Genomic DNA, 105,858 nt, shown 5'->3' with positions numbered 1-105,858 from the left:
TTTCATGAGAGCTCGAATCATGATTAATAACAGATGCTTAATGAAATGCATTGAAAATATTAGAAAACTTGATAACCTTTTAAGCGATCTATATTTTTCAATTGGATTGTTGACAAAGCATTTTCAGATGAAGCATGGTCTCACATCTGCAGAAAACTCTTGTTCTACTAAGTAGCAGTGATTCCCTGCCCTCCTATATGTTTTTTGAGACATGGACAAACTACAGAAGGCATCTCAATGCACTGGAAAACCACTACTACCCAGTCTCTGCAAAATTTACCAAATTCTCTCCAAGGACCCAAAAGCTAATATTAGTGTACATTCCTAGAGTAACGTCCACGACATGAGGCCTTGGTTACATTTAGTTGACTGGTTTAGACAGGCCATATTGCTCACTCTCACCAGACTCATAAAACATATTCTATTCTGAACTCTGTCATGGAAAGAGATTACCAAGTAGTCAGAGGAAAAGACAGCTGCTGAAGGACTTACACAGATTGGGAAAATGGGCAAAGAAGTGGTCGATGAAATATAGTACAGGGAAGTGTATGGTAATGCACTTTGGTCGAAAGAGTAAAGACACAGACTATTATCTAAACCAGGAGAGAATCAGAAATCAGCGGTGCAAAGGGATTTAGGAGTTCTTGTGCAGGATTTCCTAAAAGTCCACCTGCAGGATGAGTCGGCAGTAAAGAAGGCAATATAATGTTAACAGTCATTTTGAGAGGAATAGAATATAAGAGCAAGGATGTGTTGCTGAAGCCTTATGTAGGGAATTTCTTCTTTTATGTTACTGCTAAGGCTAATAAAAATGGCTTCTTTGTTATGTTAACTGCTGAGAAAGTGCTTCTCTATAGCAGCTTGCTCGGATTATAATTACTGATAACGAGAATTGTATTCATTTGCTAACCAATTGGGATAGATGTTATTCTTTCTTGTGTACCTATAAGCTATTGTTTTTGTGGGTTTTGAGGAGAAGGCGGATGGGGACAGAGAGAGGAGATGTGATGCTGTAAACTGGGTGACAGAACGGACCCCGAGCGGGAGTCCGAGGCCCAGGGTTTTTTGGGAGGAGAACCAAAGAGGAAGGACGTGCTGGACGCGCTCTGGTTGACCGCTGTGGTTGGTCCCAGGCGGCGAGTCGAGGGGATCGGAGGAGAATGCATGGTGGAAAGAGTACCTGCTTCTGTAAGAGCTCCAACGATGCGTGCACAAACTGGTTAATAATAATGGCTCCTTTTTCTTTTTTTAAAAACAGTTAAACAGTTCTTATTTTGTTCCTTTACTATCTACATAGTCAAAGTAAGAGCTATAAAGTGTAATCATTTAATTGCATATGGTGTATAGTCTGTTATTTGGTGGGGTGGGGTACATCACACAGCATCCACACAAACTTGATTACCCAGTTTGGCGGGGCCAAAGGCTACTCCCCCTAGATGAAAGCGAGCTGAGTGAGCCTGAGGCTTACCAGGGGGCTACACTTATATGAGGCATTGGTCAGACTGCACTTGGAGTGTTGTTAGCAGTTTTGGACCCTTATCTAAAAGATGTGCTGCCATTGGAAAGGGTCCAGAGGAGGTTCACGAGAATGATTCCATGAATGAAAGGGTTAACATATGAGGAGTGTTTGATGGCTCTGGGCCTGTTCTCACTGGAGTTTAGAAGACTGAGAGGGGGGATGTTATTGAAACCTACACAAACTACACACCCATCTGTCACAGAGTACCTCCAGCCAAACTGTGTATGGGTCTGTCGTTTTCCATGTCTGCCTCATAAGCCACCACAGAACCACAAGGCCAAAGCAGAAGCATGTCATTCTCACTTACTAGGGACTGCCTAAAAAGAAAGTGGTTAAGTTACTGGACTAGCATAATAAGGTTTGAACTATTGACTGAATTCAAAACCCAACATGGCAAAAGGAAAATTAAATCCGAGTAACTGCATAAATATTAAAGAAATCCAGTATCAGTGACAATGACAATGAAACTACAGGAATGTTGATGAAAACCATCTGGATCACATGATAAACACAAGAGATCCAGCAGATGTTGGAAATGCAGAAAAACACATACGAAGTTGCTGGAAGAACTCAGCAGGTCAGGCAGCTTTTATGGTGGGAAATAAACAGTTGATGTTTTGGACCAAGACACTTCGTCCGAGGTCCCCATACCTAGCTATCCACACCTTTCATCCTCTCAGGAACATGCTGGCCCTGAGCTCTAACTAGCTGACTCCCACATGTCTCATATGGATATACCCTCAGATGGAGCTCCCAAATCTCTTTTGCCCCAAGATTCAGTCTTATCCTTATCAATATTTATATTAAAACTTATAAACTTAAGATCTTTGTTCTCAAACTGCTCTCCTACTGGAACATTGGTTACCTGGCGAAGCCTTTTCGTTCCAATCCTTTGCCATAAAGCATCTGTATTCCTTTTTACCAAACCTGTTCTGTTATCTGCAAGGATCTGTGTACACATTAATTCCATGATCCCTCTGTGGTTCGACACCACTTAATATTTTTCTGCCCATTTTCCTGTGGGCTGCAGCTTTCCTCCTCATTGTCAACCACCAATTCTTGCAATATCTGGAAACTTGTTGATCGTACCCTCTACATTTAAATCTAAATAGTTAATATACACTACATGAGATTGAGTAGTGAGGCCTCTGAGATCTGAGTCAAAAAACCAACAAACAACAGTTTATGCTTCAATCTGTCCAAACAATGGGTGGGACATGGTCGTGTAGCGGCTAGTTTAATGCTTTATAGTGCCAGCAATTAGGGTTGAGTTCCTGCCACTGTCTGTAAGGAGTTTGTACGTTCTCCCTTTGATGGCTTGGGTTTCCTCTGGGTGTCCCAGTTTCCTCCCACATTCCAAACACGTATGAGTTAGAGTTAGTTAAGTTGTGGGCACGCTTATGTTGGCTGCAGAAGCATGGCAACACTTACTTGCACATCCTTGGACTGCCTTGGTTGTTAATGCAAATGACGCAATTCACTGCATGCTTTAATGTTTTGATGTACATTAACTAATAAAGCTGATCGCCAAACAGTATTTGATGGATGTTTTCACTACATGTGGAATTATCTCTTCCAGCAAACTAGACTGACAAACAACCAATGCACAGAAGAAGACAAGCTGTGCAAATTAAAAAAAAAATACTTAATACTGAGAACATGAGTTGTAGAGTCCTTCAAAGTGAGGTGTGGAGTCAGTTCACTGTTGAGGTGCATGAAGTTATCCACGCTGGTTCAGGAGCCTGATGGCTGAAGGGTAATAACTGTTCCTGAATCTGTTGGTGTGGGACCTAAGGCACCTGCACTTCTTGACAAATGGTAGCTGTGAGAAGAGAGCATGGCCTGGATGGTGGATTCTGATGGACGGTAGCTCTTTAATTTTGTCCGGGGCTCAGCTCTTCTCTATGTCATGAGGTTGTGGGCTCAGACCCTGCTTCTCTCCGGAACACAATCCAAGTTATTATCTCCATAACAAAAAGTGATGGAGCAGCAGAGATGCCAGCATTTGGAGGAGGCAGTAGAGATATGTGCACTTCAGAAGAGCCTTTCTCTTGAAATATAGCATATTAGGAACGTAAGAAGGAACGGGCATGCACTTCGGCACAAACTATGTGAAGGGCATTGAGGGCAGCCATGAACCAGGAGCAGGAAAACATCTTTACAACATTAAGAAACATTCCTGCTTCTAGCCTAGTCACTGGTTCTGGGTTTTATCCCTCTGTCTGGCAGAGTTGTTCCATTTGTCAGTAACCACTGATGCAGAGAAGCATATCCAGCTTTATCCATTATAATACACAGGATTGTGAAATGGCAATTTATCATCTTGGCTAGAACTGAATGAGGTCAAATCACGACTGCAACCAAAAGGGCCTGTATGCCAGCTAGTCTGAACAGGATCTGTCAAAATGTATTCAACACCGAGAGATTTGGAACCTTAGCAGTACTGGTTTTAACCATTTACAAACACAAGCACAGAACCTCCTGAGTTTGCTGTCAAGTAATTCCTTTGATATTCTGCATTGAAATTGGACAGAAGCTTTTCAGTATACTTTGAAATCGTTTTAATTTAAGCAAATTAAGGCTATGCTTATCACAGTCCTGATGAAGGGTCTTGGCCTGAAACTCAATTATTTACTCTTTTCCACAGATGCTACCTGGCCTACTGAGTTCCTCCTGCATTTTGTGGGCATTGCTTGCTTACTCCCCTAAAGCTTTCACCAGTTGTTTCAAATTTCAAAACCATTTATCGAGTGTTTACAATTATTCAGAATTAAGAGTATTCCAAACATTGTTTTTTTTTAAACGACATGTTATTTTAATCCAGATAACTAAATGAAAGTATAGACTTTGGACTTGAAAATCTAGATTCCATGCTGGTTAACTTGACTAACCCAATAAAAGGGGAATTGCAGTATATGAAAACATGCAGAGGCAACAGAGGTCAATGGCAGGAATGTAGTTCTGAGAATGAGGAATAAATTCAATCACAATACAGCTGTTAATGTGATTCTGTAGAAATCCTACAAGCTGCAGCATTAGCTGAACTCATTGCACCCTTCTCACTTAATGACCTCTACTATTCAGCATCCACCCTTTAATTCATATATTTTACTCAGTCGTCACTCTTCCAGCTGTCTGCCTGACTCTCTGGCAGACTTGCATTGCTAGTTGTCACTCTCAGTCATACTCAAGGACTCTGCTAGTTCACCCATACCTCACAGCAACTTCAGTTCAGTACATGACACATGGACCAACCAGCCCCACTCTCCAGAGACAACTCAAGTATAGGCAATTTCTAAAAACATGTAAAAATTACACTAATATCTAGCAGAAATAATCCAGTAACTGACCTGCAGGTTCTTCCTGATCATCGTCAAACAGCAAAGGTGTTTCTTTTCCACATATGGCATGACCAGCTAGCCATAGTTCTAACTCCATAATCAAGTTCGCAGATGATACCACGGTGGTTAACCCTTAACACCCAGAAGACCAAGGAGATCATTGTGGGCTTCAAGCATGTTAGGAGCCACACTCACGTCCCCATCTACATCAACGGAACTGTAGTGGAGTGTGTGTCAAGCTTCAAATTCCTTGATTCCGAGGATCTCACCTGGTCCCTGAACTCCTCTATCCTGATCAAAAAGACGCAACAGTGCCTTTATTTCCTGCTGGGCATCAAGAAAGCTCACCTCTGTCCCAGGATACTGACGGACATTTACCGCTGTACCATTGAGAGCATACTCACCAACTGCATCTCAGTGTGGTATGGCAATTGTCCCCTATCAGACCACAAAGCACTCCAGCGTGTGGTGAAAACTGCCCAGTGGATTATCGGCACCCAATTGCCCACCATTGAGAACATCTACCATAAATGCTGCCTGGGCAGGACGAAAAGCATTATCAAGGATGTATCTCACCCTAACCATGGACTTTTTACTCTCCTCCCATCCGGTAGGCACTACAAGAGTCTCCACTCCTGCACCAGCAGGCACAGGAAGAGCTTCTTCCCTGAGGCTGTGACCCTGCTGAACCTCACATCACAGCGCTAAGCAGTATTGCACCCATATTGTACTGTCTCGGTACTTTTATATTTGTGTGCTGTAGCACTTACTTTTTATTCACAGTTAATTGTAAATAACACTATTCTTTGCATTTCTGGTTAGATGCTAACTGCATTTCATTGGCTTTGTACCTGTATTCGGCACAATGACAATAAAGTTGAATCTAATCTAATCTAATTGTTGTTACTTTAAATTGCGCATCACCTTCTCTCTGGTCGGGAATGCTGCCACAGTTCCGCGGATGTGCAGCTCCTCAGCCATTTTAACTGTAACACAAAGCACAGGCTCACAGAAAGCTTCCATCCCACTCTCAAAAGGCCTTCTTGTGCGATGAAGAGGAACTCTTGATCTCTCAATCTAGTTCTTTGTGGCTCTGACACCTTATTTGTCTACCTTGCAGTGCACTTTCTTTGTAACTTTAACATGATATTGTGCATACTGTTATTGTCCTTTCCTTTGCATTGGTGGTGGTGGTGGCGGTGGCATCCGTTAGTCTCGCGAGACCATGGATCTGCGCCTGGAAAGTCTTGCTTCAGTCTGTGTTGGAGCAGCGTCTGTTGTAGCTGTAGAGGCCCACATGGGAGTGACAGTCTCGGCTGCAGCGACTGCACTTGAAGGCACTGTCCTCCAGCGTCGTCTTGGTACTGTTTTTCCGACGAGTGCGCTTTTCTTCAGCAGCAAGCCTCAGCTTCTCCTCTCCTCTTTTTAGACCTCTGTGTAGTTCCAGCCTCCAGTGAGAGCGATCACTTGCGATGTCCTCCCACCTCTCAACGTTCATTTTCAGTGACGTCATGTCTCTCTTGCAAACGTCTTTGAAATGAAGATGGGGCCGCCCTTGTGCTCTCTTGCCGGAGGCTAGCTCCCTGTACAGCAGGTCTTTGGGGATCCTCCCGTCTGCCATGCGCTGTATGTGGCCCAGCCAGCGGAGACGGCATTGTTTTAGCAGGGTGAAGAGGCTGGGTATCTGGGCGCGGGCCAGGACCTCATTGTTGGTGACTCGGTCAGTCCACGTGATGTCCAGGATGCGTCTCAGGCTGCGAAGGTGGAAGGCGATGAAATACCGCTCTTGTCTGTCATAGAGGCTCCAGGTCTCGTTGCCGTAAAGCAGTGTGCTGAGGACGCAGGCCCTGTAGACTGCAACTTTGTTGTGCGTCGTCAGCTTTCTGTTCTCCCAGACTCTCTTTGTCAGCCTGGGAAATGTTGAGGCTGCTTGTCCGATCCGTCTATTGATCTCGGGGTCTAGCGAGAGGCTGTCCGTGATGGTGGAGCCAAAGTATGTAAACTCATGAACTACCTCCAGCTGGTAGTTGTTGATGGTAATGGCAGGGAGGTGCTCAACGCCTTGGCCCAACACGTTGGTTTTCTTCAGGCTGATGGTCAAGCTGAAGTCCTGGCAGGCTCTTGAGAAGCTGTCCATGAGGCATTGCAGTTGCTCTTCAGAGTGTGTTGCCAGTGCCACATCGTCTGCAAACAACATGTCCCTGATGAGTACTTCACGAACCTTGGTTTTTGCCCTCAGCCGGGACAGACTGAACAGCCTCCCGTCTGATCTGGTGTGGAGGTAGACACCATCAGTTGATGTTCCAAAGGTGTGCTTCAGCATGACTGCGAAGAAGATGCCAAACAGAAGATGTGAGCTGAGACGGCCTGTTCAAAATCCTCGCCAGAATTGGTTGTACCCCGAGGCTCCTCAGGATAGTTCAGTCATTCCACACAGACATGAAGGGCATCGTTCAGTTCGACGGCTCTTCTTCGGAGGCCTTCAACATCCGCAGCGGTGCGAAGCAGGGCTGTGTGCTTGCCCCTACCCTTTGCATTATGTTGATGTATTTATGTTGTGGGTTCAGAAGGATCTGTATGGATTGCCTGCAAAACAAGCTTATCATTGTATGCCAGTATATGCTACAATAACAAACCAATTACCCCAAAAATGGTGCCTATACATCAATCATTAAAAATGTGCTAATGCTCCTTGGATCTAACTTCAAAATCTCAGCTTTGCTTAGCTTAAGTAAAATAGTCAGCATGTAGTCTAATTTAGATTGATTAATTGATTATGACTAGTTGATTACAAACAGCTGATTGAAAAAGATTTCTCATTGTAAGGTTGCTATTGATCTTTGACTTAGTCGTATTTCAAAATCGATTCAAATTCCAGGCAGGCTGTAAAATCAAGCAGTCCAGCACCTAGAAATAAAAGTAATACAATTAGGGAATGATTGATTTGATGATTGCTACCAGATGAGTGAAACATAGAAACATAGAAAACCTACAGCACAATACAGGCCCTTCAGCCCACAATGCTGTGCCAAACATGTACTTACTTTGGAAATTACCTAGTGTTATCCATAGCCCTCTATTCTTCTAAGTTCCAGGACCCTATTGTATCTGCCTCCACCACCATTGTCAGCAGCCCATTCCACACACTCACCACACTCTGCGTAAAAAACGTACCCCTGACATCTCCTCTTTACCTACTTCCAAGCACCTTAAAACTGTGCCCTCTCATATTAGCCATTTCAGCACTGGGAAAAAGCCTCTGACTATCCACATGATCAATGCCTTTCATCATTTTATACACCTCTATCAGGTCACCTCTCATCCTCTATCGCTCCAAGGATAAAAGACCAAGTTCACTCAACCTATTCTCATAAGGCATGCTCCCCAATCCAGGCAACATCCTTGTAAATCTCCTCTGCACCCTTCCTATATTTCCACATCCTTCTTGTAGTGAGGCGACCAGAATAGAGCACAGTGCTCCAAGTGAGGTCTGACCAGGGTCCTATATAGCTGTAACATTACCTCTCGGCTCTTGAGCTCAATCCCACGGTTAATGAAGGCCAGTGCAGCGTATGCCTTTTTATCCACCCAGTCAACCTGTGCAGCAGCTTTGAGTTTCCTATGGACTCGGACCCCAAGGTCCCTTTGATCCTCCATACTGCTAAGAGTCTTACCATTAATACCATATTCTGCCATCATATTTGACCTACCAAAATGAACCACCTCACAATTAACACACACAAAAAATGCTGGTGAATGCAGCAGGCCAGGCAGCATCTATAGGAAGAGGTACAGTCGACGTTTTGGGCCGAGACCCTTCATCCCGACGAAGGGTCTTGGCCTGAAATATCGACTGTACCTCTTCCTATAGATGCTGTCTGGCCTGCTGCGTCCACCAGCATTTTTTGTGTGTGTTGCTTGGATTTCTAGCATCTGCAGAATTCCTTGTGTTTGCACCTCACACTTATCTGGGTTGAACTCCATCTGCCACTTCTCAGCCCAGTTTTGCATCCTATCAATGTCCCGCTGTAACCTCTGACAGTCCTTCTCACTATCCACAACACCCCCAACCTCTGTGATATCAGCAAACTTACTAACCCATCCCTCCACTTCCTCATCCAGGTCATTTATAAAAATCACGAAGAGTAGGGATCCCAGAACAGATCCCTGAGGCACACCACTGGTCATGGACCTCCATGCAGAATATGACCCATTTACAACCACTCTTTGCCTTCTGTGGGCAAGCCAGTTCTGGATCCACAAAGCAAGGTCCCCTTGGATCCCATGCCTTCTTACTTTCTCAGTAAGCCTTGCATGGGGCACCTTATCAAATGCCTTGCTGAAATCCATATACACTACATCTCCTATTCTACCTTCATCAATGTGTTTAGTCACATCCTCAGAAAATTCAATCAGACTCGTAAGGCACAACCTGCCTTTCACAAAGCCATGTTGACTATTCCTAATCATATTATGCCTCTCCAAATGTTCATAAATCTTGTCTCTCAGGATCTTCTCCATCAACTTACCAACCACTGAAGTAAGACTTACTGGTTTATAATTTCCTGGGCTATCTCTACTTGCTTTCTGGAATAAGGGAACAATATCAACAGCCCTCGAATCCTTTGGAACCTTTCCCGTCCCCATTGATGATGCAAAGATTATTAGATTATTGCCGGAGGATTAGCAGTCTCCTCCTTCGCCTCCCACAGTAGCCTGGGGTATATCTCGTCCGGTCCTGGTGACTTATCCAACTTAATGCTTTTGAAAAGCTCCAGCACATCCTCTTCCTTAACGTCTACATGCTCAAACTTTTCAGTCCACTGTAAGTCATCCGACAATCGCCAAGATCCTTTTCCGTAGTGAATACTGAAGCAAAGTATTAATTAGTACCTCCACTACCTCCCCTGGTTCCATACTCATTTTTCCACTGTCACACTTGATTAGTCCTATTCTCTCACATCTTATCCTCTTGCTCTTCACATACTTGTAGAATGCCTTGGGGTTTTCCTTAATCCTGCTCACTAAGGCCTTCTCACGGCCCCTTCTGGCTCTCCTAATTTCATTCTTCAGCTCCTTCCTGCTAGCCTTATAATTCTCTAGATCTCTATCATCACCTTGTTTTTTGAACCTTTCGTAAGCTTTTCTTTTCTTCTTGACTAGATTTTCAACAGTCTTTGTACACCATAGTTCCTGTACCCTACCATCCTTTCCCTGTCTCATTGGAACATATCTATGCAGAAAGCCATGCAAATACCCCCTGAATATTTGCCATATTTCTGCCGTACATTTCCCTGAGAACATCTGCTCCCAATTTATGCTTCCAAGTTCCTGCCTCATAGCTTCATATTTCCCCTTAGTCCAATTAACCGTTTTCTTAACTTGTCTGCTCAACGTATTGAATAGTTAATGCTATAAATTGCAACACTAAGGAGTTAAGTGCAAAGTATAGGACATAAGTACTGAAAGGAGTTGGAGATGTCCAGGTACAATGAACACCAATGGCCAGAGGTGTAAATGCTTATGAGCTGACAATCACAAGGAGGAACAGAAAAGAATAATTGTCATAGTTGTGAGGCAAAAGAAAGAAAATATTGGCATGGATAGTGGTGTGGTGAGACATGATGGATTGTAAAAATGCACTTATCTTCATTACAAAACAAAGCCTAAACAAAGTTGAAAATATAAATGTGCATAAACAATTGTAAAGTTTTAATGTTCTAACATCTGGAAAATGCATTCTACAAGTTAGCAAGCAATGGAGTGCTTAAGAATTATCATACATCAAGAAATGTGAATAGAAAGGATATTGCTTTCAGATGCTCAAGCTGACATTACGGCTTTATTAAACATTTCCATTTGTATTAATGAGCTTTGCTTATCTTGTGAGCTTTCAAAGGGCAAACAGCTTAAGATGCTGTATCTTTCCCTAATTGGTTGGTTGATTCAAACAGCATGGCTTGTATTGCTGTAGTCTGACTTAACATTTGGTTCCACAGCACTTATTTATCTTATGTGTGTTAAAATTATGGGATATATTGGGGCAAGATTTAATAAGCTGAAATGAGTGGGTTTAAGTTGGGTGGTAAATTGAAATGTTCAAAATTTCAAAGCCTAACTTAGTCATCCTAAACTTGTCTGCTTCCGATTTTAATGGAGGTGGAATGGTGGCTAATCCTGACACAAATTTTTAAAACAATCACATATTGCAGTCTTATCCTGACCTGTATTTTTAACCTATGTTGGTGGACCTGGGGATCTCTGGAAGTAAGTGTATGGAACGGCTGGATCAGTTAAATCCCTGAGAGCAGTGCTGGAGGGCCAAGAGGAGCAGGATCTTCCCTCACAGATTGACTGTGCATCACTGTCAAGCCTCTGCTATCACCGTCTTCCCCACCCCAGTAATCAGAGCTAATTCTAATCATTGATACCTACTTACTGATCACCACTCTCCTAATTATCATTTGTGATCTATGATCACCCTCAAAATGAACCTCCATCAATAATCCAGCAAACATGAGGAAATCTGCAGCTGCTGGAATTTCAAGCAACACACATAAAAAATGCTGCTGAGCACAGCAGGCCAGGCAGCATCTCTAGGAAGAGGTACAGTCCATGTTTCAGGCCGAGACCCTTCGTCAGGACTAACTGAAAGAAGAGATAGTAAGGGATTTGAAAGTGGGAGGGGGAGGGGGAGATCCGAAATGATAGGAAAGGACAGTAGGGGGAGGGATAGAGCTAAGAGCTGGAAAGTTGATTGGCAAAAGGGATATGAGAGGATCATGGGACGAGAGGCCTATGGAGAAAGAAAAGGGGGTGGGGAGAAGCCCAGAGGATGGGCAGGAGTATAGTGAGAGGGACAAAGGGAGAAAAAGGAGAGAGAGAGAAAGAATGTGTGTATATAAATAAATAACGGATGGTGTATGAGGGGGAGGTGGGGCATTAACGGAAGTTAGAGAACTCTGTGTTAATGCCATCAGGCTGGAGGCTGCCCAGACGGAATATAAGGTGTTGTTCCTCCAACCTGAGTGTGGCTTCATCTTGACAGTAGAGGAGGTCGTGGATAGACATATCAGAATGGGAATGGGAAAGCTCTCAAACGCATCTCTCCCATTTCACGCACATCTGCTCTCACCCCATCCTCACGACACCCCACTAGGAATAAGGTTACCTCTGTCCTCACCTACCATCCCACCAGCCTCTGGGTCCAACATATTATTCTCCGTAACTTCCGCCACCTCCAACAGGATCCCATCACTAAGCACATCTTTCCCTCCCCCCCCCCCCCGGGCTTTCTGCAGGGACCGCTCCCTACGTGACTCCCTTGTCCATTCGTCCCCCCCATCCCTTCCCACCGATCTCCCTCCTGGCACTTATCCTTGTAAGCGGAACAAGTGCTACATATGCCCTTACACTTCCTCCCTCACCACCATTCAGGGCCCCAGACAGTCCTTCCAGGTGAGGTGACACTTCACCTGTGAGTCGGCTGGGGCGATATACTGCGTCCGGTGCTCCCGATGTGGCCTTCTATATATTGGCGAGACCCGACGAAGGCTGGGAGACTGTTTTACTGAACACCTATGCTCTGTCTGCCAGAGAGAGCAGGATCTCCCAGTGGCCACACATTTTAATTCCACGTCCCATTCCCATTCTGATATGTTTATCCACGGCCTCCTCTACTGTAAAGATGAAGCCACACTCAGGTTGGAGGAACAACACCTTATATTCCGCCTGGGTAGCCTCCAACCTGATGGCATGAACGTTGACTTCTCTAACTTCCGTTAATGCCCCCCCTCCCCTTCGTACCCCATCGTTATTTATGTATTTATTTTTTATTATTATTTTTATTTTTTTTCTCTCTCTCTCTCTCCTTTTTCTCCCTCTGTCCCTCTGACTATACTCCTTGCCCATCCTCTGGGTTCCCCCCCTCCTTTTCTTTCTCCCTAGGCCTCCCATCCCATGATCCTCTCATATCCCTTTTGCCAATCACCGGTCCAGCTCTTGGCTCCATCCCTCCCCCTCCTGTCTTCTCCTATCATTTCGGACCTCCCCCTCCCCCTCCCACTTTCAAATCTCTTACTAGCTCTTCTTTCAGTTAGTCCTGACAAAGGGTCTCAGCCCGAAACGTCGACTGTACCTCTTCCTATAGATGCTGCCTGGCCTGCTGCGTTCACCAGCAATTTTTATGTGTGTTGCTCCATCAATAATCACTGAGTCTCGATCAATAATTACTGATGTGATCACCCAAACCCTCACAATGATGAATCCCACCTCCTCATACTGATTATTGAGCACCGCCTTACATCAGTCTTCAACCCTGTGCAATTCTGACTTCCCACCTCCATTACTAATCACCCCCAGCATGATCATTGACATTCCTCATTGTTCTTAAATTTTCCCTTTCTCATCCCTGAGAACATGACCACCGATCACTGAGCCCTCCTGTAATCATTAAACCTCTCACTCACCGTAAAACTCATCTCTATCTCCTCCACACTGATCAGTGACCAACCCTCCCTTCATGTATGATCGCGAATCCCACTGAAGTGATCCACCTCTGTGAATCATCCATTGCCCATCATATCAATCACTAAAACTAATCTCTTTCATTTTCATTTCCCCTGCCCACTTCTTTTCCCTTATTCCCTCAGATTCAACTAAACCTTCTGTCCCCTCACGATCAGCATCATGTTCTGTCCCCTCACTTTCCCTAATCTTTACACCTATCTTTTCCATTGTTCTCTCCTCTAAATGTTTCCTTCCTTGTTATTATACCCAGCTTTTCTCACCCACTCATCTGTTTCCACTTAATGTTTCCTTTGAAGTAATTGCACCATTGCCTACGTGTAAATCCCAATTTTCTCTTGCATACTCCTCTCTCTTACCCCAAACATTCACTGCTCTCCCTCAGTCTTTCCTTTCTCCCCATTTTCTTACTGATGTCTCATCCTTCTTCGGTCTTTTTCCCACCAAATTTCTGCCCACCTCTAGCTTTTGCAATTTTCTTACCATCTTTACTGTCCTTTCCTCTTCCCTATGATGTCTCTTACCTCTTGTATGTGTCCCATTCTTTTGACATCTCCCTTTCCTTAATTTCTCTCTGCTGATCTCTGCCCTCCCACATGTGCTTCTGCAGTGTTGATCTTATTGGTGTGCACAGGATCTTCAACCCTCAGCTACTTTGGTTTCTTCACTTTCCCAAAACTCTAAGCTGACCTGCTAGTGTCAACCTCTCTGTATAGTTAATTTCTCCCAATCACTAACATCTCCAGTGTCCTGGACTTTTCCTTTCCTTTTCCTCTTTCGCTGCTCTGACCATTTTCCCTGATTCCTGATCTCTCCTCAAGGTGCAGGTGTCTGAATAACCAGTCTTAAGTACTTCTGATTTAAGGCCTTTTTCTTGGATATCTCAGGATTTAAATAACTGACACATTAATCTGATGTTCAGCTGCTGAACTAGCTTTACCTGCATTTAGTGCCAGAGGCTGCCTTGGAAAGGGATTTTAAATGAGTCTTATGAGCTGTAGCCAAGAGAGTACAGGAAACGGGCCGGTGGAAAGTTAACTGCCTGCTGACACAGTCTTATCAGGCTGACATTTTACCCAATAATCTTGCATAAGAGCAGCTAGATAACTGGAAACAGTCAAGCTGTTTCTGAGAATTTAGTATTCTACTTAATGTCCCACTAGAGAATACACTGCCTTTGAAGAAGGTTTTGGAGGAAATCAAATATTTTTGGGACAATTTCTCAGGCTTCATGCAGTAATTCTCCATGAACATCACTCATGAGAAGAGAGAGCGACACTACTCCACAAGCCATATTATTGGAGAAAGGTAATGTGTGACAGTAGACATATTGCTAGTTAATCTGATTTTATTAGTGCTGTTGAGTTAGGGATAAATATTGACCAGGTACCTTGCTTACACTTTAGAAGAAAAATACTCTGGGATACTTTACGTCTACTTGAGGGATGGACATCTTCATTGATGCAACACTCCTCTGTTACATGAGCAAGTACCTTCCAGACAAAAATAAGACCATAAGACATAGGAACAGAATTAAGCTATTCGGTCCATTGTGTCTGCTCCAACATACCATCGTGGCTGAGTTGTATCCCTCTCAATCGCATAATCCTGCCCTCTCCCCATAACCTTAGACACCGTGACTAATCAAGAACCTATCAACCTCCGCTTTAATTATACCCAATGACTTGGCCTCCACAGCTGTCTGTGGCAATGAATTCCACGGATTCACTACCCGCTGTCCATAGCAATTCCTCCTCATCTGTTTTAAGTGGATCTCCCTCTATTCTGAGAGTGTACCTTCGGGTTCTATGCTCCCCCACTATTGGAAACTTGCTCTCCACCTACAGTCTATCTATGCCTTTCAATACCCTACAATTTCAATGAGATTCTCCCCTCATTCTTTTAAACTCCAGTGAGTACAGGAATCAAACAGTCCTCATAAGTATAACCCATTAATTCCCAGAATTATTCCTGTGAACCTCATCAGGATCTTCCCCAATGCCAGCACATCCTTTCTTAGAAAAGGGGCCCAAAACTGTTCCCAATACTCCAAGTGCAGTCTGACCATTGCCTTATAAACCCTCAACATTACATCCTTGCATCTATATTCCAGCTCTCTTGAAATGAATGCTAACATTACATTTGCCTTCCTTACCACCAACTCAACTTGCAAGTTAACTTTTAGGGACTCTTGAACAAACACTGCCAAGTAGCTCTGACTTTTGAATTTTCTCCCCATTTAGAAAATAGTCTACACCATTATTCCTTCTACCAAAGTGTATGACCATACAATGTTAGTGTCCAATTTGAAGTACAGTTTACACCATAGATGATAACTATGATTGACTATCACAAGCTTCTATAAAAGATGTTTGATGTGCTTTGCATTATATACAGCATTAGGGGTAGATAGTGCAAGGGAATGTGACTCTGCAGTGATGTCATCACACTGAGTGAGATATATTGGGTGTGGGATTTCAATAGAAATGGAGCATTTCAGCTGAGGCACATGCTTGCTTTATGATCAAAATGGGAGCCAATTTATTTGATTTAGTCTAACCTTTAAAAAAGTCAGGAGAATATTGCATGACTTATTCCAAGAGCTGAACATCGATAAATTCCTGGGAGTATAAAATGGACCTTACGTTGCATGTTTTACAGACAGAATGAGCATTAAAGCCTGACTTCAGCCTGATTTCACATTAGTCTGTAACTGCCACTTCAATTGCAGTGCTCAGTGTTACCCAGCAAAGAACATTTAATGTTGATTGAACTCAGTTAGCCATGCTGAATAAGGCAAAGTCAGCAGACCAGTATAGCTCTAAGTGCATGACTGCTCTACTTATTGTGATTTATCCATTGAACCTATTGGCTCAAGAGGTTCATTATTTCATTCCTCTTATTTTCAGGTGGGAAAGGTCCCTATCTTGTGAGCAATAAAGTGAAATGTGGGGAATGGAGAGGGGATCTGACACATCTCAGTTCTTGTAAGCAATGAACAAAAAAGCATTTAATTTCCTTCATTTAACACCCTTCCTACTAACATGCAGAAAGTAGAAATGGCATGGTGATACGATTGAATAAATTGAATAGGTTAGGACTTTATTCCTTGGAACGCAGGAGCTTGAGAGGGGATTTGATAGAGGTATCGAAAATTATGAGGGGTATAGATAATTAATGTAAATGCAAGCAGGCTTTTGCCACTGAGGTTGGGTGGAACTATGACCAGAGGTCATGAGTTAAGGCAGAAAGGTGAAAAGTTTAGGAGAAATGTGAGAGGAAACTTCTTCACTCAGAGGGTCGTGAGAGTGTGGAATGAGCTGCCAGTACAAGTGGTGCACGTGAACTCGATTTCAAGGTTTAAGGGAAGTTTGGATAGTTGGGAATTGGAGGGCTAGGGTCCTGGTGCAGGTCGATGGGAGTAGGCAGCTTAAATGGTTTGGCACAGAGTAGATGTGCTGAAGGGTCTGTTTCGGTGATGTATTTTTCTATGGCTATATTACTCTATGATGATGCTATTCTAGAAGGTAAGTAATACGATAGGGTGAACTTTCCTCTGCTATTCTCTCACTTCATTTTGAACCAAGAAGATTCCGCATAGAACGCTATGGATAAAGTGTAGGTCAATGGTTTAAGCATAGACAAGTGCTGGTTGTCATGGACATAATGGGCTGAAGGGCCCTATTTCTATGCTGAACGACTCTGTGATTCTATGATTCATCTTTGGACTTCTGGATTACCAAGGGAAGATGCAGTAATTATGCAAATGTGAGCAAGAGGATTGGATTTACTGAGTATGCCTCCAAGGAAATGAATCTCAGGGCTGTATATGGTGACATATACATTATGTACTTAGATAATACATTTATTTTGAACTTCAAACTTTAGAGACCCAGTGCACGGATTTCCTCCAATATAATGCAAGGCAGGTTTTTGGGGAGAGGATCTCACTGGAATCCATCACCATCAATTTCTGAAAAGCTGCTTGGAAACTAGTGCCTAGAAATTCATTGCTGTCTAGTTATTGTTGACTGAATTAACTGCACTATACTGGATAACAGTGCCAGCCCATTATACCTGGCCTTTGACATTAATTCCAGAATCAATTAAATGTAAAAGCTCTCTTACTCAAGCTGATTCTTCCTTATTTCCTAACCACCAGTCTACAAAACTACAATCACATATAGAAAGTCATGCACATACATGGAATCTGATGGATAGGTACACACACACACACACACACACACACACACACACACATGTACACAGACACACACGCGCACACTCTTCTACCTCCAACTCAACACAGACAGACTGTTCACCGGCAGCAGACAAGAAGGTTGCACAGAATTCAGTTCGGAATGGCAGGTTTAAATGTAGTCATCTTACTAACAATAACATTTCTGGCAGGCTTGAGGGATTAGAATGTACAAGAATGTATCCATGTACAAGAGACTGCAGATGCTGGAATCTGGCTCAGCAAGAAATCTGCTAAAGAAACTGAGCAGATGGAGCAGCGTCTGTGGAAGGAACGGAATTGTAAATGTTTCCAGATGAAACCCTGAATCAAAAGTTCTGATGCAGGATTTTGACCCAGAATATCAGCTTTTCTTTTACACCAACAGTTGCTGTTAGACCCTCTGATTTATTCCCTCCAGCAGATTGCATCCTTGCTGAGAAGCTGGTCATATAGTTGTTTCCATAGAGGAGATTTGCTTTCTCTTGCTCTTCCCCACTAACCTGCAAAACAGTCGGTTGTCTTTAAGAAGCTGACAGCACCTGGAGCTACTCTGTAGTTCCTTCCTTGTATCTGTTCTTTGGATGACTGCTTCCTGGAAATGATCCCTGATAAGAAGAGTGAGATGCAACTATGTTTTTGTGCTATGGTTCTCCTTGCATGTCTTTTGCACTAACTTGAACCTGGATTGTGCTGGGAGCAGAAAGGAATGTCAAAAACTGATGATGGTGGAAATCTGAAATAAAAACAGAAATTGCAGATACGTCTTTCTCCCCACAGGTGCTGCTTGACCTGCAAGTTATTTCCAACATTTTCTGTTTTTATATCAGAAAGGCATGAATTTAGATGATCTTTTAAAACACAAATTCAGGGTACTTTGCAGTATGACACAGACAATGAAGTGTTTTTTCATATATGCTCACTTTATTGTAATATAGTAGATATAGGAACAGATTTTCATGTGTGGTCGCTTGATTGTTGTAATATAGTAAATACAGGAACTGATTTTGCTATTCATCCCATAGACAATACATGATAATGACCCGAAGATCAGATTTTGGTGATATTGGCTGAAAGTGATAATTTGGTCCGCACATTAGGGATTACACATCTGCTTTTAATACAAATTTTATCTTTGAAATCTCCTTTTTTCCTTTTCAAGGTTCTTTTGAAGACCGTGACCTGGCATTACACTCTGACTTCGGTTCTTTGTGGGAATGGGACCCGCTCTCAGGGCCTAACGACCGGCTGCTTTTTGATATCCCACGGATGCAGCCTGGAAGACTACTGTGCCTTCAGGGTTCCAGACTTTCATTGCTCTGGAGGCTTGTTGGTCTTAGGACGGTGCCCCTGACTGAAGCATCATGGGAGAACACGGAACATTGGGAGCAGTGGGTTAGCAGCCGGGGGTTGTGTGTCTAGAGAGCTGCGCCTTTTTGGGGCCAACTCTCTGGGTGCAGAGCTTGGAAAAAGCGATGCAACAGATTTTTAACAGATAGTTGTTTGCTATGTCTCCCCTCTTGCTGTGAAGCGGGGACACCTCTTTTTCCCTTATTAGGGAGAGAGCGAGAGAGAGAGAGCCTGTGGTATGTCGAATTACTGGGTGAACAAATAGTCTTTGCGGTACTGCAAGTCTGGGTCTTTATTGAAGCTTTGCTGTACGTTTGAGTGCTCGATAGAGAGCGCTGATGCTTTTTTGCTGGTGCTGGTGGGGATGAGGTGGGGCTATTTCCTTGTTGCTAATTGTGCATGGGAGGGGGGAGCTGGGGGGGGTCTTTGGGGTCCTAATGTTTAGCTGTTATTCATTCTTTGGGGCACTCTTTTGTTTTCATGGATGCTTGCAAAGAAAAAGAATTTCAGGATATATATTGTATACATTTCTCTGACATTAAATGTACCTATTGACCTATTGAAATAGTGATACGGGATGTGTTATGTCCACCTGAGAGGTTAATCTAATATCTCAAACAAAAAAAGACATCTTACCTCTGACTGAGCATTGCTCTAGAATGCCAACTTAAGCCATTGTTCTTAGGTCTTTACCGTGCAAGTTTCTGCACAATCTGCTGACTTAGAAGTAAGTTTGTAACGTGATGAGTCACAGCTAATGCATAGTTGGGACAGAGAAACGGAGATATATTATGTATTTTTCCTGTAGGATATCCAACATGAGAGTTTAGGATGACATCTGGTTCCAAAAGGTGCTGAGTGATCATCATCCCTAATAGAAAAGAATAAACATTGATCAGAAGGTATTTCAAAAAAAGAAAATAAACATCTCCAAAAGAATCATAGTTGCTTGCAAATAATGATGAGCTGACAGGTGAAGTAGAGAGGGATGCCTATTTAGTTCCTCCACAAACCATCAACATTTGGAGCCAGCCACATTCCAATTGATATTTAATTTTTAGTGTAATAATTAAGAACTGGAGGAATTGTGGCACATTTTTACTTTGAACTCATGCAATATAAGGTCAATTATTTCAGAAGTTACAAACTTTGGACAGATTGCTTATGATTTTATGAATTCACTTGTGGCCAAAGTGCCTCCACTGTGTCTGGGCATATTCAAGTATCTGCTTGGTTTTAAGTAGATATTGCTAGGAACGGTGGTAGTGTTGGGCAGTGTGGGCTGAAATTGGTATTGATCAATGAATTGAAGAATAGAGTCAAGGAGTCATGGAGTATTACAACACAGACACAGATTCGTCAGCCAACTCATCCATGCTGACTGAGATATCCATTTAAGCTAACCCCATTTGCATGTGTTTGTCTCATAGGATCTGTTATCTGGGCAAACAAGAGAGGCAAAAATGGATCCAAGTTTGAGTCATAATCACACTTGTCCATGGTTGGCTAAAGTGAACCATGAAAAATTAAATTGGTTGGATTGTAGTCATGCAGATCACTGGGCTGAAACAGGTAGTTGGCTCATTATTTCCAGAATTACGATTCATGATGGCGATGTAAATCTAATGGGACAAATGAGATGCTTATCTCTGAAGCTGCAACACAGAACTGCAGGTATGCCGAACATCAAAAACCGCGCTTAACAGACAAAGCTAAGTGGATTAGATCATACTATGTGGTCATACCATGTCTTCTGAATGGTGGTCAGTAATTAAAGAAAGGAGGAGGAGAGAACATCTTCATCCTTAAAAGTGATGGGATCTAGCACTGAATAGAAGAGACCAGGTCGACGCGTCAGCCACATTGCTTAACCATGAATGCCAAGTGGATGCTTCACCTCAGTTTCTTGCTGAGACCTCCACTATCACAGAAGACAGTCTTCAATCAGTCCAATTAACTCAATGTATTACCAAGAAATGGCTGAAGGCACAGAAGGCAGCAAAGATTATGAAGCCAGATAATATCCTGACTATAGCACTAATGACCAGTGTCTCACAACTAAATGACAAGAAATGCTGCTCTTGTCAGAGATATCCACATCCTAAAAAATGAAGGAATTTTTAAAAGAAGTTGAGAATTCTCTTATTTCAAAAAGTGTTTGTTAAGCTGGAACTTAAATTGTTCGTCTTGCATCAAGTATCTTTTTTCTGGGCTTTAGAAGTCAAATTTTTGGAAGTGGTGTATGACTGGTGTGCAACATGTAGTCATGGAGAAAGGAAAACAGGGGAAAAACATAAATTCATAGGCATTCAGCTGTTGCATCACACCCTCCAAATGGAGAAACAAAGAGGAATGCAAACTTTGGAGACAGAGGCATCAGTATGAGTAAAGAGAAATTGAATTTGCAGGATTGTCAGGGAGTACAATTCTTGCTTTACAGTTTGATTATAGTTGTATTTGCTTTGAATGTCAAACTCTGTCAAATTCTCAGAAAGCTTCTTATCCATGGTCTGCTTAAAAACATTTACGAAAATACACAGGTGCTGGGTTCAAATGTTGAGCATTTTCTGTGTATGCATGATAGAGCAGTAAAGAAAGTCACTCTTTATATTTTTTGTTTATATATATTGATACAACTTAAGACTGCAATATCATCTCAACAGCAGTACTTTTTCAGCTCACTGGACAAACAATAACATCTGCATGAAATAGGGCTCAATTTTATTTAAAGTTGTATATGTTTTAACAGATAACCTCTGCCTTTTTTATAGTATGTAGCCCATACATATATTACACATTTAGAGTCTCAAAGATATACAGCCTTAAAATTTGTCTGCTTCATCCATCTACTATAAGCCTTCACCCCCTGTATTAGAAAGTGACAGCAGAAGTTCCATTATCTTTATTAGAAATTAAACATTTTGTAAAATGTAGGATTAAAGATCGAACCTCTCCAAGCAAAGTCTATTCAGAAAGTTTTTTTGAGCCGCAGGTACAGGTTCCATCCTGGATCTTTGCTGCAATGAATCAGAATTGATCAGATACAAGTAAGTTTTTGCTACATTGTCACCAATACAATGGATCCCCAAAAAATACCCTTGTTCCCGGAATCTTATAAATTTTGTTCATGTCATCTGATCACTAATTCAGATTTTACAATGTTTTTGAAATGAAAGGGTTAGCCACTGCTTTGGATCACCGGGAGACTAAAAACATTTAATAAAATTTAATCAGAATATTCAGTTCAATTCTTGAGTAATATTGGCATTGAGGCTTAAGTAAATCTGATAATAGTGTAGTCAAACGAATAAATGCAATTACTTCCAGTAATTCAAATCAGAACATTTTACACTGTTTAGAAGGATATTGCATCGTAGAAATCTGAAACTAATCCCAGACAGAATAATTAATCTTTTTTTTTCCTACCATGTAATGAGAAAAGTAACATAAGCTATTTGGAAACTAGAGAAAATCTACAGATGCTGAAGATCAAAGCAACACACCCAAAATGCTAGAGGAACTCAGTCCTGATGAAGGGTCTCAGCCCGATGCGTTGACTATACTGTTTTCTGTAGATGCTGGCTGGCCTGCTGAGTTCCTCTAGCATTTTGTGTGTGTCACTTAAACTATGAGGGGTAATTCATAAGTTCGTGGCCTAAGGTAGAAGGAGTCAATTTTAGAAAACCTAGCACATTTATTTTTCAACATAGTCCCCTCCTACGCTTACACACTTAGTCCAGCAGTCGTGGAGCATACGGGTCTTAGACCCCCAGAAAGTGTCCACAGATGGGTGATTGATAAGTTTGTGGCCTAAGGTAGAAGGAGATGAGTTATACAGCTCTCATTACATGCGCATGCATTTCAACTCTCTGAGTGATTAGGCAGAAAGTTTGAAATTAATAACTCATCGCCTTCTACTTTAGGCCATGAGCTTATCAATTACCCCTGATGAGTTATTAGCCGATGAGTTATTAACTTCAAACTTTCTGCATAGTTACTCAAGGAGTTGAACTGCATGTGCATGTAATGAGAGCTGTATAACTCATCTCCTTCTACCCTAGGCCACGAACTTATCAATCACCCCTTGTAATTGGCATTGTACCAGGTTAACTTATTCCCAAAACAGACGTAATAATTCTAAAATGTCTGGGATTTAGAATTAAATGTTTGTTATGGAATCTTCTGGCATTGCAATTTCAATTTCTTATTTTATTATGATGGCTTACAATTCCTATAATAAAGGAATAATCCATTAGGCCTACACCATTTTTTCTGTTTAAAACAGAATTCCTAACTGCTTAACTATTAGCATGCCCATCAAGTGCTTTCTCTCCAATGAGTTCATCACTAAATTATCAATCCTCCTTACATCTAAAAATTGTACTGTATGCCTTTTCCTGAATCTACTGAATTACTAATTGGATTTATTATGGACTACCTTGTACTTACAACATTTCGTTTTAGACTCCCAACGGGAAGGATACATTTTCTCTGCATCTACTGTTACTAACTATTTGGTTGTCTTATTTAGTTATCCATTGAAATTCTCTTTTCCAGAGAAGAATTACTGGGATGACTAGTACTTTGCTTCCAGAATCATCATTCAGAATCATTTTGTGCCTTCTTTATCACCTTTCAACACGTCCTCTAAAATAGCCATTCCAAAGGTATTTTAACCAGCAACACGGGTTCTCTGCTTTCCAAATCTTCTCCTTTGGGAATGAACACCAGTGCTTGTTTTTAAAAGCCTTCTTAATCTATGTGCTACAGTTTAGTACTTTGTTGGAGATATTACTGGGTCACATTGGTAACTTTACTTTAGAAGTGCTTCATGAAAGTGGCATGTTATTCCATTTTCTATGTCCAAAATGGACCAAAAAGCTAAATACCAGAGGTGAGGTGAGAGTGATAACCATTGACGTCAAAGGAGCATTTGGCTGAGTATGGCTTCAAGATGCTCCAGCTAAAATGGAGTCAATGGGAATTAGGGGAAAATCCCTCCACTGGTTGGAATTATACCTGACACAATGGAAGATGGTTGTGGTGGTTGGAGTTCAATCATCTCATCCTCAGGACATCACTGCAGGAGTTCCTCAGGACGAACCATCTTCAGCTGATTCATCAATGACCTTCCTTCTGCATAAGGTCAGAAGTGGGGATGTTCACAGATGACTGTACAATGTTCTGCACTACTTGTGACTCCTCAGATTGTAAAGCAGTAGGACCTGGACAATATCCAGGCTTGATCTGACAAGTGGCAAATAACATTCGAGCCAGGCAAGTGCCAGCCAATGCCCATCTCCAACAAGAGAGGCTCTAACCATTGTCCCTTGACATTTAGTAGAGTCACCATCACCGAATCCCCTACTATCAACGTCCTGGGGATTACCATTGACAGGAAACTGAACTAGTCTAGCCATATAAACACCGTGGCTACCAGAGCAGGTCAAAGGCTAGGAATCCTGTAGCGTGTAACTCACCTGTTCACCATCTATAAGGTTCAGGTCAGGAGTACAATGGAATACTCGCCACTCATCTGGATGAGTGCAGCTCCATCAACACTCAAGAAGCTTGACACCGTCCAGTACAAGGCAGCCCACTTGATTTGTACCCCTTCCACAAGCATCCAATTGCTCCACCACTGATGAACAGTTGCAGCAGTGTGTACTATCTACAAGATGCACTTTAACAACACACCAAAGTTCCTAAGGCAGAACCTTCCAGACCCACGACCGCTACCATGTAGAAGGATGAGAAGAGCAGATACCTGGGAACACCACCACTTGGAAATCCCCCTCCAAGTCACTCACCATCCTGACTTGGAAACATATCACCGTTCCTTCATTGTTGCTGGGTCAAAATCATAGAACTCCCTCCCTAACTGCACTGTGGGTGTACCTGCACCTCAGGGACTGCAGTGGTTCAAGAAGGCAGCTCATCACCATCATCTCAAGGGCAACTAGGGATGGGCAATAAATGCTGGCTTAGCTGGCAAAGCCCACACCCATAAATGAATAAATTTAAAAAAATTGCAAAACATACTGTACATAGAGTGCACAACCTTCACATTTATTATTGGCTCATTGTTATTATCATATTCTGTCTTTCTGTTTACTTATGTTGCTTTCTGTTTACTTATGTTGACTATAATTTTCAAAATTCGACTTACAGTGTAAACAAAAATGTCAAAAATGCCTATCCCTGTAGAAAATCAATTTCGACAAATTACCAAACTGGATAGCTCCTCTAGTCCGGCACTCTGTTCCAGTATTGTCAAATTATTCATCTGGTTTGAAGTTAGTATTGTCATATAGTAAAGGTTTTTAGAAAATTCAAATCTATTTCATTTACATCATTACACATCTCCACTTTTACATCCTTGGAAAACTTGGGCATGACCTTTGATTTGAAACATGTTCTGTCTGAACAGGCACTTTTTCAGGTTCTAGGTGGTACTGGAATCCGTGGATAAACATCTCATCATCATTCCTGTCATCAAAGATAACCTGGCTGGTCTATCACTCCTCCACTTTGATGCTCTTCCAAAAGTAGCTATAAGTCAGACCTCTGATATTTTCCCTTTTTCCAGTTAATTATTTTGTTTTTGCTTTCTTTCAATACATGTGGGTGCAATGCAGCCAAAACAAGGCTTATATTCTGTAAAAAGCATGTTTAATTTTCCAATTACATCCCACTTGCTAGCTTGATAATTTATAGCAACACTCACAACACGCTGGAGGAACTCAACAGGTCGGGCAGCATCCGTGGAAAAGATCAGTCGACGTGTCGGGCCGGAACCCTTGTCTTTCTTCCTATTCAGGCATCTGCTTTGTTAGCGCTCTCTCCCAATAATTACTATGGCAAACTAACTATAAAATATCTTAGTTATCTGTCAGTTCATGTTGGCCATTCTTAATGTTTCTTTTTTAATTGTTATCTTTGAAGCAAAACATTAGATCATTGTGGTAGTTGCTTCAATATGGAGACTGCAGGAAACTCAAGAAAGCATCTTCATAAAATCTGCTATTTAAATAAAGTTGCCCAAGATTCCCACAATACCAAGAAATATATTTCAAATATCAGGCCTGCCAGGCGGCCAGCTTTAGTTTATTCAAGCCACCCTTCATAGGAGATATATGAGAAAGTGTTAAGCACATGTAATTTAATACCAGCAATACACAGTGTTCCTAGGTCCTGGGTGTTGATAATAATTTTTCTGAGTTAATGGAATTAATGAGCTAAAGCCATCTGGGACTTTATTTTTGTGACATCCAAGGCATAAATTCTGCTGTCAGTGGATCAACAGAAAACACCGACATGAACTTGGTGAGAGAAAAAAGAACCCTCTATGGTTTCCTCTTTAACTTGTGTGCTGATTGGAGAGCAATTTTCAGCAGCCACACATGTGCAGGTAAATGTGGAAATGGGAAGTAGCTGAAACGTGCCTCCTCCAGAAATCATGAGAATGTAGTACACTATCGGCATTGACACTCATGAATCGACCTGGACGTCAGTGTTTCTAGGTTCCAGTCATTTGCTCTATATGCTCAACTAGAATTTGACCTTTCCAGGTGCACTATCTCACACTTATCTGGATTAAATTCAATTGGCCACTGCCCCTGCTTTCCAGCTGACCATTATAGCTACCGCTAACATGATTCTGATCCTTCTCATGGTTACAGCAGTACATACCATAATTTTATCAGGACTCCTTTAATGAAGTGTAATTTCCTTCAACACATCTCCTTGCTGAACTGCAGCTAGAAGAATTATTCCCTTATTCTGATCTATAATCTGCAAATGATCATTCTCTGGTATATTTCCATGGGTTGTGTGCTCCCTCCTCATTCTCCCTTTTATGTTGGACTCCTAGGACAATGGCTACCTATACACTTAGGTGGAAGCAAGAGCAATCTTCTTAAGCTGCAGTCCCCACATGCTACCACCTCCTTCTGGCCCACCTGTCATGGTGCTATGGTGGCAAGACTGGTGGAGCTGCTCCTCCACAGCTCCGGTGACCTCGCTTTTGTTTCCTGATCTTTGCTGTTGTTGCTGTACAGTTTTGCACATCCTGGTAACTGTACGGGTTTTCTCCAGATGCTTTGGCTTCCTCTCAATGTGTGGATCGCTATGTTAATTAGCTATTGTGGATTCTACTCAGCGATGAGGCGAGTGGTGGAATCCAAGGGAAGCTACCTAGATACATGGAGCAGTTTAGCACAAGAACACACCCTTCAGACCATAATGTTGTGTTAAACTAATTACATACCCCTTTAATATTTTGAAGGAGAAAGAGTTAGAGTCAGAGGAGGGGGAGAAGATGGCGGCGCGACGCCGCGCCATTCCGAATGATATTGTATGTGTTAACTAGGGACCGTGCACGATCCTGATTTGATGGAGACAGCCGTGAGAAGCACAGAGGAACACCTGGAGAAACTTCTGAAATGCCCGCTTCGCTGCCACTGCTACTGTGTGATCGAGAATCTCTAGAGGGGAAGGCCCCAAGTCCTCAGCTTTGCCTATTGCCTGTTGCCGGGGCCAGAATCGAAGCGCTTGGCAGAGATGGTGCACGGTGCTCGGTGTTGGAGAGCTGGTCGGAGGCTCGGAGTTTTCGGACGGACTCGGAGTCGGACTGTGGTCGGGTGCTTCCAGGATGCTGCATCGGCAAGTTTGTGGTGCTGGAGATTCACCGTCTGCGTGAGATGATGGGACTTTCGAGAGATTTTGAGACTTTTTACCATGCCCATGGTCTGTTCTTTATCAAATTACGGTATTGCTTTGCACAGTTGTAACTATATGTTATAATTATGTGATTTTTGTCAGTTTTTCAGTCGGTTTGTGATGTGTTTTTGTGATATCATTCTGGAGAAACATTGTTCCATTTCTTAATGCATGCATTACTAAATGATAATAAAAGAGGACTGTGTGTCCTCATAATCTAAAAAAAAAGTGGAAGAAACAGTTTAACTTTGGTGACTGGAATAATAATGGGATGCTGATCCAAAATTCCAAAACTATCTAGAACATGAAAACCCTTTGGATACTGTCGGGGAGTGATGACCTAGCAGAGGAAAGTCATAGCAGTCCAGCTCTGTGACTTAGAAGGGAAGTGGAGAGAAGAGGCAAGCAGATTCATTAGTTAGGGGAACAGAAAGGCAGTTCTGTGGACGAGAATGAGATTCCTGGATGGTATGTTGCCTCCCGGGTGAGAGGGTCTGTGACATCTCAGATCGAGTCCTCAGCATTCTTAAGTGGGAGGGTGAGCAGCCAGAGGATGTGGTCCATGTAGGTACCAATGACATGGGTAGGGAGAGTGATGAGGTTCTGCAAGGTGAGTTCAGAGAGTTAGGTGCTAAGTTAGAAGACAGGACCTCCAGGATTGTTATCTCAGGATTGCTATCTGTGCCAACCACTAGTGAGACCAGGATTAGGAAAATCATACAGTTTAATGTGTGGCCAAGGATTTGGCATAGGAGGGAGGCCATTAGATTTTTGGAGCGTTGGGTTCTCTGCTGGGAAAGCTGGGACCTGTACAAAAGAAACGGTTTGCAACTGATCTGGAGGGGAGCTAAAAGCCTAGCGGGAAATTTGCTACCGCTGCTTTGTGGTGGGGGTTGGGGGTTAAATTATAGTTGCAGGAGGATGGGACAGAATGTCAGAACAAATAGTGGAGAGGTTGTGGAGAAAGATGTTCTTAAAACCTCAGACGAAGTCAGGAATCAAAAGGTTGAGCGTGATGCATCAATTATTCTGAGCTCTGTAAGTATTGTAGGAAAAGCAGGTGACCGCAGGGCATCGACCATCACTGGAATTATGATAATGTAGCCATAGAAAGACCTGATGGCATGAGGGGCAGGACTGGCAGCTCAATATTCTGGAGTTCTGTGCTTTAGACGCTACAGAATGGGAGGGATAAAAGGGGGAGGGGTGGACTTAATAGTCAGGGGAAATGTCACGGCAGTGCTCAGTCAGGACAGACTGGAGAATTCATCTCGTGAGCTTTATGGGTGGAACTGAGGAAAAAGAAATGTATGACTACATTAATGGGGTTACGTTATAGACCACCCAACAGTCTGTGGGAGTTAGAGAAACAAGTTTGTAAAGAGATTGCAGACTGTAGCAAGAAACATAAGGTTACGATAGTAAGTGATTTTAACATTCCACATATCGACTGGGATTCCTATCTTTAAAAGGACCAGATGGAATAGAGTTTGTCAAATGTGTTCAGGAAAGTCCTTTAATCAGTACATAGAAGTTCCAGTGAGAGAGTGTGTGGTACTTGATCTCCTATTTGGAAATGAGAGTGGGCAAGTTTGTGTAGGAGACCACTTTGCACCTAGTGATCAAAATGCCATTAGTTTCAAAGTAAATATGGAAAAAAATAGGTCAAGCCTGCAAATTTAGATTCTAAACAGGAGAAAGGCCAATTTTGATGGTATCAGAAAGGATCTGGCAAGTGTAAATTAGGACAGGCTGTTTTCTGGCAAGGATATACTTGGTGAGGGAGAGGCCTTCAAATGTGAAATTATAAGCATACAATGCTTGTATGCGCCTTTCAGAATAAAAGGTAAAGATAACTGTCATGGTCCGGTTCGGGGTCTCTTTAAATTTACTTTGTTTATGTTATGATCCAGACCGTTGACTCCCTGTTTCCCTTTGGTTCCCTGTTTTCCCATGTCCCTCAGCCTTGGTGATTAGAAGCAATTTACTCTCGGCTGAACCGGTAGTTTATAGTCTCTGGCTTTCAGCTGTTCGGCGCGAGAGCGTTTACAAAGTCACCAAGATACGGCGTGCCAATGTCATCTGGCCGGAGCCAGCCCAGTCCCTGCCCGAAAAAAGTGCTGGTAATTCGCCTTTCCTCTCCGGAGCAACCCTCGCCAAAGTGAGCCTGCAAAGTTTCCTCACCGAGGTGGGTCCGTCAGTTAACCCGCCGGAGGGAATCAAGAACTGCTGTTCCCGGGCCGAGTCGAGAGCTCGCCACTACCCGGCAGCATCCAAGTACTGAGTCAAGTCCTGGTCCTGGTCCTGGTGGCATCCAAGCTCCGAGTCAAGTCCGGTCCTGGCGACATCCAAGTTCTGAATAAAGTCCTAGCCCTGGCAGTCTGTGATTCCTGTCCTACCCCACTGTCTGAATCCCTTCTCTGCCCCTCTCGCCTCTAGCCCTGGTCTGCACCCCGGTCTAGTTCTATCGCCGGAGCTAGATAGGTACTGTCTGGTGTTCTTTCGTGTTGGTTTTGTCTTGTCCTCGCCTCCGTGGGGTAAGTCAGGCCGTCTTGCCGTTGCTCCGCGGGGGGTCACGTCTTGTCATGTCTTGTCCTCGCCTCCGTGGGGTATGTCAGGCCGTCTTGCTGTTGCTCCGTGGGAGGTCATGTCTTGTCGTGCCTTGTCCTTGCCTCCGTGGGGTAAGTCAGGCCGTCTTGCCGTTGCCCCGCGGGGGGTCATGAGTCCCGGCCTTACGTCCTGTACCCAAGGAGAGGTCCTGACTCTGTGTTCTGTGTATGTGTCCATGGTTCCATGTACCTGCTCTCCCGAAACCAAAGCTTTGTCCTTCCATGTTCCTCCTCTCCCTAGCCCACGTCATGTCCATGCCTGGTTCTGGGGTCCGAACCTGCGGCACAACCCAGGTCCTGGGTCCTTGCCCAGTCTCTGGCTCGGAGTCCATACCGTAGCCTCTTCATGTCGGCGCTAGTTCTGGGGTCCAATTCCGAGTCCTAGCCCAGACACTTGTCCCAGACTAGTCGTAGTCCTGAGTCCTTGTCCAGTTCGCTATTCCTGCTCCTGCTTTGCTCTCCTGGTATCAAACATTAAACTCAATTTACTTAACCTCACAAGATGTGTCTTGCATTTGGGTCCACCCTTGCTCCCAATGCCCCCCATTGTGACAGAACGCTCTCGCCAAACATGGACCCAGCAGACACAAACACTGTTTTTTCAAACTCTTGTCAGCCTTAAGTCAAAGTGTTGTTGTTCTGTTTCGCCCGCCGGCCAAAACCCCCTCCACCCACCCGGGTCATCGATAATACAGGCAAATCTGTTGGTCGCCTGGAGGCTCCCATTGTCGGGGGGGGTTCTGTCATGGTCGGGATCAGGGTCTCTTTAAACTTACTTTGTTTATGTTACAATCTGGACCACTGACTCCCTGTATCCCTTTGGTTCCCTGTTTTCCCGTGTCCCTTGGCCTTGGTGATTAGAGGCAATTTACTCTCGGCTGAACCGGTAGTTTATAGTCTCCGGCTTTCAGCTGTTCGGCGCGAGAGTGTTTGCAAAGTCACCAAGGTACGGCGTGCCAATGTCATCTGGCCGGAGCTAGCCTAGTCTCCGCCCGAAGCGAGTGCCAGTAATTCGCCTTTCCTCACCAGAGCAACCCTGTCAAGTTACCTCGCCAAAGTGAGCCTGCGAAGTTTCCTCACCGAGATGGGTCCATTAGTTAGCCCGCCGGAGGGAATCAAGAACTGCTGTTCCTGGGCCAAGTCGAGAGCTCACCACTACCCGGCAGTATCCAAGTACCGAGTCAAGTACCGGCCCTGGTGGCATCCAAGTTCTGAGTCAAGTCCCAGTCCTGGCGGCATCCAAGTTCCGAGTCAAGTCCTGGCCCTGGCGGTCTGTGATTCCTGTCTTACCCCACTGTCTGAATCCCTTCTCTGCCCCTCTCGCCTCTAGCCCTGGTCTGCACCTCGGTCTAGTTCTATCGCCGGAGCTATATAGGTACTGTCTGGTGTTCTTTCGTGTTGGTCTTGCCTTGTCCTTGCCTCCGTGGGGTAAGTCTGGTTGTCTTGCCATTGCCCTGCAGGGGTCATGTCTCCTTGTGTCTTGTCCTCGCCTCCATGGGGTAAGTCAGGCCGTCTTGCTGTTGCCCCGCGGGGGGTCATATCTTGTCCTCGCCTCCATGGGGTAAGTCAAGCCGTCTTGCCATTGCCCCGCGGGGTGTCATGTCTTGTCGCGTCTTGTCCTCGCCTCCATGGGATAAGTCAGGCCGTCTTGCCGTTGCCCCGCGGGGGGTCATAAGTCCTGGCCTTATGTCCTGTACCCAAGGAGGGGTCCCGGCTCTCTGTTCTGTGTGTGAGTCCCGGCCCTATGTCCTGTACCCAAGGAGGGGTCCTGACTCTGTGTTCTGTGTATGTGTCCATGGTTCCATGTACCTGCTCTCCCGAAACCAAGGCTTTGTCTTTCCATGTTCCTCCTCTCCCTAGCCCACATCATGTCCATGCCTGGTTCTGGGATCCGAGCCCGGGGCACGACCCAGGTACTGGGTCCTTGCCCAGTCTCTGGCTTGGAGTCCATACCGTAGCCTCTTCATGTCGCCGCTAGTTCTGGGATCCAATTCCGAGTCCTAGCCCAGACCCTTGCCCCTGCCAAGTTGTAGTCCTGAGACCTTATCCAGTTCGCTATTCTGTCTTCTACTTTGCTCTCCTGGTATCAAACAATAAACCCAATTTACTTAGCCTCACAAGATGTGTCTTGCATTTGGGACCACCCTTGCCACCAATGCTCCCATTGTGACAATAACAAGTTTAGTGTATCTTGGTTTTCAAGAGATATTGAGGACCTGGTTAAGAAAAAAACAGTGAGGTGCATTGTAGGTATAGTCAGGCATGAACAAATGAGGTCCTTATGGAATATAAGAAATGCAAGAGAACACTTAGCAGGCAAGGTGAAGGAGAATCCTAAGGGATTCTATAGATATTTTAAGAGTAAAGGGATTGCAAGGGACAACGTTGGTCCTCTGGATGATCAGATGGTAATCTATGTGTGGATAGATCACCAAAAGAGGTGGAGGAGATTTTAAATGTATTGTTGTAGCTGTATTTATTTGGGAGATGGGCATGGAGACTTTAGAGTGATGCAAAGCAGCAGAGAATTCATGGACCCTATACATATTACAGCGGAAGAGGTGTTTGCTCTCCTGAGGCAAATTAAGGTGGATAAATCCCCAGGGCCTGACAAGGTGCTTTGTCCCTTGGGAGGTAAGTGCAGGAATTGCAGAGCCCGACCACAGCTATTTAAATCATTCTTAGTGACAGGTGAGATACCGGAGCACAGATAATGTTGTTTGCTTTTTAAGAAAGGCTCTGAAAATATCCAGGAAATTATCGGCTGGTGAGCCTGACATCAGTAGTGGGAAAGTTATTGGAAGGTATTCTAAAGGACTAGATATATGTGTATTTGGATAGACATGGACCAATTGGGGATAGTCAGCACGGCTTCGTGCGTGGTACGTCATGCCTAACCAATTTAATAGAGTTTTTTTGAGGAGGTTACCAGGAAAGTTGATGGAGGAAAGACAGTGGCTGTTGTCTACATGAATCTTAGCAAGACATTTGACAAGGTCCTGCATGGGAGAAGATTCAGTCGCTTGACATTTAAGATGAGGTCATAAATTGGATTAGACATTGGCTTTGTAGGAGAAGCCAGAGAGTGGTAGAAGATGGTTGCCTCTCTGACTGGAGGCCTTTGACTACTGGAGTGCCGCAGGGATTGGTGCTGGGTCTGTTGTTGTTTGACATCTATATCTATGATCTGGATGATAAAGTGGTTAACTGGATCAGCAAATTTGTGGATGACAGCAAGATTGGGGGCTGTCATAACAGAAAACTGTCATGGGTTGCTGTGAGATCTGGACCAGCTAGAAAAGTAGACTGAAAAATGGCAGATGAAATTTAATGCAGAGAAGTGCGAGGTGTTGCACTTTGGTAGGACCAACCAGGTTAGGTCTTGCACAGAGTGTGGTAAAACAAAGGGATCTGGGAATACAAGTTTATAATTCATTGAAAGTGGCGACACAGGTAGATAGGGTTGTAAAGAAATCTTTTGGCATATTGGTCCTCAAAAATCACAGTACTGAGCACGGGAGATGGGATGTTATGTTGAAGTTAGTAAGATGTTAGTGAAGCCTAATTTGGAATATTGTTTGCAGTTTTGGTCACCTATGTACCCATGGGAAAGATGTAAATAAGGTTGAAAGAATACAGTGAAAATTTACAAGGATATTGCCAGAACTGAAGGACTTGAGTTATAAGGAAAGATTGGATAGGTTAAGACTTTTTTCCTTGGAATGTAAAAGATTAAGGGGAGATTCCATAGAGGTATACAAAATTATGAAGTGTATAGTTAGAATAAATTCAAGCAAGCTTTTTCCACTGGCGTTGGGTGGGACTATAACTAGAGATCATGAGTTAAGGGTGAAAGATGAGAAGCTTAAGGTGAACATCAGGGAACACTTCTTCACTCAGAGAGTTGTGAGAGTGTGGAATGAGCTGCCAGAGAAATCTGGATAAGTAAATGGATGGCTGGGGTATGGAGGATTATGGTCCAGATGCAGGTCGATGGCAATAGGCAGTTGGAGTGGTTCGGCATGGACTAGGTGGGCCGAAGGGCTTGTTTCTGTTCTGTATATTTGTATGACTCTGTCTTTATATAATCATTCAGACAGACTACTTGTCAAAAGCAAAGGTCATGCCTAAGTGTTCTAAGGACGCTAAATAAATTGTTGAAGTAATGACACCTGTTCCTTTCAGCCTGCACATGGTCCATATCCCTCCATTCTCTGTATATCCATTTGCCTACGGAAGAGCATCTTAAAAGCCTCTATCATACGTGCTTCCACCACCAAGCTTGGCACGGCATTCCATCACCTATCAATTTCTGTGTAAAAAAGCTTGCCCTACACATCTCCTTTTAACTTTCCCCCTCTCATCTTAAATGCATTTCCTCTAGCATTAGAAATGTTGACCCTGGGAAAAGGATACCAGCTCTCAACTGCATCTCTGCCTCTCACAATCTTTATAAACGTCTATCAGATCTTGAAGTTACTGGTAGCGGGGAAGCGATAAAATGGAATAGGTGGGATTAATGTAAGAAATGGATTATTAATGATTGCTGCGACTCAGTGAGGTAAGGGCTTGTTTCTGTGATGTCTCTCTTTGACTCTATGACGCAGATCACAAAACTGGTGCAGGGACTAAGAAAAGACAACTAACTTGTAAGCCATTCCAACCAGAATTCTCCAAGTCACCCTGCTGCAAACCATCAAGTAATTGAAATACTGTAGCTGAGGGTCTTGGTTCTTCTTGATACTAAAGACTTGGTCCTCCACACATGGCATTAGCTGCATCATTGAGCAGTGGTGATGGCAACCCAGTGTTGTGCAGAGACACATAACACAGTTGTTCTATTCTGTATATCCCCAGTGTGTAAGAGCAGCACACCTAAAACACTATACTCATTGCATGAGTGCACATTTGCACAACGGACAGCAAATCAGAATCTGTGTTGTCCAAACAATGGGGTCTGCAAACACAAGCTTTGCAGCCATTAGGTTCGGAATCCTATTAGCAGACTGTCCTGTTTCCTTCCGACTACCTGACCTGAATGGGCACTCCAAGCCAGATTGGATACCCCAGCAATTTCCTTATAGAAATGCTGTGTAAATTGGACGGTCACTGGGAAATAAAGAGGAAAGGAGATGGTAATAGGATTGATGTCATTGTTCTGCTGGGAGGTGACATGGACTCTGCTAGCTAAAAGGTCTCCTTCTGCTTATCAATAAGTATGCTTTAAGGTGAAAATTTCTGTTTGTGTTTTTCTTCAGGGCAGGTGTTTTTGAATAGTCTTTAAAAAGTTAATATATATTTATTTATTTTTAGGGAACTGGGTGATGGGAAATCCCAGCATTTAATGACCATCCTTAAAAGCCCTTGAAGCATGGCTGTCACAGCGGTGTAGCAGTTACAGCAAATCTATTACAGCTCGAGGTGTCGGAGTTTGAAGTTCAATTCCAGTGTCCTCTGTAGGAATGTTTGTACTTTCTTCCAGTATGCTCCGGTTTCCTCCCACAGTCTGAAGACGTACCGTTTAGTGGATTATTTGCTCATTGAATACTGTCCTGTGATAATGCCAGGGTTAAAGTGGTGGGTTGCTGGGCGGCATGGCTTGTTGGACTGGAAGGCCTGTTCTGTGCTGTATATTTAAATAAATAAAATAAAAATAAGTGGCACGCTGGCAAGTGTGTTGGTGTCTCTTGGGTACTATTTGGGCTGGTTAAAGATGGCAGATAGAAGTAAAGTAGTAATGAACCAGATGGGATTTTGCAATAATCTAGTCCAACAGTTTGTAAGATCTTGGTCATTACTACTGATTTTGCAGAAAAAAGACTACTATAGAACATAGAATAGTAAAGCACAGTACAGGCCCTTTGGCCCACAATATTGTGCTGACCCTTAAATTCTGCCTCCCATATAACCCCCAACCTTAAATTCCTCCATATATCTGTCTAGTAGTCTTAAATTTCACTAGTGTATCTGCCTCCACCACTGACTCAGGCAGTGCATTTCATGCACCAACCACTCTCTGAGTAAAAAGCCTTCCTCTAATACCCCCCTTGAACTTTCCACCCCTTACCTTAAAGCCAACGTACTCTTGTATTGAGCAGTGGTGCCCTGGGGAAGAGGCGTTGGCTATCCACTCTATCTATTCCTCTTTTCATCGGAGGTTGACCTCTGGTCTCTGGATTGTTAGCAGCATCACTATGGCGTGACTAGGTAAGCTACACACTAAAGCAAAGAGAAATGTTTTCATGGCTTCCATAAGCTTAACTGTATAGATCTTATGATTGTCATTAGCAACGAAGAATTCCTCTTGTTTCCATTAAATACACTGAAAATTCACTCCAGAATAAATTAAGTTCCTTCGTGCTGGTTTTCTGCATCTCAGAGTTTGTTGTTGAAGGCAGTGCTCTATGATTTTGGAATTGTTAGTTTGAACAACAACCTGTATCTATATAATGCATTTTAAATAGTTAAATAGTCACAAGATGTTTTACAGAGCCTGTTATCAAATGAAACTTAACCCATTCACTTAAGAAAATATCATGTCACGTGAATAAAAGCTTGGTTGAAGAGATGACTTCTAAAAAAAAGACATAGAGAAGAACTAGGTTCATTAAGAGAACTCAAGAGTTAAAGACTGCTAAAAGGCCAACTAATAGTGTTGGCATGATTAAAATCAGGAATGTTAATAGGTCCAAATTCAAGGATTGCAGTTATGTTGGGGAACTATTCAAATTTCAAAGTTCAAAGTACACTTATTAACAAAGTGGGTATACATTATACAGCCTTGAAATTTGTCTCCTAAGAGGCGGATGAACAAAAGTCAGAGATGGGCAGAGGTGAAGTCAAGAAATTATTTGAAAACAAGGATAAGAATACGGAGATCAAAGCATTAGTTATCCTGCAGGAATGATGGATGAATGGAATCTGGTGCAAGTTTTGGAAGGACAGTAAATTCTGGGAGGGTAAATTGGGGAAAGTTGACCTGGTGTACTGTAATTGTCACGTTAGGACCTCAGGAGGTAGCAAAATGGCACCGATAAATATTTTGTTAGCAGATACAATAAGTTGAGTCAGATGCAGGGCAGGGCATTATTACAGAGGGCAAAATAATTGGTTTTAGCGTTGGGGTGGATAAGTTAAATAAGGAATTAACTATGACATCAAAGTTGTGAGAAGTATGACTCGGCCTCAGAGAGTAGGTAAGGAGTAGGATCGAGTTGGTGGTTGCGACAGATTTGCTGCAGGAACTAAAGACATTGGTTTTGGTCTTCCCAGTGTTTATTTGGAAAAAATTACAGCTGATCAAGACTGGACCTTGGATAATTTGGAGACTGAGAAGGGCTGTCGAACATTCTGACATAATTGAAGATCTCTCCCACCTCGGACATTCTCTCTTCTCACCTTTATTGCTGGGCAGAAGATACACAACCTTGAAAGCTTCTATCCTGTTATTACCAGATTCCTCATATGCTAAAAGATGAAGTCTTGATTCCCCCAATCTACCTTGTCATGGGCCTTGCACTTTGTTCATCTGCCTGCACTGCACTTTCCTATGACTGCAACATCAGTTTTATTCTACCTTATTGAAGTACTTCAGTGCAGTTATGGATGGGTTCATGTGTTTGGATGGCACGCCAACAAAAATAAGCTTTTCTACTGTATATCAATAGAAATGACAATACAAAGCTGTGTACAGGCTGAAACAGCTGGCAGTGTGAGAGTCGAGTTACTTTAACTACTGGGCCATGTCCTTAAGACTCCTCAGCTCTCCTGGCTTTGTCCATCCGTCTGCATCATCCAGGGAACAGGGGGAACAGGAAGAACAGAAGGTACATACCCACATATTTGCAGGAAAGTAATTTTGTGAGGATTTCCAGAGTGTGGGAAGATGGGTGGCGAAAGATATGAGGAAGAGATAAAGGAGGGAAGACTCACTAATTCCAACTCACTGTCCCAAAGAAGCATCCTGATCCTCTAGACTCCATAGGAAAGTAATAAAAATATACAAAGTTTGCACTCTCTCAGCCTTACCCGAAGGGCAATCACAAATTGCATCAACATGCATATTTAAAAAAAAGATCCTGCCAGTTGAACAGAATCTCTCACCAGCAACAAAAGTTTATAATACAAAGTCAAGAGCAAAATAATTAAAACCATGAGTGAGAGAAGGTTTAGTTTGTTGATTACCACAACAAAGAAAAATTAAAAATGATACCTTCACTTTTAGCAGGTATTGATTCAGCAATTTCCAAATGGACAGTTTATTATGTACCAGTTGCCCAATCTGGAATGTTTTTCAATAGACAAAAGTAGTCTAAGGTGCAAAATTTCAAAGCAACCAAAAAAACAATGAAAAATTAATTCTGACTGAATCAAGAAGTACTGCATACATTCCCAAAATATCCACCAATGAGTGGATGGATTATCACACACATCCTAGTACATGCCTTCTGTACTGAGTAAAGTGGAAAAAAACTGTAAATAGTATTTTTCAAATAGAGAGAGTTAGCTTGACTCAACTTACTTCACCAGAAGAGATCAGCAGATGAACATCTTGTATACATTTACTTCATTATAACAGCTTTGATGGTAAGTGCTTGTTTCACCATTCTAATCAGGCTACAGAAACTAATTCCTTTTATGATGGCTGTAAAACCACAAGGGAGCTTATAATTTTGTTTTATTTTACCTTCATTTTTAAAAATATATACTATTATCACCATTACCTGGGATACATTGGGATTTATTCCCTGTAGGAAATACTTAATTTGATAGTGATCTATTAAAGTAATTTATTTACGTTGCACAAGGCAATGTTCTGTTACTGATGACATTATTTGGTCCTAAAATAAATGAAATAAATAAATCTTACTCTATGCTTTAAAGATGATTTCTTTTGTTAAATAAGTAGATTGTTCCCCCATAGCTTTTTTCTTTTCTCTTTGACAGAAATTAATTAATTTTAAAATCATGAACTCTGTGGCTATTCATGACCTATCAGTTTCCGGCTGAGAGTGGCACTCACCAACTGGTCCGTTAACTCCAGTAGTGCCAGGTGAACCTAATCTCTTTGGGAAATATCTTGAGCCTGTCTATTGTCTCTCACTGAGATCAAATGTTGAGCAAAACGATGGATGAAAGTGGGATCCCACCTTAGTTTTGTCACTGCTTTCCTTTGTTGGCAACAAGTCCTCCACAATTACCATCAGGTGCACCACAACGCTGTTCTCCCCACTTTATACCTTTGATTGTAAGGCTGAGTACAGCTCTAATGGTGTCTTTAAGTTTGCTGATGACACCACTGTTGTTCGCCAAATCAAAGGTGGAGATAAATTGGCATATATCCTGTCAAGATTTAACCAGATGTTTGTCAGAATTTGTTTATGCACAATTTTCATAAATTCTATTGTACTTGTTTATTATTCCTCTAAATGTCTGTAAGAAAATTAATCTCAAAGTGGTAAATGGTGACATGTACATATTTTGATAATTAATTTAATGTGACTTTGCACTACAACAGAGAGTTGAGCTCATAATCTGCTTTGCAACAGCTCTAAGGAAGCTACTGTATTTCAGGTGAGATGTTAAGACTCAGTCTGCCCTTCAAGGTGTGCATGAAATATCCCCTCCACCACCCAAAAATCAGCAGTGCTCTCTCTTGGAGGTAGTCTTTACTACTCTCACTTCAGATGGCGGAATGGGGTAGCGGACTCGATGGGCCAAATGGCCTAATTCTGTTGCTATGTCTTGTGGTCTATTGTCAGATAACTGTTGGGAAGTGAGAGGTTCTCTAAGGACATGATTAAGCTCAACCACCTTGACAGTCACACTCAAATTACCAGTCAGGTGTCTGTGAGATCATTATCAGCTATGATTCACCATGTAACAGATAATGTGCTGAAGGAACTCAGGAAATGGTTCTCTCAAGTGATGCTATGCCTTAGTTTGGAGTAAATTAGAAGTCGAACCTTTGAATCTTTATTTGATTTTGAGAAAAGATAGGGCTCATTTTCTCCTTATTATCATTTGAGCTAATTGATAGATTTTCTCCACGATCTAACAGTAAATTTTTTGGTATATTTTTCTTTATTGCTGGTGGTTTGATGTTTACTTTTAGAAGCTTTTAGTATGATGCATGGCTCCGGGGTTGTACACCTAATGGGCCCCCCTCCCAACTTTTTCTGCTCAGTTGGGTTTTTTTTATTATCACAAGATTTTCTAATCTTTAAGATAATGTTTTTTCTCCTTGAGACATTGTAAGTGTTGTTACTTCGATGCACTCGTGTATCTTTTTTGAATAATTAATAATAAAAAGATTGAAAAGAGAGAAAAGAAACTCATGGAGTCGGGCAGCATCTGTAGCAATTCCTGTCATTTTAGGTTGAAATCCTGCATTCTCTTCAGTATAGGACTGCAGTGCTTAATAGTTTCAGTTAAACACCAGGAGCTCAAGCAACTGCAACAGCTGTGAAGGGTTCTGGTAATAAACAAACAGTGGTTTTGAAAAGTGTTCCAAGAGGAAGTTTCTTGCTACATATTTTAGCATAAAATTGTCTGCTCAGTTCATTTTTGTAGCCCAGCTGCTGATGGAACTCATGTCTCTAGAAGTGCCAATTCTGCGGCAAATGCAAACTGGAGAAAACTGTATCTTGATTGCTTTCTCCAGTTTTCTTATTACCAAATACATGCTGGGGTGGTTTACAGCAAAACAATTCATCCATGCTGCTCACACCATAATTGGAGTATGAAATATGAAAAATTCTTTAACAACCCAGCTTTGATCAAGGAAGCAAAGCTCCAACAGAGAGCTTCAACTACAAAGAGAATTTAGAGGGTCTACAAATGAGAAAAAGCCCTCCACTTTGCAAGTTATATTTAGAGGGCTACGGATTGTTTAATAAAAAATGTCATTATCCTCTTTCTCTTTCCACTGACTGCTACTGGGTTCACTCATGATGAAAATAATAAAGATGGAATGAGGGAGGGCTCCAGAAATGGGCTGAATGAAGCTGGATTTAGCTTGCTGCCCATGATCCCCACCAGGAGCATCTGCCTGCCACGTATACCAGTCTGGGTGCAGAGGGCTGAATCGGTTGGCGCCCTGCTCCTGGGATTTGAGTAGCGAGGTATGATGAGTCCTCAGCCACGACCAGGTCAAGTTCAAGTTTACCTGTGATTCAACTGTACACATGTAGACAGGTAAATGAAACAGAATTCCTCTGGGGCCAAGGTGAAAAACAAGCGCATACAGTCTCATACAGTATAGTAATGATAACACATAGAGTCACAAAGTAATATTAGCACAAGTCCCAGAGTGGCATGGTGTGAAGATTGACGGTCATGGGAGGTCTCAGTCATTGCTATGGTTCTTCCCAGATAGCCTTCGAAAGGAGGCTTTTCAAAATCATTGGTCTGAAGCAGTCTCAACCCTGCCATTAATTCAGTTCAGTGCATACTATACTCCCACACCTTCACACTTCGGTCCAGCAGCAGTGAATGCACTGGACTTCAGATGTCAGTGCTCACTCACTGTCTGAGCTGAGTAGCCAGTAAACATCATATCTGAGCCATTAGGTGGCATATGTAGCCTGGCTCCATTCATTTATAGTATTGTCTACCAGTGAAAGAAGGATGGTGGCCTAGTTTTTTTTTCTTAATAATATTTTTGCTTAAATTGCTCTAGATAAGAGTTTTTACTTGATATTTTACTTTTAAAATTTATTTTTATATAGTTTTAAAAAGATACGTCAACTATCTAAAAATGCTATCAAATGAATTTCGAAACAATTGAAATAGCCTTCCCTGCCCAAGCCCTGAGAAAGCCATCAGGGCAGCCTGGGAATGCGGCATTGGGATCTGCAACCTGCACCCCATCCTCTGCACAGATCACACTTAGTAAGGTGGCAGTAGCAACGAGGCCCTAAGGTCACCAGGGGTCACAGAAATCGCCTGGAGGCCAGTGTGAACTGGATCACGTGTGATCCAGTTTGTAAAATTACTCTAAAAACATTTTAGAACAAAGTTAGATCTTTTAAATCTTAAAAATAATATAAATATATAACAACATCCAGGTCAGGGAATCTCTCCAAAATCAAGGGTGGAATCTGAATCCTACGCCAGGCCTGCTGCCTTGGGATCAGGGAAGTGGATTCTCCTGGGTAATGACTGGAAATGCTAGCACATCCAGGACTCTGTTAGACTCCAAATGGAGTACAGTAATGGAAAGCACTGAGAGATGCACTGGCATCTCTGACTCTGCTTGTCCGAGCCTCACTTTGGTGCTACCTATATCTGGGGGTGGCTGTAGCCAACACCAATTGTTCTATTACCCTTTCACTAACATGAATCCAGAACAGAACACAAGGAGTTGACTAAAGGGAGGAGATTCAGTATTGAAACAGCAGTTCAGCATTGGAGATTTGAGAGACACAGGCAATCAATACCATAGCCCATCTCCCTGAGGCGAATGCTCATTGATGATCAAATGCTGAAAATTCTTAGCAAGCAGAACAGCATCTATAGAGTAATGTTTTACACTTGTGTTTTGTTTTAGTGCAATGTTTTCTTTCCCACACACACATATTCACAGATAAAAGTATGAAATTTGAATCAGGCAACTGTTTCACCAGTGAATAATCCATAAAATGATAACTAATCAGAATTTCTCCATGCTTTATTGATGCTAGGATAGTGTTTGCAATGAACAAAACTTCTCAATTAGGGAGGAGAATTTTGCACATTAACATAATTTAAAACAGGAGTTCATACAAATCCCCAAATACATTCAGTAAAATTAAAATCAAAATCTCAATTTGTGGCTGCCTCAAAGTTGCATAAAGTACATATACTTTGAGAAAAATGTACTTCCAACTATGAAATTTGAACATCTATCTCTAATGCAAAGAATTTTTAAAGCAGTAGCTTGCAATGATTTCAGGATAATATTTTTACTTAACTTGTATTTCTTCTTGAAGTATAAATTTCTGCTTATTCACAGAGAGGGTGTCATAGGCCTATTGAATCATCATATCCTGGTGAGAATGTCCCAGATTTCTCACCGGGATTTATACAGATCCCAATTGAAACAGACTTGAAGGTGTTGCTAAATGACAACGTCAAATTTGCAGTCCAGTACCAGTCTGTATCTATAATTATTAACTGAAATGCATTTTCCCTGAAATGTATAACATACATTTTAACACACAAAGATTGCTACTTTAGGCATGTCCAAAGGTTAAAATTTTTAAAAATCCGAAGACAATCTCAAGAATCTAGGTGTATGCCTGTGGGTGTCATCATTACTAATCTGTCATCGAACTTGGTCTGCTTTGCTGTATCCACATAGCCTTCAACAGCTTTGATGGATTTGTATCAATCAATCAATCACAAATTTAAAATGAACAATTATCCTGGGATCAATTGACAGATTCAAGGGAAAAGTCCAACTTGCTACTGATCTCCATTTGACTATGTTCTTTAATTTCACACATGAAAGGCTTGCCTGTAGTTTTTGGACTATTATGCCTTAACTGCACCTCAGCAAGAAGAATTGTTTATTTTAACAATCTATCCTAAGGAGGTCAATTACGTCCACCCTCCTATAATTCTGCTACATTCCAGCAAGTTACAACCCTAGTTGCATAAACTTTTGTTGCAATTTACTCCAAAGGTTCAAGGGGATTCTGGTAAACCTTTCCCACGAGGTCAATATATTTGTCAGTAGGAGCTGTTTCTAGTGTGGCTCATATTAATGTAGATGTAATCTAACGAAGACTTTGTATTTCTGTAACATAACTTCTTTCTTCTTTTACTCAGGTTTTCTGGATATGGTCAGCTTTTCACTAACGTTTAAAAAGAATCTGTGCCTGCAGGAAATGTTAATGATCAATCACATTTTGTTCAAGTCTTTACACACCTACTGCTTCTGGCTTAAAATCTTTAAGATATTAGAACACCATTACTTTTTGATTTGAAATTAATAACATCACATTTACTCACACATTGAAATTTAATGCCACAGATCTGGCCATTCCTTGAAATGGAAAGTGATAACTCTTTCAGTTTAGTGCTTCCATCTTCATTTTCTACAAATTTGGATAGGGGGCTTTGTACCTGATCTCGTAGAATGTGAATAACTATTATAAATTTAAACTCGGATGTTCATTCTGCGTAAATAACATCCACAGATACTCCCATGCTCTGTGACTACTATTTTAGTCTTCTTAAGAAATTCCATTCAGCTTCATCAAAAACAATCTACCTTTTACTTATCTATACTGTATTTCTCTAATCAACTGAAAACACTCAATTATCCTTAATTACAAACTCCAGGTATTCTCAAAAATCAGTTCTTTACTAATTGCTCCTCAGTTTCCTTCTTGCTATTTCCCTTCATTAAGCAGCTGACTGAGATGCAGGGCTTTTTTAATTTGAGGAGATTTTGGAAGATTATAGTTCTACATTATCCTTGCCCATATCAAATTCTAGGATGAGAACCATCTGCTGCTGAGGGCTTGTCGGTGCTTTCTTTCTTGTCACTGATTCAACATTACATTTTTGAGCAGGGCCAAAAGGCCAGTTTCTCTGTTGCAGAGCTTTATTACTCATTCCTTGGATCTTTTGAGCTGCAATCTTCTTCCTCTATCCTTGCAAAATGGTAATTCTGCTTGTTTGACATTTTATTATTTGCATTTACAATATCTCCACTGCTGTTATTTTTAAGCAGTATACAATAGTTCTCACCACACACTATTCCCTATCATAACAGTCAAAAAACAAAACAAAAACAAAAATAGCAAGAAGGAAACTGAAGATTTGAGATGCACACTGGACAGCAAAACCACATTCAGTGGACAGAGCTAAGAGATCCTGAGATGAAGAATCAGATCAAAGTACCACAGTTCAGCCACCTAGTTGCAAATCGAGGTATACAAATAAATAAAGCTTACGGCAAGATTGGGCTCCAGAACATCCCAATCATCAATTTGGTGAGGCATTGAGATATAAATTCATAGCTTTCAATCATATTCAGTCCAATGTGTCAAGCTGATGATCCATTTTATCCCTTCCTAGGATCCCCATCATCATAGAAACCAGTCAATTCTATCTGGTCTTTAGGATATAAGAAATGACTCTTGAGTTTTGGTGTGGAATATTTATCCTCCTATCTCTAGAAGGTTAAATAGAAACAATATGCTCTGTATTAGTCTTCTCATCTATAAAGAATTAAATAAAGACAATCCCCAAACTAGAAGGTACAGACATTGAAAACTACTAGCCAAGAACTTGCACTAGTGTTAAGTCATGATAAATGAAGGACAATTTATGATTTACAGTGGAAAGTAGACTGATAAAGCCTACCATTGTGACTTCCTGAAGATAAATTGTTCACATTGCAACATTATAACTTACCCATACATGGCAAGAAACTGTTGGAAAATCAGTAAGGAGAGCACAGATATAGAAGACTAGTCAGGGAGTGTTCATGTGTCCCGAGCAGTGCACAATGTGGATAAAGATCAGAAAGTATGAACTTTATTGAACCTTCATATGTTTGCAGGCTAACCTTGAAATTCTTTATTCTTTCTGCTTCAACTATGTTGGGTGCCTGTGAGCTTACATCACGCACAGAGATGCAGTGATTCTCAAATTCTTTACTTGATCTGTTTGTGAATGTTTTTTCATCTGAGCCATAACTTTGTAACACAGTAACAAAATGGCTGCTACTTATTAAAGGTGCAGTTTTGAGGTGACATATTTTTCTGTTTGTTGCAGGTCTGCTACGAAGATCATTAAAAATGAAGTGCACTGTGTCCCTGTGGGCTGTGCTCGGTCTAGTCCTCCTGCACTTTGCGACTGAAGCACAACAGGGTAAGAAAACAATAAAATGGAAGTCCTGAGTAAAAATCACTTTCTGTGCTTCACTGCTTGTCAAGAACAAAGCTGGACATTGAAGATTTTGCAAATGAAGCTTGCTAAAGTTTGTTTTTTTTTAACAGATTCAAAATAAAGGGAGCAGAATCATGATGTACAACAGTCAGGAGTGCAAGGCTTGTACATTGATATATCCATTTAGTTATCTGAAACCCTTAATTGTAGTTTCATCTAGTTAATTCTATGTAGAAAGGCCAATGATAATGCATTGCTTCCTGAAGCATGGCATTTAAGTGAGCAAGCTCATTACTCAATCAAAATAAAAATGGCAACTTACATTTTTAAAGAAGGTTTAAAGTAGGAAGGTACCCAATAGCACTTCTATATGTCAGGACAAATAGGTACAAGAACAGTTCTTTTCCGTATGCCATCAGTCTTATGAACACTTGAATTTTAGTTTATTATAAACCAAGTCCACCTGTACATATACAGGTATACCTCATTGTATATAGTTCACGATTATTTGCAGTATTGTTTTGTTTGCTTTTTGATTCTCTACAGCGAGAGCTCAGGGAAATTGGCATCAAATTCCCTGCATGTGTCCACATACTTGGCGATAATAAAGGATTCTGATTCTGAAAATCCTGAGAATCAATAGTTGGCAAATCAACAACGAAACATTAGACATGGACCATCCCCAGATTATAACAGGGCTCCATTCCTGAGAACTGTTCCTATCTGAGACATATGGGAGGGGATCACAGAAACAGTGGTGATGGGAGAGTGAGGAGGTGCAGGAAGACTGCCTACTTGCCAACTTCACTGAAGGGAGTGAACAAGTGAGTGAGTGAGTGTGCGTGCTCAGCTCCCTCAGCTCTTCTTGGTAGCTTAACCCAGTCCCCAAATGTTGTGGCTTGGTGTGGGGTGGAGGGGGTAAGTGGAGAGAAGAAACGTGGAAATGTCTCCTCCTCACCTGGCAGAGATGACTGCAGTCCCACAGCAGCAGTCAAATCCATCCCCATTCGTCCTGCCATCCAAATGCTTGTGTCAATAGGTCAGGCGTTCAGAACTCGGAGAGGACCTATGGTCTAATATTATAACTCTGTATGGCAATAACCGTATACAGTCCTCTTGAGCCTATTGCTTGAAGCCCATATGTAGCTCAGAAATATGCATGAGGAACCACAAGATCCTTCACTTTACATTCTGTTTCAAGCAAGTGTTCCGTCATTTAGAGGTAAAAATAAAGAGAAATAGTAAATATTTTGCATGCTCAGGGGTGCTTATTGGCATTTGAATTGTATACTGTTTGATGGCCTTCACACTAATAAATACCCATTTTATTTACCAGGAAGTCACTTCAGTGGTTAATGATACTTTTGGATGGGGGAACACTTAGTTAGGCACTGGGAATTTATCCAGCAGAATGTGCCTGAAGACTGCTAAATCTCTTTCATAATTCTGATATCTTTCAGGACTTCATTGTTCTCTTTCCTGAGTCCTGTAGCTTCCATGACATTCTACTTGGTAAATAGAATTGAGAAGAATACATTTAGCAGCCTTCTCCATCTCTGTGGCTCCACACATAGATGACCATACTGATTGCTGAGACCATAAGAGATGGGAGTAATATTAGGCCACTCGGCCATTTGAGTCTGCTCCACCATTTGATCATAGCTGATCCATTTTACCTCTCAAACCCATTCTCATGCCTTTTCTCTGTAACCCTTCATTCCCTGACTGATCAAGAAGCTATCAATCTCTGCCTTAAATATACCCAATGACCGGGCCTCCACAACTGCCCATGGCAACAAATTCCACAGATTTACCATACCCTGGCAAAAGAAATTCCTCCTTCAATGGGCATTCTGAGGCTGTGCCACTGGTCCTAGACTCCCCCACTATAGGAAACATTCTCTCCACATTCATTCTATCTAGGCCTTTCAACATTCAATAGGTTTCACTGAGATCCCCTTCATTCTTCTAAATTCCAGAGAGTAAAAGCTCAGAGCCATCTAACACTCCTCATATGACAACCCTTTCATTCCTGGAATCATCCTTTCTTAAATAAGGGTCCCAAAACTGCTCACAACACTCCAAGTGAGGCCTCAACAGCGCCTTATAAAGCTTCAGCATTACATCCTTGCTTTTATATTCCAGTCCTCTTGAAATGAATGCTAACATTGCATTTGCCTTCTTCACCACAGATTCACAGATCCAACCTGCAGATTAACCTAGGGAATCCTGCACAAGGACTCCCAAATTCCTCTGCACCTCAGATTTTTGTATTTTCTCTCCATTTAGAATATAGTCAACCCTTTCATTTCTTCTACCAACGTACATGGCCATACACTTCCTGACACTGTATTCCATCTGCCACTTTGTTACCCATTTTCCTAATTAGTCTAAGTTCTTCTGCAGCCTTCCTGCTTCCTCAACACTACTTGCCCACCCCACCTATTTTTGTATTGTCTATAGAGTTAGCCACAAAGCCATCACTTCCTTCATCCAAATCATTGTCATACTGTATAACGTAAAAAAGAAGCAGATCCAACACAGACCCCTGTGGAACACAACTGTTCATCGGCAGCCAACCAGAAAAGGCTCCCTTTATTTTCAGTCTTTGCCTCCTTCTGATCAGCCAATGCTCTACCCATGCTAGTATCCTTCCTGTACTACCATGGGCTCTTAACTTGTTAAGCAGCCTCATGTTTGGCACCTTGTCAAAGGCCTTCTGAAAATCCAATTACACAATGTCCACTGATTCTCCTTTGTTTATCTTGCTCACTATTTCCTCAAAGCATTCCAACAGATTAGTCAGGCAAGACTTTCCCTTAAAGAAACCATGCTTCTGAAGGAGAACAATTCTCTCCCTTGTTACCCCTTTTCCCTTAATAAGCAGTACTTAACCCTGACCTTATCAACCTGAGATATCTGATGTCCCCTTTTACTCTTCCCGATTTCCTTAAGTATGTTCCTTCTTCCCTTACGCTCCTCAAGGGTTCACTTGATTGCTACTGCCTATGCCAGACATATGCCTCTGTTTTCTTGACCAGAATCTTAATATCCCCCATCCTCAAGGCTTCTCCTCTCCTGTAATTATCGTTTGGAATAAGTCAAATCTTTTATGGCAACAAGTCAGAGCAGCTGGAAGGGGAGATGACTTAAATTCCACTAAATTACAAATCCATAGCAACACTTGTAAACACTCTTGCATGATCTAGCTCAGAAAGCAGAAGACTATTGAAACCCACGGATATGGAATCATTTAATGCTGCTGTGTCAGTTTGCCTCTTGCAACCTCTTTGGCTTTTGCCAAGATCATAGGTGAACAGGAAGAGATCAACATTACTAGGCAGACACCAACAGGCTGTGGTTAAAGGATGGCTCCCGCAGTCTTCACAATTGAGCCAAAAGATTCATAACTGACGATCTGAACAGAAAAGTGGTATAACAGAAAATCTATACTTTCATATTAATTCGAATGCCTTATTATATGATCAGTTTTGAGTTCAAAAACTTGTGCTTAATGGTCTGTGTAGCCCACACAAGTGTAAACATGACTTAACAGCATAATGGGAAATTGAATGTACTCATTGTTTATACATCATCAGCTAGCTGATAAAAATGCAGATGTCTTTGCTGATCACTCACATACTCTTCTTGACAACTAATGCTGATGAAATATCTTTGCCCTGATAGAAATAGAAATCAATTTGTTAAATTCCAGTGGAGACACAGAAGACCAGAATCTGAAGCAATAAACAGTCTGCTGGAGGAACTCAATGGGTTGAGTGGCATCTGTGGGAGAAAAGGAATTTTTAATGTCTCCTCTTACTGATGCTGGAACAGCCAGTTCTTCCAACAGGTTGGTTTTTGCTAAATTTCATTCCTTTCAATTGAAAACTGCTGAGTAGAACAGAAATGATATATGATGTTTTTAATAAAAGGTTCAATACCATAGTTTCAGAAGACTACATACTGTGATGAGAATACACACAGATTAAGATGTTAGCTGGCCTGTGCTGGCACCAGTGGGATCAGTAGTTGGTCTGCCACCTGTCTTCAGGAGAGAGAGATAAGGAAAACAATGGAGCAGCATTTGGAGATGTTAATGAAGGGGAAGGAGAGCTGTCAAGATCGGCTCCCCCTTTGAACCCCGAACAGTTTGAAGTGATGGACAGGCGATACCCCAGAAGGGGGATAAAAAGGGACAGGTTTGCTAAGGCAGGACACACACGACACCCTGGAAGTGGTGCGTCTCTCACAAGTCGGTGGGAAGTTTTGGAAGGCCGGCTGCGGGACCAGGCCATAGACGCACAGGGTGGAAAGGCACGATCGGCGGGAACCTGGTGTGTGTCCACCCTTGCCTGGGTGCCAGGTTCACCGCAGAGAAACGATCGTATCTAGAAATGGAGGGGGTCATGGTCGACCTCAGATGACATCACAAAGGACTCGCCCGAAAGCTGACTGCGAAGGTCTGTGTGGAAGCCTTGAATATTCATTCGTTTTGCTCTCTCTCTCCTTCCCCCACACTGTCCATCTCCCACGGCAGCGATTACTGCGAACTGAACTGAACTAAATTGAACTGAACTTTGCGTCACTTTGAAACTGGTCATTTACCCCTAGACAACGATAGAGCTTGATTGATCCTGTTATCTGAATTCTGTGTACATGTATGTTTATCATTGCTGAACTGTTGCATTCATTATCCTTTTGATTAGCGTACTGTGTTGCTTGTTTCTTTAATAAAACTTTCTTAGTTCTAGTAATCCAGACTCCAACTGAGTGATCCGTTTCTGCTGGTTTGGCAACCCAGTTACAGGGTACGTAACAATACTGAGTGCATGTTTTGAAGCGGAAGGAGAAACTGCATAAGTGGTCAGAGCGAACTATGTGAAGTTAGTAACCTGTCGTGGTTCCATGCACTGATTTGTTGCACAACTTCTCAATATGTAATACTCTCTGACTAAAGTGAATAGAGATCAGCTTCAATTTTTCACACGTATATAGAAACATAGAATGAAATGTACTGTTTGTGTCAATGACTGACAGAGTCCTAGATATTTTGGGGGGGGGGAGGCAGCCCACAAGTATCATCATACTTCTGACACCAGCCTAGCATGTTCACAACTTAATAACCCTAATACATACAGCTGTGTTTTGTAAATCCAAAACAGAACTAATCAAAAGAAAAACTTGGAGCAGGGAATAATGTGTTGACTTTGTTCTGACTTTAGCGAGGCACACACTTATGACGTGGTGGCGTAATGACGCACTTCTATTTATAAACCGTAATGAATTATTTAAATAAAGAATGTTTAATCAAACAATATATTTATAATATTACTCACATATTACAGAAATGTTAAAAACATGACACTGCTCCTTGCTTATTTAAAAACTCCAATTCAATGTGCAGAGAATGCACTTCAACTTATATTTGTTGTTGTTGTTGTTGTTCATCCTTCGTAGTCGAAGATGACCATGGCTTCAAAGTCAAATGGGAGATTGGTGGCTGTGGGTCCAGAGGTGACTGATGAGGCCAATCCGGGTCCTGAAGGCTCGCCCACATGTGGGACACAAGTGGGTGGGTGCTGTCGTGGCAGTGGATGCTGCTCGGGCCTTGCGCACAGCACACTTTTGTTGCGCCTCGATGATGCGCCTGACTTCAGCTGCACGGGCTCCTGTGGTGATCTTGCTGCGCCAAGCTGGACGGTCGAGGGCAAGTGTCTCCCACGTGTTGATGTCGACACCCAGGCCTTTGAGGGACGCTTTGAGGCAGTCTTTGCAACGTTTCTTCTGCCCCTGACTGAGCGCTTGCCCTGACACAGTTCTCCGTACAGCAGCTACTTAGGCAATCGGCTGTCTGGCATTCTGACCACATGTCCAGCCCGAATGCCAGACAGTCGATTGCCTAAGCATGTGGTCAGAACTTATATTTATATATGTACACACACGCACACACACACACACACATATATATCTGTATATCTGTATATGTGTGCGTGTGTGTGTGTGTGTGTGTGTGTGTGTATGTGTGTGTATGTATGTATATATATATATATATATATATATAGACACAGAATACTGTATAATACAACTACTATACAGACATCCACAGCATAGTAAACTTTAATTGTCCCATTCAAGCCTAAAGATTTAATTGTTGTGGATGATTTCTCACTCTGGTGGGAAAATGTTTTTCTTGACAAGGGGGCGTCACTCTGCTTAGCTGGTGAAACTTGTGGCTGTGGAATACTCTTCGTTTCTGGAACCTCCTGCATAGTGGTTGTAGGAGTTGACTCTGGGACTGCAGGAAGTGGTTCTGACAGCTACCGTTCCTCTCTAGCAAATGACTCTGCTCTCTTCACCTAATTGATGTATCATCTCCAGATGATTTCAGACACAATCTTCACTGTGTAGGAGAGTGGTCCAGTTCTATCCTTAATCTTTTCAAAACTACCCACGCTTGATTGGTTCTGTAGTCCCTCGCCAGAACTGCTTGTCCAGGAGTCAAACCTTGAACGTCCTTGTTTGAGGAACCCTTGATTTGTCTCAGCTGTCTGGTGTGCATACTCTTTCTGAGACAGGGTTTGCAGAGATCCAAGTGTGCATGCAAGGGACGATCCAGGAGCAGCTTAGCTGGGGAGTTGCTGGTTGTGGAGTGTGCTGCATTGCAATATGCAAGGAGGAAATTGGCGAGCTTCTGATTCAGTGTCAGTGTAGTGTGTTCTTCTAACACTGCATCAGAAGTGTGTTCTTAGACTCTGGACAAACAGTTTCTCCAAGCCTTTTGTAGCTGGGTGGTACGGTGCAGATGTGGAATGAATGGAAAATGTCTTTTTCCATTCAGAATGACTGAAACTGTCGTGCAACAAATTGTGATCCATTATCACTGACTAAGTGTTTTGGAACACCACTTCTTGAAAAGAGATGTCTCAACACATCAACAGCACGTGAGTCTGTATTAGAGACTATTGGGAACACTTCTGGACACTTTGTAAATGCATCCGCTACTACAAACAAATTTGTGCCAATGAATGTACTGGCAAAATCCACATGAATCCCCTTCTAGGGCAATACTGGCCATTGCCAGGGATGGAATGGCATTGGCATTTGCTCTTTTGGATTTGTTGGCATTTCAGACAATGCAAGACAAACTGTTCAATCTGCTGATCTATCCCAGGCCATAAGAAAAAGCTCTGACCAATGCTTTTTATTTTGACCATGCCTAGTTGACCACAATGCAGCTCCTCCAACACTTTAGCTGTCAGCTTGGAATGTACAACTCTCAATCCCCATATTAGGCAACCCCCATCAAGGGCAAGTTCATCCCAGCACTGGTAAAAATGTTGGAACTGGGATTTCTACTGCACATTCCAACTATTTTGGGTTGCCTCGTAGACCTGAGAGAGCGTGGCATCTTTTCTGATTTCCCTTTGGATCATCTCTGCCATAATAGGTAGACTTCCAATTTGCATTAGGGTTAATATCTCAAGAGGAGTGTCCTCTTCTGTAAATCTTTCAGATATTTCCTTTACCAAGGGTAAATAGGACAGCGAATATATCAGCATTTCCCTGATTAGTTGTCCTCTTGAATTTAATCTTGTAATTGTGTCCCCCAAGAAGCACAGCCCATATCTGCATTTGTGCTGCTGCTGTTAGCAGCAATCCTTCTGTGGATTGAAAATGGACACTCGTGGCTGATAATCAGTAATGAGGACAAACTCTCTCCCACTGAAGAACTGGTTGAAATATTTTACATCCCAAACCAGAATCAAGCCTCTCTGTCAATCGGTGCATAACTTTTCTTTGCAGCAATAATTGAATGTAACGCAAAGGCTATGGGGCATTCACTTCAAAAGGGCACCGTGTCACGGGCAAGCTTCACTAGACAATGTGGGTCATAAGGTCTCAATACAGTGTCTGCCATCACCATTTCTTTTACCTTTTTAAAAGTCACCTCACACTACTTTGTCCATTGCTATTTCTTCCCTATCTGTAGCAATGAGTTCAAAGGCTGAAGCACAGTAGCCAGGTTTGGCAGGAACCTGTTGTAATAATTGACAAATCATAAAAAAAGACTGCAACCGTGACATGTCCTCCATCCACCACTGCTTGACTTTTCTCAGTACACTTGTGTAATTGTTGTGCGTGAATCATGTGATCACAGCATTCACCCTTGTGCTCTGAGCCGATAATCTTCTAATCTTCAACTGCCTTGAGATTTTTTAGGTGTTCCTTGTCAACCTTACCAGTTAACAATGAAGTCATGCTGGTAACGCTGAGTGTCTGGGCAGCCCTACAGAACCTGATCCATAGCTTTTTGCCAGAGTGCAGGTGCAGACGTTACTCCAAAAATAAGCCTATTATAGTGATAAAGCCCTTCGTGAGTGTTTATGTTTGAGAACACTCACTTTAGACTCTTCTCCCATTTCTATCTGTAGGTAAGCCACAGATAGGTCCACTTTGCTGAAGTGTTTCCATCCAGAAAGAGTTGCAAAGATGTCCTCTATCAGGGGCAGAGGGCATTGATCTACTTTCAGTGCTGAGCTTAAATCACCACAGAATCTGACAGACCCATTCTTCCTGGCTACTGGGACCACTGGTGTTGTCCATGGGCTCCACTCAAACTTGGAAATAATTCCTTCGGCCTCCATGCAGTCCAGCTCACTGGCTACTTTATCTTGCATGGTATATGGAACTGGGTGGACTTTGTAAAACTTGGGTGTGGCATTTTCATTTAACACTATTTTTTGGATATAGAAACATAGAAACATATAAAACCTACAGCAAAATACAGGCCCTTTGGCCCACAAAGTTGTGTTCAACATGTCCCTACCTTAGAAATTACTAGGGTTACCCATAGCCCTTTATTTTTCCAAGCTCCATGTTCCTATTGAAAAGTCTCTTAAAAGACCCTATCATATCCGCCTCCACCACCATTGCCGGCAGCCCATTTCACGCACTCACCATACACTGTGTTAAAAACTTACCCCTGACATTTTCTCTGTACTTACTCCCCAGCACCTTAAACCTCTGTCCTCTTTTGGCAACCATTTCATCCCTGGGAAAAAGCCTCTGAATATCCACATGATCAATGCCTCTCATCATCTTATACACCTCTATCAGGTCACTTCTCATCCTCCGTCGCTCCAAGGAGAAAAGGCCCAGTTCACTCAACCTGTTTTCATAAGGCATGCTCCTCAATCCAGGCTACATCCTTGAAAGTCTCCTCTTCATTCTTTCTATGGTTTCCACATCCTTCCCGTAGTGAGGCGACAGAACTGAGCACATATGTTTGAGTTTTCCAATGCTATCCTTGAGCACTGTTGTGGCATCATCCAGTAACTTTCCTTATTCACTTTCTGTTGACTCTATTACAGGGGGTATGACATTCAAATAATGGTTTGATCTCCAATCAAGATTTAGTTGTCTCAGCCAATCACAGCCCCTCCTGTTTTTATCACTTGGAAGATCAATGTGGCTTGTTGTTTGTTGTATTTCACTGTTACAAATGTCATTCCCACAGGAGTTATCTTTTCTCCAGTATAAGTTCTTATTTGGATATCTGTAGGCTTCAGTTCAGTATCTTTGAAATTCTGTTCAAACTCATTTTGTGGAATGACTAAAACAGCCAAGCCAGTGTCCAATTACATTTTAATTAATTTGCCATTCACTTCTGGTGTAAGTCATATTGCTTATCTGTAAGTTTTCACATTTAAGTCTCAAGGCTAAGCAGTCCTGTGAACTTTAATCTTTATCCGATTTTCCATCAATAAAATGCAGATTAGTGCTCATTTTGAAACTACATCTTGATATTTTATCTTTTCTCTTTGTTGTGCAGTCCATTTATTTTTCTCTGCTTGCATGTGTTCTGCTTTGTTGCATTTTCTGCAAGTTTTGTCTTTAAACCTGCATTGGTCTGTGTATATGAGCCCCTCCACAACTGTAACACAATTTGTTTGGCCAGGCTGGTCTTTGTTTGGATGTCACAATTTTGTTCATGCTCAGTTGCATCTCTAGCTGCTGTTTCCATTGATACAGCAATTTCAGCTGTTCTTTTCAATATGAGTTGTGCTTCAATTAGGAGCCGTTTTTGAATGCTTTCTTGTACGATTCCACAATCTAAGCAATCCGTCAGTGCATCATTAAGCCCATCACTGAACTGACAATGCTCAGGCAATCTCTTCATTTCAGCCATGTACACTGAAATAGACTCCCTTGCCTTTTGATTCCACTTGTGAAATCTGAAGCATTCTGCAATCAATAATGGTTTTGATTCTCTATGTTCCTGCATTACTTTCACTATATCGGCAACACTCATTTCTGCTGGTTTGATTGGAGCAGTTAAACTTCTAAGCAAACTGTATTCTCTTCTACCTATTGCACCTAGCAAAATTGGCTTTGGTATTTTATTTGCTTCAAAATACTGCTCAATCTTCTCAGTATACATCAGCCTGTTATCTGTTGCGCAATGGAATGTGTCTCTCTTTCCGATGTAACCAGCCATTTCTGCTCTTTTAAATTTATGATTACTATCATCTGGTACTCACTGTTTATGAACTGTTTATTGGTAGATAAACATGGAGCTGGGAATAACGTGTCTACTTTGTTCTCACTTTTATGAGGCATACACTTATGATGTGGTGGTATGATAATGTATACCATTCATGTACTTTTTCATTTAACCCATGATGAATTATTTAAACATTTTCTGCCTTTTTTAAAACTCAAATGTCTTTGTCCTCTTTTGAAGAAAAACATGCTGCACTTTTTTTTAAACTCAAATGTCTCACTGCACTTCAACAGGTAGGTAATTGTCTAGGGGTGGCTTTGAAACTTACTTATTGCCACTTATGTTTTGCAAATCCAAATCATAGAACTAATTGGCAGATAAACGCGGAGCTGGGAATAACATGTTTACTTTGTTCTTACTTTTGTGAGACACACACTTATGAAATAGTGGCATGATAATGTTTGCCATTCACATACTTTTACATTTAACCCCTGATGAATTATTTAAAAAAAACAAAGAATGTTTAATTGAACAATATATTTACAATATTACTCAAATATTGCTGAAATAGTAAGTACACAAAGCATATGTCTGTGGAATGTGGGAGGGAATTGGAGCACCATGAGGAAACCCATCTGGTCACAAGGAAAATGTACCTACTCCTCACAGAGAGCAATGGGAATTGAACAAAGATATTACAGTTGGCACTGTAAAGCATTATGCTAACTGATATGATACCATGCCCCCCTGTACACTACCATACCCACCTGTAATGCCCGTAGACACTTTTATGTTGCTCTTCATTAAATAACAAGTACAGAGCTACCACCAAAACAGTCTTTATTGGAGATAGTCAACAGTTTATCAATGTAATAATAATATGGTACACAAACTTCTTAGCCATTACACTATATTACCTCCTCTTAAGATTATATTTATTAGTTATTTACTTATATAAAGTTACTATATTTCATTATGGACTGAAAATAAAACTATGAGACATTTGGACAATAAGTGTCCATTCCAGAAGCCTGCAGCGGCCACTGTGATATGAAAAGACAAATCTATGGAGAAAAGGATTGTGTATTCCAGAGAGGTCAGCCACGACAAGATGTCCCAAAATGTAGAGCTCAGGACAAGTTCAGAGTACCATTTGGTAGTGATTTGGTATGAGAACAAGAAGAATATGTGTAGTCCTCAATCAGAAGTGATTTGGAGAAAATGTCCATGACCGTTTTGGACATCACGAGGCAACTGGATCATTAGGTTTCCAGACAATGGTTGTACCACTGCAAGGATCTAGAGTGAAGTGGAAGACAGGAAGCTCAGCATGGTGAAACTATTTAATGTAAGTTGGAGAAAACCACTGGAATGAATGAGGCTGCTCAAGTCTTGGGAAAGAGTTTGATTTTTACATAGCTCTATTGCCTACAGAATTAGTGATCAGATCGAATCAGGTGTACTGCCGGTTGAGTTAAGTGACATGGAGGAAGAAGGTATTGCACTGAAGGGGCACCTCGAGAGCTCCAAATATCGCACAACTGATGTCAGCTCAATACAGTGTAGCGAAAGTCAAAAGTGATGATTGTGTTTATGGTACTTAGTAACAAACTGGAATATAAAGCATCATACAACTGCTGCTGTAGTTAACAAACATTATTAATATGTATAGTTTAGTGTTAAACAGTAGATGAAATCTAGAAAATATGTTACACAATTTTTAATATTTATAACCTAGAGTTAAAACAGTACATCACAGTATGGGACCTTTGGCCCATGATGTTGTACTGACCTATATAAAAGCACACCATAATCAATCTCACCCTTCCCTCTAGCACAGTCCATAATCCTACATGGTTCACAGTAAATGCATATGCAGCAACATCTCACATGTCTCAGATTTGATCACTAGGAATGACAACAACCTTCTCTTTGGGCATGTGGTGCCATTTGTCTGTTCCATTTCCACTCCTTAAACTTCAGCAAAATATGTTGCCCTCAAGAACCCTGCTCATTTTATCTCTAGGTTGCCACCTTTTATCTCCACAATGTCCACTATCATCACCAACTTGATAACTGCTCAACTACTCTCCCAAACAATAACACTATGTACTTGGTGCCAGTGTGCTGCATAAAGGCTTAGTTGTGTTGCCATTCACTATGGCAAGAAATAAGGAAAGAGCTACCAATAAAATACCCTTTATGGAAGGCAGTCTGTACTTAACCAGTACTAGGAGCTGGCCTAACAGTGTATCAAATCTCATTCAGCACTGTAGACACAATACTTAAACTTACATATATTCATTTTATTGTACTCACCTATGAGAAAAGACAAGAATATGCCAGAGTCTACAATGGTTGAGTAGCATTTTTGGAAAAGAACTGTGTGTTTATTATTCAACCAACAGCTCCAGGAATTTCTGTTATCATTATAATTCAGGGATAACCATGCCATATAGCAGGGCTTTCATTTTTTGCTTTTCTTCTGATGATTGCTGGTTCAAAGGTTCAAAGGTCAAGTTTAATGCCGGAGAAATGTATACAATATACATCCTGAAATGCTTTTTCTTCACAAAACATCCACAAAAACAGAGAAATGCCCCAAAGAATGAATGACAGTTAAACGTGAGAATCCAAAATTCCTTTTTAGTTCCCCCCTCGCGGCAGCGAGCAACAATCCCTCCTCCCCCTACCAGCAAAAATAAACGTACATTGGTACAATCACCGAGCCAAAGCGTGTGCTGAGCAATAGCAAAGACACAGACCAAAGTTACTCTAAAAGCATCACATTTCATCCGAATTCGACAACCCACAGGTTCTCTCTCTCCCTGGCAAGGGAGAGGGAGGTGTCCCCCATTTTCACAGCGAGCAGGAGACGTAAAAACAACCAGCTGCTTTACGATCTTAAAAGTCTGTTTCGTCGCTTTTTTCGAACTCTTGTGTCCGAAGATTGCAAAGACCTTGGGTCTTCAGGCTCACAGCAAAAGATTTTCCGGCCTCCCCGACGACACACGAGTCTCCGGCTGTGACACTGACCCCTGATCCGCTCGTCTCCAGAGCCCCGAGATCTTAGGCTTCCGAACATGATCGAGATTCTCAGGGCAAACCCTTGGCATGTCGAATAGTGGCCAGTGATGGAACCCCGAGAACAGATCCTATTGGGTGGAGCTGAGAAACAGGAAAGGTATGGCCACATTAGTGGGATTGTATTACAGACCACCCAATAGTCAACGAGACTTGGAAGAGCAAATCTGCAGAGAGATAGCAGGCAACTGCAGGAAACATAAAGTTGTGGTGGTAGGGGATTTTAATTTTCCATACATTGATTGGGACTCCCATACTGTTAGGGGTCTAGATGGTTTAGAGTTTGTAAAATGTGTTCAGGAAAATTTTCTAAATCAGTATATAGAGGGACCAACTAGAGGGGATGCAATATTGGATCTCCTGTTAGGAAACAAATTAGGGCAAGTGACAGAAGTCTGTGTAGGGGAGCACTTTGGTTCCAGTGATCATAACACCATTAGTTTCAATTTGATCATGGACAAGGATAGATCTGGTCCTAGGGTTGAGGTTCTGAACTGGAAGAAGGCCAAATTTGAAGAAATGAGAAAGGATCTAAAAAGCGTGGATTGGGACAGGTTGTTCGCTGGCAAAGATGTGATCAGTAGGTGGGAAGCCTTCAAAGGGGAAATTTTGAGAGTGCAGAGTTTGTATGTTCCTGTCAGGATTAAAGGCAAATTGAATAGGAATAAGGAACCTTGGTTCTCAAGGGATATTGCAACTCTGATAAAGAAGAAGAGGGAGTTGTATGAAATGTATAGGACACAGGGGATACATCAGGTGCTTGAGGAGTATAAGAAGTGCAAGAAAATACTTAAGAAAGAAATCAGGAGGGCAAAAGAAGACATGAGGTTGCCTTGGCAGTCAAAGTGAAGGATAATCCAAAGAGCTTTTACAAGTATATTAAGAGCAAAAGGATTGTAAGGGATAAAATTGGTCCTCTTGAAGATCAGAGTGGTCGGCTTTGTGCAGAACCAAAGGAAATGGGGGAGATCTTAAATAGGTTTTTTGCGTCTGTATTTACTAAGGAAGCTGACATGAAATCTATGGAATTGAGGGAATCAAGTAGTGAGACCATGGAAACTGTACAGATTGAAAAGGAGGAGGTGCTTGCTGTCTTGAGGAAAATTAAAGTGGATAAATCTCCGGGACCTGACAGAGTGCTCCCTCGGACCTTGAAGGAGACTAGTGTTGAAATTGCAGGGGCCCTGGCAGAAATATTTAAAATGTCGCTGTCTACGGGTGAAGTGCCGGAGGATTGGAGAGTGGCTCATGTTGTTCCGTTGTTTAAAAAAGGATCGAAAAGTAATCCGGGAAATTATAGGCCGGTGAGTTTAACGTCAGTAGTAGGTAAGTTATTGGAGGGAGTACTAAGAGACAGAATCTACAAGCATTTGGATAGACAGGGGCTTATTAGGGAGAGTCAACATGGCTTTGTGCGTGGTAGGTCATGTTTGACCAATCTCTTGGAGTTTTTTGAGGAGGTTACCAGGAAAGTGGATGAAGGGAAGGCAGTGGATATTGTCTACATGGACTTCAGTAAGGCCTTTGACAAGGTCCCGCATGGGAGGTTAGTTAGGAAAATTCAGTCGCTAGGTATACATGGAGAGGTGGTAAATTGGATTAGACATTGGCTTGATGGAAGAAGCCAGAGAGTGGTGGTAGAGAATTGCTTCTCTGAGTGGAGGCCTGTGACTAGTGGTGTGCCACAGGGATCAGTGCTGGGTTCATTGTTATTTGTCATCTATATCAATGATCTGGATGATAATGTGGTAAATTGGATCAGCAAGTTTGCTGATGATACAAAGATTGGAGGTGTAATAGACTGTGAGGGTGGTTTTCAGAGCCTGCAGAGGGACTTGGACCTGCTGGAAAAATGGGCTGAAAAATGGCAGATGGAGTTTAATACTGACAAGTGTGAGGTATTGCACGTTGGAAGGACAAACCAACATAGAACATACAGGGTTAATGGTAAGGCACTGAGGAGTGCAGTGGAACAGAGGGATCTGGGAATACAGATACAAAATTCCCTAAAAGTGTCGTCACAGGTAGATAGGGTCGTAAAGAGAGCTTTTGGTACATTGGCCTTTATTAATCAAAGTATTGAGTATAAGAGCTGGAATGTTATGATGAGGTTGTAAAAGGCATTGATGAGGCCGAATCTGGAGTATTGTGTTCAGTTTTGGTCACCAAATTACAGGAAGGATATAAATAAGGTTGAAAGAGTGCAGAGAAGGTTTACAAGGATGTTGCCGGGACTTGAGAAACTCAGTTACAGAGAAAGGTTGAATAGGTTAGGACTTTATTCCCTGGAGCGTAGAAGAATGAGGGGAGATTTGATAGAGGTATATAAAATTATGATGGGTATAGATAGAGTGAATGTAAGCAGGCTTTTTCCACTGAGGCAAGGGGAGAAAAAAAACCAGAGGACATGGGTTAAGGGTGAGGGGGGAAAAGTTTAAAGGGAACATTAGGGGGTGCTTCTTCACACAGAGAGTGGTGGGAGTATGGAATGAGCTGCCAGATGAGGTGGTAAATGCGGGTTCTTTTTTAACATTTAAGAATAAATTGGACAGATACATGGATGGGAGGTGTATGGAGGGATATGGTCCGTGTGCAGGTCAGTGGGACTAGGCAGAAAATGGTTCGGCACAGCCAAGAAGGGCCAAAGGGCCTGTTTCTGTGCTGTAGTTTCTATGGTTCTATGGTTCTATTCCCGCAAAGAACTGAAGCCTACGTGTAACTCCAGGTCAGGGTCTTCAAAAGAACCCTGAAAGGAAAAAAGTAAGGACATTAAAGGTGGAAGCAGAGCTGTTTCTGAAGATGCAAGCAAAGGAGTTGCCGTTAGGTGCCATCATTGTTCCCAAACTCCACCCACCCTGAGCTAGGTGTATGCAATCCAGACCAACTGTGAAGATAATCTCTCTCCCCCTGCCTGGGTCATCAGGTACCCTCAGATCAGACTGGCCAGCAGTAAACATTCCACGTTAACCTCAGCAATGCAACTCATGCAAAGTGACCAGCTTGCTGCTGTGACTGTAGAGCATATAAACACAAAATTGAAAATAGGAGCAGGAGCTGCTGAAATGTTTCACAAACCAACATTGCTGCTCATTCTGATATGGCTGATCTGACCTTGGCCTCAGTCTCCTTTTACTCTTGATCCTCATAAACCTGGATTCCATTATGAGTTAAATATCAATCTTAGGCTCGTCTATACTTAATGACTCAACATCAATAGTTTTTTGAGTGGAGAACTTTAAGTGCTTGTGAGATTCTCAGGAAAGAAATTCCTCTTCTTTCTTCTCTGTTTGAAGAGCATTGCCTTTATCCAGGAGGGCAGCAGAAATGATTCAAAGATGTGTTCAAAGACTCCTTGGAGGAATGTAACATTCTGCTAATTTCTGGGAACCTCTGGCCTATGACAGTTCATAGTGGAGAAAGAATAGTCAGGGTGGTGTTGAGAGCACCAGGAACACACACAAGCCTTGTACAAGTTGGAGAATGAGTGGACAACCTCACAAATTACCTGCCTGCTGCCCTGACAGCAACCACTTGCCTATGGTTCCCATATTGACTTCATCAGCTACCTTAGAACCCACAAAGGCATGGTGGAACTGAACCATCCTCAACCCTGAGGGACTGAATAGGAAAGAAGCAAAATTCCCTCTAGCTAGGTTGTCCCCATCAGAGGAAAAAACCTTTACAGCATTTTCCTTTCCGTGCACACTTAAAAGCTTACATGTTTCAATAAGATTTCCTCTCATTATCCTTAACAGAGAGAATGGATCTCTCCTTCCTTGTTAGGTAACTGCTTCTCATGCTACCCAAATCAATAATGCCACAGAATTGTGATTTAATATTGAGTTACATATGGAGGGTTGTGCAGTTAAATTAAATAGAGAGGTAGATTAATTTTTGAAAGATTGTGGAAACAAAGGCTATGAGGGAACTGGCATGAAGTGGAGTTGAAGCCTAGGACAGATTAGCCATGATTATATTGGATAATGCAGCAGAGCTGAAGGCTGGTAGTCGAATTCTGCTCCTATTTTCTCAAGGTATTGAAAGCTTCAGACTGAATGCATATAGACATCTTCCAGATGACATTGCGAGACCTGATGAGAAACGATCATTCAGCTGCACCACCTCAGTCCTTTAGCCTGGATTCCCAGTTGCAATACAGATGTTACTGGGAGTATTTGATTTTAACACATAACTGATATTTCTAAGAAATCCCCTCTAAGAACTCTCACATCAAAGTGCCTAAAGCTTTCCACTTTGGGAACTCAATAACACTAATCCTATTTTCAATGTTTGCAGCCTAGTAATACTTGGACCTGTCAAAATCACTGAAGATAACTTGAAAGTTGCAGTTTTCAGTCCTGGATTCTTGATTCATAACAGATGTTAGAAACAGCATGTTAAAGATATCAAGAAACACTGTACATTTAGTTGGTACAGTCTGGCTGGGTAATGGTTTATAAAACTGTCTTATTGAATCAGTGTTTTCAAGGTAAATAAAGTGTTTAAGATGGTTTTGAAATATCAATTCTTATTCCTTATCACTCTCTAATAACGTACAAATATTAGGTGTTAATGCTCTGATGGTGACTTCTCCACTTACAGATAATGACTGTTCAAGAACTCAAGCACCACCATACAGTACCTGATAGCTGCCTACTCTCCTGGGAAAGCATCAATGCTGGCTTCAGTGGAGAGAAATTTTCAATAAATCGTACAAAGATTTGAGATTCTCTGATATTTAATAACTGCCAAAACACATTATTAAACATATCAACATGGAGTGGAACATTGGCTGTTCCCAACTTCAATGAATTGTTTTATGTGTTCTCCAGAATTTTCATTGCAAAGCATGGTGCAAGTTCACCTATTCCGCTGACTATTAACACTTCACTAATTTTGCTTAACATTAAGCAGTTGTAAAGCTTGCAAGTCTTCATTCCTGTGCTTAAAAAGTGTGAATGTTAATAATAAAGCAGGCTTGGGAATTCATGATTCTCGATCAACTGCATCAATGCATCAATTGAGCTAATTTTTCTTGCATAGTCTACTCACACTAACTCACTTGCTGCAGTGAAGATCATGCATATATTGGTCTTTCTCCAGTACATCAACATGTCAAACCTTATGTATTTCCTCCTTTTAATACATTCTCCATTATCTGATCACCAGTTCACAGCTGCACTCCCGGGAGCTTTCCTCCAGCTGCAGCACGTTACTTTACCATCCAAATATATCTGCCTTCCTCTATAATGACATTCCTGATGCAATAGCTTTACATTCTTCAGCTGTTATCTCAGATTTAATACATGACTACCTATTTGCTTCAGGTTTTAAATTTATGGCTCCACCATCTGATTTGAAACACCACCATGCACACTTCTCTACTGGCTCTATATATTTTGCCTCCATAAATTCTGGATGAGATGGTGCTTCTGGATGCATGCAACAGCTCTCTGGTAGTTAAAAAGTTAAGAAATCCAACTAACGACATCACTAAAAATACCTTTCCTGAGGTAAATTGTGTTAAATTATCACTGCAAAAAGTAAAGGGGTGAGCAATGGCGAAGTGAGTTCGGGGGATGAACTGATATGGCATGTTGCAGAATCGTTGCAGATGGAGTTCCAATGCCCGTACAACTGGGCCAGGTACAAGCTTGGATTGCTCTGGGTGCCAAGAGGAGTCGGGGCCCGGGCAGAGGAGTTCCAATGCCTGTACAAATGGCCCAGGTGCAAGGTTGGATTGCTCTGGGCGTCGAGCTGATTTGAAAAACTTGAGAGCGGCTTCAGGCTAGGTGACATAGTCTAGGCCCAAGCCCTTAGCAGTAGCTGGGTGCTAGAGCGAGGTATGATTCACTGGTACATATAGACAATTTAAGTGCCGGGCCAGATTGGAGGTGAGAGCTGATTTCACTTGCTCTCTGCGATGTTCACCTGCTCTCTCCAGGATGCCAGAGCCTTTCGTTGTTCGATTGTTTGGCCAATTTAAACGCCAATTTAGACTGAAAAGACAGGGTGTCAGGATGCAGGGTGACAGCCGACTTCACTCATTCTCCCTGATGGTCACTCCTCTTTCCATGGCGCCGAGGCTATGAAGACTGCCCCGGCTGCTGTGCTCCATGCTCGCTAATATGATGAACTGATTATCGAGGCTTTGAGCCTACTCTGGGCCGCTCCGGGGTTCAGATCTGAGGACTCAGTTTGGTTCAGAATGTTGTTGTTGGCTTCAATTATTTGCAGGATTTGTGTGTTTTTTTTTCCCTTATTTTGCACATCGAGTGTTGGTCTTCTAGTTTTTTTCCTTAATTGGGTTCTTTTGGGTTTCTTGCTTTGTGGCTATCTGTGAGAAAACAAATCCCAAGGTTATATAATTTATACATTCTTTGATATTAAAGGTATTTTGAATGTTTTGTTAAACATTATGGAGGTGATATTAGATTAGATTAGATTATGAGGACACTCGGTCCTCGTTTATTGTCATTTAGTAATGCATGCATTAAAAAATGATACAATGTTCCTCCAGTATGATATCACAGAAACACAAGACAGACCAAGACTAAAACTGACAAAAACCACATAATTATAACATATAGTTACAACAGTGCAAAGCAATACCGTAATTTGATAAGAGCACGGTACATGGGCACGGTACAAAAAAGTCTCAAAGTCCTGATAGCCCCAACGTCTCAAGCAGACGGTAGAAGGAAGAAACTCTCCCTGCCATGAGCTTCCAGGGCTGCAAACTTGCCAATGCAGCATCCTGAAAGCACCAGACCACAGGCCGACTCCGAAAACTTCGAGCCTCCGACACCAAGCACCGACCACCATCTCTGCTGAGCGCTTCGACCCCGGCCCGGCCGCCAAGCAACAGGCAAAGCCAAGGATTCGGGGCCTTCCCCTCCGGAGATTTCGGATCACACAGTAGCGACGGCAGCGAAACAGGCATTTCAGAAGTTTCACCAGATGTTCCTCCGTGCTCTCAGGTCTGCCTCTATCAAATCAGAATTGTGCACGGCCTCCTACTTGACACATTACAGATATTCATTACCGGAGAGGCCACGCGCGCTGCATTGTGCCGCCATCTTCTCCTCCCTTCATTAATAGTGAAGAAGGTTATTGTGAATTACAGGGGATCTTGATCAGTCAATGAATTGGGCTGAGGAATGGCAAATGGATTTCAATGTAAGTAAGTGAGAGGTGATGCATTTTGGAAAGTCAAACTAACAGTAGGGAACTAGGGAGTGTAATAAATGTACGGAGCACAAGGGCTTAGGTCATTGTAAGTCATGTCACAGGAAGAAGAGGTGTAGAAAAAAGTGCTTAGGATGTTTGGTATGTCACCAAAGACACTCACAACTTTCTGCAGATGTACTGTGGAGAGCATTCTAACTGGCTGCATCACTGTCTGCTATGGGGGTGCTATTGTACAGGACTGGTAAAAGCTGCAGAGACTTGTAAACTTAGTCATCCCCATCATGTGCCTAGCCTCCGTAGTATCCAGGATATCTTCAAGGAGCGACGCCTCAAAAAGGTGACATCCAACATGAAGGACCCCATCGCCCAGAGCATTTCCTGTTCTCATTTCCACCATCAAGAAGGAGGTATGGGAGCTTCAATGATTCTGGAGCAGCTGCTTCACTACCATCAAACCCATGAACACTACCTTACTACTTTTTTATTTTTATTTTTGCGCTGTTTATTTAATTTAACTATTTAATATATACACCCCTACTGTAATTCACATTTTTTCTCTAATATTATATATTGCATTGTACTGCTGCCACAAAGACAACAAATTTCATGACATAAACTGATGATATTAAACCTGATTCTGATTTTGAAATATTCTCTTTATCTTCACTCTTAATATCCAACTTCAAAGAAAAAAGCTGATTTTGATCGCCTTCATCAGTCAGAGCACTGAGTTAACAGCTGGGACATGTTCCGCTGTTACAAGATGTTGGAGAGGCTGCACTTGGAATACTCTATAGTTTTGGTCAGGAAAGACTGGTTAAACTAGAAAGAGTTCAGAGAAATTAATGAGGATGTGGCCAGGTTTAGAGGGCCTATATCATAGAAGAATGAGGGACAATCTTATAGAAGTGTTTAACCTTATATAAAGGGTTTAAAATTATGAAAGGCATAGATAAGGTGGATGGTAACAGTTTTTCCCTCTGCGGTAGGGGAGTCCAAAACTAGTGGGATAAATCTGGGGTGAGAGGGGAAGGATTTAAAAAGGACACGAGGGGGAATTTTTACATGTAGAGGGTGGTGAGTATATGGAATGAGTTGCCAGAGGAAGATATTAAGGCAGGTACAGTTGTGTCATTTAAGAAGCACTAGGAAAGGAATATGGAGATTTGTGGCTTAGAGGAATATGGGTTGAATGCAGGAAATCGGGACTGACTGGGAGGGCATTGTATTTGGCATGGTCTGGTTGGGTAGAAGGGCTCATATCCATGTTGCATTTCTCTATGTCTCTGACATTAAGTAATTTTTGACAGTACTTGCATTTTTCTACCTAAACACTAGATGGCCACCTGATTTGATTAAGATTTCATTGTAATTATATGTGATGGTGACGCATTGGTATTCCTTAAAAGTAGTTTGAACAGAATCTTAGGAATAAAAGCAACTCCATGTTATCTCGCCAGTTTGAGCATTTTCTTGTACAAATTGATCACAGTCCTTTTATTTTCAAAACCTTTCTAATTGTATAAAGCTCATTCCCTTCAAGACTTAAATATTTCTCCCATGTTAGGGCAATGCACTGTTTACTAAATGAGATACCAAAAAAAACCTAATATCTGGCTAGCCCCTATCATTGGGAATTGTTATATTCCAGTTTCTCTTGGCCCTCTCTCTCTGTTTTTATCAGCAATGCACACATGACTGCCCCACAGAATTTATTTTCCTTTCCGCCTCAAACTTGCTATTCTACTCAGTTTCCCCCCTTTATCTGCAGTCGGCACGAATTGTTCAACTCCCGACACTAAATTATTCTTTCTTTAGGTTTGAATGCAAGTGAAATCCTGATGACTTCATTCTTCAGTCCTCTGAATACCCATACATTTTATTTTGACATTTTGACTGCTTTCTGCTTATTCAGTCTTAGTTCAGTAATATCTTTTCCTCAGGTTTCAAAATAACACCTGGTGAATTCCCCTGTTATTTTCCTAGACTTCATATATTAAGTGGTTTTATAAACTTTATTGTATTCAATTTTGCCCTTTTTAGTTAACCTGAGAACATGAATGGCACTGCATAAATGTAAAAGTGTTTTGAACTACCTGTCTTAACATGTTCATCTTATTTTTCTCTTGAAAGCACAAGGATCAGCTGACCTAATCTTCCTAATTGATGGATCAAACAATGTGAGACAAGCTGAATTTCAGTTCATACAATCATTCATTGAAAATTTCATTAAAGATTTTAATATTGGCCCCAATGACATCCAGATTGCTGTGGTACAGTATAGCAACACCCCGAGAACTGAGTTCTATTTGAACACATATAACGCAAAAACAGAAGTGCTGAAAGCCGTAAACAATCTTCAGCCGAAAGGTGGAGGTGAAGCTAACATTGGAGTGGCCCTCCAATTTCTGATTGACTATCACTTTACTCCACCATCTGGGAGCAGGGCAGCACAGGAGGTTCCCCAGGTAATGATCCTTCTAACTTCAAGACCATCCAGCGATGATGTCCGGGGTGGAGTATTTTCAGTAAAAAAACAGGGCACCTTTACATTTGTTATTGGTGTGAAAAGTGCTGATGCAGCTGAAGCTAATAAGATAGCCACTGATCCGTCATTTACTGTGCTCATTCCTGATTACCGACGACTGGATTCAACACGGCAACAACTGATGCCTCTGTTTTCACTGGTGGCCAAAAAACAACTGGTGATCGAGGTGCAAGAATCTAAGGTAGAAGGTGGGCAACTTCCAATATTTCTAAGCATTTTTTTTTGTTTGCAGATGTAAGACAAATATCTTCTACAAAATAGATGACTTTCTTTCTATTAAAGCTGCTTTGTATGTACTGAAGATTTCAGTTTGGAGAGATAGCAACCTGTTCAAGGCTAAATAGCTCAGCAAATAGAAAATCTGCATTTGCCTTCTCAGAACTTTAAGAGTAAAGTTAAAAATGAAAATGAGATTCCAAATCTGTTTGTGTATATTTTAATTAATTTGTTCTACCTTCCTTAATAGCTACTTAAGGTTTGAATGATTTTAGCAGCAAGTACTTCAATAGGTACATTTAAAGTCAGAGAAATGCATACAATATACATCTTGAAATTCTTCTTCTTTGCAAACATCCACAAAAACAGAGGAGTGCCCCAAAGAATGAATGACAGTTAAATGTTAGCCCCCCCAGCTCCCTCCTCCATGCATAAGCAGCAGCAAAGCAACGACCAACCCCTCCCACCAGCAAAAAAGCATCGGCGCCCCCCACCGAGCACTCAAGTGTGCAGCAAAGCAGCAACGACACAGACTTGCAGTACCCCAAAGACTACTTGTTCACCCAGTAATTCAACATACCACAGGCTGCCTCTCTGAAAAATGGGTGTCCCCATTTCACAGTGGGAGGGGAGGCATAACAAACAACTCTCTGATTTATGATGTTAAAATTCTGTTGTGTCACTTTTTCTGAGCTCTGTGCCCGGAGGAGCTCAGGTCTCTGGACACACAGCCCACGGCAGCTATCCGGCTGCTCCCGGTGTTCTGTCTTTGCCTGTGACACCTCAGTCAGGGGCACCGGCCTTGAATCAGCCTTTATTCAGAGCCACAAAAATCCGGCACCTTGAAGGCATGCTAGACTTCCAGGCCACGTCCTTGGGATATCAAAAAGTGGCCGATCACGAGGCCCTGAGAGCTGGTCCCATTCCTGCAAAGAACCGAAGTCAAGAGTGTAACTCCAGGTCAGGGTCTTCAAAAGAAGCTTGAAAAGGGAAAAAAAGAGATATCAACGAAGATGCAAACAAAGGAGCTGCTGTTTAGTGCCATTATCACTTCACTCCATGAATTGGAATCTATCAATACATGCAGTACACATTATGAATGCTGAACACATCAGGCAGCACCTGAAGAGAGAGAAAATTTAATGTTTCCATATTAGTCGTGGATTGAAACAATAGCTCTTGTTTCCTTTTCTCTTAGCATCTGCCCCTTTTCAGCTTATATATGACCATATATAGCAGATTTGCAGTAATCCCAGTATTTTTCCTTAGAAGTAATGCTTCCTGTCAGTTTACACTCAGCCTGCTTACCAAAAAGAAATAAGCTTATTTGGAAGTGTTCTAGATTACTTCAGTAGCAAGATTCTTAGCTGACTGAAAATTGATGGCAGATAAGCCTTGCTCTACCCTCCCGCATAAACACTTTCACAATTTTCCCCTCCAGGTCTTAAAAACTTTCAAAAGTCCTGCTGACTTCAGTTCCCATTTGTTAGTTAGTTAACAGAGGGACAGTAACTGATGAATGTTGATTATCTATAGTAAAATCTTGTTACCATCATTCGATTACTTATATCATTGGCAAATGTCACTGAATTTTGTACATTTTAGAGTTTTTGTTTGCTTCTTCAATCAGTAAGTACCACATTCTTCTGAAGCACTGAATATAAATTGGAAAACTAAAGTAAAAAATATTGTAGTTATTATTGTTCAGATTCACTTAAAAATTTATATTGCTAAGCAATAATAATCCATCCATGAGCTAGCTGTCACATCTCTGCTGACATGATCTCAACCTTCAGATATTTGCTCACAAGGCTATGATCCTATAAATTACAAATACACAACTATCTCGATGGTTATTTGTTATGACAAAAATTATTTTCTGCTAACGTTTACAAGAATTCAATGTTCTAACAATCTTTGGCAGAATAACTAAATCTTTTGAACTCCTTCATCATTGTTCCAGTACAAGATCTAAATTTATTCTTTAGGTTTAAAGAAATTATGTGATGCAAAAGTTTCCATTATTCATCTAATCCAATGTTACTTTGCAGCCCAAGTCAGCAAGAGAGACATAATATTCCTGATTGATGGTAGTTCCACTGTGGGAAATGCTAACTTTTTGGAAATTTCCAAGTTTATTTCAAATATAGTCAACAAATTTGTAATTGGTCCGGACTCTGTGCAAGTAGGACTGGTGCAATACAGTGGTGATGCGCGGACTGAATTTTACTTAAATACCCACTCAAGACAATCTGATTTGCAAACCGCAATAAAGAAACTCAGATTGAAAGGCGGTTGGGAAGTCAACACTGGCAAAGCACTGGACTACGTTTCCAGAAACCACTTTACCAGAGCGACCGGAAGTAGAAAAGAGGACGGAGTTCCCCAGCTTTTGGTCATCATCGCTGGAGAAAAATCTCTGGATGATGTAAAACTTCCTGCAGAGACCCTCAAGCGAGCTGCTGTAATGACTCTGGCCATTGGAGTAAATAACGCAGACCCAGCAGAGATAAACGAAATTGCAATTGACCCCAGCTTAGTCTTCAATGTCGAACAATTCCGATCTCTCCCAAAGATAAAGGAACAAGTGCTGACACCACTCTCGACACTGGCTGGTGTAACTATTGTTTATGAACAACCGACTGAACCATCTAAAAAAGGTATCTCACCTTTAGAAACTACTGAATCTCTTTATTTTCATTAAACATGTTCCAGAACATTATATAATAGTTCTTTTCCCAGATTTGCTGAAATAAAGCAGTATCTCATGAGAAGAAATGTAGTCGGGGATTATTTGCATTTTCTTTGATTTGCCATTATGTTTCATCATTACAAAATCTTATAACAGCTGTATTTTAAAGTTATTATTAAATTGTTAGGTCCTAATTGTTGCCAATGAATGTACTGTATATGTTCCATAGATATTGTCCTTTTAGTTTCTCATGCTAACAATGCCTCTGAATGTCAAGAGTGCTCGGTTTGATTCCCCCTTGTTGTCGTTAGTATTTGCTGTCAATTGTTGGCATGTTATTGCTACTTATCAGGACATGCCTAATTAAGTTGTCTGCATGTTCGGATTCATACAGGGCAACACTTGAAAAGTTCTTCCTGGTAGTAATCAGCCAACTGTTTGGCCCAAGTGCTGATTGACTGCTGAATACAAAGTTCATGACATTAGCAGGTGATGCCCAAATACCAATGCATTTCATGTTATACCACGACTTTTTTCATTGGCAATGAGCATAGCTATAAAAACAGCAAGTCCATGTGGCTTGTGTTTTAAGCTTTCAAAGAAGAGTTATTTTCAAAGTTTAAGAAACAAATTACTTTCAAATTAAGAAGAAAGCATGCCTTTATTTAATATCTCAGACGTAGCTGATATTATATTGCAGTAACTGTGTATTTTATTTGGTTAGTAGTGGACAAGAAAGACATAGTGTTCCTTATTGATGGATCATACAACAGTGGAAGAAGAATTTTACCTGCTGTCCAGAACTTCATCATAAAAACAGTTGATGCCTTTGACATTGGAAGTGATGCTGTACAAGTAGGCCTAGTACTGTACAGTGATCTTTCAGACTCTGAGTTCTTTTTAAACACCTACTCATCAAAAGATGACATAATCTCTCATGTAAGAAGACTCACGCCGAGAGGTGGAACTGTTCTCAAGACTGGAGAAGCCTTGAAATATGTTCTTAAGTATCTTTTTACTAAATATTCAGGAAGCAGACACGAAGAGGGTGTCCCCCAATTCCTGGTTCTCATTACTGGTGGAAGATCAAGAGACGACGTAAAGGAAGCCTCGGAAAGACTTTCACGAGCCGGCATTAAAACTTTGGCCATTGGATTTGAGGATTCCAAAAAGCAACAACTTCAAGAGGTTAGTTTGGACCCCAGCTTGGCTCTTGATATGAAAGATTTACGTTCCCTACAAGAAATAAAGTGGGATGCGCTTTTCCCCTCATCAACTCTGAATAGTGTGACACAAACTTCTGTCCTGCCAATATCTCCAACTGCCAAAGGTAAATGATTTTTGAACTACTGAGCTTCAGTTAAACTCTCTTACACTTAATTAAGTAAATAGGAATATCATAGCTCTAAATAATCTCTTTTTTGAATATTCTGTAAAATGATAATATTCTTATTGTAACCAAAGGTTTCAGCAATTAATAAGCAACCTGAAATATTAATTCTTTTTGCCTATCAAAGCTGTTTCCTGACCTGTTGAGTGTTTTCATCATTTTCTGTTCTTGTTGCAGCGATATAGCCATATAGCCTAGGGGTTAAGGTGAAAGCCAATAATACCCTTTTGACCATAACTTTTGCAAAAATTCTTAGTGATATTGATCCTATTGTAATTGTGTAAAAATTATCAATGTGTTGTGTCTTAATAGGGTCATTGTTTCTGGTAAAGAGCTGTTCAGCTCCCTCTAACTGCTACAGGCATCTAACCACAATGTAGATGTATGGTCAAAAACAGCCAAAAATGAATGGCACAGATGAATTCACCATAAAAAGCGTGATCTCCCGGTTACCACCCATTTTAATTCTACTTCCCATTCCCATTCTGACATGTCAGTCCATGACTTCCTCTATTACCAGGATGAGGCCACACTCAGGTTGGAGGAACAACACCATTTATTCCATCTGGGTAACCTCCAACCTGATGGAATTAACATCAAATTTTTGAACTTTTGGTACTTGCCCACCCTTCACCATTCCCCATTCCTGTTTCCCTCTCTCGACTTATCTCCTTGCCTGCCCATCATTTCCCTCTGGTGCTCCTCTCCCTTCCCTTTCTTCTTTCTTCCAAGGTCTTCTGTCCTCTCCTATCAGATTCTTCCTTCTTCAGCCCTTTATATCTTTCACCAACTTCCCTGCTCTTTACTTCACCCCCTCACCCTCTCCAGGTTTCACATTTCACCTGTCACCTTGTACTTCTTCCTCCACCCCACCTTCTAATTCTGACTTCTTCCCTTCCTTTCCAGTCCTGATGAAGGGCCTTGGCCTGAAACGTCAACTGTTCACTCTTTTCCACAGATGCTGCCTGGCCTGCTGATTTCCTTAGCATTTTGTGTGTGTTGCTTTGGACTTCTAGATCTACAGATCTTCTTGTGTTTGTGGATCTAGGAATTGCTTCCTGCTCCAGTTCTAATTGTTGGGAATGGCTTTCCTTCTTTGTTACAGATGCTATTTTATAATTCTGCATTCTCCCATGGAAAATAATTGTATTCCAGAAAAATAGGTGACAAACTCTATGAATGGATTAAAAGCCATGTCAAACTGGAGGGAAACCATTATTTTCTGCCTTCTGGTTGTGGACAGGGACTGTGCTGTTCTTTAGCGGACAGACCTGGAGAAAGTGTTTCCATGCTATAATTGTTATATGGTTATATGATTTGCTACAACTCAACAGGACATTGGTGAAACCACACCTGAAGTACTGTGTATTTTCTGATGTCCTAATTAAAGGTGGTATACATTACAGACAATTCAGAAGGGTTCAGCAGGTTGATCCCTGAATAGAATATAGAATATAGAACATAGAAATCTACAGCACATTACAGGCCTTTCGGCCCACAATGCTTTGCCAATCATGTAACCTACTCTAGAAGCTGCCTAGGATTTCCCTACTGCATGGCCCTCTATTTTTCTAAGGTCCATGTACCTATCTAAGAGTCTCTTAAAAGACCCTATTGTATCCGCCTCCACCACCTTCTCTGGCAGTGCATTTCACACACCCACCACAATCTGTGTGAAAAATTTACCTATGACATACCCCCCCCCCCCCCCCGTACCTACTTCCAAGCACCCTAAAATTATGCCCCTCATGTTAACCATTTCAGCTCTGGGAAAAAGCTTCTGGCTATCCACACAATCAATGCCTCTCAAAATCTTATACACCTTTATCGTGCTTCCTAGCATCTTTTAGGGGGCAAAAACTGAAGGGTCTGTGCTTATTATACTCATTAGAAGAATGAAAGGTGACCTTACAAATGTGAGATTCTGAGAAGGGGTAGTGGTAGTGAGGTAAATGTTTCTCTTTGTAGGAAGATCTGGAATTAAGAGAGAATTTTAGAGTAAGACGTCACCATATGAGATGAGGATTTTTTTTTCAGAGGCTGGTGAAACCTTGGAATTCTCCATCCCAGAGAACTGTGGATGGCTGAATAATATAACACCAAGGTAGATTTTTAGTTCATATGGGAGGATGGCTGAATCAGGGACAGGAAAGTGGAACTGAGCACAAGGTCTGATCTTCCCCAATGATATTCAAAATGTGGACCAGGCACAAGGGGAAACTTTACTCCTCTTTCTTATTTAGAATAGAATTAACAGCGTCGCACCCAACTGTGTATTCCTGATATTCGTGCCTGCCCGTGATAATAACCACCTTATTCTGCTACCGAGTTCAGCCCCCAAGTCCGGATCAGAGTTCAGTTATATTGTACCGAGGGGCTGGATACACTTTGTATCTGGCCCTTTACCGTAGCTTGAATAGTGTCCACCATCTGGATAGAAAACGTTAAGTAAAGGTAAGTGGTTTGTCTTATTTTAAATTATTTAAATCTATCTTAACTATTTTTAAAATTCCTTGAATCTTAAGGATATTTAGAGATAGTGACGTGAACTTTGACAACACAAATTGTAAAAGGTGTCAAAGTTTCCTGAAAGAGATGAAACAGGTAGACAGTGTGATGAAGAAGGCAAAAGGCATGCTTGCCTTCAGAAGTTGGGCATAGAATATAAAAGTTGAGGCAGAATGTTGCAACTTTACAAAAAACTACACTTGGAGTATGATGTACAGTTTGGATGCCACAATACAGAATCAGAAACATATTTATTACCATCTGTATGTTGTGACATTTGTTGTTTTCTGGCAGTGGTACAGAGCAAGACAAAAATTAGTTCCTACAATTTACAACAAATAAGTAAATAGAACAAAAGGTGAATAAAAAGGATACTTATTTATTATTAATTCAGAGGAACAGCACAGTAACAGGCCCTTTTGGCCCAGTGAGCTGGGACTGTAAATCACACTGGCGTGACCAATTAAAATACTAACCCCTACATCTTTGGAAAGAGGTAGGAAACCGGAGCACCCAGAGGCAGCTGATGCAGTCCCGGGGAGGGCATACCGACACTTACAGACAGTGTGGAATTGAACTCTGGTCACTGGTGCTGTACTAACTGATACACGACAATGCCAACATGGATGCGTTGAAGAGAGTTCAGAGGAGATTCAACAGGATGTTGCCTGGACTGTGGGACTTTAGTTATGGGGAGGAATCTGGGCTCATTTTCCATGAAATGATGGGGACTAAGGATAACCTGATAAGTAAGAAGTATATAAAGCCATAAGAAACACATATAGAGCAGATAATCAGAATTATGGAAGGGTGTGAAAGGAAGGAATTTTAAAGAGGACTTGAGAGAAATGCTTTTTATTTCCGCAGGAAGTGTTTGGAATCTTCTGCCAGAGGAGGTGGTGGAGTCAGTTACAATTATTGTGTTTAAGAGACATTTAGACACTTAAATAGGCAAGGCACAAGAAGATATGATGTCACGTGGAACAATGGTGGTAGTGTAGAATGGCGGATAGGGCTGCATAGATGTGGTGGGCTGATGGGCCAATTTCTGAGCTGTACAACTCTTTGAATCTTATCAGTGCAGAATCAGGATTCACTAGCTAAGATCTAATAGGCACATGAATCTCTCTCCGCTGCATATTGTGAGTCCTTTAGCTCAGTAGAACCTATGGGGCTACAAAAAGATTAATGAGGTTTATCTGATTACATGGACAAGGACAAGGCTTTAGTCAAATGCAGCATGACCTGAACTGTGATCTTCGCAGTTAAAAGACAATTAAGAAGAAGAGAAAGAATGTTTATTTTCACTGGCCAGTCCCACTTCAGTGAATCCATTTGTTACATCTGTCAATGTTTTTTTTTCTTTTATACAATTCTACTAAAAACCCATTGATATGGGCTGCTTCAAAGAATGAGCTGCCCATTTTCCTGGGATGTGCAGCAGCAATCTGGACTCGCTGGAAGCAGAGCTGTAGAGTACAAAGTTGTCCAATGCTGGAGCAGAGTGAGTTTCGGATGAATGACAGAGTAACGCTTCCCCAAACTAATTTGCTCTGACTTTGCCAGAACTGGTCAAATGCTTGCACTGCCGGACGTTGAGCCTCTGAAATGTGTTGAATTTACAGGATTGTAGAAACACACATAATACAATGGGGCCTTTTGTCTCACCTGATAATGCTGGCTGCTATGCCTTTCTATACTAATCCCACTTGCTTGCATTAGGCCCATATCCCTCTCCTCTTCCCATATAAGTACTTGTCCAAATGCATTTTAAACATTGTAACTGTATCTTCCTCCTCTACCTGCTTTGGCAGCTCCTTCAAGATATTCACCGTCCCCATATGAAAGACTTACCCCTCATATCCTTTAAATTTATCCTCTCCCACCTTACACCTGTGCCCCAAAGTTCTCGATTTCCTCATATGAAAAAAATTCTGACTACACATCTCTGCCCCTCAAAATTTTGTAAACCCCTCTCAGTCTTCTATGTCTCAGTGAGAATACATCTAATTTAACCTAACTCATGTTTATAACTACATCTCATCTACAATCTCTATACTGCTGCATCTTTCCTGTTGTATGGTGACTTGAATTGTGCCCAAAAGTCTGATGAAGTGTAACCAACATTTTGTATAGTTGCAACATGCCACCTTAACTCTGATACTTAGTGTCTCCTTTTATCAGTTTAATACAAGTGTTGATGTTTTAATGACCTATCTCTGAAAAATTAGCATAATTTTACTTAATCAAACTGTTTCTTTCGTAGAGTAAATTATGACTCAAATTTACAGCATTATTCATGTGCAATTCTCTTTTTAGTTGTAACCAAAGCAGCCAAAAAAGATATTGTTTTCTTAATTGATGGATCATTTCATGTGGGAAACAGAAATCTACCAGCCATTCGCAACTTTATCACAAGTATAATTGAGAGCCTGGATATTGGAAGTGACAAAGTACAAGTAGGCCTCGTACAGTACAGTGATGCCGTAACACCTGAGTTTTATCTAAACACCTACTCATCAAAAGATGAACTCATTGCTAAAGTAAAGAAACTCACCCTGAGGGGAGGCAACGAGGTCAAGACTGGGGCAGCCCTGGATTACGTTCATAAGTATATCTTCACCAAATATGCAGGAAGCAGGAAAGAAGAAGGTGTTCCACAGTTTTTGGTTATTATTACAGGTGGACGGTCAAGGGATAATATCAAAGCACCTTCAGATGCCCTGCTACGAGCTGGTGTGATGACTTTAGCCATCGGAGCTAAGAATGCAATAAGACAGCAGCTACAAGAGGCTGCTTTAGAACCTAGTTTGGTTTTCAATGTGAAGGAGTTTAAATCACTTCCAGAGATTAAGCAGGATGTGCTGTTGCCATTATCAACTCTCTCTGGTGTGAAGATTATTTCTGAAACGCCAACAGTAAAGAGTATCAATGGTATCTGAATTTTATTCTTTGTAATTTGACAAAATATCTTGTGAAACCTGACAGCACTGTAGCATAATGGTTAGCGCAATGCTTTACAATGCCTGTTGTAAGATCGGGGTTCGATTCCTGCCACTGTCTGTAAGGACTTTAAATGTTTTATACTGTGACCACTTGGGTTTCCTCTGGGTGCTCCTGTTTCCTCCCACAGTCCAAAAAGATGTACGTTTAGGGTTAGTGAGTTGTAGGCATGATATATTGGCAATTGAAACATGACGACACTTCGACACATGGTGAAACATGGTACCCAGCATGATTCTTGCTGATTTGATTTGACGCAAATGATATATTTCACTGTATACTTCAATGTACAGTACATGTGACAAATAAAGCTAATTTTAATCTTAGTGTCATAAAAAAAAAGGCATCTGTTAGTTTTGCGAGACCATGGATCTGCGCCTGGAAAGTCTTCACTCTCCAGGGCACAGGCCTGGGCAAGGTTATATGGAAGACTGGCAGTTGCCCATGCTGCAAGTCTCCCCTCTCCATGACACCAATGTTGTCCAAGGGAAGGGCATTAGGACCCATACAGCTTGGCACCAGTGTCGTCGCAGAGCAATGTGTGATTAAGTGCCTTGCTCAAGGACACAACATGGTGCCTCAGCTGGAGCTCAAACTCACAACCTTCAGATCGTTAGTTGAACGCCTTAACCACTTGGCCACGTGCCCACAATATCTTCAATAATCTTAGTGTTAGATTACTAGAAACTACCGAGATGTTTGTGATTTCTATTCTCTGAATACTTGGGAACAGATACCAGAGAAAGCCATCCATCCTGTAACCCTTATCCAGTATTCAATAGGATTATGGGTAATTGTTGAAAATTTGTTAATTAGCAATAATACCAACATTAGCATACCATTTGCTGTTTGAAAATGAGGTTTACAAACCTCTACCACCCTTAGCTTGAAGACCTGGCTCTAATTCTTAGATTATGTTCTCTATTAATAGAATGTCCAACCAACAGAAATGCTCTCCTTCTCATAAATCTGTAGAATCAGGGAAAGATATGGCATGGAAATAGACAGTTCAGCCTTTGAGTCCTCAGCAAACATTCAGTACGCATTTTTTCTCGCCCATTTTGTCCTCCTCATATTCCAATAAGCCTCAAATTCCACCAGTAACAGGCACGTAAGGGGCAATTTGCAGTGGTCAATTAATCTGGAAACCTGCACATTGTTGGGACGTGGGTAGAATCCAGAGTATCGGTGAAAACTCAGGTGGTCACAGGGGGAATGTGGGAAGTTCACACAGTCAGCACTGGAGATCAGGTTCCTGGAGTAGTGAGGCAACAGCTCTACCAGTGGCACCACTGTGCTGCTCATGGATCTGTCTGTTGCTCAATCTACCCTCTTCATTGTTCTGAAAACTTCGATCAGCCACTGCTCCTACCATTCCTCCCCCCATCCAACCGTGCAAAACATCTATATTTAGGGAGTACAGCCCTATAGACCCTTCCTTGCAATTCCGTTCATAGCACAGATTTCTTTTCCATCTTACTGAGTTGTATTTCATTCTGGTAAATATTTTAGAAGAGTTTAATTTGCAGATGAGTACATCACACAATGATGTTTGTAAAAAGTAAGGCTGTCACTTCGGAAAGTTTCCAAGAAGAAGTTCAATTTAAGATACACACATCAAAGTTGCTGGTGAATGCAGCAGGCCAGGCAGCATCTCTAGGAAGAGGTACAGTCGACGTTTCAGGCCAAGACCCTTCGTCAGGACTAACTGAAGGAAGAGTTAGTAAGAGATTTGAAAGTGGGAGGGGGAGGGGGAGATCCAAAACGATAGGAGAAGACAGGAGGGGGAGGGATGGAGCCAAGAGCTGGACAGGTGATAGGCAAAAGGGATACGAGAGGATCATGGGACAGGAGGTCTGGGGAGAAAGACAAGGGTGGGGGGAAACCCAGAGGATGGGAAAGGGGTATAGTCAGAGGGACAGAGGGAGAAAAAGGAGAGTGAGAGAAAGAATGTGTGTATAAAAATAAATAACAGATGGGGTACGAGGGGGAGGTGGGGCATTAGCGGAAGTTAGAGAAGTCGATGTTCATGCCATCAGGTTGGAGGCTACCCAGACAGAATACAAGGTGTTGTTCCTCCAACCTGAGTGTGGCTTCATCTTTATAGTAGAGGAGGCCGTGGATAGACATGTCAGAATGGGAATGGGATGTGGAATTAAAATGTGTGGCCACTGGGAGATCCTGCTTTCTCTGCCGGACAGAGCGTAGGTGTTCAGCAAAGTGGTCTCCCAGTCTGCGTCAGGTCTCGCCAATATATAGAAGGCCACATCGGGAGAACCGGACGCAGTATATCACTCCAGCCGACTCACACGTGAAGTGTTGCCTCACCTGTAAAGACTGTCTGGGGCCCTGAATGGTGGTAAGGGAGGAAGTGTAAGGGCATGTGTAGCACTTGTTCCGCTTACACGGATAAGTGCCAGGAGGGAGATCAGTGGGGAGGGATGGGGGGGATGAATAGACAAGGGAGTCACGTAGGGAGAGATCCCTGCGGAAAGCAGAGAGAGAGGGGGAGGGAAAGATGTGATTAGTGGTGGGATCCCGTTAGAGGTGGCGGAAGTTACGGAGAATAATATGTTGGACCTGGAGGCTGGTGGGGTGGTAGGTGAGGACCAGGGGAACCCTATTCCTAGTGGGGTGCCGGGAGGATGGAGTGAGAGCAGATGTACGTGAAATGGGGGAGGTGCGTTTGAGAGCAGAGTTGATAGTGGAGGAAGGGAAGCCCCTTTCTTTAAAAAAGGAGGACATCTCCCTCGTCCTGGAATGAAAAGCCTCATCCTGAGAGCAGATGCGTTGGAGACAGAGGAATTGCGAGAAGGGGATGGCATTTTTGCAAGAGACAAGGTGAGAAGAGGAATAATCCAGATAGTTGTGAGAGTCAGTAGGCTTATAGTAGACATCAGTAGATAAGCTGTCTCCAGAGATAGAGACAGAAAGATCTAGAAAGGGGAGGGAGGTGTCAGAAATGGACCAGGTAAACTTGAGGGCAGGGTGAAAGTTGGAGGCAAAGTTAATAAAGTCAGCATGCGTGCAGGAAGCAGCGCCAATGCAGTCGTCGATGTAGCGAAGGAAAAGTGGGGGACAGATACCAGAATAGGCACGGAACATAGATTGTTCCACAAAGCCAACAAAAAGGCAGGCATAGCTAGGACCCATACGGGTGCCCATAGCTACACCTTTAGTTTGGAGGAAGTGGGAGGAGCCAAAGGAGAAATTATTAAGAGTAAGGACTAATTCCGCTAGACGGAGCAGAGTGGTGGTAGAGGGGAACTGATTAGGTCTGGAATCCAAAAAGAAGCGGAGAGCTTTGAGACCTTCCTGATGGGGGATGGAAGTGTATAGGGACTGGACATCCATGGTGAAAATAAAGCGGTGGGGGCCAGGGAACTTCAAATCATTGAAAAGTTAAAAGTTTAAAAAAATTTAAGATGGTGGGTTTTGCAAGCATCAGTTAGGATCAATAGTCTGGCAATATGCAAAACAAAGGTCCATAATCCAACTTGTGGTAGAGGTAAATACTTATTCAATTTTGCCACACTGTGAATTTATTTACCCAATGAAGTGTGATGGAAATAGATAGCAGATAATACTTGAAAAAAAAAGTAACTAGAGCAGGCTGGTTTTATAGGCCTACCTTCTTCAGAGAAATATATGGACAAGGGACATTAGATTAATTAAGAGAAGACACAGACTTAAGAAAGGTCATCAAGTAGATCATTGGACCAGTAATAGTGGAATAAATTATTTTATTTGAACTTGTACTAAATGCCTTTTTAAGAATTGGTGAGGAAATGGTTGATAGCTACATGTTAAAGCTAAAGTAAATTTCATTGTAAGGAGCATTGTTCATTGAAAAACCATACTGTGTTACAAAAATAGGATAATCTATATCACAGCCACCAGAGTTACTTAGGTAAATACTTCCTTGCTATACAGCTCTGTTCCTGGAGTTCTAACTCAGACAGGTATGGATATAGTTAGCATTTTTACTCATCTGACAGCTTTCTTTCCCATTCAATCAAATAATGGTGCAACTATGCCCCATTGCAAATTGAATGTGTGGCTCATCTGTGGTGTTTTTGCATGGAATACAGGAATACAATCTAAGCCTACACCCTCAGCTCATGCTTTTTCCTGGCAGATTGAAGGGATTTATATTCATATAGCGTGACTTTGAAACTTAGTATAGATGAGGAAGCAAAAATCATATTCAATAGACAATAGACAATAGACAATAGGCGCAGGAGTAGGCCATTTAGCCCTTTGAGCCAGCACCACCATTCACTGTGATCGTGGCTGATCATCCACAATCTTTTTCCCTTTTCCTGCCTTCGCCCCGTATCCCTTGACTCTGCTGTCTTTAAGAGCTCTATCTAACTCTTTCTTCAAAGCATCCGGAGAATTGGCCTCCACTGCCTTCTGAGGCAGAGCATTCCACAGAACCACAACCCTCTGTGTGAAAAAGTTTCTCCTCAACTCCGTTCTAAATGATCTACCCCTTATTCTTAAACTGTGGCCTAAACTTCAGTTCAAGCTTCACCAATGCATTTTTAAAGATGTATCTTAACTGCAAAACTAATGGCTGTTGTCTTAGGAGAAAACGTTGATACCCAGGAGCGAGACATTGTGTTCTTGATTGATGGCTCATTGGGAACCGCTGCTTCATTTCCTTTTGTCCGAGAATTTCTCCGTGGCACCATCGAACAGCTCAACATTGGGGAGAACATGAATCGCGTTGCGGTGGTGCAGTACAGTGACAAGGCAAGAGTCGAGTTTCCCCTGAATGCTTACTTGAACAAAGATGATGTTCTGGCTGCAGTGGAGAATTTGAGGCCAGTAGGTGGAAGAGGGCTGAATACAGGGGCTGCAATAGAGCATGTCATCAGGAATGTCTTCTCCACGGCCGCTGGGGGCAGGCAAGTCGCCAACATACCACAGATCTTGGTCCTCCTCATTTCTGGAAAGTCAAAAGACAATGTTAGGGAGGCAGCAGATGCATTGAAGAGAGCTGCAATCGTCACCTTTGTCGTAGGTGCTGCAGATGCAGACGGCCAGGAGCTGCGACAGATTGCATACTCTCCCAATCTGCTGTTTGCGGTCCAAGACTTCAAGTCACTTCATGAGATCCAGGATCAGCTGCTTCAGCCCTTGAAGACACTCATCATTGAAGTCATTAAAATGCCAACTGGAGTTAAGGAAGGTATATTTGATTAATTTTCAACCGCCTTTCAGTACCAAGTGTATGAAGTAACTAATTCTGATGTGATGACACAGACTCTAAGTGCACTGGCTTAAGGAGCCTGCGGTGTAGTGAGGTGAAATGTTGCCAGTTTGAGCTGATATTAATCTGACAGCATCCTGCACCATCCTTCAAGGTATAATAGCTTGCCAACACTCACAGCTAAGGCTCACACATTAGGAATAGCCACACTAAGGAAGTAGTATAGGCCCAGCACGAGAAGCAGTGAATTTAGTGGCTCATTTCAGTATCTCACTAAATTCCATGGAAAGGAGTGTGTCTGAGGTGATACAGGTGAGGAACTTGGGAAAATGGTGGTAGCAAAGGAACAAGCTTTCCATAGAGACTGAAAAAGAAACATCACTGAGAGAGAAACTGAGCACAGAAATACTCCGAACCAAGGGAACTAAAAGTTACGAAAGAAATACTCAATATAAGTGCCAAGGAGTAAAAAATGCAAACATAACTGAAAGAAACTTGTCAAGAATGTACTACTGAGAAAAGTAGGAACTATATCAATAAACAGAGAACATAACACACTGTAGGAGCAGAAAAGAACTTAGAATCATAGAACTACAGAAAAGTTAAACATGGAAACAGGCTCTTTGGCTGATAAAGCCGGTGCTGAATCATTTAAATTGCCTACTCCCATCGACCCGCACCCGAACCATAGCCCTCCATACCCCTGCCACCAATGTACCTATCCAAACTTCTCTTAAGCACTGAAATCGAGCTCGCATACACCACTTGAGCTGGCAACTCATTCCATTCCCTCATGGCCTTCTGAGTGAAGAAGTTTCCCCTCATGTTCCCCTTAAACTTTTCACCTTTCACCTTTAATCCATGACCTCTAGTTGAAGTCCCACCCACCCTCAGCAGAGTGAGTCCTTCTTGTCTGTAATAAATTCCATCTGCCATTTTTCAGCCTATTTTCCCAGCTGGCCCAGATCCCACTACAAGTTCTGATACTCTGGCTCGCCGAACCCCAGGCTTGGCATCATCTGCAAATTTGCTGATCCAGTTAACCACATTATCATCCAGATCACTGATATAGATGACAAACAACAACAGACCCAGCACCAATCCCTGCGGCACTCCACTAGTCATGAGCCTCCAGTCAGAGAGGCAACCATGTACTACCACGCACTGGCTTCTCCCACAAAGCTAATGTCTAATCCAATTTATTACATCATCTTGAATGCCAAGTAACTGAACCTTCCTGACCAACCTCCTATGTGGGAAATTGCCAAATGCCTTGAAAACATCCATGTAGACAACATCCATTGCCTTGCCTTCGTCAACTTTCCTGGAAATTTCCTCCAAAAACTCTATAATATTGATTTGAAATGACCTAGCGTGCGCGAAGCCGCGATGACTATCCAAAATCAATCCCTTTCAATGAAAATACTCATATATCTGGTCCCTGAGAATGCCTTCCAATAATTTTCCTACTACAGATGTCAGGATCACCAGCCTATAATTTTCGGGTTTATTTTTAGAGCCTTTCTTAAACAGCAGAACAACATTAGCTATCCTCCGACCTTCTGATACCTCACCTGTCATTAAGGATGATTTAAATACCTCTGCCAGGGCCCCTGCAATTTCTGCGCTTGCCTCCCACAGTGTCCGAGGGAACACCTAATCCACCCTAATTTGCCTCAAGACAGCAAACACCTCTTCCTCTGTAATCTGTATTGGGTCCACGTCCTCGCTGCTGTTCTGCTCACTTCTACAGACTATGTGTAAGTCTCCTGAATAAATACAGGTGCAAAACAAATATACATTTAAGATCTCTCCCATTTCTATTGGCTCCATGTATATATTAATTTGATCTTCCAGAAAACCAATTTTGTCCCTTGCAATCCTTTTGCTCTGAGCATGTCTGTAGAATCCCTTAGGATTCTACTTCACCTTGTCTGCAAGGGAAACCTCATGACCTTTTTAGCCCTTCTGATTTGTGTCTCTTGCATACTTTATACCTTATTGTCACCAAACAATTGATACTAGAACGTACAATCATCACAGCGATATTTGATTCTGCGCTTCACGCTCCCTGTAATACAAATTCTTATACTCTACAAGTACCTCATTTGTTTCTACTTGCTTATACTTGCTATGCACCTCTTTTTTTTCTTAACCAAGGCCTCAACGTCTCTTGAAAACCAACTTTCACTGAACCTCTTATCTTTACCTTTTATTCTGATAAGCACATACAGTCTTCGTATTCTCACAATTTCACTTTTGAAGTCCTCCCACTTACCAAGTACACCTTTGCCAGAAAATAGCCTGTCCCAATCCACTCTTGTTAGATCCATCCTGATAACATCAAATTTGGCCTTTCTCCAATATAGTGTGTCAACCCACAGACCAGACCAATCTTTGAAACTAATGGCATTATTGTCACTAAATGCAAACTGTTCCCCTACACAGGCTTCTGCCACCTGTCCTGCCTCAGATCAAATGTGGCATACTCCTTCATTGGAACTTCTATGTACTGATTAAGAAAACTTTCCTGAACACATTTGACAAAGTCTAACTAGTCCTTTTACTGTTTTGGAGTCCCTGTCATATGCAGAAAGTTAAAATCACCTACAATAACAATCTTATGTTTCTTGCAACAGTCTGCAGCCTGCAGGCTGGTCTATAATATAGCTCCATTAATGTCATCATACCTTTCTTATTCCTCAGTTCCACCTTTAAAGCTTCAGTAGGTGAGTTCTTGAGTGTTTCCTGACTAAACACTGCTATGCCATTTTCCCTGACTGATAATGCCACCCCACCCCCTTTAATGCCCTCTGGTCTGTTGCATCTAAAGCAATGGAACCCCAGAATATTGAGCTGCCAGTCCTGCCCTTCCAGTGACCAAGTCTCACTAATGGCTACAATATCATAATGCCACGTGTTGATCCACGCACTGAACACATCTGCTTTTCTTACAATACTTCCTGATTTGAAATCTATGCAGCTCAGAACATTAGTTGCACCATGCTCAAGCTTTGATTCCTGACTTTGTCAGAGGTCTTAACAGCATTTGTCTCCACAACCTCTCCGCTATTTGTTCTGGCATTCCAGTTCCATCCGCCTGAAACTCTAGTTTAAACCCAGACCCCCTTCCCCCCTCCCACCCCCCACTGTGCAGTACCAGCAAACCTTCCAACTAAGGTATGAGCTCCCCTCTACTTCAAGTGCAAATCATCCCTTCTGTACAGGACCCACCTTGCTTGGAAGAGTGCCCAGTGATCCAAAAATCTGATGCCCTCCCTCCTATTCCAACTCCTTAGCCACATGCTAAACTGGCTGATCTTCCTATTTTTGGCCTCACTAGCACATGCCATGGCTTGCAATCCTGAGATCACAACCCTAGATGCCCTGTCTTTATCCTAGCACCTAACTCCCTGAACATACTTTGCACAACCTTGTCACTCTCTCTACCTGTCATTGGTAACAATGTGGACCGTGACCTCTAGCTGCTCACACTCCTACTTAAGAATGCTGAAGACTCGATCTGAGGTGTCCTGGACCCTGTCACCCAGGAAGCAACATACCATCCAGGAATCTTGTTCTTGTCCACAAACCCTCCTTTCTGTTCCCCTAACTGATGAATCCCCTATCACCATAGCTTGTCTCTTCTCCTCTCTTCCCTTCTGAGTCACAGAGCCAGACTCAGTGCCAGAAACTCATAGGGAACAATGTTACATGGTGAGTGAAAAAGACAAGAAAGAGGAAAATAAAAAATAAACAAATATTACTTTGATTATAATAAATGAGGGGGATGAAAACAGCAGTGGGAATGATGGTGAAATAAATAGAATAAAGTGGAATAAATAGAAAGATGTTTCTTTGGAATCAATATTATTTATGAAGTTTAATGAGAGTGAAGACTGCCCTTTCTTTCAGAACCATCATTAATAGAATTAGTTGCTCCATTGAGGGAGATATTATTACTTTTGGCAGTACCGAGGGAGAAATCAGAGTGGCAACTGCTGTTTGGAAGAAGATGACTGAATGGGTTGGGTGCCGCAGAATTTTGCTGCAAAAGAAAAATGATAAAGGATGATTTTCAATTGAATGTCCCAACCATTGGGTTACCCACTGTATTTCTGGTTACAAACTATATTGGGAAGGAAAAGAGAGATAAGAAATGAAAGGACATAAAACAAGAATTTTTACTTCATGATCTTCTGGGAGCTGACAGAACAAGCAGTTTTATGAAGTAAGAGCAACATCACTGGGTAGCCTTTGGTAATAATTACTCTTTCTTTCATATTGCAGGCCATAAGCGAGATATTGTTTTCCTTATTGATGGTTCTTCAGATGTGGGAACATTCTTTTATTTAATTCGAGACCTTATTATCAACTTAATCCGAAACTTCAATATTGCAAAGGACAAAGATCAAGTATCAGTGGTGCAATATAGTGACAACGTAAGGGTTGAATTTCCTTTAAATGCATACTCAACTAAAGAGAACCTCTTGGCTGCAGTCAAAAGGCTACAGCTCAAAGGTGGGAGCAAGCTCAAGACAGGAGCAGCACTGGACTTTGTCAGGAGGAACGTCTTCAGCAAGTCCAGTGGGGGAAGAAAGCACTTGGGCATCTCACAAATACTGCTACTCATCACCTCTGGAAAGTCGCAGGATGATGTGAAGCGGCCCTCAGAAGAGCTAAAGCGAGCTGGGGTGGTGCCATTCACCATTGGTGTGGGGGCGGTGGAGGCCAGTGAACTGCGTCAAATTGCATATTCCCCCAAACTGAGTTTTCAGGTTGACGACCACTGGGGTCTTTCTGAGATAGACCTGCACCTGCTCAGCATCTCGCAGAACACTGAGAATGTTCCCATACCACCTGCCATCAGCACAGGTAATTTACAGCTTGTGAAAGCCAGCAATAACTTTGCTTAGTGGGGTAAAAGAACGCAATCTATGAATGCTTACAGTCAGTTTTAGGGGAACAATGTTATTCCAGAGCAACAAGAACTTGGACTACTTGTAATCCTAATCCAATATCAGTGGCTTGTCTCCAGCTCCCAATCCCACTGACTCCCAAAAGCAAACAACAGGAATTCTGCAGATGCTGGAAATTCAAGCAACACACATCAAAGTTGCTGGTGAACGCAGCAGGCCAGGCAGCATCTCTAGGAAGAGGTACAGTTGACGTTTCAGGCCGAGACCCTTCGTCAGGACTAACTGAAGGAAGAGTTAGTAAGAGATTTGAAAGTGGGAGGGGGAGGGGGAGATCCAAAATGATAGGAGAAGACAGGAGGGGGAGGGATGGAGCCAAGAGCTGGACAGGTGATAGGCAAAAGGAATATGAGAGGATCATGGGACGGGAGGCCCAGGCAGAAAGACAAGGGGGGGGGACCCAGAGAATGAGCAAGGGGTATAGTCAGAGGGACAGAGGGAGAAAAAGGAGAGTGAGAGAAAGAGTGTGTGTATAAAAATAAATAACGGATGGGGTACGAGGGGGAGGTGGGGCATTAGCGGAAGTTAAAGAAGTCAGTGTTCATGCCATCAGGTTGTAGGCTACCCAGACGGAATATAAAGTGTTGTTCCTCCAACCTGAGTGTGGCTTCACCTTTACAGTAGAGGAGGCCGTGGATAGACATGTCAGAATGGGAATGGGATGTGGAATTAAAATGTGTGGCCACTGGGAGATCCTGCTTTCTCTGCCGGACAGAGCGTAGGTGTTCAGCAAAGTGGTCTCCCGGTCTGCGTCGGGTCTCGCCAATATATAGAAGGCCACATTGGGAGCACTGGACGCAGTATATCACCCCAGCCGACTCACAGGTGAAGTGTCGCCTCACCTGGAAGGACTGTCTGGGGCCTGAATGGTGGTAAGGGAGGAAGTGTAAGGGCATGTGTAGCACTTGTTCCGCTTACAAGGATAAGTGCCAGGAGAGAGATCAGTGGGAAGGAATGGGGGGTACAAATGGACAAGGGAGTCACGTAGGGAGCGATCCCTGCAGAAAGCAGAGAGAGGGAGGGAGGGAAAGATGTGCTTAGTGGTGGGATCCTGTTGGAGGTGGCGGAAGTTACGGAGAATAATATGTTGGACCCGGAGGCTGGTGGGGTGGTAGGTGAGGACCAGGGGAACTCTATTCCTAGTGGGGTGGTGGGAGGATGAAGTGAGAGCAGATGTGCGTGAAATGGGGGAGATGCGTTTGAGAGCAGAGTTGATGGTGGAGGAAGGGAAGCCTCTTTCTTTAAAAAAGGAGGACATCTCCCTCTTCCTGGAATGAAAAGCCTCATCCTGAGAGTAGATACGGCGGAGACGGAGGAATTGCGAGAAGGGGATGGCGTTTTTGCAAGAGACAGGGTGAGAAGAGGAATAGTCCAGATAGCTGTGAGAGTCAGTAGGCTTATAGTAGACATCAGTGGATAAGCTGTTTCCAGAGATAGAGACAGAAAGATCTAGAAAGGGGAGGGAGGTGTCGGAAATGGACCAGGTAAACTTGAGGGCAGGGTGAAGGTTGGAGGCAAAGTTAATAAAGTCAACGAGCTCAGCATGCATGCAGGAAGCAGCGCCAATGCAGTCGTCGATGTAGCGAAGGAAAAGTGGGGGACAGATACCAGAGTAGGTATGGAACATAGATTGTTCCACAAAGCCAACAAAAAGGCAGGCATAGCTAGGACCCATATGGGTGCCCATAGCTACACCTTTAGTTTGGAGGAAGTGGGAGAAGCCAAAGGAGAAATTATTAAGAGTAAGGACTAATTCCGCTAGGCGGAGCAGAGTCCAGTCCCTATATACTTCCATCCCCCATCAGGAAGGTCTCAAAGCTCCCCTCTTCTATTTGGATTCCAGACCTAATCAGTTCCCCTCTACCACCACTCTGCACCACCTCCAACGGGATCCCACCACTAAGCACATCTTTTCCTCCCTCCCTCTCTCTGCTTTCTGCAGGGATCGCTCCCTACGCGACTCTCTTGTCCACTCATCCCCCCCATCTCTCCCCACTGATCTCCCTCCTGGCACTTATCCTTGTAAGCGGAACAAGTGCTACACATGCCCTTACACTTCCTCCTTTACCACTATTCAGGGCCCCAGACAGTCCCTCCAGGTGAGGTGACACTTCACCTGTGAGTTGGCTGGGGTGATATACTGCTTCCGGTGCTCCCAATGTGGCCTTCTATATATTGGCGAGACCCGACGCAGACTGGGAGACCGCTTTGCTGAACATCTATGCTCTGTCCGGCAGAGAAAGCAGGATCTCCCAGTGGCCACACATTTTAATTCCACATCCCATTCCCATTCTGACATGTCTATCCACGGCCTCCTCTACTGTAAAGATGAAGCCACACTCAGGTTGGAGGAACAACACCTTATATTCTGTCTGGGTAGCCTCCAACCTGATGGCATGAACATTGACTTCCCTAACTTCCGCTAATGCCCCACCTCCCCCTGGTACCCCATCCGTTATTTATTTTTATACACATATTCTTTCTCTTACTCTCCTTTTTCTCTCTCTGTCCCTCTGACTATACCCCTTGCCCATCCTCTGGGTTTCCCCCAAACCTTTTCGTTCTCCCCGGGCCTCCTGTCCCATGATCTTCTCATATCCCCTTTGCAGCTGTCCAGCTCCTGGCTCCGTCCCTCCCCCTCCTGTCTTCTCCTATCATTTTGGATCTCCCCCTTCCCCTCCCACTTTTAAATCTCTTACTAACTCTTCCTTCTGTTAGTCCTGACGAAGGGTCTCGGCCTGAAACATCTACTGTACCGCTTCCTAGAGATGCTGCCTGGCCTGCTGCATTCACCAACAACTTTGATGCGTGTTGCTTGACTCCCATAAGCAACGAGTCCAAAAACCAAGACACCCGCTTACCATCCCAAAATTCAACCTCTCCCAATCCAGTCCTGGTCACATCGCAAACCAGTAGCTGACCATCTTCCCAATTCTTTTCCCTTGAATGAAAGTCCAACCAGTCACAGTTCACCATCAAGGCTTTGGTAAACACACTTTAGAAAATCAGCAGTATGGCATCAGCATGAGGCGGTGCTTGTTAAAGTGATTGGTAATGCAAACAAGCGGTGAGAATAAAATATTAAAATCAGTACATTCAAATGTCATGACAGTTGCACTACACACAAACTAAGAAAAATGAACTTAATCCAAGCAGTTATACCGGGCCAGAGCAGTCTAGACTAGACCAACTATTGATAACTAGACCATCTCCTTCTTGGCTGTCCTAGTTTGCTACAGTTTCAGTCTATGACAATGCTGCTGTGTAACACACACAAAATACTGGAGGAACTCAGCCGGCCAGGCAACATGTGGGTTTCCACCCGAAACATCGACTGTGCTTTTTTCCATAGATGCTGTCTGGCATGCTGTGTTCCTTCAGCATTTTGTGTGTGTGCTCGGATTTCCAGTGTTTGCAGGTTGTCTCTTGTTAGTGGTGCTGCTGTGTATTGAGTATCATGAATAAAGCGGATGAGCTTAGAGTGTGGGTCAACACTTGGAGCTATAATGTTGTGGCCATTACAGAGACTTGGATAGTGCATGGGCAGGAATGGCTACTTCAGATGCCAGGCTTTAGATATTTCAGAAAGGATAGGGAGGGAGGCAAAAGAGGTGGGGGCATGGCACTGTTGATCAGGGATAGTGTCACGGCTGCAGAAAAGGAGGAAGTCATGGATAGGTGGTCTACAGAGTCTCTGTGGGTGGAAGTTAGGAATAGGAAGGGGTTAATAACTCTACTGGGTGTTTTTTAATAGACCACCCAATAGTAACAGGGACATCGAGGAGCAGATAGGGAGACAGATTCTGGAAAGGAGTAATAATAACAGGGTTGTTGTGGTGGGAGATTTTAATTTCCCAAATATTGGTTGGCATCTCCCTAGAGTGAGGGTTTTAGATGGGGTGGAGTATGTTAGGTGCCTTCAGGAAGGTTTCTTGACACAATATGTAGATAAGCCTACAAGAGGAGAGCCTGTACTTGATCTGCTATTGGGAAATGAACCTGGTCAGATGTCAGGTCTCTCAGTGGGAGAGTATTTTGGAGGTAGTGATCACAATTCTATCTCCTTTACCATAGCATTGGAGAGGGATATAAACAGACAAGTTAGGGAAACATTTAATTGGAGTAAGTGGAAATATGAGGCTATCAGGCAGGAACTTGGAAGCATAAATTGGAAACAGATGTTCTCAGGGAAACATATGGAAGAAATGTGGCAAATGTTCAGGATATATTTGCGTGGGGTTCTGAGAGATGCGTTCTAATTAGACATGGAAAGGATGGTAGGGTACAAGATCCATGATGTACAAAGGCTGTTGAAAACCTAGTCAAGAAGAAAAGAAGAGCTTACTAAAGGTAATGATAGGAATCTAGAAGATTATAAGGCTAGCAGGAAGGAGCTTAAGAATGAAATTACAAGTGCCAGAAGGGGCCACGAGAAGGCATTGGTGGACAGGATTAAGGAAAACCCCAAGGCATTCTACAAGTATGTGAAGAGCAAGAGGATAAGATGTGAGAGAATAGGACCAATCAAATGTGACAGTGGAAAAGTGTGTATGGAACCAGAAGAAATAGCAGAGGTACTTAACGAATACTTTGCTTCAGTATTCACTATGGAAAAGGATCTTGGCGATTGTAGGGATGACTTGCAGTGGACTGAAAAGCTTGAGAATGTAGATATTAAGGAAAGGGATGTGCTGGAGCTTTTGGAAAGTATCAAGTTGGATAAGTCACTGGGACTGGACGGGATGTACCCCAGGCTATTGTGGGAAGCCAGGGAGGAGATTGCTGAGCCTCTGGCGATGATCTTTGCATCATCAATGAGGATGGGAGCAGTTCCGGAGGATTGGAGGGTTGCGGATGTTGTTCCCTTATTCAAGAAAGGGAGTAGAGGTAGCCCAGGAAATTATAGGCCACTGAGTCTCACTTCAGTGGTTGGTAAGTTGATGGAGAAGATCCTGAGAGGCAGGATTTATGAACATTCGGGGAGACATAATATGATTAGGAATAGTCAGTATGGCTTTGTGAAAGGCAGGTTGTGCCTTACGAGTCTGATTGAATATTTTGAGGATGTGACTAAACACATTGATGAAGGTAGAGACGTAGATGTAGTGTATGTGGATTTTAGCAAGGCATTTGATAAGGTACACCATGCAAGGCTTATTGAGAAAGTAAGGAGGCATAGGATCCGAGGGGACATTGCTTTGTGGATGCAGAACTGGCTTGCCCACAGAAGGCAAAGAGTGGTTGTAGACAGGTCATATTTTGCATGAAGGTTGGTGACCAGTGGTGTGCCTCAGGGATCTGTTCTGGGATCCCTACGCTTCGTGATTTTTATAAATGACCTGGATGAGGAAGTGGAGAGATGGGCTAGTAAATTTGCTGATGACACAAAGGTTAGAGGAGTTGTGGATAGTGTGGAGGGCTGTCAGAGATTACAACGGGACATGATAGGATGCAAAATTGGACTGAGAAGTGGCAGATGGAGTTCAACCCAGATAAATGGAGGTGGTTCATTTTGGTAGGTCAAATATGATGGCAGAATATAGAATTAATGGTAAGACTCTTGGCAGTGAGGAGTATCAGAGGGATCTTGGGGTCCGAGTCCATAGGACAATCAAAGCTGCTACACAGGTTGACTCTGTGGTTAAGAAGGCATACTGTGCTTTGGCCTTTATCAATTGTGGGATTGAGTTTAAGAGCCGAGAGGTAATTTGCAGCTATATAGGACGCTGGTCAGACCCCACTTGGAGTACCCTGCGCAATTCTGGTCACCTCACTATAGGAAGGAAGTGGAAACCATAGAAAGGGTGCAGAGGAGATTTACAAGGATGTTGCCTGGATTGGGGAGCATGCCTTATGAGAATAGGTTGAGTGAACTAGGCCTTTTCTCCTTGGAGCAACGGAGGATTAGAGGTGACCTGATAGAGGTGTACAAGATAATGAGAGGCATTGATCGTATGGATAGTCAGAGGCTTTTTCCCAGATCTGAAATGGCTAGCACGAGAGGGCATAGTTTTAAGGTGCTTGGAAGCAGGTACAGAGGAGATGTCAGGAATAAGTTTTTTACGCAGAGAGTGGTAAGTGCATGGAATGGGCTGCCGGTGGCGGCGGTGGAGGCGGAAATGATAGGGTCTTTTAAGAGACTCCTGGATGTTACATGGAGTTTAGAAAAATAGAGGGCTATGGGTAAGGCCTAGGTAGTTCTAAGGTAGGGACATGTTCGGCACAGCTTTGTGGGCCGAAGGGCCTGTGTTGTGCTGTATGTTTTCTATGTTTCTATATTTCTATTTGCTTTACATGCACTCCAAGCCACACTGCAAAACTTCTTGAAACTCTCAAAAAGAATCTCTTGTGAATGTCCAAACAAATCATTTTGGTATTGGTTACTGCTGTTGTTTTATTATTCACTTGATTTTTCAGCTCATTTGTTTCTTATTTCAGTAAACTTCCAGTCTCTTATCAACTCTCTTCCACATGTTTTATGGAGTATTTATTTATTCCTTCTTGTATATGCACATAATCACATTATGGCAGGATAAGACATTTACACATTTTAGCTAAATGACTAACAAGAGAAAATCTGCAGATGCTAGAAATCAAAACAAAGCATACAAAATGCTGGAGGAACTCAGCAGGCCAGGCAGTACCAATGGAAAAGAGTAAACAGTTGACATCTTGGGCTGAGGCTCTTCATCAGAACTGCGAGTAGAGCAGGGGGCTAAGCACACAGCCTTTTGGTGCACCTGTGCTGATGCAGGTCATGTGTTTGCAAATCCAAACTGACTGGGGTCTACAAGTGAGGAAATTGAGAATCCAATGACACAAGGAGGTACTGAGGCCAAGGTCATGAAGTTTCTTGATTAGTTTTGAAGGGATGATGGGATTGAATACAGAACTGAGTTGATGAAGAGCAGCCTGATGTATGCATCTTTGCTGTCCAGATATTCCAGTGTTGAGTGAAGAGTCAATGAGAAGGAATCTGCTGTGGAGCTGTTGCTCCAGTAGGCAGCTTGAAGCAGATCCGAGTTGTTTCTCAGGCAGGAGTTGGGATGTTTCATCTCCAACCTCTCATAATACTTCATCCCTGTGGATGGAAGTGCTACTGGATGACAGTCATTAAGGCAGGCTACCATATTCTTCTTAGGCACTGGTATAAGAGAAGTCCGCTGGAAGCAGGTGGGTACCTCATTCCCCTGAAGCAAGAGGTTAAAGATCTCAATGAACACTCCAGCCAATTGATTAGCACAGGTCTTTAGTACTGGCCAGGTGCCCTGTCTGGGCTGGATGCTTTTCATGGGTTCACCCTCCTGAAGGCTGCTTGCATGTCAGCCTCAGAGACATCACAGGATCATTGGGGACTGAGAGAGTTTATGATGGTTCCTTCATATTTTGACAGTCAAAGCGAGCAAAGAAGCCATTGCGCTCATCTGGAAGTGAAGCTCTGTTGTCGCCTGTGTCACTTGACTTAAATTTATAAAAGGTAATGTCATTCAAGCCCTGCCACGTCTGTAGAACATCTTTCGTGGATTCAAGTTGAGTCCGGAATTGTCACTTCACCTGTGAGGTGACTTTCCAGAGATTGTACTGGGCATCTTTTAACTTCCTTGGTAACCAGACTTGATTGCCTCTGATCTGGCTCTCAGCAAATTGCAACTCTCATGGTTCATCCAGGCTTCTGGTTGGGGAAGACTTGGAATAATTTTATGGGGACACACTTGACTACAACTGTTTTAATGAAGTCCATGACAAACCATGGTGTATTCATTCAGATCCGCAGGTGAACCTTTGAACATGACCTAGTCCATTGACCCAAAGCAATCCCATAGACATTCCTCTACCTTCTGCGACCACCTCTTTGTTTTCCTACTCTGGAGTTTTGCTCCTTAGCCTTTGCCTGTTTGTAGGTAGGAAGGAGAAGGACGGCCAAGTGATCCAATTTACTGAAGTATGGTCTGAACATGGAATGGTAGGCATCTCTTATCTTAATATAGCAGTGGTCAAGTATATTGAAACCTTTGGTGTTATTGGTTATATGCTGATGGTAATTATACAGGGTCAAATTCCCCAACTATGATTTGAAATGCATCTGGCTGGACTGTCTCTTGTTTGGAGACGGCATCATGCAGTATCTGACGCACCTGATTATTGTCAGACACTGGTGGGATATAAACTGCGGTTAGGATTATGGAGGAGAACCCCCTAGGTAACTAGTACAAATGGCATTTGACAACTAAATGTTCAATGTCGGAATTCGACATGAGTTTGAGAAAACTGCCACATTGAATCACCTCTGAGAGCTAATCATGAAACATATACCTTCATCTTTTGCCTTTTCCAAAGCAGTAATTTGGTCCATCCTGTGAATGTTGGTGCCTTTAGGTCTGATCATCATTTCTGGCATGCTGGGAGTAGGCCATGTCTTGATCACACATAATACACAGCAATCTCTCATTTCCCTCCAATATAGTAATTATGCCCTCAGATGCTGGGTAGAGGGGGTCACATTCCTCTGTATTTCAGCCTGGCTTGGAGATGCCCCCTCCTGCCACACTTTCGGCTACGGTGATGAACCTTCTTCTGCTTAAAGGTGCTGTACCTGCTTGGTCCACCAAGTCATTCAGAAGATTGTGAAATCTGTAGTTCATTACGTTGATTTAAAAGTACATTGCCTAAAGGGAAATTACATGCTGCAGATTGCAGTGAGAATAGTTCAAAAGAGGTCCTGTCTATTTGGACGTATTGTAGCCCACAGAATGTCACCTGGGTTCACTTGCGCTATCTTGCAATCATTTGGCTCAGTGTTGCCCTACACAGGCAGCTCAGTAATAGATACCTACTGCAAGCTATTGTCTTTCTTATGTGGTATGTACTTTCTTCCCAGTGTGAAGTAAATGTGCTCACACTGGTAGGCACCCCAACAGTGAAGTTGATGTTACCAATTTGCACTACAGTCCAGCTTGCGGCAATCACACTTTTCTGTTCCGCATGACATTATTACAGTATTTAGCTCTCTATCATTTGACATTGCCTTCATGAAGCCACAGCATATACCAATCACACACCCTCCCTTTCATCATGAATTTGGTCCTCCTACACCTCCCAGCACCACTGCCATGATCACATTATTGTACTACAGATGTCCAACTCGATGTCCAACTTCAGGTAAGACGTAGCGTTGAAATTGGGATGGTCTGATTGATCAACAAAGGGACAGGAATAAAGGTGAAAAGGGCAGAAGTAGAATGAGAAAATCTCTCTCTCTCTCACGCACACACTCTCTCTCCCCCTCTCTCTCTCTCCCCCTTCCTCTCTCTCTCTCTCTTTCTCTCTCTCTCCTCTCTCTCTCCCCTCTCTCTCCCTTTCTCTCTCTCCCTCTTTCTCTCTCTCTCTCTCACACACTCTCTCCCTCTCTCTCTCTCTTTGTCTCTCTCTCTCTCTCTCTCTCTCTCACACACACACACGCTCTCTCTCCCCCCCTCTCTCCCTCTTCCCCCCTCATTCTGTCTCTCTTCCTTCTCCTTTCCCCTACTATTATTTTTGGATACCCCAGTTTCTCTCAATCCTTCAGTCCTTCAGGTTCATCTCAGTCAGTCTTGGTCATTTAGGAGCAATTAGAGAATGGAGTCAGTCAGACCCAGACGAGGCCACATAGCTAACTGCTCTTCTCCAGGAGCTCCACAAATCTTTCTCTTTGGAGTATCTCATCCAAAAAAAATAACAGTAACCAAGCTATTTGATAACAGACCACAAAATCTTCAATGGTGGCGCAAAGTAAATTTGGGATATCCAAACCATCAGAATTAGAGGAATGGAAATGGAAAAAATGAAGGACACCTGACTGCAGGTAAATACAGAGGCTGGGACAGCCCAGAGGAGGATTCAAACTTGAGAACTTTAAATTCGCTATAATTCCAAATATTGCATCAACATCTAAAAAGAATCATCTGTTAAAACTTACACAAAAATCTCAGAATCTACAGTATAGAAGAAAACCAATTGGTCCATTGAGTCTGGACCAGCTCTCTGTAAAACAACTACTGCAATACACTCACCCATATCTTCTCCCTACAATTGTTTTTTACTCAGAGAGTCATGGATGTCTAAAATGCGCTCTCTGACATGTGGTAGAGGCAAATACATGTGAGGCTTTTAAGAGGTGTTTGGATAAGCACTTGGATATAAGAAAGATGGAGGTGTATGGACTGTGTAGGTAGGATGGATTAGTGTTTGGGTGTTTTTGATTTGCATTTCAGATGGTTTAGCACAACACTGTAGGCCAAATGGCTTGTTCCTGTGCTGTACTGTTCTATGTTGTATGGTCAGATATTTATCTGGCTCTCTTTTGAACCATATTTGAATCCTTCTCTGGCAATGTATTCCAGATTCCTACTACTTAATAAATACTTAAAATAAATCCTCAGGTCATTATTTTTCTTTTGCCAATAACCTTCATAACTTTTTCTTTGGCCTTTCAGCAATGTTAGCAGTTTTGCTTTATCTAGTCTTTCTATACCCTTCGTGATTTTAAATATCGCTTTTGGAATCCCACATAGTTCATATGTTCCAGTGATATCAACCCAGGTTTCTGCATTCTATCTGCATAACTAATATCCTTCATCACTGGAATAATTTGCGTAAATCTCTTCTTCACTTCTCTAAAGCCATTCTAAAGCATGGGACATGGGATCAAAGTTTTATAAAGTTTCTTCATAACTTTCTTGTTCTTGCACTTTATGCCTTGCTTTATAGAGCCTAATATCTAATATGCTTGTTTACACAAATTTAGCAAACTGTACACATATTGTATATCTTCAGATCACTCAGTTCTTATACCCCTTTTAAAGTAGTACTCTACTTCTCATATTGGTTCTTTCCATTTTCCAGCAGTAAACCTCATCTGCCATCTACTTGCTAAGTCAATCAGACTGTCCTTATCACTTTGGTTTGCTGTCCTATTTGTTAGTGAGCCTTCAAATTTTGTCTCATTCTGCAAATCTGGAATTTGCATCCAAGTCCAATTCCTTTATATAAACTGTATATATTAAAGAGTATAATGGATCTTTGGATGTCTGCAATGTACAATTCCTTCCTCTAAATACAAACTTCCTGTTTCATGTTACTTAACCAATTTTTGATGCAGGGTGCAATATCCCCTTTATTCCAATGAGCTTCAATATTGAGGTCAGGCCTGTTAGGTGGCACTTCGTCACATTGGCTTTTGGAAGTCTGTATGTACCACATCAATTGCATGTCCCTCGATGAAATTCTTTAATCAAGAGCGATGAGATTATAGAGCTAATTATCACAATGAATGGTGTGGGTGTTGGGGCTCAGAGAACCATTCATGAGAAAAGGAAATGGAAGTAGGTAGAGAAAGACAGGAGGAGGCTAAAAGTGCAGCATAAATACTGACGGTCTGTATTAAATGTGCTGCAATATCTATGTAATCTTTTGTATATAAATGTAAGTTATCCCTGTTGAATCAAGACTCATGTGACTTAGAGAAGGACAAAGTCTTCTAGCAAGTTACTAGGCAAGCACAGCACAATAATCTTTCAACAAATTACTACCCTTACTTGTTTCAGGTGTCGATAGAAGAGATATAGTTTTCCTCATTGATGGTTCTTCCAAGATTGGAAAAGGATTTCAAGCAGTTCGTAAGTTTATGGTGAAGACAGTTGATAGCTTTGATGTTGGAGAAGCAAAAGTTCAATTTGGTGTGGTCCAATTCAGTGAAAATCCAAGAACTGAATTCCTTCTAAACACTCATTCAACTAAGAAAAAAGTTTTGGTCGCTATCAAGAAACTCAAACTGAAGCGTGGCCAAAAAATCAACATTGGTCAGGCACTGGACCATGTCATGAAGAATGTGTTTATCAGCTCAGCAGGAAGCAGGATCAACAGTGCTATCCCACAGATTCTGGTTCTCATCACTTCTGGGAAGTCAAATGATGATATTTCACAGCAGGCAGATAAATTAAGGGAGCTTGGAATCGTGTTATTTGGGATTGGCCTAAAGAAGGCTGACCAAACGGTACTGGAGCCATTGGTATACTCCCCCACCTTAGCTTTTCCTGTGAAAAACTTCCAGGGTTTGCTCAACATTCAGAATCAACTCCAGCAAATAATAAAGACAGTAGCCGTGGAAGTTGTTGAAACTCCGGTTGAAGGTATTTATGCAACATTTTCTTCTATTTTCTAAAATAGGATGAATTATTTAAACGGAAAAAGAAGTATTTGCATTTGTTTGCCTGACAGATGAGTGAACAAAGTGATCAAAGTGACTCAAATTCTAGCTAGGCTGTCAGCACAGTTCGTTTAACCACCCACGGGCTGAGCGTAGGTCACTACAAAAATTCATCTAGTTTCCTCTGATCACAACAGAATCATCAAAAAAGGGTTCTTTCCCATTTCATGTACCTTAGAGTCATAGAGTCACCATGGAAGCAGGCCCTTCAGCCCAAATATTCCATGCTGATCACAGCATCCTCCCTGTTAGTCCCAGTTGTCTGTATTCAGCCCAAAACTTCCACGCCCTACCCCTCCAAGTACCTATTCAAATGCCTCTTAAGTGTTGCAATTGTACCTGCCTCGACCACTTCCACTAGAGGCTCATTACACGTACTCTGGCAGCTCAGTGCAGGCACTCACTACCCTTTTTGTAAAGAGGGTAACTCTCAGTTCGCTTTTAAATCATGCCCCTCTTATCATGTATCTGTTCTACTTTAGTTTTGGATTCCTCAATCCTGTGCTATAACATCCGTAGCCCTCGTGATCTTATTAACATCTGTTTTCTTATTAGCCTCTTATTTTCCAATGCTCCGAGGAACAGAGATCCCACATGGCCTGTTAGTCCAGACAGCACCCTCATAAATCTCTTCTGCACCCTCACCAGCTTGATGATGTTTTGCCTATACCAGGGTAACTAAATCTATACACAATACTCCAAGTGTGATTTCACCAACAACGGCAAGATAATGCCCCTACTCCTAAACTCGAAGCCCTGAGGACGAAGGCCAGCCTGCTTAATGCTTTCCTCACCACTCTGTCTACAATGTGTAGCTGCTGTCAACAAATGGGCACTTGTACTCCTAGGACCCCTCATTTCCTCAACACTCGTCAGTGCTCTGCTATTCACAGTTCAGGTCCTACCCTGATCTGAAAATCCAAAATACATCACTTCACATTGACCCATGTTGAAATCCATTTGCCATTCCTCAGCCCATCTCCCTAACTGATCAAGATCTCTCTGTAATTCACTGTGATGTACTTCACTGTCAACAAAGCTCCAGAATTTTGTATCATCAGCAATTTTACATTATTAATGCATAGCAGAGGTCCCCACTGGGGTATTCTACTTTTCACTGGCCTCTAGTTGGAGAATCAACTTTAGCGATCATCTTCTGCCTCCTGTCATCGGGAAAGTTCTGAATCCACCTTGCTAGCTCCCCCAGAATCCCATGCGACCTAATCTTCCAGATCAGTCTGCCATGTGGGACCTCGACTGTGAGTCTGTTCTGGTGACATCTTGTGTCTTTCTTGTGATCTTACAGACGTCATACATCTTTGGTTATAATACAATAATTTATTTATGCCACAACCACAAATATGTTTTTAAACAGACTATGTTGTTGATATATACTGAGTGCTCAACTACTTGTTAAAGTTACTTCAAAAGAAGCTTGTACAGCAGCTTCCCAAAAAAGCAAACATTCGGGAACATAATAACGGTTAAAGGAGGCCTTTCTCGTAACTGTTTGAAACTTTAGCTACATTGCATTCCAATGAATATTATAATATATATGATGAGCGGGAGAGTTAGAAGGAAATATCGGAAAGAAAATTTTGAGAAAAAGAAAGAGATTGCTACACCAGCAGTCACATTCTTGTCGGTTGTGAGATAGGAGCTGCAGGAAAATAAGAACAACTAAATATTCCTCTTTCCTAACATTCACAAGGCATTTATGATTGACATCAATAGGAAGGGCCTGGTTACCACAGTTCGGTTGTTGTGATATGAAATGTTCTGTTAGCATCCAGCTCAGCTTTGAACATTTGATTTCCTACACTCTCAGTACCATTGCCTAAGTTTGGCCAGTGACAAAAGTATAGTGATCAGCAGAATTAAGTTGGTATTTGTGGATGGATCAAAATGAAAAGACTTGAGTTAGGTTCACAGATTGATCCTTGTGATTCAAGAAAATAGGCAATAGAAATTAACCTTTTTTGTTCATGGTTACTGGCTTTCTTTGCCCTTTACCAACAGAAGTATAACATATCACCACAGCAATAGTAATGCCACAGTAGGAAACTGCAGTCATTATACTGTTCCAAACAAAGACTTTGCATTCGTCATAGAACATCGAACAATACAGTACAGGAACAACCCATGATGTTTGTGCTAAGCATGAGGCTAAATTAAACGAATCCCTTCTGACTGCACATGTTCCATTATTCCCCATCCCTCGCCTTCCCTGCATATTCATAAAAAGCCTCTTGATGACATCTATCACAAACAAGAGAGAATCTGCTGATGCTGGAAATCCAAACAACACACACAAGATGCTGGAGGAACTCAGTAGGCCAGGCAGCATCTATGGAAAAAAGTTCAGTTGATGTTTTGGAGTCTCGGTCTGAAACGTTGACAGCTCTTTTTTCCACAGATGCTGCCTGGCTTGCTGAGTTTCTCCAGCTTTTTCATGATTATGACTTACACTTGTTTCCTCATTCACCCCTGGCTGCATGTTCCAGGCACCTATACATCCATGTAAAATAACCTGCCCTATACATCTCCCTTAATCTATTTCCACCCCCCCCCCCTCCACCCCCAGTCTCACCCTAATGTTATGCCATCTGGAATTTGACATTCCTACATGTGGACGTAGACTCTGGCTGTCTACACTGTCTATGCCTCTCATAAATTTATTAACTGATCAGGTCTCCCTCAGCCTCAATGATTCAGAGAAAACCATCCAACTATCTAAGATTCAGCTTCTCTTTATTGCTTGTACGCTCTAATACAGGCGGCATCATACTCACCCCTCTCCAAATCCTTTCCCTGTTTCCTGTAATAGGATGACCAGAACTGCATGCAAATACTCAATGTACAGACTCCTCAAAGTTTTATATAACTGCGATATGACTTCCTGATGCTTATGCAGTATGTCCTTAGTGATGAAAGCAAACATTCCCTATGCCTTCTTCAGAACTTGCATGTCCACTTTTGGAGAGCCATGAACTTGGACCCCAAGATCCTCAAGGCATCAAAATCTGTCTTTTATTTTTGCAATGCTGATGATGCATTTCCAGCAGTTTCTTTTTATTCTATTAAATTTCTGATAAGTGTAGTTTTCTTTTAAATGTGCTTTCAGCCCTCAACTTCCTACATCCCCACCACCTTCTCCTATTTCCCAGGTTCAAAATCCTCTCCACGACAGGAAATAAACAATGAACTGCACTGCTGTTGGCACTAATATTTCGGACAGTTAGCTATAAGCATTGGAACTATAAGTAAAACATTATGAGTAACCCATTTCTTTTCTTCTTTACAGACAAATAAATGACTTTCCAGGTGGCTGTGGCTGTGTGAATTTATTGGTTTATAATAAGCAACCTCCAAACTTTGTGTGGTAACTAGACCAATAAGGCGATCACTGAGAAAGGAATTGGTTCAAACTCAATTGCAAGTCAAACAGCAGGATTATCATGTCTTTGAGTGTTGTTGTGTTAAGAATTTTAGTCTTTCAGTGATTGCTGCTACTACAAATTTAAAACGTTATCTATTCTCTGTATATTTAAAAAGAAACAATCTGTACTTAATGGAAAAACCTGGTGTGCACAACTTACCTAGTGTGCATGAGATCAAGAGGCTTCAATGTAAATGCAATGTAAGATCATGTACTCTGTTAATGCTAGGCCCACTCTGATTATATTTGTGTGCTGTCAGAGGAGCTCACACATAATAGTTGTTGAACGTCACAATAATTGTAACAAATGTTTTACCTTCTCTGTTAAACTAGGAGTGCCGAGAAGAGTAAGTTTTGAAATATAAATATATATAAAAAGCAAATATAAAGTTGATATATAAAGTTGATTTTTTTCCAAAATAAACATTGCTTTTTGAACCATCACTTCTGGTCTTTTTTTTTAATGTATTTGGCTTTCAATAAAACTGAGGCTGTCAGACAGAAGATATACGATAAATATTTGTGTCGACACAATTTGCCAACAGTTGATGGATTTAAATCTAGCTCTAGGGTTATAGTATGCCATCTGTAAGGTTTGATTGCCAAGTCATTTTGCGTAGTCTCAACTAATCTATCATCAGTTGAATGTGGGCC

General features: G+C 42.1%; 1 protein-coding gene across 3 annotated transcripts; it reads left to right on the top strand.

Annotated features, from left to right (window-relative positions):
- Positions 1-38,781: 38,781 nt before the first annotated feature.
- LOC140199425 (collagen alpha-3(VI) chain-like) lies at positions 38,782-105,648 on the top strand. Of its 3 annotated transcripts, none has more exons than XM_072261498.1 (10): positions 38,782-38,889; positions 46,075-46,170; positions 69,104-69,706; positions 71,786-72,394; positions 73,154-73,756; positions 78,644-79,258; positions 83,919-84,524; positions 88,836-89,420; positions 101,104-101,688; positions 105,070-105,648. In XM_072261498.1, the coding sequence occupies exons 2-10, from the start codon at positions 46,098-46,100 to the stop codon at positions 105,075-105,077; spliced, it is 4,287 nt and encodes a 1,428-aa protein (XP_072117599.1). In that variant the 5' UTR covers positions 38,782-38,889; positions 46,075-46,097; the 3' UTR covers positions 105,078-105,648. The 3 variants fall into 3 exon arrangements, with proteins under 3 accessions (XP_072117599.1, XP_072117598.1, XP_072117600.1); XM_072261497.1 differs by having other exon boundaries at positions 73,151-73,756; XM_072261499.1 differs by lacking the exon at positions 78,644-79,258 and having other exon boundaries at positions 73,151-73,756.
- Positions 105,649-105,858: the final 210 nt, after the last annotated feature.

The sequence above is a fragment of the Mobula birostris genome, chromosome 6 (assembly GCF_030028105.1).
Source record: "Mobula birostris isolate sMobBir1 chromosome 6, sMobBir1.hap1, whole genome shotgun sequence".
NCBI classification, from domain to species: Eukaryota; Metazoa; Chordata; class Chondrichthyes; order Myliobatiformes; family Myliobatidae; genus Mobula; species Mobula birostris.
Note: the sequence above shows the minus strand (reverse complement) of the source record. Positions and strands in the feature narration are given on the sequence as shown.

What these genes read in the sequence shown, in the direction of transcription:
- LOC140199425 (XM_072261497.1), top strand. Translation starts at nt 46,098, where the DNA reads ATGAAGTGCACTGTGTCCCTGTGGGCTGTGCTCGGTCTAGTCCTCCTG. An exon ending in AACAGTAAAGAGTATCAATG is followed by an intron (nt 79,259 to 83,918) that starts GTATCTGAATTT and finishes CTGTTGTCTTAG; the next exon opens with GAGAAAACGTTGATACCCAG. An exon ending in ACCACCTGCCATCAGCACAG is followed by an intron (nt 89,421 to 101,103) that starts GTAATTTACAGC and finishes TACTTGTTTCAG; the next exon opens with GTGTCGATAGAAGAGATATA.